Here is a 142,280-nt window from a genome sequence, read left to right as displayed (position 1 = left end):
GCTCTTTTCCAACCATGCGCAGCAAATCCTCAACCCTTGATTGAGCAAGATCACGTTGCTTAGTTAGTTCCCTGATCTCCTTCTCCATCTGAATGATTGAAACTTGTGGTATCAACATCGAAGGAGTACGTAAAATGTAACATGCATAAACTTGAAAAATATATCATTCAGCATAAATGCAACGATTTTTAAGATATATAATTTCACCCCAAAAATAAGGCCATTAACCTATATAAAATGGCTACACTCAAGCCCTTCCAAGGAGAATATGACATACATGTTGAAGACTATCTCTAACCACCAAAAGAGCTTAAATACAGTAAGATATATTGAAGAACAACCCTGCTCCCTCCAAAAATAAAGAAAGGACACTGAGGCAGACATGCAGTATATTTGGGGTCTACTCAAACACGATACTACCCTTCTTAGCTATTAGGATACATAAATTCACAAGGACTTAAGTATTGTTCAATAACACAAGTACCCAGAAAAGAGAGATTACCATACCAAATTGTTCAAAATCATATCTTTGAAGTTTCATACCTAGATTGGTCCACAATCAGTAAAAACATAATAGCATAATAAAACGGTAAATTATGACCTTTTCTATCTGGAGATCTTTCTTTCTCAACAATGCTGCATAATCACAATTGGAGATAGCAGGACCAGGAGTTCTCAACTCACTCTCCAATCTGGCCACCTCTTTTTGCAAATGCTTCAGCAATGCTTTATCAGACATCACTACGTTAACCTGTGCTTTAGTGGTTACTTCTTTTGCACAACAAGCAAAAAGAAGTGTGTTTCTGGTTTGCTCAACATGGCTTCGTGCAGGGCTCAAAGTGCAAATGATAGCTGTTCTAGCATTGCCACCCAAGCAAGGCTGCAGTATGCGTGTCAACTTGGAATCTCTGTAATTTATGTGTCCACCATGTCTTCCCTTACTGCATTCATGCACATTATGCCAATGGAACTTAAAACGTTTTCTTTTTCAATATGGTATAGAAGAAAGAATCAACAGAAACTAGAAATGGGGAAAGGAGTTTCAGGAGCGTCATCTAAAAAGTTCGACGACACCAGGGTACTTCCAATTTTTACACATGAACAGTTATAGAGTAGCTCCTGCATTTAAGTTTTGAACATACGGATAAGGTTTCTAATGTAGAGATATTTCCAATTAGCCACAGGGGACAGGAAGATAATAATCTGTCTTCCGTTCTCTCACAATATCTTTTTTGACTATGGATGAAATACACATCATGTTAACTAGATTTCAGCTTGGTCACATATTAACTAACCAACAGTTACCCTAATGCTTACTGCCACAAGCCTATGATGATATTATAATAGTCTCAGTTCTATAGTGCAAAAAGAATAATTATTGTGCCAGTCACTTTCATGCATATAGAAAACCAAGCAAACATATAGCCAGCTGGGTCATAAAGGAAAAAACTACATGATATGACTAAGCAATAATAAAATTAAGGGACATGGGAAAAGCTGAAATTAAATAACTTGAATGTAGGTTTTCTGACTATATTAAGAACAGTAAACGAGGAAGACATCATAAGCTAAGGAAGAAGTAGACAACCTAAGCTTACGAATAACTGTTCCAAGAGTAAGCAAACTCCGGTTTATATGACATCCTTCTTTCAATCTCATCCCAGCTGATGATGCCTGAGATGCACGCTCACTCCCTGCCAAATCAACAAAATTCTGCAGAGAAACAAAAACAAATTGAATAATTGTAAAATCTATGATAAACATTTTATGCTCAGAACAAGAGGGGAATTTTTAAAAAAATGCAAACATACCACACTAGCTACAAGGGTGGCTGAGTTTCCTTTGCCCAGGAATTCCCTGGCAGAACTTTCCATTGTCTGAAAGGTTACAACTCCATTAATGAAAGTCTATCGGTACAAAATATAATGCACAATATTTTAAGCATGCAAGGGGAAGGCACATACCAATCTGATAATTTGGTGAGATCTAGAACTCTTTTCATTCAGGTATGTCTCTCCCACCTGTCTCTGAGCTGCAAGAATAAAGTAAGCAATATAATGGTACCAAATACTGGACTACCCTATGACAAGAAAACCATGCAAAATCCTTTACTTCACCTTCACTGAAGGCTAGGAGCTCTTTTAAATGCACCCAGTCCCGTAGAGTCTCCTCTGTAAGTTTCTCTAAAATGGGTCCTCTCTGATGAAAAAGAGAAAGGATCATGAAAACAACTGTTAAATTATGCAATCTTTTTCATTAAACTATCTATCAAATATAGATAAAAGGCATTCACCTCAGGATCATCCCGCAGTCTAAGTGGAGTGTTGTCAGTGCTTAGGAGGTCTCTAACAATTTCATTGTAAATTTCAATTGCTGAGAACTTCAATACAAATGCTCTTTCTTCATGCTAAAAAATTAACCTTGTGTTAATAACACTTATTAATAATGTTATAAACAAGAGCTCTGGTGAAGAATGATACCGAATAATTAAACAGGCATATATCAATATTATAGTAGTCTAATTACCCTCTTTATATAGTCAAAAATATCTGCTACAGCATATTCGGTTACTCCAATCATCGTGTATGTCTTTCCACTACTTGTTTGCCCATATGCAAAAATACTTGCTGAAAGAATATATAGACACCTATATTAATCAAAGTGGAAAGGGAATAAGAGAAACTAGCCAGCATAACAATATGTACTCACAGTTAATTCCACCAACAACCGAAAGAGCAACTTCTTTGGCTCCTTCCTCATATACCTGCCTTGTGACACAGTCACCACGAAATACTCTGTCTACCACCAATCATAGCAAAAATTCGGCAACACTCAGTCCACGATTAATGGATCTCCAATGCAATGTCTTAATAATAAAGTTTGAAACACTATCATACAACAAAACTATGCAAAATGCATTTTTAAATATAAAAAACGCCATTTTAAAAAATTTAAGTTGAAAATAAAAAACAGGGATTAACACCTTAGCAAGTTATGTTAATTGATTCGTCCAAGTAGGCAAAGAAAAATCCACCAATGTTTGCACCAACATTAAGTATTTTCGAAAGTTAGACCAAGCAAATAAGTCAAAGCTATGCAATCTGAACCTACTCAAAATATAAAAGTAACTAAACATCGTTCTTAAGGTAAGGGAAGGTGATCCCTTTAGGATTATATATATGCCAAATCTAACCCACGTTAAGTCCTCAATACTTGTTAATGCCAGGTATATAGCTGAAATTGAATAATTCAGTTTCAATGGCAATGAAAATTTCAGGATATTAAAGCAACGTTAAGAGTAAAGCAAGGTATTTGTTTACCAAATGTGTAGGCGCTAGGAAAAGTGGAACCCTCACGCAGTGTGTTCCGGTACAAGATGGTAGTATCATTGATGCATTCCCAGTCTGCTGATTCATTAGCCGCAATTTCCTTCTCACTCAAAGGCCTCAGCCTTATTGACACAAGAATCTTCTCTTCACGACCACTCGCTCCTTGCATCTTCTCCCATTTCAACAGCTCTTCTCCAGCAATAGCTCCCATTTCTCGCTTTTAACTCAATATTCGTTCCAACCAATTAACAAGCTAATCGAAATTCAGAACAAGCCCATGATTCCTAAAAGAGGACAATTAGGGTGGCTAATTATTAAAATTACTCTTCATTTCCCAAAATGCAAGACATTAAAAGATAACAACCGGAAGTTCACAAAAAATACTAATCCCTTTAACTACATGAAGAAGGTAATCATAATCACAAATGACCAAAACTCACAGAAGATAGCAACCCATTAATTTCGGTTGATAAATAAATAGGCAATTACAGCAACATCGAGCTAACTTTAGATTATATCCAGCCAACAGAAACTAAGACCAAGACAAAACAGAATGCTAACTAATTACGTTTTTATCATCAACAAAGTATCAGTGGTTGGCAATATATCACGACCTGTAAGACTTCTCTTTCAAGAGAGAGAGATGATCAATCATGGGTTTAGTTAGTCCAATTAAAGGACATTCTGGTCTTTTATTTATTCTTTGGTGCCAAGCTTCATACAGAGAGAAGAATAAAAAACGAGAGAAAGAAAAGAAAAATTAAAAAAAAAATAAAAATGCGGGGGCCAAAACACAAAAAGCGGGGTTCCCTTTTTCAATCCTTCCTTCAACAATGACCAATTGTAATGTAAGAATGGAAAACTTTCAACAGCAGCGACCCCCCAATAACGCTTGAGAACGAAGTAACAGAGTTTTACATAAATATGAAATTGACCATGAATTAGTTAGTAGTTATGCACAGCACAGCACATCACCGGTCCCCAACAAACAGTAACATCCTTTTCACTTTTTTTCATCCTCCTCTTTATTTTTACTTCCTTCCAATAAACAAAAGCAACACACATTCTCATAGATATCATTTTTAAAAAAGGAGTCGAAACCAAGGAATTTTCACCGCTCAACTCCTAGTCCTTTTCACGACAGTGTAACAACGATAAACCTAATTCACACTACACCGTAGTTTATGAATCAGAGAATCTGCAGCCTCCGCTAAGATTCTCGCTCATTTCTGAACCTGCATTTTTTCGTGATCACAAATCAGAAATCGAATACAAGCGTGTCCTTCTGAGAAAACTACAACAATGATAGTTAACCAAATAGAAATAAATATAATTGATCATCTCCACTTTTTTTAAAATGCCACGTTAATATACAACGAAGTGCTCCAAATCAAGGTTCAAAACTCGAGTGTATATTCTGCAACTTCGCAAGTGTAAACTATTCTTCTTCAGAAGCCAGCACGAGCCACAAGCAGCGTCAAGTATCATATTTTGAAAAAAAAAAAAAAAACAGAGAATAGAAAAAAAAAAAATAGGAAGAAGAAAAACATACCAAGTGAGGAAATAGAACAGTGGGAATCTGAACGAACTTCACTTGACGAGCCACGATCTGAAACAGAACGCAACCGAACTCAATGCAAGTGAGAGAGAGAGTCGTCGGTTACTTTCCTCACTCTCTCTCTCTCTCTCTCTCTCTCAGAGTCTCTGAAGCTCACACGCATCATAGTTGGGAATGGACCAGTAAGCACGTAAATCTGATGGGGTGTCAATTTCTTCGATGTTTCTATTTTTTTTAAATTTATATTTATAGTAGTAAATTAGTAATTTAGTTAATTTGACTTATTTTTTCTTACCCTCGCTACGGTGGGAGGGGGGAAGAAATTTAGTAAATGACGATTGTGTCCCTGCCTTTGCTTCCGCATCTCGATTTCTGACTAAAAGTTTCTCGTGTCACGTGATGGTGGGAGCGGTTTGGGAAGGACTTTGCGGAGTAGTGGTACGTGGAGGTGTCAGCGTTTGTCCACAAGCGCCGCTTGGGCGCGTGTTTACTGTGGAGAAACCACTTCTACCCACTCACGTTAATGTCTTAATGACAGTTTTGCGAAACCGTCCATACGGATTGAAGATCCATCGCCGACCCGCAGCTTCGAACCACGTTTGGAATTTTGTGTCTAACGGTCATTACAGTTAATAAATGCTGTGGCACTTCCAATCGTTTATTTATTATGGGTTCTTATATATTGCCATTAATTTATTTTCTCATATTTTTAATATATGTTAATATAATTTTTTTTTTTAATTTTTAACCTACATTAGTAATAATTAATAAGACCTTTTCTATTTTATTTTCGAGTTAAAAAACAGTTTTATTATGAAAGTAATAATTTTTTTAAAGATGAGAAGATTATCTGTCCTTTTAAATCAATAAAACCTCCAAAACTAAATATAAATAAATCTTATCAATCTGACAAATAATAAAGACTTAAATTTGTAATTTGTCAAAACGAGATGGTCTTGTTTTCGACTTAATTATTCCATAAAATAATAAAATCTAACTTCACCAATCAATATCACATTGTTAATATTATAAATTATATTACATGACTAGTTAATAGATTCACGTTATTTGACATCGTAGTCTCATCACATCACGCGTACGCGATTTAAGAGTTAAGATTTTAATATTCTTACTATTGTATTCCTATCTGATATCTTCCTTTTTACTTTTATTTTTCAGAATAATTTACGGTGGACATACTTTTAGAATTAATGTGAAATAATGTATTTTTTATTTATCTATTTTAGTAACAATACTTAAAAAAATATTGGTATTCTTTGTCTTAAAACCACTGGATACAGCATTTTAGTTCTCACCCTGCATATGATTTAACAATCCCAGTTTTCTTCTCCTCCTCCCACATTAATAGGTAAAAAAATATAAATATATTAATATGTAGTAAAATTTAATATAAATTATTGAACTTAATTCAAAAATTACAAAAAAATTTCAAATTCTCTCTGTTATGCAAACCTGTTCCAAACAATAAATTCAATGAGGTTTTATATTTTTTTTGTGACGCTAAACAGTGAACTCCTCAGTCAAATTTACTGTGTTAGAACTTAGAACCCATAGAAGTGAAAAAAAGAAGGAGTGGAAGTGGCCACTGGCTAGGTCCTTGTAATGTAACGTGCTTGATGTCGTGATCGGAGACAGCTGTAAGAAAGGAAATACAATATAAATCAGGACAATCGCTTCCTTTTCTCTACCAACCTTAATTAGAATATAAAACACTGACATTGTTGCCGTCCATAAATAGGACCTGGAGTACACACTCCATAACAAAATGTGTTTTTAGTGCAATATTTTTGGAGTTTTTTTTAAGCATACTATATTTATTTCATTTTAAATAACAACAAATACTTATGATGCTAATGAGTACTAGTTAAATATTGAATAACTTTTATATAATGATTTTTCTCGTTCCAAAAATCGCATATATTACAATTTATAACTTCAATGACTGGTTTGCATTTAAATCTTCTTAAGATAGTTCAAACTATTACCTGTACACTCAATATACATGAAGCTATCATTATCCCCTCTAATTATAACTTGCTATTTGGACATTACTTAAACTTTACTTTGGCTCACATTAAAATTGTCGGGTATCATCTTCTTTTTTATAGAATGGCTTGGGGTAGGAACCGTTCAGACAGCTTGAGAAATCAAAGAAAAATATTGTTTGTATCATTAATATATATTCATTTGGTGTCTGAAACGTATAACAATATTACTAAGCACAGGGAAGACAATGGCGTCACTTTCTCAAGTACAACTAATCAAAATTACTTACCTTTCTATTATCATTTAAATATTGGTCTTACGTTTAATTAATATTGATTATTGATTGTGTTTTTTCTTTCGATGTTAGCTTTGTTAATTAGTCCTAATATAAATCATGGAAAATTGGAAAATATGCCGTTAGCAGTTATGTTTATTTATTATAACTTGGATTGCAAGTCTAGTGTTTACGTATGTATGATAGGAACTATTTATGTAAAAAGTTTATTTATAAATTAATTAGGCTTTATATTCAAGAATAAATGATATCTTACTGATTTTGGATCTAGAGAGTATATATTATATGCGATCAAATATAACTAAAACGAGATTAATCTTATTGGTTTTTGGGGTTGGGAATCTTCTCTTTTAGTTTGCCTTATCCATATCATAGTCGTAAATCATGAAAGCTTAACCACTTAACACTAAATTACTTATATATTAATTCAAATGATAAATCATTGTTTAAGTCATTAGTCATTTTTTGAAATTTTAAATTATTTATCTTCATGCCCACTTTTATCCTCACTCCTTGAGTTATCTTCAATTCCCTCCGCAAATTAAGTCCAGATTTCGCTCAATGACAATGAGACCACAACCACATTTGATTTAACCTAAAAAATGATTCTCAAGGAATAAACTTAACAATTTTTTATTATGACATGGCACAAAGGTCTAATCAAGAGCAACTTAAGCATTTCAGGAGAGGAAGAAAAGAAGTGTAAGTCTTCCCCCACTTGGTGGCATAATGATGGACCATAGCATGCCATTTATGACGCTATGAGCACATAAAAAAGTGCCAACAAAAGCAGAAAAACGAGACAACAAAAGATGTCGTACAGTATGAGATTTGTGGGAAGAGTCAAAGAAAACTCTTCTAATTCGGTTTTGGGTTGCACGCGTAAACTATCATTTGTAAGGGCCCATTGCGTGTTATATATTCTGATTTTTCCCTATCTCCCTCTCAAAGAAAAAGAATATTTTATAAAAAGATATTTAATGTGGTTGAGTTCATCTATATTCTGATTTCTCATCATGTTAAACATTATTGTGGGTTTAATTTTAACACGTTATCAACCAATTAGAATTCAGTCTTCATATAATCTAAGAAAAATTATAATGAAAATAAATAATTTTAATATATAATCATTTATAGTTAAATAACAATGTAAAAATCTTATATTATTAATATATACTAATTAAATTCGTATTTTATTATATTATCTACAACCACTTTGCTATTATAGTTTGTTTGTCATGCATCAATCCCAATTTATAAAACTTCGTATGAATCAATTATTTTACAAATATAATTTATTTTCATAAAAAGGTTACATCATAAGTGTAGAAAAATAGACCCATAATTTTTTTTATGTTTCTTTTTTACTTTTTGCCTTGTATGATTATTGGGAGTAATATTAATATTCTTTTTTTTAGCCGATAGTGGCAGTTCAAGAGATTTTAGGGCCTGAAACAAATTTAAAAATAAGACTTTTTTTTATTAATAAAATAATTTATTATTATTATTTAAGAATTACAGCTTATTAAATATTATTTGTAATACTAATAAAAATATAATAATTAAATTAAATATTAAAATTAAAAAATAAAATAAAATTTGGGGGCCTAAAGCCCTTGCCTTACTTGCTTGGGCCTTAAGCCGCCCCTGCTAGGCGATTACCCTCAACAATCATGCAATGTTAATATTCTTTTTTCTAGGTGATTACTCCTAATAATCATGCAAGGCAAAAAGTAGAGAAAGTATAAAGAAACTATGAATTTAATAATTTAACAATGGATGAAAGAGAAAGATTAAGTTTGATCTGCCTAACTCTTTTATCCTGTTTTATCATATAGTTTCATTAATTACATACAGTACGGTCACTTATGATACAATTAACTATGAAATGTTAAGGGTGATAAGTTCTTACCATGAACAATTCAACTCAATATGATAAAAACCAAACACACAAAGAAATCAATATTACTATCAATAGGACTTGTTATAGTTTTAACTATGGATTTAATTACTCATAATAGGATGAACAACGAAAAGCATGGAGAACAAATCCATAAATACCAAAGAGAATTTAAACAAGAGAAACATAAAAGGGAAAAAGATGAAAAAAGTTCTTGTTCTTTTATGGGTGCTCAATCACATTCACTCTGACTTTGAAGGGAGACTCGTTGTCTTTATTAATTATCTCCAATAACTCTCAACGGTCAAATAAGTCAGAACTAGGAAGGAAAAAAAGGTATGTAGAGAAGTATTCTCCCTTAGGATATAGAATGAGATAATTTCAATTTTTTAGAAAAATATTTGATTTGTCAACTTTCAGAATCTTAACTTTAGAATCTCAACTTAAAATCACTCAAAATCTTCGTATCTAAATATTTATCTAAGTTTAAATTTTAAATTTAAACTTAGATTCACATAACACGGTCAAAGACTAAAATTATCTAAAATATTTTTATAATACACAGATAATAACTTTCAACTAAACTGCAATAATTAATAGCATAATTAATATATATATATATATATATATATATATAAAATAAAGTTTAAGTGTATAAATATATCAAATAACACTACAAGAAATCTAACTTTTAGTGACTAGATTTTAGTAACGAATATAAAATTTGTCACTAATAATAAAAATACATTAATTATAAAAAAATTATTAATAATATATAATATTAAAAAAAATTATTTTTTATTTTAAGTTCATTATTAATATATATATATAATTAATACTTATGATTTTATTAATAATTTTTTAATTTAATTATATTTTTAATCTTTATATTTTTATGAATGTTTAAATTTAATTTATAAATTAATATTTAGTCTATTAAATTTTAAAAAATTTTAAATTAAGTTTTGTATCTTAAAATTTTATTTGATAATTAAAAAATTATATAAAAATAAAACATTTTATTAATTGATTTATACAAACAAGTAAAGAAAAAATATATAATATATAATAAAAATCTTAATTTTAAAGTAAACTTAATTTGAACTTTTGACAAATTAAAAATAAATAGTTAAATAAAAAGGTCCAGAATCACACCATAGTAAAGTAAAAAAACTAAAAAGATAATTAATAAGTCTAAATTTATTTAAAAATTTAAGCTTATTTTTTCATTTAATAGGTCAAATAATTAATAGTGACACAAATTATTTTTCACTAAAATTTAATATATCTTTATTTATAATAAAATATGAAAATAAATTTAATATATTATAATAATAAAATATAATTTTAAAAATTAGTTTTGATTACAAATCAATCTATGTACATTATATTATTGATATTAATTAATTTTTTTTAATTAATTTTATATTACAAATATTCTAAAAAAAATTGATTTTAGTGATTAGTCACAAATATTATATATATAATGCTTAATATGATGAAAAAAGAAATAATTTTTAAAAATATTAATATTTAAGAGTAGTTTTTAAAAAAATGACTTAAAAGGAGGATAAAAATGACTTTATGATTTTGTTTTTTTAACTGTGTTATATGGGTTTTTTTTTTCACATCAAATATTTTTTTTAATTTGATTAGTTTATAATTTACTCAAAAATTTTTATCTTTTTTTGTAATAGTCTTTTTATTATAATTAATCATATAAATCATTAACATGAAATTATTCTAACATAATATTTTGAGTTTATGTATATACTATCTTACTTGAGTGAAGTTGTATGAAAGATATCTGTATTTTTCAAATTAACTAGAAAAAAAATAATTTTTAAACTTTAAAATAGTGTTACAATAATTAATTTTTTAAATGCTACTGATTATGTTTGTTGACTAAATTAGTTTTAGCAATTTTATAATTTTTTTGAATTTTATTTTTAAATTAATGTCACTATTTTTATGAATCAGCTGGATGTCTCATTTGTCCATTTTCAAATAGTCTTTCTTTATGTCACTTCATTTTTGTAGCAATATTTGAGGACATATATACTCGTTGTAACTTTGGTGCTAAAGGAAAATAATGCAAGACCTTTTGGGGCAATTTTTTTTTTTGGATCTTTATATGAAGGATCATCATAGGTTGGACAAAACGTATACTTTGAATAATCACCCCGATAAAGTATGCAATCACAGGGACAATCATCTATTTTTGTGTAATCAAGCCCTAGTTCACAAATAATTTTTTGAGCATCAAAATAAGATTCAAGAAGTTTATTACTTCGTGGAAAGGCCTTGGTCAATAAAGAAAGTAAAGCATCAATTGATTTTGCACTCATACCAAACATACACTTGATGTTTAATAGTTGTACTATAAATTATAACTTAGAAAAATTATCGCAGCCAGGATATAAATCTTCTTTGGCATCCGCTAATAGTTTATAAAAGTTACCAGCTTCTTCATTCATTTGACTGATGTTTGGATTGATAATATAACTCGTTTTCTTATTTTCTGTGATACTTTTAGTGTTGATGAAATTTTTGAGATCATGCCACATATCATGAATTCTCTCGTTACAATCTTGCCCATCATCATTGTCATTGTCTTCATCAAATTCACTAGCCACTTCTCCATTATACTCCCAAAGAATATAATCTCTTTTTATCCCAAATGTGGTCAAGTGCTCATATATAATTTGTCGAGACCAATGCAGATTATTATTGCATTTTTTATATGAACAATGAAGTAACTTTCCTTCCTCAAGACCATTGAATGCGAATTCAAGAAATTCACATATTCCTTTGTCGTATAAAAGATTCGTTCTATCGGTAAGTTACATCCAACTTTTATCTAATCTCATACTTAGCTACTACAAAAAATATACATCAAACAAAATAATAAAAACCACTTGTTAGAATTAAACTTATTAAATTAAAGAATAGATAATTATAGCTAATAAACGCTCTTACCGATTTGGAAGAACTTCAAAAACTATTCAATATAGAGATATGAATTACAATATAGATTGACTATTTAAATATGAATTAAAGTTTATAATTTTAAAATAATATAATCTAAAATAACAAACTTTTATTATTATTAATTTTATTTTAAAAATAATTCAAAAACAAATAGTATCAAGTTTGTTTTTGTTTTACCATATAAGAATTTAAAATTTAAACATAAAATCACAGAAAATGATACTATAGTACAAATCCTAATTTTGTAGTGTACTAAATTCACTTGCTATCGTTTAGGTATGTTTATTTTTTATTATAACAAATGTTTTAATATAAAACTCTTTTATTGTATAAGTGTTAGAAATTGGTAAAATAATATTTTTATTTTAACATTTCTTTGATTCAGAAATAATTCTAAAGTATTATGGTGATGAAATTATTCTTATCTAATCTGCAAAATATATGAAATTAATTAATGCATAGTGTGGTATAAAAAAATGCAAAAGTAACTACCATGAAATCATAATTCCACCTATCCTATTATGCGGGAAGGAAGTGATCCACTATCCTAAAAAATTATACCGTGAAACAATAAAAATTTTGCACACGTAACTCTTCCCACTTTAGTTTTTATTTTGCTTGCTCTTATTACTGGTGTTTATTGGAGCTCCTGCTTGTTTTTTAATTTGCTTGCTCTTGACATTGGTGTTTATTGGAGCTACTACAACCGCTGTTATACTGGGATTAATTGGCAGGATCAGAAAATATATTGCGTTTAGGAGCATGCGAGGTAAAAGCCAAATTTCCACTTGACTCTATTTTAAATTGTGTGGATGGTTGTTTGTCATCTGGCCAGAAAAATAAATTGTACTGCAATAAGAGAAATTTAAATATATCATGTTAAACTGAATTGACCCATAATGGGAGGAAAAGGGAAAGTTCGCCCATACGACTTCCATCACTAACCGATATGGCAAGAGGTATAGACCTCTTACCTCCGCTGCTTACCCAATGGACCGCTTAGAATAGACCGTATCGAAGCCGGTAAGCATTCTATAATCATTCCAAGTTTTCTAGGCTGCCTATTCTATTTGTATGAAATGTCGTAGGTAAAGTCGTCTAGTACTACATCCGTAAGTGACTTGAAAAAGGATTGGAACTAGACCAATGCCAATCTCATCTTTTGTACCAAAGAAAGAGGAAAGGGACGAAATGCTAGTTTGAATTGAAGTAGAGGAGATGCCATACGGTAGGAGGCAATAATGAATTAAGTGGATATGAATAGAGCCTTGTTTATTAGGCTAGATCGATGTGATGTATATTTCTTGGCTCTAATTCTCGGGGCACAATATGGCATATCCTCTTTATAAAGAAGGTTGAATTAGCAAACTGAAAATGACTTAGTGTAATCTGGCAACTACGTATTTGAGAAGAGTCTTTACTTTGGATGGGGATATTCATAGAATCTTCCTCTTTTTTTATTTATTGATTGCATAGGATAGCAAGATTAAAGATAAATATAAGTAAATGTGCAGTTATATGGTAATTTTTCGTTTGGCCAGCAACATAAATTGCATTGTAATCAAATAGCAAACTAGATAGATACATCTTATTCTGAGTTTGAAATTAATTAGTTTAAGTAATGCTTGCAACTGAGATTAAGAGCAATCTATGTCACATTATTTTGTGTCATTATAAGATATGGTTTATTTTATTATTTGCAGAAAATTACAAAAACTATTTCTGCCAACCTCTCCTTTCATTCATTAGATAACTTGCTAATCTCAGAAAGAATTGGAAAGGTACGGATCTTGACCTTTAGATATTGTTTTACTTTTATCTAACAAGGTCTCAAGCTTGCTATTTCTTAAATAAAATGACTATTACTTTTTTATTTTGTATTATTTTGCACAAAATTATGTTAGAACATAAGAAAGTGAGACTACAAAGAATTGCAAAAAATAAAGCAAAATTAGAAGAGTTAAAATTGTCTTAAATGACTTTATTCTTTAAGAGTCTACTTGAGAATGTCAAAAACAAGAAAGATGAAGATTAAAAGATTGAAGATGAAGAAGATAAAGTGTATAAACCTGAGGATGAAGAAAACGAGTACCATAAAGATGACAACTTTGCCATTGAAAATTCTCATGCGTCACAAAAAAAGAAAGATACTAGGATTAATTGGTTACTATCATGTTATGTTGTGTTATTAGTGTTGTCTACTAGGATGGTTTCTGCTAGTGTTATAGGATATATAATTTGATATGTAATTGTTTTCAAATATGACAAAAATTAGGATGGTTTATATTTCTTTGCATCTCATAAACTTGTAAAATTTCTTCTTCTTACTTCAAAGAAAAATGAAAACGTCATCATGCTTTCACTTTCTTTTACAGACATTTATGTAAGGTCTGGAATTGCTTATGCTTGGAAACAATCTAGGAGCAGCTTACATATTATAAGATATGACTTATTTTATTATTTGCAGGAAATTACAAAAACTATTTTTGAGAATGGTGATACCTTACAGTCTTTGGTGAAAATGGGTTACAAGTGGGAGGAGGCTTTGATTGCTATAGAAAGATTAGGTGTGTTTTATCTGATTCATTTTTATGTTTATTGTAGTCCATGTGCTTGATATCTTACAAAAAATGTTACTGTTTTGATTTTATTATTGTTTTTGCTGTATGATTCACTTCTTTCTATTGATTTTTAGCTGCTTAATTTGTGTTCCTCAGGTAACTGAGCCATTAGACTAATTAAAAAGCATGCCACATGATTTTTTTTTATTTGGCATATTTGTCTTCTAAGAGGTTTAATTGATTTTAGGTGTTGGATATTTTATATGCTCTCTTAGGGTAAGGTTTTGTATCACTGATAAAATATATTTGTGAAGAACTTTTCTTAATGAACACTTCATAATATAATTATGTTCGTTTATGTTTTTGTAATGTATAAGTTGGTTAAAATTTGTGATAAGACTCAGATTAGGATGGTTGATGTTTCTTTCTACTTTCATGGCCTTATTGTTCTAATAAAACACCGCAGGTGCAAATTCCTCACTTATGGAATTGATAGATTTTATTGGTATTACTCAAATGGCAAAAGCAAAAGATGCCCTTCTACCTTGTGAAGAAAAGGTAGCATATTGCCATGTAGGTATTGGTATCTTGGGATGAATAAAATAGAAATTTAATGTATGTAATTTTTTATATTTTTTCCCTTAAATTATCCACCACCCATCTGTTGCTATGTTATTTTTTCGTTCATCTGTCACAAGAATAACTAATTTTACACTTCATTTTTCCAGCTTCAATATAATGACTATGCTAAGTCTAATAAACGAGTAAACAAGACTCAATTTAATGATGTACCTAATGACTCACAAGTGATCGATGTTGAACAAGCTGAAATGAATACAGGTATGAAAAACTTTTTCACCATAGTTAGTAAAACGATATGTGATATCCTAAAAATTGTATATATTTACAATGTTATTCTATTTATTTATTTTAGGCAATATTAGAAAGGGTCGTAGACATACCTACCATTAATGCAGAACTCCAACAAAAAAGGGGCAAAGAGAACGGTGAAGGAAAAAAATGCTTGATATCCAATTCCCTGCACCATACTACAAACTTTGTGAAAAGCATGCAAATTTTTTTAAATCTGAAGCACTTATTTGTATACGCCAACGAGCACCACTTCAAGTTAATAGTTGGAAAGAAATATCTGAGGACGATGTAGATGCAATGTGGAAACATATGAAGGTTAACACTACTTCACTTATTTACTTGTTTTATACAATGTTTTCTAACCTAAAAAAATATTTTATAATATTTTGATTTGTCTCTTCTAATGAATTTACATGACTTCAAGAAATCCTATGGTTGTTCAATGAAGCTAAAGAATATGTTATGAAACAAATGCAATCTCAATATAAGACTAGACATCATAATTTGTATCAAGCATATTTAAAAAAAAAAAAAAGGCCAAATGATGTGTCTCATGAGGATTGGAATTGGCTAATAAAAAATAAATGGAGTGATTTTAAATTTTAGGTACATTCCCTTCTCTATCCTTAACTTTAGTTTATTTTTTTTTTATACTTATAATAATAAATAATTTTCATTTCATGTAGGAGAGAAGCTTGAAAAATAAAGCTAATTGTAGTAAGCAAGAAATTAAATCTATCATTGGTACAAAATCAATTGTGCAACAGACATTTGAAATGATATTTTTTTTGTATTTTATGTTAATTTTTTATGTATTATATATAACATTAGTAATTTGAAATGGTATTTATCTATGTTTATGACTAAAATATGAATAATTTTAAATTTAATAGATAATTTTGATATCTTTTATTAGAATTTATAATTGGTAGCTTATGTATAATGACGTTAAATTATTGTTTGTGTTTTGATATCGTTGAATTATAATTGATATCTTTCAAGTTGATGATGTTGAATCATAATTGATGATGTTGTATTACATTTTATTTTTTTATTGTTTTTAATTTTTTAGTAATTTATCAATTAACTATTATTATTTTTAAATTCTTATTTATTTTTTATTTATTTTTAATTGAAAGAAGATTCAAAAACTAATGAATGCCTAAATGCTGTGAAAATATGGAAGGCCACACAAATGAGATCTAATGGAACATAGTGTACTCCAAATGGTGCCCCCAAATTATGGTAAGAGAAAATATTTTTAAAAGTTGTGATAGTTGAAATAAAAAGTTCATTAATATTTTTCTTTCCCAAATTATCTAATTTTTATATTTTTCATTTTATTTATTTTAAACTTTCTACATGAAGATTTGAAGAATATATGAGATATATATCAAGAAGACATTTCTCAAGCTGCAGTGCCATTGGTTGAGCATTTTGCACTTGTATTAGGAAGAAAACCAAATCACCCACTTAGTTTAGGAAGTACAGCAATAACAAAAATATTTATAAACAAAAAAATTATTGAAAATTAAGTTGAGAATATAAAAAAGAGAGCAAATGATTTAGAATTAGAGGTGAAAAAATTGACTAATAGTTCAAGAAAATAAGAGGAGGCTAATTTTTAACTTCAAGTTGAATTGCAATCTCAACGTGAATTGATTGATGCTCAAAGATTAACTTTTGAATCTCAACAAAAACAAATGAAGCAAGACCTTGAGATGGAGATAAAACGTCAATAGACTATCTTATTAGGAGAATTATCATTTAACAAGCTATTTAATAATTTATATATACTCCAACAGTAAGTTTATTAATTATTTTAGTTATCATTACTTAACTATTATATGATTACACTTTTAAAAATTTATTAATTGATTGATTTATATTTATTAATATTATTTTATTTTCTTTTTTTTATATGTAGGATCAGAATCTATGAGAGCATTTTTTATTCTATTTTAGTTGTTTAATTTAATATTAATCTTTTTTTATTTTAGAATTTTAATATATTGATGATATATTTTAATTTTATTTATAATTTTCATGTGTAAACTTTTATTATATATTTATTATATTTAAATTTATGATTGAATTTATGTCTTCATAATTTATCATTTATGATTTTAATTTATATTTATTTTATTTAAAAATACAATTAGTATAATATAATCACTTTGATATAATAACAATGTTAATCTTAAAGAATAATAATTAAAATCATTAGTAACATAAATTTAAGTAATAATATATAAATTATTAATATAAAGTAATTATTAATTAAATATTAATTTTTTTTAAAAAATTTGTTATAAAAATATTATTTAAAACAATTTCTAATAGTGATAAATAAATTAGTCATTAATTTTAGAATAATAGGGACTAATATAAGTGGTGAATTATCTTGTTATTAAAACTTATATATACTAGTGACGTTAATTTTTATTATAATAAATATTTTATTTTAGTAATTATATAATATCCTCACAAATATAATAATGACTTAACTACTAGTGGCGATAGATATCATTTCTTCAATTTGCTCTCCATTTCTAAATTCACAGCCTTCACATTAGCTTCATTGATATTACCCACTAAATAAAAGGCTTGTTTAGGAAGACCATCTAATTCTCCAGAAAGAATCAATTTAAACCCTCTAATTGTTTATGCTAGACTAACATATTTTTTCGGCGAACCGGTAAATACTTCTGTTACGAAAAAGGACTGTGATAAGAAACGTTCAATTTTTCGTGCTCTTGCTACGGTTAAACGATCCTCCTCGGATAATTCATCCAACCCAAGGATAGTTATAATGTCTTGAGCTGCTTCTAGGCAAACCTCCTAGCTGTCTCTGCACCCCTACCTCCTTTATCACTGAGCGGTCATTTAGGGGCCTTAGCTGGTGATCCGGACTGTTTTCCTCTCGACGATGAAGCTTATCCTCCATCGTCTCACTGGCTGACCTTGACCCTTGTTATTTTGAGGTCATTTCTAGTATTCAGAGTTTGCCTCGATTTGATACCGCTCTCGCGGCCTGCACCAAAACAATGCTTTACCCCTAGATGTCTAGTCAACTGCTGCGCTTCAACGCATTTCGAGGAGAACCAGCTAGCTCTGGGTTCGAGTAGCATTTCACCCCTAACCACAACTCATCCGCTGATTCTTCAACATCAGTCGGTTCGGACCTCCACTTAGTTTCACCCAAGCTTCATCTTGGTCATGGATAAATCACCCAGGTTCGAGCCCAGTGACAATTGTCCTATGAAGACTTGCTTTCGCTACGGCTCCGGTGGTTTCCCTTAACCAAGCCACTGCCTATGAGTCGCCAGCTCATTCTTCAACAGGCACGCGGTCAGAGTCCCGGGCTGGGCTCCTCCCACTGCTTGGGAGCTTACGGTTTCATGTTCTATTTCACTCCCTGGTGGAGGTTCTTTTCACCCTTCCCTCACGGTACTACTTCACTATCAGTCACCCAGGAGTATTTAGCCTTGCAAGGTGGTTCTTGCTGATTCACACGGGATTCCACGTGCCCCATACTACTCGGGTCAAAGCATAAGCTAGTGATGCTTTCGGCTAGTGGACTCTCTCCATCGATGCTTAGTGGAAATCCTCGTACATGGTGAAAAACCAAATTCCAATTGAAGTGAAATCTTTCGGATAAATCAATGCAATTTAGGAGGATTCGATGAAAGGACATCAATTCAAATCCTGGATTTTCGAATTGAGAGAGATCAAGAATTCTCGCTATTTCTTAGATTCATGGACCCAATTCAATTTAGCGGGATCTTTCATTCATATTTTTTTTTTCCATCAAGAGAGTTTTATAAAACTCTTAGACTCCCGAATTTGGAGTATCCTACTTTCACGTAATTCATAGGGTTCAACAAGCAATCGATATTTCACGATCAAGGATGTAATACTCTTTGTAGTAGCGATCCTTATATATCGTATTAACAATTGAAAGATGGTCGAAAGAAAAAATCTCCATTTGACAGAGTATATTTTGTATTTCTTTTTTTTTTTCAATTATTTTCAAAACACGAATATGGAAATTATTCAAATATTTTTTTGATTGAAAGAGTATTTTTTATTTCTATATTATCCATAAAATACATTACACTACTAGACTACAATAGAACTTCGAAATACAGATATATTTTATATTTAAATTCAATTAATTAGTATAAATTAAATACTATAATTCATATAGTTCCAAAATTTCAAAACTCAGCTATAAAATAAAATGGATACTTTGATCCCTTAACTCAATTATTAGTATACTTATAGCCCACTTCTTCCCCATACTTCGAGGAAAAGGAAAAATGAAAAAATTGACATTAAAGCAACTCATGCAAGACTTACTATATCCATGTAAATTTTGTCTTCTATCTCTATAAAAAGGAATCATTTTTTTATTGATGATGAATTTAAATATCGTTACAGAATTACTTTAATGACGACTTTTAAAATTTTTAATGACAAATATTATGGTCACAAAATATTTAATTTTTTATAGTGTAATAAACTTATCACTTAAACATTTTGTGTGCAAAACAAAACGACCCTCCAAAGTTTACTAAAATAGTTAATTTTTAAGCTCATTGAGAAGTCCATATAAATAACAATCTTAATGCAGCACATGCAAAAAGTTTCAAGGGCTAAAAGAAAAGGAAAACTTGGATTAAAGTTCAGAGAGCCTACCTTTAATAAAGAACGAGTTCCATGCATGTGTCTCAGGGCGTTCATGTTTTGCTCAGTTGCCAAGAGAAATGCAGGCTTTTCCTTACGTTCTCTTTCACAAGCGATGCATGGTTCACTCCTTGCAATGACATTAAGTATTCTTTCAGATATTGGAATCTAATCCAATCTCAAGCTTTGGAGTAAAGTCAGACACAGCACATCTAGCTTTGAACTTTATAGCTGGTTCGATTTTAAAAAGAAAAGAAAAAACTAGAGAGAAAGAATTTAAAGATAAACTTTGAACCCAGTTTGGTATTTCTGACAATTCTTCTACCGCTCAATTGGACCTTTAAAATAAAATACATCTATGATTTATTTAGCTTCGAAGAATAAACACATTACAAAAAATGAACTATCCAACTATTTATATATGTAATATATAATTTATTGGTTAATAGATTAACTGTTTAATTCCAAAAACGTAATTCAATGTTGATTGCCGATTTTATTTTATTTTTTAGAGAATTTTCAGTTTTATAAATTGAAGTTTGAAAATGATTTAATTTTATTTATCTAGAAATAAGTAGTGTTCATTATCATAATCTTAATAATTCCTTATTTAATTTGGTGAAAGCATTTTAAAACGGGTGTTGGAAAATATTGGTTGGTACGTATTCAGTTCATGTATGTCTTAAGTCTTAACTACTTTATCATTGAAGACAGTTTTTAGAGTAAGTTATATCCATTCTTATTGTTGACATTAAATGTAGCAATAACAAATGTGAACGCTTCCTAGATGGCATATTAAGCTGAGTGCCTTGTGATGTGCTATCTACATTTAATTCAACGAGAGCATAAAGAAAAAAAGTGAGAAATCACAATCGAAGGTAGAAGAAAAGAATCTCAAGTTTGAATAACGATCACTCTCTCATTTAGCACGAACTAAGTTTAACGCAGATTAATAATAGCATAAATGATAAACAAACCTTATAATAAAATTAAAATTAAGTCTTAGAATGACTCAAAATGGTTGAGATGAATGAGTTTTTAAGTGCTTTTTTAATTAATTTAAAAAACAAAAAAAAATTACAATATTTCAATATATTGCCTCAATAGGACAACAATTATTCTCAAATAGTTAGAAACAAAAGTCTTAACAATAGAATTAAACTTACCTATAATAATTTAGTAATTTAGTTCAACAACAATAATCATAAAATTATATTTTTATTAAAAAAAATTAATATAAATAAATTCAACAATAATTAATTAAAATCTGAACTAAACATTATAATTCAATATTTTAACATTTAATTAATCTAAAATTAAATAAAAATTATAATAAAAATTAATTTATACCGTTCTACGTATAAAATATCTAACAATATAAACTTACACCAAAGATGCAAACTCACGCATCCCTTATTCCATTTAAATGTATTTTTCCGTGTGTAGCTTTACGCACTCAATTTTTGGACCTTCTATAACTCCCCTCTACTGGCCCATTAGGCTTTCGCATTAGAAACCAGCTCGAAATGGAACAACTTAGAAAGCATAACTTGACAAAAAAAAAATGATAGTTTATTGTAGGCCCATTTACAACTTTTTGGGCCAGATCAAGTTTTCTAATTTCCATTCGGCTTGCGCATTGGAAACCAGCTTGAAATGGGTGAACTTAAATCACAGAACACATTCAAGACCGAGAAAAAGATAGAAGAACACATTTCTAATTTTTATTCCTAAAAATTTTATCTAAAAAAAAAGGCTAAGTCACACTGGCCTATATAATTGCATATTTGGTATTAAGTTGCAGGTTAGTTTATTATAAATTTAATTAATTTATCTAATTATAAAAATAAAAATTAATGAAAATTTGAATTGTATTATTTGCTATTGAACAGGAATGAATTATTCAATATATTTTATATCAAATAGTCAAATTTTATTAATTAGACACGTGTTTTAAAGGACTGATCATAAATCTATAGTATCTGAGTACAAAAATATAAACTAATACTAATTTTTTTTTATTATTAAAAAATTTAAATGGATGACTTGGGTATTCATCTACAAAAAAAAAAAACACTAAATATATATTTTTATTAATTAATTTATGAAAAAGTTATTGTTATTATTATGATTGAATTTAGTATATTTTGAACGAATGAGAAAGAAATGATTGTAGGATGGAATATAGTAAAAGTAAAGGTGTGGCGGTAGAAGGTGGCATGTAGACGATGTTGACGCACTGAATCTGAAGCCACAATTTTGCAGTATTGGTTCAGCTCTGCACTTTTCTTTACTCTGCAAACGAATTGTGCAACCACCATGCTGCTAGTTTTACAACATGTGGCTCAGAATGGATCAATTGTTGCTTTCGTATTACTCAGCTTCGAATCTTTGTGGTTCCACCATCCTCTCCTCTATCATCTACTTTTTATTTCATCTTTTCCTTTTCTTCAACTCAATTATCTCTATTTTTTTTATAGGCAAAACAAATCTTATTAAAAAGAATTTAAGAGGAACTTAAAACTCATATACACAAAAAATTACTTACTCAGAGAAATAAAAAGCAAAAATATACTTATACAAAATTAAGACAGATGCAATTTCGTGGGTTCAAATACCAATCAGCTAACATAATAGCTTCTCCCTTACTAACAAGTGAAAACCATTTCCAAGATCTCAGAATAATAGAATCTATGACTTCCTTCTCATCCAAAACACCATTGGAAAATATAATTCTATTTCTATGCAACCACAAAGACCACACTGTACTTACCCAGATAATTAATAAGCATATTCCTTCTCTTTTACTACAGCCAACATCAACCCAAGAAAGCAAGTGAGTCGATAAATCTGAAGGCAAAACCAGTGAGAATCTAAGCCAACGTGCAGTAAAGTACCAAATTTGAGATGAAACTGAGCACGTTAAAAATAAATGAGTTGGAAGTTCCTCCAAACCATGACAGAAACAACAAGTTATATCATCAATTTGAACACCACGATCAATCAGTAAACCTTTACAAGGAAGTGCATTCAACAACAATTGCCAAGAAAAAACCAGACACTTAAGAGGTACCTTCCCTCTCCATAGCCTTTGCAAGGCATCTGCCGTACACTGATCTACACTATTAGGACTACTAAAAAGTTCAAATAGCCATGAATACGAAGATTGCACTGAATAACAACCTGAAGAATCTGCCCTCCATACCCATTTATCTTCTTGTAGTAACTTAATAGAAACTCCATCCACAAGCTCCAACAAAAGATTAAAGCTCGAGATCTCATGTTGAAAGAGTCCTCTTCGCCAACTAACATTCCAAACCCATCTAGTGCCATCATGAAAACCATTCTCCAATACACGTGATTCAATATTTCTCGCCACTGCAAATAATCGCGGAAATACTTCACACAATTGCACCCCTCCTACCCACTTATCTCTCCAAAAAAGAGTGTGTAAACCTGCACCCACACTTCTATCAAACTTCTCATCCAGCCATGAATTCCCTTGATGAATAACCTCCAGCAAATCACGCCACCACAAAGAATATCTGTTGTGAACTGATCAACGTTGAAGAGAAAAAGCTAATCTTCCATATCTAGATTCCAACACCAGCACCACCCACAATGAACTAGAACAGTTAACACCTCGTCACAACCATTTACCAAGAAGTGCCCAATTAAACCACTGCACATTCTCAATTATCTCTGTTATAAATGAGTTCAACTAATGTTAGAATTATTTCAACTTCACTTCGTAGCTATTCTATTAAGTTTAATTAATTAACCTTAAATATAAATATAAATATAAATATATTAATAGTTTGTATATGTATATATATATATATATATATTACTTAAATAATTAAATTTTTATTTATTATATTATTTAAAATTTATATTTTTATTGTTATAATTTAAATTTTTAAAGTCATATTTTAAAGCAATCACAATTTTTAAAAAATATATACTTAGTTTGGTAATTTTTTATTTTTAACTTTAAGTCATCTTTAGATAAATAAAATTATATTTTATTTTTAATATAAAAATAGTTATTAAATATTAAAATAATAAAAATATCATCTAATATTTTTAACAAAATCTTATAAAAAATTAAAGAAATAAGTTTAAGTTTCAAAATTATTAATCAAATTAAATTAAAATTAAAATTTCACTTATTCAAATAAAATGATCAAACTTGTTTAAATTCGGTTTGAATTTTTTTTTAAAACTAATTTTGAACTTAAAATTCTTAACTCTCAACTCAGTGTTGCTCATTTATACTCCAAATTTTGTCATCAAGTCAAACTCGTTAAATGAAAATAAAAGTTAAAGTTGGAATATTAAAAAGTTGTTGCATGTTATAATGATTTTAAAAAGTTGTGTAATTTTTTAATTATTTTACAACCACACCTCTTACACACCTGTATTCATTATCCACTAATTAAATTTGACTTTCACACATTCCTTGAAACTTAAGATATATTTGATTTACTGTTAAAAATAGTTTCACAACATAACATACGCTTTAATATAAAATGTGCATCATTTAGATTATTTTACATAATAAATAAAACAAAACCTTTTTTTTTAATTAAAAAAGTAGTTTATACTTACAAATGAACAAAACTTAAAATAGACAAGAAAGAAATAATAAATATTTTATTATCATAAATCTGAACTTTTTACACTATACTGTTCAAATTTAAAGATGAAGTCAAAAAATAAATATGAGTTTAAAAATGGATAAAATAATATTATACATTGTGAGCCATAAAGTATATGCGTTACTACATAGCTTTTTCAAAATAATAACATAGCATTTTTTAGATAAATTACACAGCAATTTTAAGTGATTTAATCGTAACCATACATTTAAATGTGACGATCTACGTACATAAATTTATTATTTCCTTTACACACGTGTGTGGGTGTATGTATATCATTAATTATTTGATGTAGTTTTAATTAGACACGAAATAAAGAACGATATAGGAAACGCTGGAAGCAAAGTGACATGAGAAATGGGCCGAAGTGGGCCCGGGTAACAGGCATGGCCCATGATTTTGAGTCACCATTAATCACAACAATCATTGAATGGATAACGAATCAACGGTGGAGCGTGAAGTGTGAAATACGGTAGGGTCATAAAATGCTCCGCCGCGTGGAGCAGCATCTCCTTCTTGATGCCTCCGGTGAGATTCTTAAACCACAATTGCAATTTTAACCTGAGTGCAATTTTTTAATCTGATCACTTAAATTTATTGAATTGTAAATTTATATTACTTAATAAAACTATATATTATACCATTTTCCTATAGTTGATAATTTTCGCATTTCTTTTATACATTGTTGAAGGTCCTACGTCCTCTTGATCCTTCTCTTCTAAATTTAAAAGTAATTATGTGAAGTTATTTTATTTTCAATTTTTCTTTAATCAGGAACTCTTATTTGTTTTAATATCGTTTTAGAAAATTTTTGAAATTTTATAAATTAATAATTAAATTATGCATACTAAATTTTATATAGATTAAGCAATTATAAATATATAATTTTCTAAATAATATTTATTTATATTTTTTAAACATTAAAATGAAAATAATCGACAAAATACAAATAATCTTTATTTTATTTTTATTTAGATTACAAGTATCCTCCACGGTGAAAAATATTTTTAAAAAAAATTGTTTAAAATTTATAAACTTCATTTAAGAAGAATTTTAAATCTAATAATTCATTTATTAATTTTTGTTTTATATTAAAAACTACTGAATAAAACACATTTGAACAAAAAAAAAAAATTTAAATAAGAAAAACTATTATCCTTTCAGTTATGTTTTTTTTTTAATAGTTGAATTAATTATAATTTTTTTGTTGTTGTAATTCGTGTTAGTTTTTATAATTTACTTTAAAATGCCGCAATACACTATGTATCGATATGAAATATTTTAGCTATAAGTAAATATATAACTTAATCATCTATGTCATTTATATATATCATTTTAGTTTTTAACTTTTTTTTTACATAATTTTTTTTTGTAATGATTGGATTATATATTTACTCGTAATGTTATACTCAACCACGAATTACAATGAAAAGATTACGACCAGGAATAGAGAATTTTCTACTTACACATATATTTTGGAAATATTTTAAAAAATAAACAAAGTTTATAAAACACTTTTGAATAACTCATAAAAAAGAAGATCTTTAACCTAGCATAAGTCGATCTAAATACACAGTTAATTTATATAAGCTGTATACAACAAGAGTTTTAATCTTTCTTATTTTCTCAAAAAAAAAAAAATAATTAAAATGTGTGTTTCCAATTCATATCGTAACAAGTGAATTTATCGTATATTATATAAGTATTATTATATTAAATTAAAAGTTTAAATAAAAATCAAAGTATATGTTATATATTTTTTAATTAATAAAATTTATAAATTAAAATTAATAAATATTTTAATTATTAATATGAAATTAAATTTCTTGATTTTGTTAATATTTTAGTAATTATCAAAATTTTAAATAATTCATTATAAAATGTGAAAGATTAATGAATTTGTATAATCTTATTACACAGATTGAATACTTTTTGTTTTGGTGAAGAAAAAGTACATTTTATCCAGAAAGTAGTTATATAATATTACATGAAAGAGAGAGTAAATTCATAAATTTATTTATTTTCAAGAATTAAGATTCATACTTATATGATAGATGCATATTTTTCAAAATAAGATTTTATATTTTTTAAATAAATATTTTTTTAACATGTGATTTTTTAAAAATAATTTTTTTTTAATTTCTCCCTTTGCTTTCAAGTTTGCATTCGTCTGCTTTTGTGTTAGTATTTTTGAGCGACTCGTTGTCCTTAATATTGTTTTAGAATTGCTAAGCACTTTAGAAATTAAGATGAAGATAAGTTTTGAGCAATTGAAGAACAGAGAAGGAGAACGGTTGAAGACTTGATTAACAAAAGATAATGCGAACCCTTTGCGACGTATGTGAGAGCGCCGCTGCCATTCTCTTCTGCGCCGCCGATGAGGCTGCTCTATGTTCTGCATGTGACCACAAGGTTTCTTTCACTTTTTCATCCATAAATTATTACATACAATAACATTTGCTTACTCAATAACTCAAAATTTCATTGAATTTTATTTTATTTTTTGAACAAGTCAAAGTAGTCGTTTATAACAAATGGAGTTGTTTTACACAAATTTGTGTTCAAAGGAGCAAATGGAACCAAAATTTGCTAAAATTTCGTTTCATTTTTAATTTTCTGTTGGAATTTGGAGATTGCTTCATCTGTTACGTGCAAAAATATAGATATGGCTTCAATGTTTTATCATCTATTCGCTCTCATAATTCCATGAAAGAGCAGTGTGCTTACTTAACAATATATATATATTTTTAATCAGATTTTCATGTTATTGTTAGTTTGCATTTGCCACCAGTTTATATATTGCTTGCTGTGGATGTAATTCCTCACTTTTTCTTTACGACGACCAAAATCTAAGTCTATTAATCAAATTTGCCACTACTCTGTTTCGTTTGCTATGTCTAATTACGATGTGCTTTTGCACCGATACATATTAAATGCTTTTGAATTATTGCGTGGAATCTCGATATGGAGATTGTTTCACTTAATCAAAAGAGGTAACATTGGGACAGCAGAGTTGGAATTGAGACTCACTTGAAACTGGCACAAGAATTTGTTTCTTAAGTGAAATTGGTATTTTGTTCCGGCCCATTTGTGTATTTTTTTTTAGATATCTTCCTCTTTTCATGTTTAGCGGTGCATTCTGCTGGTGAATTTCATATTTTGGATAGGATGCTGTAATAATTACTAAGATCCACTTATTTATGCTATTTGTCAAGGGTTTCTGGTAACAGCATTCATATCCAATTTAATGGAAGTACCATGCATTCGCGTCTATTTTTTTTTTTCCACTAACAGTTTCGTGTTTGTGGTTTTCAGATCCATATGTGTAACAAACTTGCAAGCAGACATATTCGGGTTGGCCTTGCTGATCCCACAGATGTTCCACGTTGTGACATATGTGAAAATGCACCTGGTACTGTAGGGTCTTCATATCTTTTTTAGGGAAGATTGTTTATTCTAAACTATACAGGAGTTGAATTTTTCTCCCTTGTTATGGAAATTTGTATATGTAGCTTTCTTTTACTGTGAGATAGATGGTAGTTCGCTGTGTCTGCAATGTGACATGATTGTACATGTTGGTGGTAAAAGAACCCATGAAAGATATCTTCTGTTGAGGCAGAGAGTTGAGGTTATTGATTCTGCTGCCACAAATTTTCAAGCTTTGTAGCTTCTAACTAGATATTTTGAAGTTTATTTATCTTCTTTGGCCTTTTTTTTTGGCAGTTTCCAGGTGACAAACCAGCTCAAATGGAAGAGCTAGGGCTGCAACCCCTCGATCAAAATGAATCAAGGAAGGACGAAAGTCAGTCACTCAAGCTAAAAACAAGCGATTGTCAGCAAAATCACAGTGTCTCACCTGTTCCTAGGCAAGAAAATAATATTGATTGTCATGGAAAAGTAGGTAAAAAATTCATTGATCTTAATACTAGGCCACTGCGGTTAAATGGATTGGCAACAATCAACCAGGTGATTGTTTTCTGTTATCCGTATTTACTTAGAGTTCTGTGATTGAGGGCTATTTTGTAATTTTCATTTTATAACCCTTTAGTTCAATTGTTTTCTTGAGCACATAGAAACTACAAGTTTTTACACTTGGTTTAGTTGAATTAACATTTAATCTATTTTTTAAGGAACAGAATATGGATATTTTTAGAGGCAATAATCATGAACCTGCAAGTGCACCCCAAGTAGAATCCTTCCAACAAGAGGCTGAGAAGTAATAATTTAATAAAGGTACAACATGTAGAGTGGGCTAATGGCTGAGACTGCAGAAATATTATCTTTACCGATTCTTCTTTTACAGGATTTACTTTGTTATTTATGTGAATTGTTTTTGTCTGCTTGAAGATTGAATTGTTTGGCCGCAGACCAAATTAATAAGGAGAATAGTTGCTTTCAAATGGATGGTCTGCATAAACAAGGTCACTATTGCTTAAACTCAAGGGCATAACATAATCACCGTCTAGTATATATCATGTTTTCTTAAGGCAGCTTATATTATGAATCGATGACATTTTGGTTTTCTTAAACTTAGTCTGGCAGCAAAGGAACTGTTTGATTCTATTAAAAACATCATGACATTTTCTTATATTTTTAGATATATATAATTAAACCTTCAAATTATTGAAATCATCTGACTTCAGTTTCTGTGCTATGTTAAAATGGGATAAAATGTTAATGCATTTCTTGAAGTAAAGACTCTTCATGGCTTCTTTTAATTCAATTCAATATGAGGTGTCTTTCCTTCCCGAAGGACCAAATACACAATTATTTTTAAGGTAGCATTTGACACGCGAATAGAATGGAATGGAACAGTCCATTTGGTTCCAGTTTCTCAGTTCCTCTACCCTTTTGGAAATAAAATATACCACTTTTGTAACCTTTTGTCTTGTTCTATTCTATTTTTTAAAATACACCAAGCATATAACAGAACCCATTTGTTATGTTTTATCCTGTTCTGACTTGTATACCAAACAATACCTTGTAAATAATTGAAGGCTGGACTGGCAGTGGTATAAGGTCAGACTAACTTGTTTAACATTTTATTAGAAAACTGGAAAAATAAGAGCCGTTTTTTTTTTTTTTTGAATATTTGTGCAAATGGTGAAAACACTAGAAATGTTGTTTCATCGTTTCTCGTAAGAATATTTGAAAACAAAAAGAAAACAGTGTGACATTTGTAATTATTAGTGAAATAAAAAAATTAAACTAGAAACGATTTCTTAAACCAAACATGTCATGATGTTTACCATTCTTGTTTAGCGAGATGACCAATTCTCATAGTTGAATCATGGTTTTGGATATATTTTGGTAAGAACTTAATTAATAAACAATTTTATTAATTTCAGCTTTTAAAATTGAGTTTACACATCTATAAATAAAAAAAATTTATGAAAAAAATATATAGTTATTATATTAAAATTATAAAAATACAATAAATATTTTTTTTAATAAAATTTTATTATTATTAGCAGCTTATCTTCAGGCCAAAGAACTCAAGTTAACAAAACTCTTATTTAATAAATTTTTATCACATGGTAATTTGTATTATAAATTTTATAATAAAGCTTGTTAAAATAAGTTAAAAGTACCTTATTTTAATAAATTATATTGATAAATTCTTTGAAATAAATTATAAAAAGTTTATGAGAGTTACACAAATTTTCGTAAGTTTAAATATCTTTCAAAAGCTCCTTTGACATGATAAAAAAAACATTGCTTGCATTTTACTTGACTCTTGCATGACAATGCTTGTTTCCGAGAGAAGTGGGGAATGAAGGGAAAATTTCTCTTTTGTTGTATGCTTTATCCTCTTCCGTTCTTCCAAATTTGTCTTTGGTCAACAGGTTCCAATTATATATGACAATTTTATCTATCTTCACTCCATTCCTAATTAGTGACCCGGATGTTAACAATTGCTAGCACGCAGATCCTTCTTTTTCTCTTACACTAATTTTTATATATGTTGTACTTTCTACCAAGAACAATGTTATACTTTTCAGATTCGCTGTCCTCTTTGACTTTATTAATTTGTAATTTTCTTTTACTGTGTTTGGAGATGTTCTTAAACGCCTGATTCCTGTCTCTTGTATATTGACCAATGAAGAACTCATAATTTCGTATCTATTTATTTCGACCATTAAGAGATTGTAAAAGTTGAATCAAGGTTCAGTTTTTTGGTGAGAAAAAAATATAAAAATAAATATTTTTTCTCATAAATTATAGATAATTTACGCTTCTTTGACTTTTAAGAAGTTCTCTTATCTAACTTTTTAAAAATTTGAAGATATAAATTATTTATAACTCATAAGAGAAGTTTTATTCATTTTTATACTAATTCTTTTTTTTTATAAGGAAACCCAAATTTTATAGAAAGTTTGATGGATGATTATAAAATATATTATTGTAGTACAATTAAAATTAACTTTGTATTACTGTTTAATACAAAATTTGTTATACTTTTTTTTATTCAACTGCGATTGGAATAAATTTGGTTTGAAGTCATATGTTAGTTAGAAATTAATTAATAAAGATAATATAAGAAAAATAAGAGTATTAAATAAGTCTAATTTAATGTGAGCTTATTCAGTTACAAAAATATAAAGTTTGAATTTGGTTCGTATAATGCATTTTATAACTTGATTATTTTTTATTTATTAAATAAATTATTGAAGTGTTTTAATAAGTTTTTACTTAAGAGTTTTGTCACTCAAGTGGTACTACTTGACTTTAATAGGCTTGCTTTAAGTGAAGGATTTGAAACAAAAAATAAATTTTTAGTTAAAATTTAATCGATAAAGTAAAAAAAAAGAAAGAAAGTAAAAAAAAAAAAAAAACAATAATAATTTTCAAGATAAAACTACAATTTAGTAAGCATATATCTTGTCATATAAAACTTAATACTTTTTTGTATTAATACTTTTTTTTTGTTATAAGGTATTAATATCTTTTATCTTTATATACACAAGCACAAGATATTCCCATGCTTTTAATATTAAGTTTTAAAAGTTTGAATTCGATTCATTTATATAATAAGGTTGATAACTTTGGATTTGTTTATTTATTAACATAAATCTTAATTGAATATTTAATAAATCGAGTTTGAATAATTTACGAACAGTTCAATTTACACCAACGAATGGAATATACACAATGCTTTTAAGACTTTATACGGAAATATGATGTCATATAATATGTTTTTTATTTTTTGGGAGTTGCTTTTTGCTCTCTTTTTTCTACACCTCTTTTAAAAAAATTGTAACTTTTTTTTTCTAAAATATCATTCATGTAAAATCTTAATTTCAAAAATTTATGTCCATAAATGGTTAGTAATTCGATAAATTATATTTTAGAAGTGTATGATATTAAATATAGAATTTTTTTTGGGAAGCGTAGAATCCTAATTTCGTAAAATTATTTTTAGAAATAGTTATTAATTATAAAACAAATTTTTGGAAGTGTAAAAATTAAATTTCTAAAATTAATTTATAAAATTGTTGAATTCTATTTTTGAAAATGGTTAATAATTCTAAAAATTAATTTTTGAAAGTGTATAATCGTGATTTCAAATTTTTATAGAAATGGTTAATGATTTTGGAAATTAATTTCTGAAAATGTAAAAATTTAATTTCAAAAATTTATTTTTAGAAGTGCAGAATCCTAATTTAATTTTTTTAAATAATTACTAATTTCATAAATTAATTTTCAGAAATATAAAATTCTAATTTTATAAGCTTATTTTAGAAGAATACTGACATCGATTGATTGATGAAGATAAATATACCATTTTTTATGATGAAATTATTTTTTTTATAATAGATTTAAAATAATAAAAATATCTAGAGGATAATGATACTTAAAATACGCTAAAAAACATATGGCAAAGAAGAAATAACAATCTTAGAATAACGAAGAAGAATGAAATAGCAGCAGTATAAATAAAAAGTAAAGTTTCAAAAAAAAATATTTCAAAATTTGAAATAAAAGTTTAAAAAATAATTATATTATTGTTAAGAGTATTTTAAGAAAAAAAGTTATATAAAAATATTAATAAGATATCGAAAAAGGGTGCAAAAATCAATTTTTTTTTTCAAATGTTAGTTTAGCCCATTGTGCAACAGGGTTTCCTTTACTTTTGGGCTTCGTCGAAACCCAATATAGCGGCATGATTTATAGCAGCATTTGCTTGCTAGACTGGTGCTGCTGAGGAGGCTCCTCTAAGTTCTATCCTTGTTTCACGATTGAACAATCACTATATATACTATCAATAGGATTTTTTTTTAATGATGTTCGTAACATAGTTTTTAACATAATTTTAATATATTATTTCACGCACTTATTTTATGGGTCAGACTTTTATTATTAGGTTAAAGTTGTATGGAATCAGTTAAATCACTTGGGTCTCGTTCATTTTGAACAAGACCTACATGAAATTTACATAGTAATAATAAAGAGTGAATGAAAAAAAATGAAGGGGATGGAAAACTCAAAATTGAGAAGACCTTAGCCCGAAGAAAGAGTATAAATCGACAGAAGTTACTCTTATAACATATTGAGGTCCCAGAATTTGGAGAAAATGAATTACTGAATTTTAAGATATCGTCAATATATATATATATATATATATATACACACACGAGTATCTTGACATACGGTAGTTGTATGGAAACAAAACTTAATTAAAAGTCAGTTTAGATAATTTTTTCAAAAAATATGTATAGAATAAAAAAAATGATTGAATGAGTATTTTAATCTTTTAAAAAGTTGTGACAAATTTCATCTAACACTGTATTGGATAGGGAACTGTTCGGTCCTACATATAAAAAAAAGAAACTGAGTACTTATTCGGCTCAGTTTTGCCGAATACATTTTGTCAGGATTTAAAAGTAATTAACCCAATTAAGGGTAATAATCAAAGTATTATCTGCTTTAAATAAAGAGCCAAAATCAAGGCTGACTCTGCAGGCCCACTAGCCCATAATAATGTCTATAAAAGGAATGTAAGGAGTACAGGTAAAAGGCTGACTTTTCATTATTAAATAGTATTTATTATTCAGAATCAAATTCTGACTTCAGTATCAGAGTGCTTTTTGCATGTACCTTAACAGTCAGAGAGACATTTTTCAAAACAGAAACTTGAAGACTAGTATTTTTCTAATAGGAATAAAGACCATTTATAAACTTCAAAATTAACTAATGCTAATTTGGATAAGTTAAATTTTTATGAAAAAAATTAGTATACAAGTAAATAATTTTTTTAATAAATTAAAAAAATTATACTCTTTAAGTTTTAAAAAAATTAAATGATATATAAATAAGCATAAGTTAATTTAAATTTATAGAAAGTTTAATATGTTACTATCTAATTTTTTTTAGCCTAAAAATTTTTTTTGTTTGGAATGGCGACCCAAATAGCATATTTAGATTAAGATTAGGACTCGATCACAAAGCAAATATCAAAGAACAAAAGTGCACAAATCTCTGGTAATAGTGTAACAAAGACGATACATACCTAAGGCGCAGTAGGCAATAGCGCGTATCTACAAAAAGTAAGACATAATAAAAAATGTTTGTCAAAAGTACTCAAGACTTTCGGAGCAGATGAGAGTATGTAACCTTTTGCAAAGACCAGATCATCAATTCTAATAATATGAAGTAAAAATAAATGTTTTAACTACTTAAGGAGAGATATCCACTTTCCTTGTAAAATAACATGTTTTAGTTAAAGCTTAAAAAATATTGTTCTTACTTGATCAGAAAATACTTTTATCTTGTATTTACATAATAAATACCAAATTTATTTATAGTCACAATTTTTACTATAAATAAATCATTCATGTACAAAAATACTGACCCAACAAATACTTTCAAGAAATAATATTTTTTATTTACTTGTTTGTCCCACTCTTTTTTTCTTTTATACTTCTTAAAGTTTACAAATTTTTTTTCTTTAAATTTTATTCCAAAACACCTACAAAATTTTTTAATAATGTTTTTTAGAATTAAAAAAATTCCCATAAATTTGAAGCTGATATAAATTAGGCCAATTTAAAAAAAAAAAACAAACTTAACTGATAAAAATAATAGATCGACTAACTTTCACATAGTGAAAACAAAACAATATTGATAGCTTTTCTCAAGACATTTTGTTGTTCTTCTCAATAATGAACAAGTGAAAGGGATATAAATGACAATCTTTATTTTCTTTTCTTTTAAACTTCAACAGTAAGGGCACATTACAAAATTGAAGTTAAAAAAAGTATTTTCTGTTATAAGATTTGTACAAAATTAAACATTTTTCTGAATGAATTGAAGGTATCTATATATATATATATAAAACAAGACTGATAGAAGCATGCAAGACCTAACTTATCTCACCAATATGTCTCAGTCTAATATTAATTTTGATAAGTTTAGATTTTTAAAATTAGATCCAGTGTATTCCAAGTACGAATTTATGTGATAGTTTGGGTTGTCCTAAATTGGCCTTAGTGTACTTTTTCTTTTAAAATTTATATTTTTAAAAAAATTATATATTAGTAATAACACTTCAAAAATTAATAAATAATATTTTACATATCACAATATTATATTTATATTGATATTATTTATTTTAAAATATACTTTAATTTTATACCGCATTAATTATATGATTTAGCTATACATAATATTCATATTGATAAATTTTAGTATAATATCTTTTATTAAAAAATTCATATTATATTAATATTTTAAAAAAAAAACTTATGTACAACCTACCCTCTCTTTTCTATTTTTCGACTTTTTTACCCGAGGTTAAAAGAGAAATAATTTCTCCAAATAGGCTTGATAACAATTGTTGTGTCTAGGTGGAGAATGTCACGTGAAAGTAGTGTCGGAAGATACATGGCCGACACACATTTTTTTTTTTGAAAATTAATATTGTCGTCAAATTTGTAACTGATATTATTACAAAGATTAACAGACAGATTTTTATAATATTGATCTGGCTGCAAACCAAACATGTGGAAGTTATCCAGTGTGTTAGATGGCTCAGATCCAATTTTAGTGTCAGTACTGCGTTGAGTGACACAAGTGTCAGCATATTCAGGACTGACACACGTCTGATTGGTCCATGTGACATTGTTTTAGTAGGTTATTGTTGCTCACCCCTCCCTTTCTCCCTTGGTGCTTTTACTTTGTTGTTGTTCATTTTTTTCGTTTAGTAATTGAAAAAGTTAAAAAAATTTGACAAAAAGGCAAAAACGAAAACGCAGAGGAAGGGTAGAAGTTTTTCCATTTTTAAAAATTTATAAGGTAAGAAAGAAATAATTTTTTTTATATTAGATATAAATATGAATATATTTCTAAATATATATATATAATTTCTTTTATCCATTTCAGGAAGATTGCAAGATTGAAAGGAGGGCTTTTGGGTAGTCCAACGTTCTCACGTCAAAGGTTAATCAAAATTTAGATTATAATTTATTTTGTTTATGCATGTAAAAAATAGAAAAATATGAAAATTAAAATTTATAATATTTTTATTTTTTATGTAGAAAACTGTATTTAAAAGTAAAAATAATGATGCTATTAGTTAGTTATACAAATATTATTTATGTTAAAATAACAAAATTTTAAGCATATATAAATACAAATTAATTGAGAAATATAAATTAAATGAAAAATATAAAATAATTAAATTAGATAAATATATGAGGAAGAATTATATGTGATTATTAGAAGGTTACTAAAATAAAAAATAATTATAAAAAAATAAAATTGAAATAATAAAAATAAAATATGTTAATTAATAAATTTATATTATTAAAAAAACTGCAGTTGTTAAATTTGTAATAATATTTCAATAAATATTATGTCACATAATTAAGAAATAGTAAATAATTTAAAATTGTAGAAGATAAAAATATAGTTATTCATCACTTAATTATAAATTGGATTAATTTGAAAAAATTTTAGGGTAAAAGAATAAGGAATTAAGTGAAAAAAAGAAAAATATAAAATTTTAAGTTAAATAAAATTGAAAATATTATTTTAAAATATAAATGACCAAAGATAAAAAATTAAATAATTAGTAATTTAGACATTTGAATCTTTTAAAAAGTTTGTAGTTATTGATATGATTTTAATTAATAATAATAAATTTATGTGTTAATTTAAGTGAAAAAAATAATTATTAAATACATTAGTAAAAATTTAGAGGTTAAATTTTCTATAATAATATTTTAAAAATATAATTTTTATTGTAAGCTATTATTGAAATATATGCTGTAAATTTACTAATTGTGGGTAAATTTAGTAAAAGAGTTTTTTTTAATATAATAATTGATATAGTCATTAATTTATAATAATATTAAAATTATTATTTCAAACTTAATTGTAATAATTAAAAAATTAAAATAATAAATTAATAACATTTTAACATTCAGCTTCTCTTATACTTAGTATCTTCTTTAAAATTTTTGACAACTAATACACACTCGTCCATCTATTTATATGTATTTTAAATTATTGAATAAAAGACTGTTATTTGTTTTGTCCAAAGGATAAGAAGGTGAATGAGAGAAGTGTCAGCGTCAAAGTAACCGATACAGTGTAAGTGTCAATATTCTATGTGCCGACACACAAGTGTCGTCAAAAAGAAATCTAACACACATGTGTCGCAATACAATGAGTCAACATATATGTTACGTAATAATAATTAGCTTAGTGTCAATAGTTTTGTGGTTAACACTTTACATTGTATCACTTTGATATTTTACGACACTTTTATATCACCTTAGCATTTGTTATGAAACAACTTTATTTAGAGAAATTGTTTCTTCTTTAACTCCATGTAGACAAAAAAGCTCCATTCTTCACTTTACTTTAAAATGAATTTTTTCTAGGTTTTGGAACCCACAATCCCTTCCTTATCTCCTTCCCATAGCATTAGGACGGCAAGAAGCACCAATAGATCTTTGTCAACATAAACCAACACATCCTTGAAAATAGTCTCCAAGATCAGTAAAGTGTCATAGAATGAGCCAAATTAACAAGTCAATCAGTTATCAAGTTAGCTTCTCTATGCAAAAGGGAATGACTAATGACCTTACAATGGTCTCATATTACAATGAGGATTCTTGAAACTTTTTATTTGAAAAGAAATTTTAAAATATTTTTTTTTTATATATTTTTACAAGACTCATCAATAGAAATGAAAACATGCCAAATTACTGGTTCACAACAATACCTTACTTGCATTAGTTTTGGCCATGCTAAACTTGTTTATTAATAATAATTTGAGATTGTATAATTGGTAGTTTATTAAAAAAATTTAAGCCTATTATGCTACTTATAAATTTACATTCATTAGCAATTAGCATATTTAAAGGAAAGTTTATAAATTTATTTAAAGGACTTTATTATAAAATAAACTTTTAACTTGTCTCAAGTTTTAAAAACGTTAGACCTTAAAAAAATTGATATTAAGTAAATAAATTAAGCTTAAATTTAAATTTTGAAAAATAAAGTAGGACTAGACTTTATAAATCTTAGCATACAACATATTTTTATTCATACTTATTGTATTGGTGAAATATTATAAATACCACTTAGCATGCAATTTTTTTGGCAATTTTTTTACAATGCTACTTGCAACGAAAAAAATAAGTATGAATTTAGACGAATAGAAAGGTGATTGTATTTTATTGATTAGATGATAAAAAAAACAAATAAAAAAAATTAGAAAATTGACAAAAATCATTGGAAACCGCTACAAATTTTTCGTATTATTTTTTTAACGAGGATTTTCATCAATTGCTGAAATTAAAACATTTTAACATATGTTGAGGCATGCTGCTTCCTAACATGTTTCATATTCACTACAAACATCTTAATAAGAGTAACCTTTGACGAACAACTCCTTCTTGGCTTCCTCAGATTCACCATCACCAGTGTACTTTCCAAGTTGAGCCAATGAGTTGGACTTGGCACGGAAAAGGAGTGCTTCTTGTGCTGCCTTAACATTCTCTGGGCGACCTCCCCATGTCTTCAAGCAAGTGTTTTGAAGGGCTCTGGCATATGAGAACGACACGTGCCATGGGTTTGGAGATTGGTTCATGGCATTCAAGTTCAGGGTTGCTTCAACTTCAGATTGTCCACCGGACAAAAACTACATAATACAACTTTGATTATCACATGAACAAGTGTAATGTAGAGTAGAAAGAATGAAGTTTGGAATGCAAAGAATGATGCATTTGGCAGTGTTACTTACCATGATTCCAGGGACAGCCGGGGGAATTCTCCTGTGAAGGAGCTTGAGGGTGTAATCAGCAACTTGCTGAGGACTGGCCTTTTCCTTGGACTCAGCTCCGGGAGTAACCATGCTAGGCTTCAGGAGAATACCCTCAAACAGGACATTGTTCTCAGCAAGGTAGAAGAATACCTCAGCCCAAACCTTTAGGGCTACTTCAAAAGTCCTTTCAATACCATGCTCTCCATCAAGCAAGATCTCTGGCTCCACAATTGGAACCAACCCATTGTCCTAAACCATTATATGAAAACATTTTGGCCCTTTAGAACTAGGTAGAATTATAAAGGCCCTTCTCCTAGGCCTAAAAAATGTATCATAGCCACATTTAGTGCCTATTTTTAGTTTAAAGTTGAATAGAATTGATTTTGAACCATTGAATGTGATTAACATGTACGCCTGAACTCATCTGAACCACATTTTTTAGTTCAAAAGTGCGATAATTGATTTTGTAACTATAAACAAATAAGGTCTTGCTAATAATAGAAAGTTACTTATATAACTGTAACAAAAAATAAATAACTAGAGGGGTTTTCTTACCTGAGTAATTGCAGCATAGCGAGCCAAACCCCAGGCTGCTTCCTTAACTGCCAGAGCAGAGGGACCGTTGGGAATGCTCACAACAGTACGCCTAACATGGATAAAAGTTTCATATGATGAAAAAATGAACATGAAATGTACCTCAAAAAAAGAATGGCATGAAATTATGATTTTGCTGACACAACAAAGAGACCACAACACACACTCACCATTTGGCGAAACGGGCACCTTGTTGGTAGTATGCAGCTGAGCGAGAGGCAAGACCATCCAGACCTTGGCACCATGACTCGTCATTGGAACCAGCCAGGGGCACCAAACCCTGTTTGTTGCCATCACATAAACCATGTGTTAATATTAGAGTGCCACAAATATGATTCAAATAATCTATCATCAATCATTATCTGTCCCTAATAAAATACTCATCACAGAAAAGATTGTTCTTCTTTCTTTTAGTTTTGATAATTGTGTTTTATTGGAACCGTAGAGTGCACGAATGATTTGATTCCTAAATACTCCCTCTGAAGGTTGGTTAATTACCCTGATGTATCCATGGTCTACACCACATTTAGTGTCACCGTTTCTTCCCACTTTTCACACTGAGAGCTTACACTCAACTCACTCGGTCGGAGTTCATCTACTCGTCTACCTTAAGGCTATGGATACATCAGTTCATCTCTTTATAAATCCCTAACTTGCTCATATTCATTCCATGTGGGACTAATTCACACTTGATTCCACCGTATTTTAGTTTTGTCTCCTAAAGCTTCTCTATAATCTAGTGCCAGAAAGCTAATTTCCACTATCTTACATATAATTAACTGTAGTTTATGTGATGCATGGAACATCTTTCTATGTGGGCAATACTAACAAATATCGGAATGATAGTACAATTAGACATAATTACATATCAAATTGGTATCATACATCGTGCTTGTTCTTTTCATTATTTGTTCAGGCATAGCACAAACTTAAATGGCTTTTAACTACATAGAAAAGGAATGGCAGTGTAAGTTCCAAATGGCTTACCTTGTCAACTTTAATACCAGGAACAATCTTCTGCTCAGTAAGTACATCAACAATCTTCCTTCCATCAGTTGTGGATTGGTAGAGAGTTTCCTCAAAGAGAATAGCACCAGAAATATACTGACCAAGCCCTGGAGCTGTCACAAGAAGGGTACGGTATGCCTGGCGGTTAACTTCGGTGTTCTCTAGCCCAATTGAAGCCAAACGCTTCCCACAGGTAGCATTTGACTCATCCATAGCCAAAATACCACGCCCTGGTGAAGCCACTGCTTTCTGTATCCACACACAACACAAGCAAGAAAACACACATGAAAACATTATTGCAACAACAATGTGAAAACCATTACTTCGTGGGTAAACAAGGACAACCAGAAAGATTAAACTCCTATAATCATTGAATAAAAAATCAACACACAAGATTTTAACAATTTCATAATTTATTTACTATACATGTGAATGTATCCAGTTATAATATCAACCATACTAGTTATAACTACACTTTATTCTCTAATTACACGCCTTTAGTTTAGAGGACCCATAAAAAGTTCATCTAATAAAGCTAGTTGAAAAACTAGAAATCAGCAGTGTGAAGAAGAAAAATGATAATGGGTGTGAAGAATTAAAGTTAGCTGAGTTATGAGATGATTGTAGTATTTTGTTAATCATACCGCGGTCTTAACAAGCTCATCAGCATAGGAACCAGCTCTAATGGTGAGGGCAGAAGGGGTGGTGGGGTTGCACCTTACAACAGATGCAGAAGGTTGGCGAAGGGTTTGGCCCTTAACCCACTCAGACTTGTCAAGAACAAGTGAAGACTTAAGCAAAGATGCTGATGCAGAGGCCATTGTTTGTTCACTGCAGGTGTTCGCTCTAACAACACTACAATCTTATCTCCTACAGCAACCTAAGTATGTGCCTCTTTACCACACATGCACCGTTTTCTCTGTATTTATAGTTGTTAAGTGATGTCTCATTTGAGGCTGCTGTGAGCCAACCTATCGTCACTTGACATGTGGACGATATTTGTGCTTGCTTGGCATTCTGCGTTACCATTTCGTGGTTGAAATGGATGGTTTTTTTCTCACCTTGTAAAAATGACTTGGAAAATAAAATTAAAACCGAGATATTTTATACCCCTTTGTGTTACTAGTAGTGACAAATGTATAACATGCATCAAAAAAGGTTCCAATTATTGTTGTTTGTATGGAAAACAAGTATAAGGTCATAATTTACCTTGCTGATTAACTGTTTTGTCTCCTTCTCATTGATTTATGGTCCTGATTTAATAATAGGATGTTGTGAGATTGAGGTAACGTGTCAATATGATTATGTCTTCTTCCCCTGCCACACATCAAACGTTTATGACATTTTAATGGCCTAACTAACGCATATATGTTATGTCCCGCTCCTGCGGTTTTAAACTATAAATGCATCAACTCTTTCGTATAAGCACGAAGTATCATGAAAGAAATTAAATTATACTGCTTCTCGTGTTATTTATTTTTTTAATATATATATATATATATATATCTATATATATTATTAATCTTAATGAATTAGAAATTTGTTTTCTATAAAAGATAGATGCAATGATATTTCGTACTCGATTGTCAAACATTAGTGCAAAAGATGCTGATTTGTAATTGTTGACACCAAATATCCGAGTTTTTACTTCTTATTGATGACAGTGCTTAGAATGGAGATTTTTTCCCCACGGCATTAGTCCATAATCAATAACATGTAGGTTGGTACGTGTAAGGCATAACGATATCAATTGAAGGGCAAGTGGTTCATGAGCATGGAAAGTTGGGCGAAAATAGAGTCCAAAGTAGGATGGTAAATGCACTTGGGAAACTAATTGGTACCAAGACTCAACGCTACCATTTCTAGCTCATGGCCAACATTTAAATTGAAGTCTTTGCACATGTTATGCATACACTTATCTAATTAAGTGATATATGCCTTTTATAAAATTTTATCATAATCTAATTAATGTAGCATTGCTGGAAATTAATTAGAAGTCTAATACGGTAATGGTAATTACACTAACTTTTTTTTATGAAAAGTATTACACTAATGCTTAATTATATTAATACAACGGAATAGAGGTTGATTAAAGTAGAAGTTAAAGACAAATTTTACTTGTAATTTTAAATTCGCTACTTCGAAAATTTTAGAATAGTTACTTTAAAAAGGAGTTTATGAAACCCTCGAGTGTTCGTCTCACAGCTATGTCGGATAGCATACCAGAGGAAGCACTAACATACTAATGTAAATTGTGCATATTTTTTTTAAATGTAGTTTGAAGTTTAAAAACCAACAACAGTCAAAAGGGTAGAGCCAAAGATATTACTTGAGTATTTAATTTTGTACATCCAATTGGAAATATCTGATTATGGAAGTTTTAAGAACTAAATATCAAACAAAGTATTAAAAAAAATCCAAGCATTAGCGTACTGAAAACTAAGTTTTTAAATACTGAGACGGATGTTTTGAAGTTCAAGTCTTAGTTTGTGTTCATGTTGACTAGTTCTACAGAGATGGAGGATGAATTGAAAATGTTGTGATTCATGTAGTTAAGCCAGCCCATTTCCTGATAGTACTACGTTCTTCAATTTTTCTGAACTCTTGTTAACTTTATGCTTTTCATGGGTCTCCGTGAATGCTAGCTTGTATCTCCACTTATCAACAAATATTTTTTAATTTCTCCACATTTTTTGCATATCCTTAACCATAGGATACGAAAAATACACCAACCAAAATTGTTAATGAATGAAGGCTCTAACTCTAACTTAGATTCAATAATCAAATTAGCTACCTTTGGTATTTTTCTTCAAAGAAAGATTATCAGTAAATTTGCACAAGCTGGAATAGCTCAGTTGGTTAGAGCGTGTGGCTGTTAACCACAAGGTCGGAGGTTCAAGCCCTCCTTAATTCTTCAAAGAAGTACTTCACTTTCCCCTTAAATTATTTGGGTGCAAAAGTTATTAGTTTGTTTTAGTTACTTCCATGATGGAGGCTAACATGTCCATCATTCTCCATTTACAACAGGACAACGTTGCTCTATGTTATTCCGTTAACCCATAGCTCATTTGCTGCAGGGCCACTTTAGATTCGAAGGATATGGTAGTTGTAGGAATGGAGTTAGTCCCATCTCCCCTTTAAGGAAGAGAAAGACTTCATCCAGTTTCTGCCAACTGTTTATAATATAATCTCACAAATTGAAAAGTGTGCTTTTTCAGTAAAACAATTTGATCATAGATTCGTTCTTTCTTTTAAGCCCTTTTTGGGGTGGAATAGTGCTTCAAGGAAACACTGAAGATGCAGATTAACTTTTGATTCACTATGCATTATTAGTCCTTTTCAGTACTCAAAAGGCCAAATGGCATTCTAGGAACGGGTCCACTATGTTCTGTTCTAACCTTGAATAGCCTAAATCATGATATTACTGAACTGTTCTGTCGTGTCATTGTTATTGGCAAAAGAAGCTCGAACAGTAAATTGAAAACATTAATTAGTTTATGCTCTGCCTACATCATCGGTATTGGCTCAAAGCTTAGGTTGTCCATAATTAATATGGCTTGGTTATTGTGCATTAGTAGTTTTGAGATGTCCTTAATAAAGTTAGCAAATTCTCTCTGTATGACACTGACAATAAGGAGCATTTGGTTTCCATGGCATCTTACTACAGAGTAGGTGGGATTCTCATCCGATTATTCTTTCTACTGAATTTTCACTTTCCATCTTAAGTCTTTAAATTTCATTTCATTATTTATTGTTTTCATATATAGTCAAGTACTGACTTATGGAAAAGAAGGGAATCCTTAATGTTATTATGCATAAAGATTCAAATGCTGCTGATGTCCCTAAGTCATTTATTCATGTTCTTTTCCTGGAAAATAATGTTTATGAAAGCAAATCTTTGGATTCAGCAAGTCAAATGTGACTATATAATCAGCATGAAACATTATGCTCAAGGTACTTCTTTAAGCTTCTTATAAATTCTTTGTTTCATATTTATGTTCTTTAATTTCTTATCAGAGTGAGACATTGCTTTTGCCTTTTTCTCAGTAAATTTATATGACATGGGAATCAAATTAAATTGATAGAGCAACACCGGCTCTTGAATTTTACATGCACTAAAATAATGTTTTGTGCACCCAAGTCGATATGTGAGAAAAAGTAACTATCACCATGAAATGGAGGTTACTAACCGTTGAATTGAATTATGGGCCTTTCCCTAAATTGGATGGGCTGGGTATAAAGTACCACCGACTGTACAGCAGATATCTCCAAGACTCCAAAATAATCTCAATTGGCAACTTGTTGTGACCATAGTAAGGATAGAAGATGCAGTGACTCGCCAGCCAAAAAGCAACATGTGAGTGCAAATTGACAATTAACTCGAATTGCTTACTTTTACTATAAAGGGCGGAATTTTCATGCATATAAATAGCTCTACAGATCGGGGTCACAGCGGCCAAAAATCTATGTAAAACGTGAATACACATATATTTACATCATTAATTTGTTTCATTTTATTTTGCAAATGATGAACACTTCCAATGTCCACCGAAAAAAAATATTGAATTTTAAACTGGGTAACATGCATTGTTGATTGAAGAGGCAATATATGATGACAAATATTGTGTGTGTTAAAATCAAGAAGCTCCTGATGCTACCCATTTAGAGAAATAAAAAATGGGTCAAAATTGAACTTGTAATTCTCAATAGGTATTGCATCCATTACTTACATTATGCTGATAACAGAACTACCGATTTTTCACATGTCTTTTCCTGTACTTCCATAACTCATCTTTTTTTCTCTTTGGTTTCACTACTCCCATGTTATTTCTAACTACACCAATCAAGGATCTTCTATCCTTCTTGTTTTTCATTGTAGCTTTGACATCCAGAATCGCTCGAAGCTTCTGGTAAGAATTGACATCCATCACCTGCCCACTCCTGACCATCTCCTGGTGGTAAAAAAATGCCTGCCTAAAATCTCGAACACGGATGAAGGCGTATATCATAGTTGAATAAGTTATAGAATCTGGCTTTAAGTTATGAGTTCCCATCTCTTCCAATAATTCTGGCAGCTTCTCGTGTTGCCCTCCTCTTGCATATGCATTCATCAGCATATTGTATGTCATCACTGTTGGGTGCAATCCAGCATTCCCAAATTCAGATATTACATCTCTTGCTTCCTTGTAGAGACCGTGTTTAGCAAAACCATCGACAAGAGTGTTGAATGTCACCCGTGTTCCTTCAACTTTCTCCCTCCTCATCAACTTCCATATTTTCATCAATGTTTGGGTGTCACCAGCACGTCTAAATGCATCTAGTAAAGCAGTGTAGGTTTCTATGGAAGGTTTAATACCTTCCCTTTGCATGTTCTCAAATGCTGCATAAGCTTTCTCATGCCAGCCACTAACTGAATAAGCATGAATTAGAGCTGTATAAGAATGTGGAGAGGGTTTAATACCATCTTTCTTCATCTTCAAGAATGCATCTGCAGCCATGTCACTCATATTTCTCTGCTTCCCATAAGCACCGATTAGGCAAGTATATGATTTGGCATTTGGCTTCAAGCCAACATCCTGCATTTCTGCCAGCAGCTTCTCCACAATCTCAGGTTGCGCTTTTCTGCTGTATGCATGCATTAGAATGTTGAAGGTCGCTTCAGTTGGCTTAATCCCTTTGGCTTTCATCTCAACAAAAAGGCCTTCAGCTTCTTGCAAGCGTTTGGATTTACAATATGCATCCATCAAGGTATTGTACACAATTGCATTTGAAGAAACCCCTTTCTTCTCCATTTCAGATAGGACGATGAGAGCTTCACTCATCAGACCCTCAACACAAAATGACTTTATTAGTGCACCTATGACTTCTTCACCCCATCTGACTCCTTTTCTGCTCATTTTCTCAAAAAATTCCCATGCATCTTTTGCACTATGGCCAAGTTTTCTCATAACAATAACCATAATAGAGCATGTCACATGATCTGGAAGAACGTTATCCGTTTCCATTGACTCGTACACCTTCCAAGCATCTTCATACCTTAGACAATCAAGGAGATTTTAAAAATGAACTCTTACAACATATGTAATATTGGGGATGGGGCGCTACTGCCCAAAGTAATGTAAAAAACATTTGTCAGATAGGGAAAGATGAAATTTCTTTTGTTTTATTTTAGATTGGTTTCCAAAACGGGAATTTAAACTGTCTTCCTTATAACTTTCTTTTTTTGCACAGTCTTAAGTTTGCAAGCAGAAACAATAAGCTGAGGTAATTTGAAAGTCTTAATACTCTAATAAGTAGCCAATGAAGTTTCATAGATTTCGCAATTTTCATTGGCTTCTTAGTAATAAACTAACCAAACCTTTGAAGAAACGATATACAGCAACAATGGTTTTCCAACTCTATATATATATATATATATATATATATATATATATATATGAAACCACAGTAGTACTAGTGCATATAATGGATGTCATAATATTGTCCTAGGATCCACAAAAGTAGAAAGACAAAAACAAGCAAAGCACGAGACATTGGAAGAATTTTGTACCTGCCACTGGAGAGAAGGCCTGACATAGCGGCATTATAAACATGAACATCTCTAAAGTCCTTGCTAGATGGTAAGTTTCTGAACAAAACCATCAACTTATCACCCATCATTGCTCTTCCCAGAAATGGAAACAACACAGTACATGCACGAGGTGTAACAAGTGATGGTTCCTGCATCCTCATCCACTGAAAGAAATACAAACAACACACCAGAAGATGCTCCTCCCCAAGTATTTTCAAAACCTCCCAGCACTCTTTCTCACGAACTCTTCCTTCATACTCAACCAAAGCCTCTTCCAGTGTCAGATTTTGTGGCAAGTTCCTTGCAAGCTGAACAATCTCCCCCACGATGCCTTCAGGTAAAACCTTCTTCTGATATACAATTTCTTCCTTCTCCTCAGCCAACAAGGGACTTTCCTCCAAACCCATTTCAGCTTCTTCTTCAACAAGGTCACTGGTATCAGAGGCAAGATGCCATGAGATGCGACGGTTCTTCTGAAGGGACAATTTTCCTTCTTTTCCAGGGTCTTCAGAGGAAACCCGAGTGCGGGTTTTGAAGAATTTGTAGATTGGATCATCAGGGTCATCTTCTACTTCTAGTTCCGGTTCCGGTTCCGGTTCTGGTTCTGGTGCTTCTTCTATGTCCTCTTGTTGTTGTTGGAGATATGGGAGGAAAATGGGGGTTGTTGAAACGTGTGGGGCATTAGATACGCATAGGGTTTTGGAGAGTAGTGAAGTTGAGGTTTTGGAGTGTAAGAGGAAGAAGGGTTTTGAAAGAGTATGAGAGTGTATGTGGTGTGAAATGGAAGAAGAAGATAGAGGGAGTTTGGGGTGTACGAGGTTCAGAGCCATGGTTTGCTCTGCAAATGCAAAGGTTATCTTGTCATTCTTCGTGAAGTTTGTGAAAATCTGGTCAATCGGTTTGGTCTAGGAAGAGTCCTGGTCCTAGACAAGTTTATTTTATTAGTTAATAAATATTTCTTTATAAATTTCATTATTTTAAGATTTATTAAAGTATTTCAATTAAGTAAAACATTATTTTAATTTTAAACATACGTAATTATTCATTATTTTAATATTATTTTGAGATTTTTTAATTTTTAAGTTACAGAATTATCAGTCATTTTTAATACAAAATTATTAATGATAATAAATATTTATGAATATTTTTGCATGATATTTTAATTGTTTTACAACTTATAAAATGATCAATAATTAGTTTTGAACATGTTATTGGTTTTAGTATTTTAGAATTAAATTTTTACATATCAAACAGAGAAATAATTTTAAAAAATTCTATTTTAAGAAATTATTTTATAAAAAGGTATTATTTAAATAGAAAAGGCAGATGAATCATAATCCTCCACTTTTGTTCAGCAATTTTTAAACCTTAATATCAAATGAAATTTCAAAACTACAATATAGTCAGTTTATTTATATCTTAGATACCAGACATCCGTATCTTTTAATAAATAAAATTGAACCTCCCAACTTCAAATTTTTGGGTCCATCCATATGTACACATGTCTTTCTAATAATGCTACTTCATTTCCCATGTGATGGTTCAAAATATTAATCGTTTTCCAACTGCTAAGCAAATCCTTTCTTTGTTCGTGATCCCTCATATATAGTCATGTATATATGTTGTTTTTGGTAAAATGATTCCAAGTTATACATTTGAAACTTTTAGCTGAAAGGTATGAATTTATAGTTAAAAATTTATTATTTTTATAACTAGTTTATAAAATTAAAATTATTTGATAAATTAGTTATTCGACTAGCTGATTATATTAAATGATTTAAAGGATATGTAATATTATATTAATATAATATTAAAATTAATTATTATTTATTTTATTTATTTACAATTAATTAATTAATTATATAAAAAAATAAATTTTCTTTTTAGATATATTTGAACATAAATTTTCTAAGCATTTACTTTTTTTAATATAAAATATATTTAAATAGAAGAGATAGAAAAATAGATAAAAAAAACCAAAAAAATAATTAAGATTGTTATAAATGTGAAAAGAACAAAAGATACTAAAATTAATATATGTACATGAAATTTTAACAGTACATTGTTTTTTAAAAAAATTAAAAATTAAAAATAAAAAATAAAAAATAAAAAATACATATAATTAGCTTTTAAAAAACAGATGCTACTCTTAAATAATTTTTAAAAAGATATCTTTCAAAAATTATAAGCTCCTACATAAATAATAAACTACCTTTACCATATTCATAATTTTGTTTTTATTTGCATGTATAAAAAACTATTAATAATATTTTAATTACAAATAAATACATGCAAGTGTGCTGTTGTTTTACATTTAAGAGTATATCATTATTATTTATAAAGTTGTGTAAGTAATTTTTATGTTATTAATCTTGTTATACATTAGATCTCATCTACGTGGTTAAAATGAAATATAGATATCAATTCAATCATGTAACTTACAATATTTTTTTTTCCTATTTAAGATTACATATATTCTTTTCTTAAAATAGCAACACACATTTTTATATGTTTTCTTTTTTACTTTATTTTTAAAAAATAAAAAACAATATATCAAAAACTAATTATAAGAGAATAGGTGGTGTAAAAGTGCCCAAAAAAGTACTCCTAAACTAAAAGATATAAATTTAGCTAATTTTTAGACTAAGTTTGAGTAACATGATATTCACACATTTTGTATAAATCTTGAAATACTAGTACTGTTTTACATTAAAAAATAGAAACTATAAATATTATTTAATAACATTTTATAAACATTAAATTTAATCAATTCAATCTAGTTACATATAATTTTTTAGTTGATCTCAAATTAGCTTGAAACAATGTCACACTTGCATATACTCGATTCGACGATTATACGGTTGAAATTTAACATTTATAACGAAATCATTAAAAATATATGAATAAATATATTAGAATGAAGTGTAATTATTTGCCCAAAAAATTATCCATTTTATTAACTTTAACGGTTAAAGTTTTTTCAGTTTATCCATTTAAAATAATAATTTTAAAAAAATATATACCTATTATATTTTTATACATCTAATATAATATACATTTTTCAATAAAAATTTACTACTTTTTCATACTTAAACTCAACCTTAAAAACTAATATTAATAAAACCAAAATTTTATAAACGTAAATCGCAGCATAGTATGTAAGTAATTTATGTGTACTACTATTAAGACAGCTAACAAAAAATATAAACTTCACTATTCATTAATACCTTTAAGACAGTTAACAAACCCCACAATCGTACAATCTCGCACATTGTTTTGGGGCAAACATGTATGATTAATGGAAATTTCCCTCCATCCTTTCTGCTTAGAAGTCACAGCAGTTTTTGTGACTTCCAAGACTCAAATTCAGTAATAATCCTAAAAAACCCAATCAAGCCTCTTCCCTCTTGCATTTCTCAAGATGAGAAACATCTTCGGTGTATATCTTTTCATTTACAAAATACAACCTATATCTGTTGGTAACTTTTACATTAATTAATTAAAGTAGGGATTAGCAGCAAAATATGCTAAAACCCCTACAAACGGTGCGTTAATGTATGTGGTTGGCTCAGATTTCCTAAAATCAACTCGATCATCCACATAAACATCATTTTCATCAGGTCCTCCAACAATGGCTCCCAAAAGCACATTAGGATTGGGATTCGTTGAGTTGTAGTTGATTGACCCTTCTTTGCATGCGATGAACTGGGGATGATCCTTGATCGAGGGTAAAGAAGAGCCACGGTGATGAATACGCTGCGGATAGTAGTTGCTATAGCCAACCATGTAGGATAAACCCATTGGGTTATCACCCAAAATGTAATCAACTTGCCTCTTAGCATGTTGGCGAAGTGTTTGTGCACTAACATAGACGTTTCCGCAATTGATGGTTTGCGACGTGCGTGTTAGGTAATTGGCATAAACCAACTCAAGGAAAGCGATTGAAGTTGCATGTTGCAAGTTGCTACCTCCGGGTCTGTACACTAGTCCACCAGGGGTGTACTCTATGTGTGAGCTTGGTGTTTCAGGTATGAGTGTGCAAATGAAGCTCTCTGCTGAGGACTTGTAGGACTCTAGAGAGTACATGTTTTCTTCTATAACTTCCTATAAAGAATTGATGAATTTATTGGGTATTAACAAAATGCACGTTTATTTTAATTTTTCTTTGGGTGTGTGAAAATGTGTAGTAGATATAGTTTAGGTGTCATTAAATTTTTGTGATTTTAAGATTGTGGTTGGATTGATTAGCTAGAGGAGTAATATGAGGCTGACCTTGGAGACAAGTACGTTAAGGCCAGCATGCTTGTTGTCCCAACCAAATTCATTTATGTTGTCGTCAGCACCAAGCGTTTTGCCATTGCTTTGAATGTAGTTTAAGAAATTGACGTCCTGTGTAGCCCTCCTTAGCCATGCGGCTCCCCATAACAACTCATCCTACCATGTTAATTAAAATCAACAACTTACCTATAAAAATTTAGCTAACTTCATCTACCGACAACATCGCCATATAAAAAATTGGCAACTTGATGCCCCAGCCATATATAAATCACTCGATTGTATGTTCATAATAATCTCTTATTCTCTCACTTCAATTAATCTTCACCATTCAAAAAACAAATTAAGGGCTACGATTTTAGCATAAGGAGACTGCAAAAAATTCGGCAGGAATGAATCTATTTTGAATTAATCCTTGATAAAATGCAATAATATCATATTTTTAGACCAACTAATTAAAGAAAAATTTAATATTTTTGCTTTTAAATCAATATTCAAAATTTTAAATTAACACTTTGTATAATGAATAAGTTGTTAAAATAATATCATATCAATCAAACAATCATTTTTAAAATGAAAAATTTTAAACATATGTTTTTGAGTATTTTTATTAATAAAATAACCCTTTATTAATTAATTGAACTTATCTTCAGTAATTTTAAAATTTTACTAGTTGTTTTCATTCATTATTAGCAGTTATAGTTAATTACCTGGTAGCCATCGAAGTCACAATAATATGGGCAGGCACCGTACTTGACATTATTATTGTCACTGTAAGCACCCCTATAGTTATCTGCAAATTGAAAAGCAGTGATTGCATTTCGAAGCAATGTCTCTGAATAACCAGGGTCCGATGACCGGAATGCCATGGATGAGGCTGCTAGTGCGGCGGCTGTTTCACCGGCGACATCGGAAGCGGCGTTTGGTGCATCAACAGCATACGTAGTCCTGGCTGTATCCATGTCCTCTGGCCTCTCCCAACAATCGTGGTCTGAACTTGGATCACCCACCTATGTCATTCATATTAACCAAAGTAACTAAGCAACCTCTGTCAACAATTTTCATATTAACCACTTAAGTTTATGAGTCTCTTATTTATGTACTATTTATTTATTTCTCTAACACTATATTTCCTTTGATATTAATTATGGAAAAGGAGAAGACAAGTATTCGCTATCAGCCTATGAATTTCACGGACTTTTAGAATAGAAAGGGTTCAGTCCTGCCTAATTAAGTGACTATAAATGACAAATTGTGAACATGGCCCATTGCTCCACCCTATGTTACTAGAGTCGAGTTGCTTTCATTTATTCAAAACACATTAATTGGGCTAAGAAAAAGAAGAAATACGAAAGACTCCGTATTCTAAGTCCAGGGATTAGTGTTGACCAAAGAAAAAAAATAAGTCCTAGGATTAGCACAACTTTCCCTAAAGACTAAAGCCTTATAAGTGTGTGTCTGATACGTATGTAAAAGCGCTTTATTCATTAGACCCTTGACCTTTCGATCATAGGTGGGGTCAGTGGTTCGATCTTTTTCAGCCCATTCCACAAGTTTAAACTAATCTACAGGAATTTAGGTTACTTTTATCTATCTACGCGATAATAATAATAAATTTAGTTGGTTCCCCAACCCCTTGAACATATGGGAAGAGGCATGGCCTGTTGTGGGTCCGAAACGTCAAAACCTAACAAGGGGCTCCCTAACGTGTTCACGGAATCTAGTTCGCGCTATCCGTATTGTGGGTTAGTTGAACCCACCTATGCCTATATACACAGTACTTTCTAAAAAAAATTTCAAGTATATATAAATTACGAGTTTTTTTATTCAAATTAATTTTTTTAAATCTGAGAATTAAATTAATATTATGTTATTTAATGAATTTGACATTTTATATATTTATTAATATATCACAGAAAATTTTTAAAATTATAAAAAATATATTATCCATTAAAATTAAACTAATTGCAATATTACTACTTTATTTAGACTCAATTGTACTTTTATTTTTTATTCTTTAATTTATCATAATTTTAGTTTTCCTTAATTTTATTGTTTAGGTTTAATTTTCATAATTTCTCAATTATTAAAATTAAAAGTCACTTTAATTCTAATTGTTATTCAATAAATAATAAAAACATGACGTGACATTAATTTATATAAATTAATAATTAAAAATGCATAAATAAATTTTAAATATAAATAAGAAAAACAAAATTGAGATTTTATTACAGTTAATTTTCATTTAAATATTTCATATATTTTTTCTTTATAAATATATGTAGATCAATGTTATATTGTATTATTGTTATACTTTATTAATTATTAAATGAAATTTATGATGACATATTTAATTTTAATAATTAAAAAATTATGAAGACAGAGTGCAAAAGCTTATAAATGTAAGAACCAAAATAATGTATAGACTGTTGTGAGTATAGAGACTTAAAATGAAACTAAACCTTTTGTTTAAAATGATAAAATCTGTCATAACTTGAATTCAATCATTAAGGGTGCAGGGAAGGGAAATTAAAAAGAAAGAAACGAAGCCGTTGAATGATTCCTCAGAGTATCACATTCAGTTCGTTCACATTGGAATAAAACGTTGAATTACCTGAACGAAAATGCGATTGGGCTGAGAAACAGTTTTGAGCAAATAATCAGTAGCCCAACGAACTGCGAGGAGTGCGTTCCTAAGCTCGTTAGGGGGCATCAAGTCCCCGAATTCCAGCACGCTCCACGCCAGCATTGTCGTCGTGAATGCCATGGGAAACCCGAATTTAACGTTGTCGCCGGCGTCGTAGTAGCCGCCGGTGAGATCCGTGTTGTAGTTCCACCCATCACCCAAACCCGAATTCGCTCTCCAACTCATTCTCTGATCCCCTGGCAGGAAACCCGATCGCTGTCCCTCAAAGAAGAGGATCGCTTTCGATAATGCGTCTTCGTAGTTATGGCTGTTCCCCAGTGGTAAACCCATAAACAGCAACACGTGGAACAAGCTCCACACCTTCATGTTCATTTTCGTTTTCTAGATTTCAAAGGGAACGTGATCCGACAGTTACACTGGGGAGTGAGGAGTGTCACTGAAATCACATGCTCACCCCAAATGCTTCACCATCACATATAATAGAGGTTAGGTTGGGGGCTTTTATATTTTGTGGGTCCAATCCCTTTTTTTTTTTTCTTGACTTTGATTCTTAATAGGGATTTAATATTGCTAATTAAAAGTTAACGACAGTTCTGCGCGCTCAACCCTAATGTTTATTGTTCTATGCGCGCGGTCGACGGATGGATGGGTCTACCGCTTTCTATTTATAACCACATACACCTCTAACTGGATTGTAGCTGCACATGATTCAATGCTATGGTTGAACCCAAAATCGTTACGTGACATTAGAAAGTTTGTTTTAACAATTTTAGATCCAAATGGGAAGCCCAAAAGTTTGACTTGCGCGACTTGCACGAGAGAATTTCGTTACCTGAAATCTGTTTATGATGAGTAAACAATAAAACAAACGTTTCCAAGTAAATATAATTACAAGTTGATGAGCTGCTAGCGATGTAATGGATTCCAAACTGTAGAATTGCGGGGACAAAGCACAAAAATGTTCGTTACCTATCCTGTTGAAGGTAGCACCAAAATGAGTGTTCCCTTTTTTTTTTTTTCAATCTAATTTAATCTGATTTCCAATCAAACTGTTTTTTTTTTTTAATTATTTAGAATAATTGAAAATCACAGGCCATTGCCTTGGGGGAATTTGATTCCTTTCAATGGTGCATGTACGGCAAGAAATCTCGCCCTTAACCTTCTGCAATCTTTAAAAGAAATATATCCTAATCTCCATAATTTGAGAGGCTATTATAGTGGATGGCCGAGTGTTTGGTTCGTTCACATCTAAACATCAAATTAGAGGTCAAATATTAGATTCTCGACAATAAAAGAAACAATTATACCCAGTATGCTATGGCAAACAGACAGCAAAGGCAGACTGCATAAGCCAATTTAGTGGACAACTTTATCGACCTCTTCGGGCTTTTGTCAATCCATTTAAAAAAACAAAGGGCCACTGTGACACCAGCACAATTTTCATGACTACATTGGGAGACCACAAAGGAGTTAAATAGAACAAACTACCTAAAAGGAATCATCATAAACTTTGGGATGATGATGCAATTTTATTACATGAATAACTGTTTAGAAAATATACATTTAAAGCACAGTGATTGCTAGATACACTACCAGTAATCAAAATAATAAATTGACCGCATGAAAAGAAAATGTCCAATGTGTAAAATTGAAATTATTTCGGACACGAGAATAACAATCGCCAGCTTCACTTCGGTCGCCTATTTAGAATATCATCTACGGTCTCTTTTACATAGTTGCCCACTCTATTCAAGTTTTTGGCAACACCGGATGCCACCAGGCCCGCATTTTTTTGAAACCTGCATATTTACAATCATCATGTGTTATAATTAGTAAGTTCAGAGACTACTTGCATGTTTGGCTCAACTTATTTTAAAGAAATAATCGCTTATTTTTTAAAGCTTTGTAACAGAGCTTCTGAAAAATAACCGATTATTTTGCCTAAAAAGAGCTTTCCCAAAACATGCACTACATCCCTAGTTCAAGTCTCTAGCAACCGGACACAAACTACAAGAGCTAACATGTCTATATGCTTAAAACTTCTACTTGCCTGTTAAAGAAATCTTCTGTTTTAGAAATTGGAGATTTTTGTCTTCGTAGTTCATGTTCTGGACAAACAGGACCAAAAATCAAGACATGAAAAGGCACGGTAAGAAAAATGAAATAAAAGTATGCACAAAATATAATCTCCAACAAAGTATAAGAATCTTAACTAATCAAACAGTTATTCAGAAAACCACACACAAATAAAATCATTTTTAGTATAAAATAATTATTTGACAGAGAAATTCATGCAGAATGAAAATTTGATTTCCTGTTAAACAATAACATGTTTTATTGGCTTATTAATGTAAAATAGATAATGATAATTATACGGGAAGATTGAGTGATCTAGAAGAAATAATCACTGCCTACAGTCGTGAATAGCATTGTGTTGAGTGTTCCATGTGACACATTCATGATGATATATCACTCGCCCCATTACAAGTATAGAGAAGTCCACTCGTGGCCTAGGCAAAGGAAATTGCTTAAAAATGAAGTGTTTATGAAAATCTTTATACAGAATTTATAAATTAACAAATAATATATTCAAGAGAAATGCTGTTGAGAAAACTAAATGAAGCCCAAACTAAAAGAGTTCATGTCAATTTTGTTTTAAAGATAATGTAGATAAAAATCAGTTGGGACTTCTAGATATCTTGATAATGCAAACGCATATCTAAGCTGTTTAGCCCAATAAAGAACAACTTGAGGATGTTGGAAAAGCACAGATTAGTCCTAATGTTTCAATGACCTTGCACATGAACTTCCAGTGTAAAATCTTCCACATTTTTGGAGAAAGGTATCATGGATACAGAGAGTGAACATAAACTAATGATCTCCAACTCCAAGATACAAGAGAATTATCCAAATATGCATTGGCTTTTATATTTACCACTATTATTTTTCCAAGTTAATGTGGAATGATTGAAAAAGAAGGATGTAACCACTGTATATAAAAAGAAATACTAGAAACACAATACCCTCAGTTTTATGAGTAGCAGGAACTCGGTCAGCAGGTGAAGTTGAAGCTTTCTCTTCCAAGACCACCTGAAACGTGTTAATAGTGTCATACACTTAGACCAAATTTTCTTTGAATACATTTTTAAGGGACTACTTATGTACCACCTCACCCCCACTCCCCATTATTCTTTTAATTTTCTCTTGAGGAATGCTAACAACACACCCCTAAGTCCTCACTATTGGTGGAAATCATGTGATCACTCAACAATTAACAAGAATGATTAATAAGGGGGTGGGACCAAAATTACTTAGTGCCACATAAGTTTTACCTAACAGTGTTGAGTGTAAAAGAGTGTCTCAACCATTTCTCTTTTATCTTTATTGGCTTCACAAGTTTATTATTTGACCCCTGTAATAAATTGTTGCTATCTCCATGATACATATAACTCTATATTACACACAATATGTACCAACTCCCAAGAAACCTTTGGAACAAGAGAAACCTAGCTTTTGCAAATACGTAGTGTAAAAGCGAAAGGAGGTTGAGAGATAAAACCTCAAGTCCAACACAAAAGGGCAGTTTTGCTGTTTTATCCTGCGAGTCAGTTGATGAATCTTTGTTGTCTAAGTAGACAGAGTACCCAATACAAGCATACTTGAAATTTGTAAAGCTACGGCCCTTTTTCGAAGCTTCCAACTCAGTTTCTCCCACAACATAAGGGGGCACTGGTTATATGCATAAGAGTGTCAATATCAAACCATTAAAGGAGGTTTATGATAAAATAATGATTAAACTATAATAAATAAAGCAAATGATGGAAAATAGAACCAATCCATAAGAAAAATAAAACTATAGTAAGCAATAATATCTATTATAAAAGATAATGTACTAAGAAATAGTAACAGAATAATCTGGATGAAGGTCCACCATGAGGATAACAATGGATGTAATGAGTAAACTAAATGAACAAAATGAAATAAAATAAATGCAGTAAAAATATAAGGTCCAAAAACTTAATTAATAAAAAAAAAACACTGCAACCCCAACAAAATACAATACATCATACATCCAAACAACATAAGTTCAGTACATGTGTAAAATTTGTATAGAAGTTATAAATAAAAGAAAAAGGATAAAGAAACAAATTTAAATAAAAAAAGTTTAATTGTATTTTTGGTCTTCATACTTTTTAGTCTGTATGATTTTGGTTCTCTTAATTTTAATTGCTTTTTAATTCCCTTAATTTTTCAATTGTTCATATTAAATCTCTTACCTCAAAGTCCAATACAATAATTAACAAAAATATAATAAAAATGTAACATATTGATTTATATGAATTAATAACTAAAAAATACATAAATTATTAAAATAAAAATAATACATAAAATGTAAAAAATATAATAAAAGCTTCTTTCATTTTTTTATTTTATAATTTTTTATAAATTTGTATAAATCAATGATTTATTATATTTTTATTAATTATTTGATGAAATTATGGGATGAGAGATTCAATTTAAACAATTAAAAATTATGAAGACTAAATATGAGCAATTAAAATTAGATGATCTAAAATCACACATAACCTAAAGTATGAAGACTAGAAATACAATTAAGCCTTAAAAAATATAAAGATAACAAGACTATACATCACTTGTAAATAATGCTGAATTATTCCAAAAGCTTTAACAGCCTGTTTTGGATGAGAATTTTTAGTAAATGATTCATTTTATAAATGAATTCTTTGTTTGGGTAGTTTATGAAATGTGGTTAGGAATTGATTTGATTTGGAAATCCATCTAATTTTATTGTGTAAATTAGATATCCAATCAAATTTGATTGTCATGGTTTAAGTTTTAATTATTTAAATACACTATTTTACCCTTGTTTATCAACTTCAAAGCTTCGCACAACATTTCTCCTCCATTCCTCACATTTTGCTCATGCTCACCCTTCTTTAAAATGCTCAGTCTCACTTTATGAAGGTTAGTCTCAAGTAGCATTTGGTCCATCTTCTCTTTTAATCTTAGGAGTTGCTTTGAAGTTAGAATGATACCTTCAGAAGCAATGCTAAATTTGTTTCATAATTTATTATTTTAGGATATAAGATACTTTTAAACCATGGAGAGAACAACATTCCCATAAAAGCTCCTTTAATTGCAAGCATTCCTTTAATTAACTTCAGCAGAAACTCCTTCCTTTTTTTGTTTGGTCTTACTTTAAAGTTAAAAGTAATAACTTAACTTTTTTAAGCTTAAATATCCATACCAATCCCCAAATCAAGCTACCACCAACCAGCTGCCATCACATAGCTCACAAGATTTCATGGCCATTGTGGACAAACTAAGACCTACCATACTGCCACTGAAGTTGACTAATAGTAACAGATCAGCACCCATTACTGAACTGCCCATTTGCCTCACTACACCTCACCTGTTCCACACAGCCATTACATACCAGTGTCAAACCCAGCTGCTTCCCATGCAGAGCTATTGCAGACCTAAGCCAGCACCATCATGAGTTGCAAATGACATTGCCTAAAGTGAATTCATTTGATTCAGAAATCACGTGTTTAGAGGAAAGGTTGGGGAGTGAAGAGAAGAACTAAGAAGGCACCTTGTTTCAAAATAAAGAAGCAGAAGCTCCTCTAATTAGCTTTCATAGAAGTTCCTTTTGCCTTTTAATGTTTTCCCTTCATTCAAAATAGAAACTCCATTTGCTTTTTTAGAGCTTCTCTAAATTTATGTTTGGTTTTGCGTCTCCTTTTAAAGAGAAGATAAGCGCGCACACAAGGAAAAAAAGGCCTTCATTTAAAAAAAAATAACAAAAAAAATAAAATATATATATATATATATATATATATATATATATATTTTTTTTTTTTTATTTTATTTTATTTTTTATTTTTTATTTTTAGTTTTTCCAAAATTCTGAATGGCTGCTTTTCCTGTTAAGGAAAAGTGAAGTCCCCCAAAAAGCCTAACTCTCTCCATTTCTCAGCTTCAGCCTGCTGTCAGGATGTATTATTGATCACTTTCTTGACCACAAGGATTAAGATGAGCACAAGTGCCCTCATGCTGGATTTTAAATAATTTCAAGTAAATGGTAATTGTCAAGAAAAACAAAGAATCGAGTTTCAAGTTCAGGGTAAAGGGATAGGTAGTGTGTAGTGGTGAACTAGTGATTTGTAACAAAAATTAACAAAGATTCCAGTAAAGGCGAAAAGGATATCAACACAGCTCGTAATTTATACACAAAGAGAGAGAAAGAGAGAGAGAGAGAGAGAGAGAGACCTTGCTCGAGTGTTCCAGAGATGCCAACGCATGTGGGATTTTTAGATTTGGCTTTATGAATGGATGAGTAATACGCGCATCCCTTACACGATTTTCCTTTGGATCCTCTGGGGGCATGTGGCCGGTTAGGGTTAGGGTTAGGGTTTGAGTTTGGATTTGGGTTACCGTCAGAAATGGGACTGCGAGTATGACCTGCTCCTTCTCCTACCGTTGCAGCTTCGTCTCCGGTGACCGCCATCAATTCGATTATCTTCCTATGTTACTGTTATGATCCCAAATCTTCGCTCAATCTCAACCGGGAAAAACATAGGAGCCGGGCAACGCATCGAAACTTCATGAAACGCAGCAATGGATTTTTATTTTTATTTTTTTGGTCAAGACAGCACTGGATCTTTTGGGTTGGGCTTCCTTTCGATAATTTTGGATCTGATCAGTGCTGACATATAATTTATTTGCATTGACCAAAATACATATATATAATATCACATCTCTCTGACCCAAATACATCAACATTCGTCCTGGACTTTTTTTCACATTATTGTTTTGGTGGGCTTGTCCTTGCTTTTTTTTTTTAACATCAAAATCTACAATTTTCCTTTCAACGTTTTAATCATGGCATATTATTTTTATTTAATATTATTAACTGCAAGTTGTAAACTTATTTATTATTATCGCATAGTTAATTATAGCTATATCATTAAAATAAATTTATGATAATCTTATTTAATGATGCAATAATATATCATTGTACGTTAGTGTAATCAGTAATTTGAACCTTACCATCCCCTTTAATTAAAAAAAAAAACAGCACGTTGTGATAATACAAGATTAAAATACAATCATTAATATATACATCAACTGTTTAGACTAAGTGTGTGTTGGAAAATTTTTAATAATCCCGTTTTGACGTAAAGATTATAACTCATAACATTATTGGATTATATTCATATTTTAACTATTTATTAATCAATTTATTTCACCTACTTAATATTTGAAGAGTAGAATAATTTTTAAAAAGTAACACTAATAATTATTTTACATACTTTACAAAACAAATTGGATGAAAGCATTTTATTTTTTTTTAAGAAACTTCAATGATCCTCAAACACATTTAGAATCAAACTCTTTAGTCAATGTAATTAAAGTTGACAAAATAGGTTATCTATCCCATTTAAATTAGTCTATTGTAGCTAAAGAGCTTTATCCGACCAAGTTAAACAAATACAGATCGAATTCAAATTTATAAAAATATTGTTCAAAACAAGTAAAATCTAGTTATTCGTTGAATAAAATTAAAAATGTTCAAATTTAATTCAATGTCAAAATTTAAAGTATAAACTCCAAATTTTATGAAGGAAATTCAGGCCAACTCTGTTAAACAAACTCATTTTATTGGCTTTAAACAAAATCAGTAACATCTTACAACTAAATATTTGATGAAGTAAAAAAGAGAATATCAGATGTCCTTTATTGTCTATGCATACATAAAAACTACAAAATCAAATAGTCAAACCTATAAGTATGCATGATTTTGCAAATTTTGTTGGCACATAGTTGAATTAAACATGCAATATCAACCCAAAAAATCCTCTATGATTCATGGAGAGGACACTTTAGACGATAACTAGGTACCGCAACAAGTTGAACAGCTCTTGGTGCAGTGAGGCCAAACACGTCATTCATATCAAGCTCACTGGGTTTCATTCCATTGGGTAACTCCCATTTGAAACAATGAAGCAAGTGAGCCGCAGCCATTTCTACAGCATAGAGGCCAAGTTGCATTCCTGGGCATGACCTTCGACCTGACCCAAAAGGAATAAACTCAAAATTTCCCCCTTTAAAATCTGGCATGTCATCATTCAAAAACCTCGATGGGTTGAATTTCTCTGGTTCATCCCATGCCATCTCGTCACGACCAATGGCCCATGCATTGATCCAAACACGAGTTCCTTTTGGAATAGCGTAACCTGCAAGAACACTATCCTTTGCAGCCTCATGTAGAAGAAGTGGAATTGGAGGGTGTAGTCGCAAGGTTTCTTTGATAGCGCATTTAAGATATGTCAATTTTTCAAGATCAAATTCATTGAATCTTCGGCCCAAGCCCACTACATCCAATAGCTCTTGTTGGACCTTTTCGAGATCCACTGGACTCTTCATCAGCTCTGCTAAGGTCCATTCTACCACTGATGCTACTGTCTCTGTTCCCCCAAACATGACGTCCTAATATTTGGAACATTAGACTTTTTTACATATAAAGTCATTTCAATATTAAATAAAAAAAAACTACAAGTAATAAATATTTGAAATGACCCATCTGATCAAAATCCTCAAAAAGTACATTAAACGGATCTTTTGCATTTGTACAAAGTAGGATAACTAAGTCAAATTAAAATTTACCTTAGAACGAGCTTGAATTTAAGAGTTAAATCTGGATTATTTAATAAAATGTAAAAGTGTGAGTAATAATTATTAAGAGTGATAATTTATATATTTTTAATAATTTTTTTCCTAAAATATTGTTTTACTATAATAATAAAATACACGAACAAGTAATGAATATTAGAATCTGAATAAAAAAATTCCTTTACAATCACTGCATATTAATGGCACTTTATACATTTTGTTCGTCAATCATTTTGATTACTTTTTCAAAAGGAGTAATTAAAAAATTACATTTAAGATTTTTAAGAATGCCTTTTTAGTTTTCACGTAAAAAATATAATTATTAAACAATATTTTTTAATAAAAATACTAGTTTAACTTATCTAAAATGCTGTACAGGTTAGCAGATAAAGTTAAAAAATATATATATAACGGTTGATTGAAAAATATTAATTGTTAATGTTTAATAAATTTATTATAGTCTTAAATATTAATCTTTTAATCAAAATTTATAACTCTACACTTTATTTCCCCTTGTTAGTTTACACCCTTCTCAACAATTATTTTATTTTCTTTAATTTCTCAGTTAAATAAAAAGTTGTCGGTTCAATTCTACACAATAATTATTGGTTATTTGAAATAATGAGTCGCTTTAATACTTTTGTCTTTTCAATAAATATTATTATGAATACTTTAATGCTTTGTTTAATAGTGTTGACAATATTTTAAATATATATTAAAGTTTTTTTAGATTACTTATATAATTTTTAGTAGCATAATACGTTAAAGTTAAAGTATACTTTAAATAAATATAATATAAAATTAATTTGTGTAATTGAGTGCAAGTTTTACGTGACATGGACCAAACAAAGTAGAAGTAACAAAATGTAAAGTGCTTACCATGATAAGAGCTTTGATGTTGTCTCTGGTCAACTTAAGCATCAATGGAGGATTATCTGAGTGAGTAGTGTCACCATCTTTCTCATAAAGGAAAACCATTAGCTCATCAACCATATCTGAATCCACTTCGTTCTCGACGCTCTTTTGCTTCATGTTTTTCCTCTTTGACATGTGATCATCAATAATCTGGTCAATGAAAACATCAAGTGCTTGTCGTGCATTTGCCATTCTTTTATTAAACTCTTGTGCATGAAACCAACCTAACCATGGAATAAAATCCGCAATGTTGAAAGCTCCAAAGAGCTTTGAGAACTCTTGCAAGATTTTCATGAATTCCTCTTGTCCTTCATTTAAGCTAGCCCCAAACGCGGCCTTAAAGGTGATGCTCCTAGTTAGAGCGAAAATCATCGCACCCAAGTTAATAGGTGAGCCAATTTTACTTGCCACGGTTTGGACCATTCCTTCAACCTCTTCGCGTACGGAAGCCCATGATTCGGCCCGTTTTCGGCTAAACAATTTCATCACACAAATCTTACGCATTTGTCGCCAAAACGGGCCGTAGTTTGCAAAAGCCATGTCAGCTCGATCATATGTTAAGTAAGTAATTGCCACGTTTGCGGGCCTGTTAGAGAAATCACCGTCCTGGGCTTGGAGCACTTCACGGGCCATTTCTGGTGTAGACACAGCCACTATATGTAGCATACCCATTCGGAGATGACAAAGCCCACCGTACTGTTTGGCAAGTTGAGCCAAACCACGGTGTGTAAGTTGATCCATCATGAACAAATTTCCTACGATGGGTAGCCCCTTTGGGCCTGGTGGGTAAGGGAGCTTCTTCCATAGGTAAGGTATGAAAACAACGAAGAAGACTGAGATAGGGAGGAGAAGAAAAAGAATGGTTGAAGGATGAACAAATTGCAAAACAAACTCCATTAGTGTGTAGATGGAAATCTGTGAAAGGAGGCATTTATAGAGTGAATAATTGTTTGGACAAAATTTAGTTGCAAGTCATTAACTGATTTTAGTTTTTTAGTCAAATTATAATTTTGCTTCAATAACACTTGACTACATTAAATCTTACTGTTCTATTTTAAAAAATAGTATTTTTTTTACTTTAAACAAATAAACATAAAGAATTGCATCTCAGTTATTTTTTGCATGTAAGGAATAAGTGGGAAGAATTAAAAGCAAAGTGACAATCTATTTATTTGAATGTATTAATTAATTTGCTTTAAACATAAACAAACAAATCAATAAAAATAAAAGATAAACATCACGTACATGTCAATAAATTGAATGTATTTATATTTTTTATACAATTGAAACTTTTTCCTTTTTCAATTTTTTATTTAATATTTTTTTATCTCTTGTTTAGATATAAGTTTTGCTTTTCTTTTCTTTTTATTTTTTGCATGTAAGGAATAAGTGGGAAGAATTAAAAGTAAAGTGATAATCTATTTATTTGAATGTATTAATTAATTTTCTTTAAAAATAAACAAACAAATCAATGAAAATAAAAGATAAACATCACGTACATGTCAATAAATTAATGTATTTATATTTTTTATACAATTGAAACTTTGTCCTTTTTCAATTTTTTATTTAATATTTTTTTATCTCTTGTTTATATATAAGTTTTGCTTTTTTTTTCTTAATGTGTAAATAGACAAATAATTAACATTACATCTAATATTTATTACATGTACGGGTTTGGTAACCATCTTTAAGGTTCTCACATAATGGTTTAGTAAAGGGATTAAAAAATGACATAAGTTTTAAGTGCAATTTTTTAGGTGTTTTGAGGTTCATTCAATAATCAAGATTGGATTTTTATCTTGACAACTTGTGCAATCAAAGCTAAAATTGAAGGGTAATATTTATTATTAAAGCAAAAGTCTAATTTTAATAAGATAATAACATAAAAAGTATTATACCTAAATTTTGTTTTGAGAAATATGTGATAAAAAATAAAACGTATTTAAAAGTCAAAAGAATATTTAATTTTTTTGAAAATTTAATGATATTTAATGGCTTTTAAATGCACGTCAACAAATATATTGTTACCTTTTTTATCCGATTTTATATTTTATGCAATTAATTAGTAAGATTTTAATTTAAAATATTTGAGATGTTATATTTATTAGAGGTTTTTTTTATTTAGAATATTTATTATATTTTGTTATTATAAATTTTATTGAAATTAAAATATCTTGATTATTATAGATTTTTTATATTTTATTTTTACTTTATTTAAATTTATTGAAGTTTGTATATAAATACCTTTTATAAACACTGGAGACGAATTACCGAGATCAAATATTATATAAATTATTCAGATATTTGAGTTGAAAAGTATCTATCTTAAAATAATTTTCTAAGCTTATCTAGGGAGTAACTTACTCAATAAAATACTTTGTGTTCCTTTGATGAAAACATTTAAAAAAAACGATACCATAAATAATTGGATAAAATAAAATAAAAATATTATTAACATTTTTTTTAATGCACTTTTAGGAGTTAGTTAAAATTTATTAAAAGTTATAAAGTTAATGTGATTTCACTATTTCTTACTCGTAATTTAATGTTTCATACTCATACTTTTATAATTTTTAATAAAATTAAATTAATAATGAAAAGTATACAAAAAATATATTATTAAAAAAATTAAATAATAATAAATAAAAGTATAATTAGTTGAATGTTTGAGATAAATAAATAATAATAAATTAAGACATAAATTATAAGGTGAGATCTTCGTATTTTTCAATATTTAGGTATCTATAAGACAAATCAAGGAGAAGAAGTGCTTGACAAAAGTTTATTGAGGTGCTTAATCACAAACTAACATCTTGGAAGTATAAATACATTTTTATTGGGGTAGAGTAACACTACTTAATGTCGTTCTAAATAGTCTTCCACTAAATTATTTATCTTTTTGAAGAATGCCATCAGGTGTCATAAAAAAAGTAGTGAAGATTCAACGTCGGTTTCTTTGGAGTGACGTGAAGGAATCATTAAAAATAACTTGGGTTAAATGAGAAAGAGTATGCATGCCAAAGAATGAGGGCGGTTTGGCAGTGAAAAATGTGGAATGATTTAATTAGAGCTTGTTGGGTAAATGGGTTTGAAGAGTATTGAAGTTTCCAAACTCATTTTGCTTTAATGTGCTGCAAACGTGGTATGGATCATATGTTGATATGTTAGTTTCTTTGGAAGTGACTCACAATGCTTCAGATTGGTGGAGGAACATAGTGTGGATTTGTAAGCAAGCCAACAAGTGGATAAATTCTAATGTCACACGAGTTCTTGGTGATAATCATTCATTTAATTTTTGGAGGCATAAACGACTAAGAAACATTGCGTTGGCGAATTCATACTCAAGGTTATTTTCTGCAGCAACTAATAAGGAGGCAAAGGTAGTGGATAATGGACGATTTGAGATGGACAAATGGGTATGAAAAATTCCTTTAAGAAAGGAATTGTTTGCATGGAAGTAGGATCTACAAGCGTAGTTGTGGGAGACTATGGAAGGTAAGAGATCGAGGGAAAATGTGAATGACATGTTGATGTGGAAGTAGCGGTTTGGAGTTGTGTCTAGTGCAGACATTATGTAAAATTTGGAAGGTCAATGCACTGAAGAAAATAGTGGTATTTGTGTGGCGTTTGTTGCTTAATGCAATTCTAATACAGAAGAATTTCATTAAACGTAGATTGACAATTTCTTCAGAAGCATGTAGGCTTTGTGATATCAAAGATGAGGAGGTATTGCATCTTTTTGTGCGTGCGATATTTCTATAAAACTATAATATATGGTATTCGAATAGTTTGGTGTCAATATATGCTTACCTAAAAATTTGCATAGACATTATTGATTGTGATTGAAGCATGTTTGGAATGATTGAAAACTATGAATGATTACAGCGATACACTAGAGTTGTGAAAGATTGGGGTGGTAGGAATACTTTAGGAAAAAGAGGGTGGTGGTGACATTAACGGTAAGCGTGGGTGCACCATAGGCCACACACTCTTCTCCTAACTCGGCCTCTGACCAATACCTTTGTTAAGGGACCCATGATCGCACATGTTATATCTGTAAGGCGGGGGCTAACCGCTGACCATTCATAGTATGAAACTAAGTTAGTGTCTGAGGTTGAGGACATCAGAAATACTATGATTACAGTGCCACATTGAATTTGGTTAACGTGCAGTGAGGGCACGTGTGTGTAAAATGATTGAAGGTGCACTAAGCGCATCTATGTATGAATTAATGTGCAAATATGTGTGTATTGTTGAAAAGAGTAAATTAATGTTGTTAAAGTGTGATTTTATTATATTAGCAATTGTTATGAAATAGGTAAGGTGAGTCTTTATGTTTGTGTGTGTGATAGCGTAGAAGACTCATCCTTGCATTTATTTTTCAGGTGACTAAGACGATTAACACTAAGCTCAGTGAATGAGATAGATGATACTACTATAGGACTTAAATAATTATTTTTTGAAATTTGTGATGTACTAAATAGGTCTTGTAGCATTTATTTTTATTCAAATTTGTAACTCATCCTATATTTTGAAATACTTTATTGAAACCCTGTACTTGAAACCATTTAAAATGAAATTTTTATTATCCCTTTTTTACTTGCAAAAATATCTCATTTTGAAAATAAATATACATAGAGGTACAAAGAGAAAACAGTTGTAGAGGAACTAACATTTTAAGGATACTAAAATTTCTAAAAACTTTCCAAAGCACATCTTAACGTGATTTAATCAGAGAAAACAAATTTAGAGGGTTAAAGGAGAGATCCAATCATGAATTCTAAATCATCACAAGAATACGACAAAAAAAACTTTTATTTGATAGAACAAGTAAGAGTCATTTTTCTTCTTATTATTTTTTTGTTTATACTATGTATTCCTCTCTTATTCTCTATTCATTCATACAAAGATATAACACTTTCTAACTCTAAAAGTTTGTCTCCCTTTCTTTACCAAACTTTACAAATTTAACATTTTCTAACCCTAAAAATATATTCTCTTTAACCTTACAAATCCTAATTCAATAAAAAAATTTCCTTTTTTTTTCAAACGCTAAAAATACTAATTTTTCTAATTTAAACCCTAAAAAATAAAGTTCAATAAATATCTTTTTTTTAACCCTAAAAGTACTAATTTTTTCAAACCTTAAAAGATTCACTTTTTTGTTGAACCCTTTAAAACCTAATATTTTTTTAATCCTAAAAATCTATCCTCTTCTGCAAATCCCTAAAAACTTAGTCTTCTAACTCTAAAAATATTTTTTTTCAAAAATAAAATATGATTCCTTTTTTGTTTATGTTTTTTTTCAAAAGATATACATATTTTTTTTTTTAATTTGAATTCACGCAAAGACCAAACAATGTTAATAAAATGGTAGATCTATCTTTAATGTTTTTTAGATCCTAAGAGTTTATTGAGTAACTATGTGCTAACTTAAATATTGTGAAAGGCAAGGACAAGTTTGTTTCAAAACTAAGAAATTAAAAAAATAAATTTTTTGAACAAAATTTTTCTTTTGAAACTCATTCAAATCTGATTAAAAAAAAAAACTATGTGACTTTGATTTTTCCTTGTACTTTGGGAGATACATACATGTAAAGTCCAAAATAATTTTAATTTTATTTAGGTACTAAAACACACAAAAAATAGTTTATTTATCTAATTGCAATTTAAATAGACTAAAAAAAATTCCAATACTTCTTCTTTCTAAAAAAATATATAAAAATGATATTGCTACATTTTTTTAAGATATTTCTTTTACCCAAAAACACAGAAAAAAATATTTTTATAAATATTTTAATGCTTTAATTCAAATTAGATTTTTTTTAAAAAAATTGTGTTTCTTTGTTTGAAAAATGTAAGAAGTAAAATCTCTCATAAATTGTAAAAATTAGAAATTAAACTAAAAAATAATAATAAATTTAAAAATAGTAAAAAAAATATTAATTATTTTTTAGAGTGAAATAAATATTTCTAAAATTAAAATAATTTTGTATAGTTAATTAAAAAGTAATTAGTTTATTTAACAAATAACATCACGTGTTAATACTTTCTTTACACGTAAATAATTTCTAAAGTCAAATATAGTTTTAAAAATTAATTTTTTAATTAAAATTTTTTCAATATTTTTATTTGATAAAATTTAATAACAACTATTTGTTATGAGACAGTTGTTAAATTAATTGCAATCCTTTTCTATATTCTTTGTTATTACACAATTGTCGTCTTGTTGTGATCTTAGTTACAACATTAAAATAAAGCATTAAATACTTACTTTAGAAAAAATTAAATAAATATAAAAGAGAGAGAAATAAACAAAGATATTTTTTTTTATATATAATTTATACTATATGTATCCTTCATAGATAGGATAATACAGTAAAGTCTTATTTTTAAATACTTAATATAATTGATTCTTTAGAACTTTAACTTAAAGATCACTAGTTAAGATATAATAACTTTTTACTAGTTGATTCATAGTAATAAAGATGTGTTTCTTATCAATAAACAAAATATTTATATGTTTAAATAATTCTATCTAAAACTTTAACAGAATATCTATTAAACTATAATTAATATAGAGTAAAAAATTATTTAAAAATTGAAGTAAAAATTACTATAATTTTTTTTTATGTTATGTGTAATGTTTGTTTTAAAAATTAAAATAAATAGAGTAGCTTATGGGCATATAAAATTGAAAAAAAAAAATTCATGTAAATATCAATACAAACAAATAACAGAAATTGAGTCATATTGTTATTGAATTTTAAATGAGTTTTTTTTATTACATTCTAGTGTAATAATCATTTTTTATTACTAAATTTTGTATTTTTTATAAAAATTAATTTTTCAATACTTTAATTATAAATTTTAAGAAATTTATTGATTAAAATATATCCTAAATTAAATTTCTAATTAATAATACATATTCATCATTGTAAATAAACTTAAAAGAAACCTCGTACAATACTACCAAAATTACTGTGTTAATGTAGGATTTTTTTTTTTTTCCTTACGTTGCATTAGAAGCAAGAAATGCAAGAATTGAAAAGATGATTATACTGTACCTGAAAAAAAAAAAAAAAAAGAGGGAAAAGGAAAATAACATTTTGGAAATCAATGATGATGGTAATGCTTTGCCTAGTAGGCGTGCACACACACTAAAAAAGTGATCCTATCCCAAAGTTTTGTCATGTGCAAATAGGATTGGTGCTTTTCATTTGGATTCTTTTATAAGACCTGAGATTCAAGAATAGTAATCCTCGTGTCCTCATTCGTCAGATGAACTTTGTTCATTGAATGGATGCTGTTTCTATCGTCGTTGTCTTACCAACAACTAGTTCCCCCACATGCATGCACATTCGATCTAAATTAACATCTCACCATGTTTCGGAAGCTCTTTAACTTCACTATCAATATTTCACGGGAATTTATCCATGAGGGACAAGCATAAGGATTAATAAACAGAAAAAATAAATAAAGATTTTTCTCTCCCCTTTATTTTATGTGTAGTTATTTGACTAATTTAAAATAAAAAATAACATGTGTGAAAACATCCTTCAACTTTTAAATGAGTGCATTAGTAAGTTGAAAATGGCATCCTTCCATTTAAAGTTGAATAGAAATTTATATAGAATTTGCACATTGTGGCATCATTGACTTTGTATTTCATCCCTTTTAAGTTTTAACTACTGTTCATGTTGATCTCAAAATTTTAGAGATTTTGCAAACCAATTTTTTAACTTTGAAAATTGCACATCTTAATTTTTTACCTGATTTGTATTAAAAAAATATACAGTACAAATTATTATGAAAAACTTGCGTGATTACTTTTTTGGATGTAAATTGATCATTCTAATATTATTGCATCAATTATTTCTTATTCCATTTAGAATGTCTCTAATAATACATTAAGAATTTATAAATACAAATTTAACATAAAAATTATAACTAATAATATTAAAGTAAATATAAATTTACATTCAATTTCAAATGTAAACCTACACTTATTATTGCTATGAGGGGACTTGATTAATGCTACTCCCTTCAACTTGAATGGGAAGTGGACCAACAAGGTAAAGGTCCCCTTGTACATGAATCATAGTAACAACACAACTACTAATATCATATAGAGACCACCTAGCAATAGCAACCAACTACCTACTGCATCTGAATTGCACCATGAACCCCCAACCAACCATTCATCAACTACAATGAGTGCACAAGTAACTTTTTTTGCTAAGGTAGAAATCTTTGTGAATTTCAAGATTTATTTATTCATGTTTATTGATTTAAGACCAGTTAAAAAACTTGAAAGGATGGTTTCATAAAGCTTGGTCATGGTATGTTTGATTGTAACTTAGTCAGGAATTCAGATTTCTAGAAGTTCATATTCAAACGATATAGAAAAAAATTAGGATGTTTATAAGATGAATTGAGATAGATTTTCTTTAATCTTTATCCAATTGAAAAGTTTTGATAAAAGTATTTCTTTAAATTAAATATAGTTCGATCAATATATAATAATACATAAGACAAAATTGAATCGATTTGATTTATTGATAATATTATTATTGTTTTTTTTTCATGGCAATTAGATCAAGGATAAAACGCCAAAATCCACACAACCTAGAGTTAAATAATATAGAATAAGAAAGCACATGCAAATGTTGTAAAAAAATATTATTTAAATATCCTCACACGTAAGTAATTAATATGCATATTTCTTTCCAAATTATTCCCTTTATTTATTTTAGTTTATATATTTTAGAAGACAATAACATAAATTAAAAATTTAGATAACATTTTATTTATATTAAAAGTATTTTGAACTTTTAAATAAGACCTTTATAATATTATTTTTTCATTTATGATAAATGTCTTAAATATTTAAAATTAACAAAATTAAAAATTAAAAGAGAACAATATTCTCGTTCAAAAGAGAGAAAAGAATACACCCACTTTCCGTAAAGTATAAACCATGGTTCATAGCCATTAAACATGGGGGAGATGATGCACCTTCCATCATTGACCTAGCCATAAACACAAAGGTAAAGATAATAAGTTAGTAAAAATCCACCTCATCCCACTTGACCACTCCATGTGGCGGTAGCACAGTTTTCGGTGGTCTCAAATCAAGGCCACCCAACTTTAATGCTTCAATCACTCTCTACCCCACCTTCCTCTCTCACTGTCTTTCTTTCTCTCACTCTTACACCCCACATGCACTCAAATCTAAGGCGCACAGCGCTGAATAATTCTATCAAAGGCAAGTAGTTCAAAGAGAACGCAAATAAAATATCAAACCCAACTTGAATATATATGGCCAAGACCTCGGCTTAACTATATTTCATTAAATAAATTAACTACCATAGGAAAATTGGGATACAAACAATTAATGCCTTCCTAATTTCCGTTACCTCCCTAGCTGACTTCCACTAATTAAAATCACTAATCACTAAACTATGCTACAAATATCAACCCGGTTCAGACCGTTTGGTTCATGTATACCTAGTCTAACCTATTGGACAAAATTCAGCAACTCGGAACCATTTGAACCCGGTCCGAATCGGTCTCCGGTCCATTCATCTCCTTTCTCCGCCTCATCTCCAACACTTTACGATGACTATTCGAGTGAATATCGCCAGAGAAAGTGGGGCTACATGCCGGTCTATACTCAGGAAAAAGTCGGCCGGACTTGTACCGAACCCCGCAAGCGTTGCAGAGTGTTTTTGGGCCCAGTGGGCCGGTTCTCCACTGTGGCGTTTTCTGCACCTGACAGTGGTTGCACCGTCGCTGCAACTGGGCCCCACTGCTCTGGGCCTCGGCCTTTTTCTTCTGCTTCTTAGCCGGCGGCTCGCCAAACTCCTTCCTCGGGACGGAGCCATCCAACACTGAAGAACACAAAGACGGCGGCGAGAGCGAGGCGTTAAAGGACCAGACACGAGATATGGGCTTTCTAGTCTTTCTGGTTCTGGGCTTGCTGGGGACTGCTGAGTGATTAAACGAGGCCTGCGCTGAGCCCGGTCTAGGTTCCGGTTCGGCCTGTTCTCTTGTTTGCTCGGAACGAACCGGGTACAATAGAGAGAGCTCCGGGAGAGAATCGTCCACAAAGTGAGAAACCCACTCCAGGTCCGCCACGTCATCAGCCTGCAAAATTAAACCCAAACGAAACGAGTCATGAATTGAATTATTAATTTTAGCAAATTAAATTAATAAAAAAAAAATCCATGCATGAAGACACAAGGACTGACCGGAACAGACAACTCGCCGGCGAAAACGGAGTCAGAGTCGGCGGCGCCGGCGGTAGAATTGGAGTTGCTGTCGTCTTCTGTTGGGTCCTGTGACTGAGAGGTGGTGCTGTCTTTTTCTTCGTCTTCCTCTTCTTCGTAGTCGTCAATTTCTTTCCCAACTTGGACTTCGCCGTTGGAGAAGTCAAGCAGGTCGTCCACGGAGAAATCTTCACTCACAACAATGTTGTTTGCGTTCAGGCACAAAATCTCGTCGCAAATTGCTTGCGGGAAAATAAACTCTGTCCGCAAGCTCGGTTTCAGCGCTTTCGCCGCCTCAACTTCCATTTCTCTACCTACAATACTCAAGACTGTGTTATTATTGTTAGGACGGGGTTTTAAACGGTCCTAAATTATTATTATCATTATTATTTACTTATTTGGAAACAGGAACGTCCTGATGAATTAATTTTTACCTGTTAAAGAAAAGAGTGGTGAAGACAGAGGGGGAAAGCGCACGAGAGTTTCCTTTGGTTTGGAAACGCTGAAATGAAAGGGAGGTTCGTGGGCGAAACAGCGTCGAGTTGAGGTATTAGTTTATCTTTGTCTCTGTGAACCATTTTTTAAATTTAAATGTGCCACTACTAAATTTTCCTTTGAGGACCGTGCACTCATGCGCTGAGAGCGTGACATTTGGTCAGGTGGTGGGGCTTCACTATTATTGGTGTTTTAATTTATTTTTAATTTATTTGTTTTTGGAATGGAGGACTTTGATGATGGCTTTGTAAATTAAAAAAGAGAGAGACTGGCCCGGTCCAATTCTACGCTCCAACCATTTACAAACAAAAAGGTAAGAACAGATGCCGGTTTTGACTGTTATAATCACAGAGATGAACGTCTGGGATTGAGTGAACTTGTGTTTAACATGATGAAATCACGCTTTGGCGGTAGCAGTTTTCGAAATTAAAGATCCTGAATTCTATAATGAACTAATCAAGAAAGAGGAAACCGGCGGGGTTGGGTTACTGTTGTAACTTTTCATCGTTGAAAATTTGAATAAGGGGGAGACACAAATTCAGATTAGCAAGCCAATGCTTGGTCGCGTTAATCGCGCCTCGTGATGTGGTTCTTTTTTTTCCCCCTATTTTGTTTTCTGAGTCTCCCATCGTGCCAATGTATCTATGGACCAAAAATAATTATGTCAACTAAATAAATCAAGTTATTAATCATAAAAATATTATTATTTTATTCAACAATACACAATTATTAGATAACTTATTTATTCAACGACGAAGGTTAATGATATTTTTTAAAAATAAAATTTAAGTGTAGTACCTGTACTATAGGCACTAATTAGATAATAATACCAAAAGTTATTTTTTCATTTAGATAGAGAATTTTTTCAATAAAGAGAATTTAACCGTAGCTTAAATATCTTCTAAAGGGATATATTTTACCTTATATTTACAGTTTTTTTAGTTTGAATTAGATAAATATTTAACTCAAATATATTTTTAGTCTATATTTCGTTAATATTTTAGTGTTAATTTTTTAAAAAAGTAGCTTTAATTTTTCTAAATTTTATATTTTTCATTCACGTTAAATATTAAGTAACAATGTAATTAATTAAAAAATATACTATTTTTCTGAAATTATATCAATTAAAAAAATTAAAAATTATTTGAAAATGATGGTTTTAGAAAAAAAAAAGAGAACATATTTTATATTTTAAATACATATATTAAAAATTAATTTTATTTATAATAAAATATAAAAATTAATATAAATTTAATATATTAATTATATATTTATCATCATAAATAATATATAGTTTTTAATTTAAAATTAAAAAATATATTCTTTTCTCAAAACTCCCTTCCAAACATATTTTAAATATTTAATTAGCTTACCATTCAAAGCATAATTTTATAATCGATCATCAAAACCAATTCACGAATTATATTTACGTTAATTTTAACTTGAAAACTCCGTTATGATTAGCTAGCTATAAACCAAACATGTCGTAGAACCAACAATTTATTAAAAAAAATATATAGATTAAAATTTTTTTAGAGATTATAAAACTAAATTTTTTACAAATTATTTAAATTAAAAAAATATGTCATTTATATGTATAGCAGTACAGTATAGTGCATGCTTTTTAAATTTATCTCATTCTAGAAGTTAGTTAAAACTAATATATACATCTTAAAAAGATAAATTTAATTAATTATATGAAAAAATAATTTTATTAAATTTAGTATAATAATTATAATAATTAATTAATAAAATAAAATTTAAAATAATATTAGGATTATTTTAATAATTAATTAATAATACATGTCTTTAATAAATAAAAATAATTGAATAGCATCTAATATAGAATAGTTAAGATTTATTGATATTAAGATTAAATTTAAACATTTACACAATTTAATAATTTATTTTATTTAATGTAAGATTCGTCAATTTAACTATGGTATTATATTGCATTACTTTCTTATTATATATATATATAATTTTATATAATTTTTAATATTTATAGATATATTATTTAAAATTTAATAAAAAAAATTTTTTTTATCCAATTAGAAAACTCTCATAAAAAGAGAGGAAATTCTCCTAAAGTTGTAGAGGAAGATGATGATAGCAGAAAAAATAAAATCTTATGCCTAATATTGGCGGAGTTGGATTATCTATTGAATTTTTTCTTACCTATTAAAATAAATTAATGCGAGTATCTAATAACTATAACTTTTAATAAACTTTTATAAACTTAATGGCTCAAATTAAAATAAATTAGCTATTAATAAGTAGTAATTTTAAGAATTAAATTGATCACATGCATTTTTATATTTTTAATTTTTAATAAAAATAATATTTTGTATTAATAAAATATTTAATATTATTTAGATATTCTCCATATACTATTCACTTTTTCTTCACTTACATATTTGTTACATATGCGTGATATAATATTTATAAATTTTCTTAAATTAATTTTAATACACTTAAATGAGTGTTACAAAAAAAATTATTACCTAAAATAATTATATTAAAGTTAATAATTTTGCTTTGATATTTAAATTATTTAGATAAGATTTTTTTTAAAGACTTCTCAATAAATAGGCTTTTTTACCATAATAAAATAAAATCAAATTAAAATTACATAAACGTTCTGTAATAAAAAGAATTACACAAATGTCCTATTTAGCATTTAAAGGAAGATGATTTAAATTGATTTATTTTAAAAATAAAAAACAATTTGAATCAATTTCAGTTATTGTACAATGCGTTGTATTTGTTTCTACAAAAGTCAATTTTAATCGACTGTGATTGTTTTTTTGCTGTGTGAAAGTTGATTTAAATCAACTTCAATGTAATGAGAAAGTCAACTTGAATCGACTTTAGTGTAGAGAGAAGGTTGACTTGAATCAACTTTAGTGTAAAAAGAAAGTTGACTTGAATCGACTTCAGTGTCGAGAGGAAGTTCACTTAAATCGACTTTAGTGGAGGGAGAGGTTCAACTTCAATCAATTTAGACGTGTTACCTATCCGCTATGACTACCTTGGAAGGAAGAAACATCTTTGAGAAAAATCGGCAAAAAGAAAGGAAGAGAAAAAAAAATACAATGCAACTACAATGGAGATGAATAATAATTTAAATCGACTTAATTTTGTTGATCATATTGCAATTAAATTGTCATGTAAATGTTTAAAAAAATTATTTAATTTAATCTGAATTTTTTAATTTAATTTAATCTATCATTAAATATTTAGTTGTCTAATTAAAATGACTGTTACATATTTAATCAAGTGTGGGTTATAGAACTGTTAGTGTATTTTATATTAGGATTTTTACTATTTATTAAAATAAATTAAACAATTATAGTTTTAGGGAAGTAAATATTTAAACTATAACTTAGTAAATTAGAATAAATTTAAATTTAGTGAGTGTTAATTATATTTCAAAAGTTATAATTGTTGATTTGTATTGTAATAATATGTTTATTTATTTTAATGGACTTTATACATTTAAATAATGTTAATTAAATTCACCTTTCATGTCAAATGCTGATGTTATGACTTAGTACATTCAATCACCATATTACATTGCCTATATGTCGATTGAAGTTGAACAATTCCCTTGACCAAAATTGATTCAAGTCAACTTCCCCTAAACTAAAGTCGATTCAAGTTAACTTCTTCTTTGTACCAAAGTCGATTCAAGCCAACTTCCTTTGTACAGTGAATTTGATTCAAGTCAACTTTGTAACATCCTTATTTTATTTAAAACAATAAAAAAATAAGTTCAGAATTAAGAAGAAAAAATTTAGTTAAATCTATTTACCAATCGAATATAACAAGTGAAATTATAAAATATTCTGTTTATTTTACTCAAACTCATAAAAACTTAAATAACAAAATAATAAGAATTAAACTAATTTTAAGAGAAAATATTAAAATGACATTAATATATATTGTTCTTACCATGTACAAGATGTTGACATTTGCAAAATATACATCAAACACATTAGGACTCATTTACAATATTTACAAAATACAAAATATATCAAGTCCTAATGAGCAGTCTATCCACCAAAAAGACTGATAAAGATATTAGTCATCCCCGTGCCATCTCTCTATTTATGCAATATCGCCATAATCAAGATCCTCATCCGACCCGAGGTATTGATCACCTGAATCAATAACCTATATGTCAGTAATTCGCTCAAAAGTCTATCTAGATGGTCTTTCGCAATGGTTATGGTCGTGATACGTAAACAAATAGGTCATGTCTACTGAAGTTCACAAGTACCATGGAATATATATACATATATATATATATATATATATATATATATAGAGAGAGAGAGAGAGAGAGAGAGGATATGATGTATTTTACTTACAGAAAAATTAAAAGGGATACTATAGTATAGTTCCATCTCTATCATAACGATTTATGAATTATACTATTTAGCTATAGTATAATTCAGTTAGAGGAAGGAGTAAAACCAGTAAGGCAACCCCAGAGGCGGTTGAACCCTTTAATTTTGGATTTAGTCAAGAAAGAAGTCAGCAAGCTTCTAGCTGCTGGAATAATTTATATGATTTTAGATAGTAAGTGGGTGAGCCCAGTACAAGTGGTTTAGAAGAAAAGTAGAATAACAGTGATGAAGAACTTAAAGGAGGAGCTGGTTCCTACAAGAGTGCAGAATAGCTGAAGAGTCTGCAAAAATTATAGAAGGCTAAACCAAGCTACCAGGAAACGCGTCTGTTATGATTTGTAATTGATATGTCCTTCAAGCCACGGATGTTAGCTTTCAAATGCCACTGGAATGAGTCGAATCGGACATCTGTGAGCCGAGATATGACCCAAACACTGCACTAAGGTCCAAAATCCGCGAATTGCGTCTTCCAGCCCAGTTTTGGTCTAATTCTGTTTTTTGATGTTATGATTCAGCCTTTAAATCTCTATGAGTGTTGTAACTCCATCTCTTAGCTTTCAAATGCAATTGGAATCACTAAAATCCGATAACTATAGCCCAAGATATTACCTACACAATAAGCAAAGGTCAAAAGGCTCTAAAATTCAAAAATTAACAAAGTTTAACAATTAAGCCCAATAATATAAAACTCAGCAAAAACAATACAATTAAGCACAAATCACAACTAATTAGGCCTATTACAAAGCTATCACAAGTGTATAAAAATTCATTGATGAATAAGTATAAGACTTGCGGTGCTCTTACTCTCATTTATTTTGCACAATTCAAGAAGAGCATCCACCACCATCATTTTTTCAAGATTTCTCAATCATCTTCATCTTCCACATTCTCAGTGTACTTCTGAACTATCCATATTCGTCCTTATCGTATTTCTTTCTCATTTCATATCTCTTTCCATATTTTTCATTATATGTTTACTAACATATTATTCACACTTTTATCTCTCTATTTTACTTTAGTTCATTATTACATCATATATCAATTAATCAATACTGAGAGTTGGTCCCCTCAGACTCAGTTCATCACATACATGCATATACACTCAAATCAAGAATCATACACTTCAAACATAACAAAAATATGTTCTCATCCAACATATACTCAAAATCATGCATTTCATCACAGTATTTTCATGAATACAAGCATACCACTTTTTTAGTAACAACATAAAGCTCTCTTTACCTTGAAATGAAAGTTTAGTAAAAGGTTTACGAAGGATCTTGTGTAAAGCGTCAGGTTCTTCTTAAATATCACAAGAGTTCCTATTTAGAGGAGGAAAAACAAGAAAATAACAAAAGACATAGAGAACCAAGCTTCAAGGACTTACCAAAGAACAAGGAAAGTGAGTGAACTTTCAAGCTTTGATTGGAGAAAGGTTGAGATTTTTCAAGGATTTACTGAGAAAATGAGGAAAGAAGTCAGAGAGAACGTAGAAGGGTCGTGACTTAGATTATAATCTAAGTTTCTTAACTTGAAAATCCTTAAATATTCCTCAACTCGCGATATTTTCGCTATAGCGAAAAAAAACAGACAAAATTGCACTTTACTGTTTGTCATTCTAGCTACAACGAGAGTATCCTCGTTACAGTGAGAGAGTATCAGAATGCTTGATTCTGGATGTTGATTTCTCGCTACAGTGAAAACTCCTGCAACTCACACATCTAGAACTCTCCTAATTTTCAATAACAAGCATTAACAATTCACACAAAATATAAAATTAATAAATAACAAAAATAGAATGTTACAGACTTCTTCTATACACTAAAGTTGATTCAAGTCAACTTTCTCTCTATACTGAAGTCGATTTACACACAGCAAACCATAGTTGATTAAAATCGACTTCTGTAAAAATAAATATGCACAACAAACTAAAATCGATTCAAATTGTTTTCTATTTTCAAAAGAAATCAATTTAAATCATCTTCTTTTAAATGTTAATAAGGACATTTACGTAATTCTTTTTAATATAGGATATTTATGTAATTTTAATTTTATTTTCTTTTATTACTATAAAAAAGCTCAATAAATATGAGTCATTTTTTTTTATTTTTTCATTAATATTATTTTAGGAAGTTGATTGTTTTTCCCAATCATTTAGCATTATAAATTTATAAAAAAGAAAAGAAGAAAAAAAAGATGAGAACGAGACATGATTGAAGTATGACTTGTACATTTTACTTGTGCTCATCTTAAGCGTATGAGTGACATTTTTTTGTTATGCTTAATAAATATACTAAATAATCAAATAATATATTTTGAATTTACTTACACATTATAAGGTATTTATTAATCAAATTTGTTAATATTTGACTTAAGAATTAAGTTTAAATAATTTAAGATAAAAATGATATATTTATTAATTTAATATTTAATAAAAATATATTTTAATAAAATATTTCAAAATTCTCTACCACGTCATTATGCTGACTCATATAACATGCTAGCTCATTAGCTATCATCAAAATTAATATACCTTGTAAAAATCTTTAAATTAACAATCAAAATAATTAATCGTTTATTATAATAAAAATATTAAATAATATAAATATCTAAATTGAATACGAATATCAACTTATCTAACTTGGAAAGAATAAATGGTATAGCCTAACGATCTTCGCATCTAATATTATAATCAGAAATTCCGCCGACGTTCGCCATAGAACGCTACAAACAAACAAGTGCAAATAATAAGTGACATGTAGACGATTTATTGGTTTATACATCATATCAAATCTATCTAAATCCACTAATAATTCCAACACTTGTACGTGGATGCTCCATATCGTTGCTAATCTAATAATCCAAGTGAGGAATGTTTTCTATGTATCAAAATTATCTTTTATACGACCAAACTATATTATTTTAATATTTAATGCATTTAAATTTGAAATTATAATCTAAATATAAATAATTTTTAACAGCAAAAAAGTTAAAAAAAAATTTTGCAACTCAATAGTATAATATATAAATTTGAAAAAAATTAAATGATAAAGTTTTAAAAAATTTTAAAAAATTATTTTTAATTTATAAAAAAATTAATTTATTTTATTTTTATTTTTTATTTTTATAAATATTTCTAGAAAATTTATTTAAAATGACTTTTTTTTTAATCTTAAGAGTTGTATATATAATTAAAACAAGTAACAAAATAATGACATTTAAATTTAATATAAGAAATTTTATTTTTTTAAAAATATAATTTACAAGTAAAAGAACGTATTGAGTAACATTATTTTAAATATAAATATTTTTTTAGTCAAAAATTACGTATAAATTTCACAATAAGTAATTTACTTAAATTAAGAAGATTTATGTTATGGTGGACTAATAATCCTATTATATTTTTTCTTTTACAAAATTTATTTTTTAAAAAATAATCATATACCACTTACATAAGAATTTCTATTGATAAATAGAATATAATAATATACGAACATTCTTTAGCATATTTGTTTAATACCTTTTTAACTAATAATTAAAAAAAATTAAAAATTAAAAAAGAATTTATGGCTTTTTCACATTTCTAAATTAATTATTTCATTTTACCTAATAAGTTTCACCTATAATATATTATAAGTGAAGATGGATATATCATGCTAATGCTAAAGATGTACACCCCTACGGATTGTGCAAAGATGGAAATCCTAATGTGAGAAAGAGTTGGTTTGTAGCATTGGTGAGACGCCCAAAACATTGTGTACAGATTGAAATCATCACGTATGAAAGAGTTGTTAGTTGGTCATTCATCGCATTGATGTTTGGCTGGGTTTTCTAGGCTCTGATGTCTTGAAAGTCAAGGAGAACAACCAAAACATTCTCAAAATTCAGATAGTTTTGGCAGGTGGCGGGTAAGTGGTGTCGGTTAGTTAAGTTCTATGGAGATGGGTTCAAATCATCCACTTTTTCCCAGAGCATCTTTACTTTGAAACAATACGAAACACACAGAGCGTGAGAAAAGTTTATCCATTTTTGCAAAATCAGAGAAGCAAGAATGGGGATGGGAGGAGGGGAAAGAATCGAATATGAAAACAAAGAGCATGCAACAACAACAACATACAACTGATAGGGATGAGGGTCAGACGGGACTATGAGTTTGTGAGAAATGAGAATAGATGGAAACATGACGAGTGCTCTTTCTTGCGATTCTGTTGACCACCGTTTGGCTGGGGCCTTGGTGTCTTGCTTGCACGGTAACACAATATCCATGAAACTTTCTTGGGAGGGATGATGCTGTAAATGAAGTTAAATAAAGCAAACTACAACGGATAAAAACTAACGCTCAAACCTCTAAATATTAAATGGTAAATATCCAAGGAAACACATAATGCAATTAAATATGAAATGATTTTCACCGTTCTGCCACAATGGTAACCATAAGGGTGTTATGTTTCTGCACAAAATTCATCCACTACAGAGCGAACTGCCAACGGTATCCTGACTTCATGTGACCCATCTTCCCAGTACAGGTACCCAAATGAGAACCCGCTTTGAATTCGTAGCTTCGAAGAAAATGTCACATTGAGTTTCATTTTCTTTGTTTTAGAACTAAATATTAAGATTGGGGGCTCAACTGTCACCGAGATACCAATTGGAGCTACAACACGGGCAGTGTAGACAGAGCTAGTTGGGCCAACATTAGTGACTGTTCTTGATACTGTCAAAGGTTGCTTCAGCTCGGGAATAATAATAGAAGGCAGGTTCATGTTTAATAAGAACTTGGGTGATTTACGGCACCTAGTAGGAGAGCCTGTTAATAACCTTACTGCAGTGTCATTGTAGCCCATAGAACAGAGGAAACGAACGTAGTCTGAGTTTTCCAAGTCATATACGAGTCCAGGATCTGTCACTTTGTTGGGATCAACGTGACCACCCCCATAGTCAAATGGGTCAGCCTGTTTATGTGGTGCTCCTTCAGCCCCAATGTACTCGTTGTATTCATTTTTCAGAGAAGCTTCATCAGAACCGAAGCAAATTAGTGCCCCCTAATAACTTTCAGAAGGGATATATATACATATACGTGGGAATAAGGGTACCCGATGTTTGACTATTATTATCAACATATTTTTAAATACACTTTATAATATATTATTTATCATCAGTTTGTTTATTAAACAAATTAAATATTTTTTTTAAGTTATCAATTTAGAGTTATTTGACTTTTTAAAAATATTATTAACTGTAGAGTATATTAAAGAATGTGATTAAAAGAATTTGTTGAAACATTTTTTTAAAGAAAATAACACAAAATATTTTCAAAAATATACTTAAACTTTATTTTTTCTAATAATATCCTTGAGTGTGTGTAGGTTTATTTTTTATTAAAAAAATAGATATTAATTATATTATTTCATTAGAGGTAAGATTAAAAATATTAAAATCATGTGACTTTTTTTTAAGTGATAATAGTAGCTGTGAAAGAAAATGATACTGTCATGTGAGGAAGCGTTTTATACCTGTTGTGACAAGTGCAGATTTAATAGCAGCAGGGCTCCAAGTTGGATGGATAGTCTTTATAAGTGCTACGATACCAGATATGTGGGGGCATGCCATGGAAGTTCCTGATTCAATGTTGAAGTTAAGGGGAGGAAACTCATCTTGATTTGCATCAGATAGCAACTGGGCAGAAGAAGCAGGTGACCAGGCTGCTAGAATGTCGACCCCAGGAGCAGCTATATCAGGCTGCATCAGATTTATAAAAATATATAAAGCTTTGGATTTTCATTAGACAAAAACCATTTCTTGGTAAGGAATGATCAGAACCTTCAACACTGAAGGAGATACAGAACTTGGTCCTCGCGAAGAGAATAATGCCACTTCCGGGGATATCTGTTGCCCCACAATTGTTTTGTTCTTGCTAAACTTGATTATAGGATTCCTACAAACATGACTTCATTAGAAAATATTCACCACTTTTCTATCTATGCAAATAACTAAGGGAATGCCACGTTGCAACCACTTGTAGATAATTTGGTCAATGATCCCGAGACCATATTATTATTATGTAATAAAAAGAGTCTCATGCAGTAAAAAAATATTATGCTTTCTTAAACCAAAATACTCGTGCATCTTTTTAATTCTTTTTTCCAGTACAAACTCGTGAAAATTTTTATTGCGACCTTGCATATATTTCTTGGCAACTTATTGGAGTTCCCAAATTATTCGAGACCGAGAGTGATAGATGCATTATGCACTAGCTGTATTTTCTACAACGAAGGAACAGTTTCATGTCAGCAGTCATTTCACAATTGAAACACAACTTGGAAGAAGACAAGCGACAAGTGACAAATGTTACAAGTGTGAATATTATATAACAATGAGACATTATTTTCTTACAATATTTCACACCCTCGGCATAAAGACTAGATGTTGTTTTCCAAGAGTACTTACCTAGATGCTTCCATGTATGATAAAATAGTTGTTCCCGCTATGAAGTCAATTTGGACACAGGGCTTACTCGACGATATTTCGACATCTTTAATTGGAAACTGAGCAAATATGAGACCAGCGCCACCAACTTCCACTACAGTTCTTACAGCAACTGTGGATGACCTCTGTGACCTAGACTGGAAACATAGGATTACTTTTCCTTTAGCTAAGGTTGCATTCAGGCTTCCTGAATCGCAGCTCCTGAGCAAAAAAACAAGAAGTTTGTATGCACTTTCACAGGTTTCACATAGATATTAAAACCAACCGGAAGCGAAGTATTTTACCTTGCATTTTCTTCATCTGCACCCGAAGCTGCTATGTCTTCTCCATAAACAATAGGATAAAACTTGCTCAAATCTTTCCCTGTATATAAACTCTGACCCTATATGAGGAAATAAAATAGAGTTCTGTGTCTGCACTGTAAACGGTTAATCTAGCAAAGGATGCAAACTACTAACATAAAATTTGTGTCTGTTTACTTGGTTTAAGGTTTAAATTTAGGTGCTTCGGTCAGAAAATCTTATCAGTAATTTATATAAATTTATTTAAAAAAAGTATGAAGCTGCACATCGATAAAATACCCCTTTAAATAGGCTTTAGCAATTCATTTTTAATTGCAATTAAGATTATTGTGTTTGAAATCTTTCAACAAAATCAAATCACCAGAAAATGGAATTCGGATGAAACTATACAGCAAGCACAAATATGAAGTACCTGTAGAGTTTGATTGTTTCCCAGGACAATTACAGAAGGGAATTCTCTGTCCATGGTACTGGCAGCAACGGTAATAATCCAAGGGGCAGTGTTTATGACAGTTTGAGAATATGGGCCAGAATTGCCCCCAGAGCATACCACAGAAATTCCTTTAGCTACAGCATGGAAAGAACCAACGGCCAACGCATCGTCTACATAAGTTGGAGGTGGAGGAGATGAGCCAAGAGACACTGAAAGAATGTCAACCCCATCAAATATTGCATCATCAAATGCTGCTAGAAGATCAGCAGAACTGCATCCCCCAGTAGACCAACAAATTTTGTAGATAGCTAACCAAGCTTTTGGAGCACCACCTCTTGCCAACCCTTTAGCTAGTCCCCTAAAGCTTGCATTTTCTACTGGAACACCAGCTGCAGTAGATGACGTGTGAGTGCCATGGCCTGTTGCATCTCGAGGAGATAAGTACTCTACCCCATCACTTGTATTTAGTTTACCAAATTCAGCTTCATATCCTTTAATATACCAACGTGCCCCAATAATTTTCCTGCCATCGTTTGAAAGGCTACTATTTAAGGCTACATTTAATATAGCAGGAATAAGTACTTCCATCAAAATGTTCAAAGAAGGAAACATATTAATGAAACGATGGGAATTAAAGTTTTGATTTGGTTTATAAAAGTAGTGGTAGCCATTGGCCAAACAGAACAAAGAGTTATATGAGCTGTTGGTTTTACAGATTGTCGTTCACTCATTTCCATCACATAGCATGCAAAACGGTTACTGGTGTCTTCCTTCACATTTTAGTTTAAATTATGACAATGCTATTCACATTAACGAAAAGAAAAATCATGGGAAAAATACATTTTTAATCAACCTATTGCAGTGGGAGTGGTCAAAGTTTTGTCCTCCTTGGCAAATACCACGCCACCGAGGAGGAGGATTATCCATGTGATCATCTCTAAAGCTCTCAGACTCAGGCCAAATACCTATATAGCAAAGAATCAATTGCATAATCATAATCCCATTTTATGATTTTATCAAGCACATGCGTATATACATAGTATTTGCATACTAACCAGTGTCTATGACCCCAACGATGGTGCCTCTTCCAGATTGACCCCTAGTAAGAACACCAGTTACTATATCCTGCTTTACGTGCAAGAAATCCCAACTTCTTGTTGTGTGAAGACTAAGAATTTTATTCGGAATCACACGTACAACCCCTGGGATATCTGCGTGTAAAAAAATGAAGACAAATAGAGAAAATTGTTACAACTTGGCATAGCTCTGATTGAGATATAATAGAGTTAATGAGAATTAGGGATTGTAAGTTATTTCTTTGAAATGTATTTCATGGGTATAGTTTTGCTGAACTCATTATTATGATTTGGCTTTCATTACGCACGTCTTCTTTACATTATTTTGAAACATTGTAGTAACTATACCATACTGATTGGGATTCTCAGTCACCTATCATGAGTCAAAACACTTGCTTCACAACTACCATATGCTATTAATGGCCCATCCTAACGAACTTGTTAACCTCGTGGCAAAGTGGACCTTAGCTAGATAGTTAGTCAGAGGTTTTCTCATGCATAGGAATAGGATATTTATCTGAGCAAGTGCTCTTATATTCTTTACAAAGTGAGAGGATAGCTATTTATAAACAAGCTGTTAGAAATTCACTTTTGCTACATTGATTCACACCATTACGATTCCTTTCCACAACTACCTTTGGCAGGCCATACTTTTATATAGTACTTCACTAGGTACACTATCCATCTATCTAGCTACAACCATAACTTTGACATTTTGACTCTGAAGAGATAGTATTTTATGTATTTCTCAGACTTGTTGCTGCCATATTCTGCATTTTGTTATGGCTTTTCTTCAAATCAGCATTCTCTTTGCAAGGATTTCCTGAGTTTCAATAAGATGTCGAAAATCACTGCATAATCAATGACAGATTGTTGGCTGATGCTAGTTTGATTGGTTGTTTTCTGTATAACTAATTAAAGGTCATACGAAGACCACTTTCACTTTTTCTTTATAAATTCGTAACTATTAATTTCACATAAATGAAGGTAGAATTATCTTTTAATCAAGTTTCCTTTAAGGAATTCTGGTATAATGTTTTCTTGCATACCGGTATCAGTACGTACGAGTATGGATACAATAATACGACAAAAATGTTAAAACTAAGGTACGGGTACAAAAGAATATTATCATATAGAAATTTAAAAACACACAATCCACAACGACAACAAAGTCTTATCCAACTGGGTAATTTGAACAGTAAAGTATTAAATTTAAATCATAATGTGAATAATTTTCATAATGTTCTAACTGAAGTAAAACTACTTAAGGTAGTGAAGTAGCGCTTTGTATCATTTAATAACAAGCGGAACAGTCTAGGAACAAAAGTTGGTATCATGCATGGATTGATTTGTGCTAGAGTGTTAGGTGATATTGACTAACTAGTCATGTATTGCTAGGAAGTGATGGTACTGAATGCGGTACCTGGTATGAGCTAAAAACTAATTTGATGTAAGAATTTTCTTCAGATTTTAATCGGAACGAAGAAGAAAGAATTAAAGTTTGGTATCCCTTAAAATTAGTACGAATAACCCAGACTTGTATATAACTTTTCATACAATAGTAGTATTCCAAAATTTCATTCTCATTTTAATCTAATTTACTTTTTTCTTGCGCAGAAAGTGTTAAGCAATGCATTCACATATTGTGACTACCTCGATATTGACCAGAACTGTGAAATCAAATACCTGCAATGAGCTTAGCTTGAGACTGACTTAAAACTGCAGCAAATCCAGAAAAGCCATGCTTATAGCTATACAAGATGGACTTCCTAGCAGCGCTTTTGCTATTTACAAAACAAAACAAAACAAAAAAATATTAATTCATCTCTTCATAGCAAAACAAGATGGACTTCCTAGCAGTGGTTTTCCAAAACTGCATACAACTCCGACGACTATCCTTCATGGTAAATTTCATCTCTTCTATACCAAAATATTAATTCAAACGCCATTCGTTATCAATTATTTTATGGGAAACAATATGCAAAGATGCTCATGTTGAAAATTCCAAATATGTTAAGTTGTGCATCAAAATAAGCAGGGCAACTAACTTCAGGGAAACAGGAACATTTTCATTGAAAAATGGCAATCAATTAAAGTGAAACCTTCCAAGAATATGTGATAGTATGTCAAGGTATGAATCTTCAACTAACTGTTGCTCACTCTGGCCACGGCTTCTGTCACCCATATACACAATGTGGACCTACAAAGAACAGGGAATAAGAAAGATAACCAAAAAGGGATGCAAGAGGTAAAATAAAGGAACCCCTTATATCCATTTGAAGATGCTACGGAGGAATAAATCAAAATATGATTAGTAGAAAAGAGGAGAAGCTGAGTTTACATTGCTTGATGCAAAGGTGACAAGAAAACACGACTGTTGCAAAATAAGAAACATCGAAGTGATGACTAAACTCCAAGGAGGAGCCATGATGGAGCAAAACCAAGAATGAGTCACTGTTTGAGTGATAGTTTGGCTGAGTAGATTTTGAATAGTGTGTGATACAGTTTGTAGATGCCACTGCCTGAGAAACCCACTAAGTACTTGGTCCACCACCACTGCCAGCATTTACTCTATGGTGGGCTCAGTCTTAGCTTTAGGCTCCATTATTATCTTGGAATCTTTGTGCCTTACCTATCAGAGGATAGAGTGAGATTGAGGACCATGAAAATGAGCTTTTATTAGTTTGGCACCTCACAGTATTATAGCGTTGACTAAATTATTCACGAGTGGTACAATTGATGGTGATGTGAATTGTGAACTCCTTATTTTGTTTATTGCTTATGATATGCAAAATGTGACCCATCGAGGGAACATGACAGTTTTCTAAACCATTAAAATTTTTCCAAGCCAGAGTTAATTAAACTTGGCCCTTCGATCCTAACATCTCAGTGATTCACACTAACCAAGTTACTTTGACAAATTAACCACGACTTTTTAGCTTAAGCATGTGCCATGTGGTCCACGGTTTGATCTTTCATGTTTGTACAAAAAAACACTGTTATCCTGGTGTTATCTATATACGATATGGCATAGATGTAATACTCTGATGTTATCCTGGATCACTCATTCAGTGATTCGTTGTCTCCGAAAGTTGCCTCATATATAGTATTTTTTATATAAAAAAATATATAATTTACTAATAAATTTGTATATCATTGTACGTTAGTCCAAGTGAAAGGAATTCAAAATCTTTAAATCGTAACTTGAATTTGATTCTGAAAGAGTATAAAAAACAGACATTATTGAAAAGGGTCCATGCTTTGAACATTTAACAGTATTGCAAGAGATTAGTCTTCTATTTATCATGTGAAATCAAATATATATTTGTGTGTGTATGATTATGTATGTTAAAATTTATTTATTTTTTACTCCTTTGTACGATTTTGTAATCCACTCCCACTTGACTGGAAGGAAGCCTTTGTGTGTGTGTACATATATTTGTAATACCTTTGGGACAAAAACTGCTCAAAATTTGACAATTTCTAACTCAATAATAACTTCAGATTTTTAAGGTCTTTCAGCTTAAGTGCGATTTCCAAGTACTTTATAGGTCTTTTGAGTCATTCGAACTTTACACATGCGTGGTTGTGTTTTGATTATGCCTGGTTGGTCTTTTAAACCTTAGTGTAGGTCTTTACATAAATGTTCTTTTCATTGTATATTTATATTTCATCATATAAATTCATTAGCATTATGTAGTATGTTTTCCAGGGATTAAAGTTGATAGGATTTTTTTATATGTACACTGAGACAGTTTCAGTTAATAGTTGAATATCAATTTTTTTAAGACGTAAAAATTACTAAAATAAACATTGACTCCCTCGGTGATTTTTTTTCCATTTATAGTCAAAATTTGAATAATTATTAATGTATTTTAGAGATATAATTATTTGTCAATTATATTAGACTTTGATGGTTCCTAATATTATTTACTTTTATGACATTGAGCTTGGCTGTCTAGCTAGTAAAAACAGTGATAATTTTTTTTATTGACAATGATAAATATATTTATAAAAATAAAATATAAAAGACAATCATTAAGGTTCTTCAATAAGTAACTAAGCATAGCGTGGGAGAAAAGCTTGTTCTTCTAATGGTAAAAAAAAAACTTGTTTTTGAAGTTGTTTGAGAATACTTTGTAGAAAAACAAATCATCCAAAAAATGTTATTTTTACACTTGATTATATAGAATTATATATTTTTTCATCCAAAAAAAGCAAAAAGAGAGAGAGAGAGAGAGAGAGAAGGGATTGTGAGTTTGTCTTTTTCTACTTTTTCATGTGAAAAATATGTATAAAAAAATAGAAGAAAAAAAATTAAGGGAAGGTGACGTTAATTAGAAAAAAAAAAAAAAAAAAAGAGATAAACATGTGTTATAAGTCGGAGAAGCATGTATACTAAGTAGGATGCAGGTTGATGAAATATATGATAAGAATTATTTTAAAATTTTTATGAATATAAATTTAATGCATTAATTATAATTATTAATGTTAATGTGAGTTTATAATGATTTAAATGAATTTAAATATGTTATAAATGCATGATTGAATTAACATTGAAATGTTACAAAATCATGTTTTTTATTATAACATGATTTTATATATATAAAAAATCGATGTTTGTTGCTTTGATAAAAAATAATTTTATATTTAATTTTGCGTTTAAGTTAATATAATAAGAAATAAATCTTACATTGTATTAAAAAAATCATACTATATATTATAAATTTGATTTATAGACAAAATATTTTCAAATATAAACCATATTTAAATTTATCTTTAAATAAAATTAATTTTATAAGATTAAATTTATTCAAAATTTAAGTTTATAAACATAGACTAAATATTATAAGGTTAAGGAATTGGAAATTGATCCATAAAATTAGAGTAGATTTTTTTTACCGTTTCCGTATCTCGTAGTATATTTCAGTGTTCTTCCATTTTCAAATTTTTTTAATAATTTTTTCTCGTTAATATTTATTTGTTTAATTTTTTTAAAGTTATCATATACGTTTGTGTTTTGCAGTTCTTCAGAGTTTGAATTAGGGTTTCTTAAGATAAATTAAGATAGGCTTAATTTGATCCTTATTTTTTAAGGCCATTTGCTTGAATTTAAAGCTGATTCAATAAAATATTGATAATATATGGGACTGAACTAGATTACCACAATTTGTTGACAAATGTAATAAACATTAATAGTATATTTAACTAAATCAAAAAATAAAAGAAGTGTAATTAAAATTAATATATTTAAAAAAGAATTAACATCAATATTAATGTATAGTAATTATAATTATAATTATAATTATATTATGTAAAATGTTATCAATTAACGCCTAATATGTAAGTAGTGCAATTCACCGTTATTGTTACTCTTACATTTTTTTTTTATCACAGTATTTATTACACTTTATTTTATTTTTTTTAATTTCCAATAGCTTAAAAGCGATGTGTACACTCCTGCGGTGTGAATATTCATAATAGTACCTTGGTGCTTTAAAAAAGCTGTAATTGTAACCGTCTTTATTTAAAAATAAAAAAATGTTTTCAAAATGAACAAGTTTCTCCGTGAAGGATCCAAAGCCCAATGAATGGATATAGTTTGGAAGAAGTTGTTGTTGATGGCAGTGTCGTGAGAGTGAAAATCCATTCGCTGCTCTCTTCCCCTTCATGAAATTCAATGGATGCAATCAGAAAGCAAGCTTCGAAGCTTCGAGAACAGGTCGCTCGCCAGCAACAGGTTCTCCTTCAAAACCTTTCTTTCACCAGATCTTTCGCATTCTTATCTGTTTTTGTGAATATCGTTATACTTTCTTGTGGTTTTCTCTCCATTTGCGACGGTTCGTTGCGATTTTCGTCTAACTCCTCTCCGCGTGGTTTTAACCTCGTAATTGTTATTCTCGTGAATACGATACCGAGAGTGTTGGATCTAATCGAATTCGGCGCTTGCGTTTGCGGAAATTAATTAAGAAAACTGTAGAGTTTATTCGTAGCTGAATTTAAAGTCGCCGAGCCATGCGCATGTTAATTTTGATGATTAAGCTTTCATTTATTTATTTATTTGTTCGTTTCTGTTTCTGGAATGTTCCTTCGTTTTTATTTGATTGCTTCCTTTGTGAAGGTGCTAATGAAAATTCTGAATTATTGCTATTTAGGCTGTTTGGAAACAGTTTGGGGCTGGTGGTTATGGAGGTTCGGATAATATGGTTACCGATGAAGTAGAGCTCCAGCTACATCAGAAACTTGAGAAACTCTATATATCGACACGTGCGGGGAAGGTTGCTTGGTTCTTTGATGCAAATTGTTTGTTTTCATTAATGTTTCATTTCAGTTTATGTATTCTCTGCTTTGCTGATAATGACACCTGTTGTGTTTTCAGCATTATCAAAGGGATATTGTCCGTGGTGCAGAAGGTTATATAGTTACTGGGTCCAAGCAAGTTGAAATAGGTAAGTATTAGTAATGTTGGTTTGTGAAGTTGTTTATAAGAGTTGGTTGCATGTAGTTTGAAGAAAATATTGTTATTGAATTCCTATATATTTTTTTTAATAGGAACAAAGTTGTCAGAAGATAGCAGAAAATATGGTGCAGAAAATACTTGTACCAGTGGTAATACATTGTCTCGAGCTGCACTAAGTTTTGCACGAGCCCATGCTCACATGGAGAAGGAGCGTGGAAACTTACTAAAAGCTCTTGGTACACAGGTAGTATATGCATATTGATACGAAGTATATACTTGTGTGTGAGTGTGAGTATAAGCACGTTTTCATGTTGATTACTTATTTACAAGTTCAATCTAATGGAAAAGGGTTATGTAGGCCACATTCATGTCCAATTATGAACAGAATTTAATTGCCATACTTATTTTCATGTTCATCTATCTCTTTCTATTTATTTTGGTTGCTCATATCGATGATTTATCTTGTGTTAACTAGTCATCTTAGCCTAAATATTATGTGATTGAAGTCATGGTCAATGCTGATTAGGTTGCAGAGCCCTTGAGGGCAATGGTGGTTGGAGCTCCATTGGAGGATGCTCGGCATCTTGCTCAACGTTATGACAGAATGCGACAAGAAGCTGAAGCCCAGGTATTCTAGAATTTATCTTTCATTTAACTTATTCAAAACATTGGACTCCTTTTTTCATTTGTCACCTTCTTTGTCTCTGGGCCTGTTTGAAAGCGGTTATAAACAGCTTATGACTCATAAATTGTTTTCAGTTTATTTTGATAAGCTACTTGGCATAGCTTATCAAAATAAGTTTCATCGCTAAATTTATTATACAAGTCATTGTTTTAAAAAAAATTATTGAATAAGTAAGTTATCTAAAAGCACCCTTTAACTTTTGTGTTTCATTACGTTTCATTAATGATTTTATTTTTGTATCTTGACTTGTAATTAGTCTGTCTTTTGAACCTAGACAGGCTATTGAAGTTTCTAAACGCCAGGCAAAAGTAAGAGAAACGCCAGGCAATGCTGAGAATGCTATGAAATTAGAAGCAGCTGAAGCGAAGTTGCAAGACCTCAAGACAAACATGGCCATACTGGGGAAGGAAGCAGCTGCAGCATTGGCTGCTGTTGAAGCACAGCAACAGAGGCTAACTCTTCAACGTCTTATAGCTATGGTATTGCAGTTTGCTGTATGATTCTGCAAATCTTCAATTTAATGAAACTTTGGATATGGGTAATAACAAATCATAACTTTTAATTAATCCCTCGTTTTATTTCTCCTTATGAAGGTTGAAGCAGAGCGTGCCTATCATCAAATAGTCCTACAAATATTTGATCAGCTTGAGGGAGAGGTAAGCATTCATATCACTCGATCATTTTATGCTTTATTCACCACACTGAAGCCAAATATACCATTTTACGGATAGGCAATTTACTTGTTATAAATATATTACTCAATGCTTTCATGTATATTTAATGATAGATGATATCAGAACGACAACGGATTGAAGCCCCTTCTACTCCTAGTGTGGATAACAGCATGCCACCACCCCCGTCATATGAAGAAGTGAATGGGGTCTATGCATCTCAGACACATAATGGATCAACAGATAGCATGGGTTACTTCTTAGGAGAGGTTAGTAAGAGACTTTCTCTGCTTTCTTGTACAGAGGGAAACACTAAATATTGAAAACAGGTGACTGCTTTCTCCTTTTGTAACTTTTTCCCTTCATGCAGGTTTTATTTCCATATTCTGCTGTATCTGAAGTGGAGCTGAATCTATCAGTTGGTGATTATGTTGTTGTCCGAAAGGTTCATACCTTGCTGAATCTTGAATATAACTTTAATCTATAATTTTCTTTGAAGAATAACTTATCTCCTGTCCTCTCTCTCTCTTTCTCTGGTTGGGGAGGGTGCTTCTGATGGATTGCATTGTATTTTCAATCACCTTCACTTATGGTAACAAATTAGCACAATTTTTGAAAGAAATACGGGAATAACCAGATAGAAGACCCTTTATACCATAATTTTCAATCATCCTTGTTTTCCAAGTTGTTCTGATTTTCCTTTGGCATTATTATGGTGGTTGTGGTTTTAACAGGTAACAAACAGCGGATGGGCCGAGGGTGAATGCAAAGGCAAGGCAGGTTGGTTTCCATTTAGTTACATTGAAAGGAGGGAGCGGGTTCTTGCAAGCAAGGTGGCTGAAGTGTTTTGAGTTTTTCTCCGGTTGGATTGGTTTCTTAAACCTGCGGATTTTGTTTGTGTGTATGTTTTGATTTATTTGTGATATAGATGGGATATAAATGGCAACTTTTCCCTTGTGATTATCATTTAGAATTTAGAAATGAATATTTTGTTATCACAATTTTTTATTTTATTGCACTCAACTTGTTTCCTTCAATGGTTTGTTTATGCAATTAGACTCAGTTTATGTAAACTTAAAAAAAATAGAGAAATATAAATTATTCTTAATTTATAAGATAAGTTTTATTATTTTATATTAGTTTTTCTCTCTTATTTATGAATTTATTCAACTTGAGTCTTACTGTACCAAATTATAAGTATTGTCAATCCAATGAAAAGGGAAAAGAATGAAGAAAAAAAAAACTTTGTTTTTTAACAATTTGGGAAAGGGAAGTCGAATTACCACTTTTTCATCTCAATTTTTCAATTTTTATCCTATTTTTAAAGAACTCAATAAAAAATAATTTTATTTTTAAGTTCTGAAAGTTTAGTCTTTAATTTATAAAGTTTTTATTTTAATACTTGACTTTGTAATATATCATTTATTTTTACTTTTTAATATAAAATAGTAATGAAAAATGTAATAACAAATAATTATAATAATTTCTTACAAAGTTAAGAATAAAAAAATATATTTTTTGAAGTGTACGACTAAAGTGATTGACCTAAGCAACTTTAGAAACTAAAATGAATGCCTATTCTAAAATTTGGATTCGATGATATCCACACTTTTGAAATCAAGTGATAATTATATTTACATATTTGAATATTTTAAGTTTCAAAATTTTCACTCTGTAAGCATATTATAAAACATTAAATAACAAATATAATTATTAAAAAAAATAAATGTCTGGATATTCCTCTCTTCTTATCACTTATATTTAAACCAACTGTTTAATTTAATATATTTTTTTAAAATTGTTTCAAAGTTATACATCACTTCATTTAAGGGATTTTATCTAAGAGTGACCGATCTCTCAGCAGATGGTAATTACCACTCAGTAAATTTTATATATAATGTCTAGAGTTCAAATCTTAAATTTATGTGTAGAAGACTTTAATTGAGAAAGTTTTCAACTTAAACATTGGTCTTCAAGTATATATATACACTAATATTTTGTACAGTGTATTGCACAATTATTTTAGGTTTAAATAAATCCGATAAATATAAAATATTATTACTCTTTAACGATAATAAATATTTGATTTTATTACATATGAATAAAAGTATAGAAATTACTTTAAAAATTAAAAGATAAAATTCAAAATAAATTATTCAAATTGAATCAGGTTAACTTTAGGTTTATTAGCTTGATATATTAAGTCAAATTTATATTTAAATTGTACAAAAAAATTAAACTGAAGTTGGCTATGATTGTAATATTCCTCTTAAGCCTTTTATCTAAAAAAAAATAGGTCTCTTTATTTTGATATGGTGTGTCAAGAATTAAATTTTAAAAATTCAATTCAAATTTAAGGGATATATAATAAATAAGCCAAAAAAAACATAATTTAAGTGAAGTCACATGATTTAATAAAAATAATAATAATTACTAAAATTACTTTTAAGAATGAAAACTTAAATTTAAAATATTAAGAAAGATTATTAATTGATAACGTCTACACATTTTAAACCTCTATAATTCAATGGCTATCTAAGTCTAGGTCTGGGTGTAGAGGATTAACATATTTTTGATAATCTAGCTCTAGTAATTAGCATATTTAAAATTTTAATGTGTGATAAGCCGCATTATTTCACAATTGATTGTGTATTCAACCATTATGAATTTTCAAGAACAAGTCTTGTCTCAATCATTTTTTGTATATTAAAATTGACCCCTGAAATTTCATTGTTCTTAGTCTGATGAGCCTTTTAGTGCATTATAGGATAGATGATGATCTTGAAGTGTTATTTTTGCAACCACTTCTACTTCATCCAAGGGATCAGATTGTAACTCAAGTTCATCCTCCTCCTCCCATTGTAGGACAAAATAATGCTTGTTAGGACATTTATGGCTAAGAGAAAACTTATCATCACAAATAAAACAAAGGTCCTTATCTCTTCTTAACTTCATTTCTCTTTATGTTAACTTTCTGACATTGGTCGATTTGGAATTAGGGGAAGGTAACAATGAAGGTAGACTAGTGGATTTTAGGGACAAAGAGGTGGTTTGGTTTGTGTTTATGACTTGTGTTTTGGATGAGAAAGTTGAGGTGAATGGTATGGACTTAGGGACATATTTTTCTTCACATAATTTGGCTAATGAAACAATTCTAAGGAGTGAAGTTGGTGCTTGAGCAATAACATTCCTTTGAATGTCAAGTTTCAATCCTCCTACAAAGCAATCCAATATGGCTTCCTGTGTAATCCCTTGAACGTGGTTAACTAGTGCTATGAATTGCACGTTGCACTTAATAAGCATGGATTGAGCTAGATTGAGTGAGCTTGAACAACTGAGATCTCGAACATTCATATGGAGAGGGACCAAATTCCATCTCCAAGGCCTTCGCAGTCCAAGAATGAAATAGGTTGTCACGAGTGATCATTTGGTAGCAGGAAATCACATCCTTATCAAAATGTATCGAATCAGTAATCAGACCAAAGTAATAATCAAACTTTGATCATTCGAATTCTGTAATAGTTGAAGAATTGTTTGGCCTTGAAAATCCATTATAGGACATCAGATTCATCAAACTTGAAAAAATCGAGTTTTACGCTTCTAACCTGGAATAGTTGATTGTTCTGATTGCTAGAAGAGTCCACATCTTCACTAGATTTCTACTTGAGTGACAACTCCAACGTTGTTTCAGAGTTTCAAATTGAGCAAATACTCCTTATCACAAAATTCCATTATTTCGAGAATCCTTTTGACATCTACCACGAGCCCCTTCATGTGTATGTTCTCCACCATGAAGTGATGAAAACACCAATGTAATGGAAGAAATAAAAAAAAAAGGTAGAATAGAATAGGAATTTAATGAAATAGTTAAAGCAATTAATAGAATATAAAAATGTCCTCCATTTTAGCACAAACACGGTTAATGAAATAAAATTCAATGGAGACAAGCAAAAAGGAAAATAACTAAGTTACAGCAAAGACAATGATGAAAAAAAGAAAGAACTAAAAAGAAAATGAATCACCATTAATTCCTTCTACAGCTCTCTCTATCCTCTAACAACCCATTATATTACTCATTCAGCCAATAAAAATTCTTCAACCTTGTATTAGTTATTTTGGGTTGAGAACCTCTCCTCACCCACTCTATTTCCTTGCTCACGTGCTCTTCACCCTCATCCTTGGCTAATGCCTTTTTTCCCCCTTCTCTTATTCACCAAGAGTGCACTTTTAAATCGAAGTATTAAAATATACACAAAACTATTATTTAATTAAATTTAATATTATATTAATATAACACACTCGCAAAGTATCCATTTCCGTACATACAATTATCACATCCGAAACCTCTTTTCAGCTTCTTTCCTTTCTCTTAAACCTTTTTCTGTTTCTTTCCTGTAAATGATTTTGTCATGCTACTGCTAGAGAGATTTAACTCGGGAAAAAAGATCGAGGGGGTAGGGGTATCACTGGTACCACTCTTCTGGTATTCCAACTTTATCTGTAGATAATCAACTTATTACACGCATAATAATGATAATTTCCTGGGATGAACGTAGGGGTAAAGTTAAGTACAACACAGGACGCTATTGGAATTATATTCGACTGTTCTTTTTTAATTACAATACACGATAGATAGTTAACGGCAGCCATCATAAAATTGCTTGTTTGCGTGCGTGCAAATTCACATTCCGTTGGAATGACGCAAGGTATCATTTTTTCATGCTATCTATGTTCGGAAAGGCAAGAAGGCTACTTGCTATATAAAAAAAGGAGTGAAAATATTATAAAAAATGATAATCGTTCTTACAATTCCAACCGTACATTAACACTAACAATACAACTTACACTAGTTATTTTGCTGATTAGCTGACAGATAAGCAAAAATGATGGCAAACATGATCACCAGTATGACAATCTGCAGGAATAGTTTTTAGTCAGTTTATATTCTTAGAAATGTGGGATTTAGTTAAAAAAGAAAAAGCAAAAACGTACCATGGTTGAGCCATATCCATTTTCATCCCTCATAATGTAAGATTTCCTGCACAAATCAATGAACGGTTTGTTAGACTGTCAATAGTAAAAAGATACTTTTGAAGCTGCTTGGATATATATGCGTGCCTTTTGCTCAAGAGACCAGATTCTCTGCAAGTTTTCTTTATAGCTTCCAGCCTGCTCAATGTTTTTGTTGCATTGGGATCACTTTTGTCAACCTACAATGGAAAATAACTGAACCTTTTACAAAGATGCTCTAGAAACTGAAAAACAGCTTTAGTTCCATGGTGGATGGAATTGGAAGGGCAACAAATATAGGGGAAAAATAACAGAACCACAACAATACTGCATTTTAAAAAGTTGGATGCTCAACATCTCTTTTCCTTCAGGCCTATGAATGAAGGGTGAGGGATCAAGTGTTATTAAATTATTATCTTGGGAAAAAACACCCAAGAAGGAAAATGTTGGATGTGCGCATGTCACGTCATTGATGAACATATTAATGTATTTGCTGCTATAAAACACACAATGGGAAGTAGGAACATTATCTGGAGTAAAATGCAATATGAGTAGCATCCACATTCTTGAGTTGCAAACCTAATCATTCTTTGTTTAGGATAATGAAAGCTTCATACCTTGGACTCCAACAAAGAAGCAAAATCAAAGAAAGCACCATAGATATCAGACATAGTCTTTGTTCGATCAATCACTTTGGCAGTTAAACCTATAAATCATAGACAAAATGAAGAAATAACATCTAGTTTAATACTATTATTAACACACACATACATATTAACAATGGACAAAAAACATCAATGACAACACGTTGATCCATTTTAATTCCAGACAAAACCAATTCCTTGTCAAATGAAATTGGAGTAAAGGCAAGCATGCAAATGCCTTAACTAAAGAATATATCAATGCTATGGTACTATCAGTTTACTTTAAAACTAGGAATATCCGTCATAGAATTGCAGCCGGCCTGTAAACTCAAAAGTATATGCCATTAGCCATTCTTTCCAAGTTAAAACTGTCTTTCCAGTACTTGAGCAACATCAAAAAGAGGCGAGTGCCACTGGAGATGTGTACTAACAGTTACATGTATTTATGTTTGAATATTTGAACATCCTATGCAAATTCCAAAACAAACAGATTCCAAAGATAGTTTTAAGGAGATTATTTGTTCTTACCTCGTCTCATTTTAACTACACCTCTGAAGACCTCAATGTTGTTGTAGCACAATGCAAGTGTTCCAATTGCCATTATCTGTCTCAGCATATGTCAAATATGCATCATATTTACAAAGAAAAAACTACAAAAATAGTTAGCGCTATGTACATAATCATTAAACATAAAATCCATATAAACAGGAGATAAAACAGAAAAAAAAATAAAAAAATCCACATAATATCAGATTGAAGTTGGTAAATCCACAATAAAAGTATTGTAACTTGTTTGAACCTACATTAGAGGCCAACACACTTAAAGAACTATTTAGCTTCTGCTTCTAGAACATCTGTTGCTTGAAATCTTTTTTTTTTCTTTCCATAAAATATTAACTAAATTAAATCAGCAAGGCTATATAACTAAACCTGCTGACACTTGTAATCTAGAAAATCACTCAAACATAGGAACAAGATCCATTAGTTACAAAGAAAATTAAAAGAAAGTATTATATTTTAAGGTTCATCAGTTATCACATCTTTCGGACAGTGTTAAACTAAAAAATTAAAAGAAACTGATAGAACATTGTAATTTTTCTTATTTATTTTGTACTGAACAAGAAGCTGCTAATGATTTACCTCTACTGAAGCATAAAATGATATGCAGACAATATTTCAACATAAAACGTGCTGATAAATGATGCCACATCATTGCAAGACAGGAGTGACATGAATTGAACAACAGTTAAAATCAGGGATTAATTTAGCAAAAGAACAGCACCTGGGGTATAGCACAAAAGCGAAATATAGCCAGGTCTCGTAAAGCAGCCATGTATTTTAAGCAATCTTCAGCATGCATCAGAGCATTAGTGACCATGTCATTTAAGCACTGCACTGCCTTAACAGAGTTTTCCTCATATTTCAAATCCTGGATTATAAAATTTAAATTGGAGTAACAAAGAAAAAAATCATATGTGAGCACACCTGGAAACAGAAAAGAAGTTAAAAAGGCATTCACGTGTGTAAAACAAAATAGTGTGATACAGTGATGGGAAGCTGATTTCAAATCACACCATCAAGGGATAAGAAACTCATGAAATGATGGAGATCGAGGTGAATGAATAATTTATGTTAGATTAAATATAAATTCCTATAGAGACAAACCTCGAGTTTATTAACATATTTACTCCAGATCTGCCGTGGCCAAAACATGCGTGACTTGGGGATCTCATTAATGTCTTCCAGATAATCTCGAATAATGTTTGTTTTCTGTAATCTCAAAAGAATTAATTGAAATGTGATTAGCAATAGTGATCATACAGTTTTTTAATATCTTACAATCACGATACCTGAAGAAATAAGCCCATTGAATTGGAAAGGTAATCTGGGGCCAGATCTTCTAAACCAGAGGCATGGAAAAGCTTTGATAAACCCAGCCCAACAAGGCCTGCCACGTAGTGACAATATTCATCATAGTCATCAATTGTTTCTACCTGCAAATTAACAGAAAAAAATATCTCTTGGCATAAATCAAGATGATCTCTATGTTGAAAACATGGCAGAAATCCGTTCACAGCATAGTGCTCTGTAAGTAAGAATTTGGGATAGATGCACTGATAACAGTATACTGTCAAATTATTAAGAAAATGTTGTGGTGAAGTAAAACTAACAGACTATATGTTTTCAGACCTTCATTATATTTCCCCTCTCCCCATATTTCATCTACCTAAATAAGATAGTTTGATGCACCAGAAATCATTAAAAAATGAAATATTGAAAACCAGAAACTTGCAGATGGAAACATCATTCAAAGGAATAAAAAAATTGTTATAATGTCTTATCAGTCACAGAGGTTAACAATATTAACTATAACTAAGTTAATGAAAAGAATATAGGCAGAACAGAAGTCATGTGTAACAAACCTCCTTGCAAATAAATTTGGCCATTCCAGCACCCATTCTTTTGGTAATGTCCTCGATTGCTTCTTGATAGCTGCAAAAATCATTGACAAACATCTTATTGTTTATCATAGAATGGACAGCCATAACCTGAATTATAATTATAATTGAATATATATATATACTGTAGAGAAGCTAATAAAGGCAGCGCATCCATTTCCATATACAAATCTTAGATAAGAAATATCTTCAATTTGAACAAAATATGAATGCACAGAGACAAATTAGAGAATAAGAGCACCTTTAAGTCTTAAAAAGTATTTTAAATCTAATCCTACCAAAAAGGCCTAGTAATTTTTCATTTGTAACAGGCTAACAGCTGATGAAAAATACAAAACACAGAAACCTCTATGATATAGCACGGAAATAGTTGATAATTCTTATCAATCACAAACACAAAGCACCACAATTATCCATCAATCTGTAGTCAATAATCAACATAATCAGTAATTACATTAAAAGATGCATGACTTTGATGACCTCAACACCAACAACATGCCACAACAGTTCTGTATTTGAATTTAGATATTCCAGACAGAAAAAAACAAACAAACAAATTGAAAGCTACACGTTATCATAAGCTAACTCCTAAGCGGTACCAGTAACATGCCTTAGTAATAAACACTAAACAGTCGTACTTCACCTGAGGTAATGTGCAGTAATAGCAGAAAATTGGAAATAAAACCCAAATTAGTGAAGTCCTACTGCTGATTGGATCAAGGATGGAAATAAACAGCACCTCAAAAACCACATATACCACAGAATATTAAAGTTCATTTAAGTAAATGTGCGAGGATAGGAACTGACTTCTTTCCAAGTTCCAGAAAAGCAGTTGAAACATGATGAAACTGGTCCATTAGAACTTTGTACTCCTTTGTGCCACCTTGGTTACATCAGAAACAATGTGTGAAGATCAGCATATACGGGGTACAATAAAACCATTCTCTTCAAGATTGACAAAAGTTGTCTTTATGTAACTAAATGCAATTTCAATGGGATGTGTAGTTTAAAATCAAATCCAATTTCTGAAAAACAAGTTAGAAGCATTTAGATTGAATCCAATCCAATTTCTGAAAAACAAGTGCAACAGGTTGGAAGAGGGATGTTAAAGTTATATTGGATCTTATCTTACTTGGCAACAAATTAATTTAAGAAAAAAAAAGTAAAAAGAATGACATACTCACATGAAAAGTGCCATTCATGATCATAAATATGACGATGAAAAGCTATCAGTATTGGCACCTTGACTTCTGTAGCTATGCTAGTATCGTCCTCTGTCAAAAAACAATAAAAAAAAAGAGTTACAACAATACAGCTAGTCTCCTAATTTCTGAAGAATGGTTTGAGGTTTAAACACACATCATTCAACAGCCACTAAATGTACCGTAGATTAATAAATACTGAGAATAACTTCTATATATGCCAAGTATGCGTGCCTTCTATAGTAATTATGTAATTTTCTTTTGAGAAAAAGCAAAACTTCTGAAAAAAAAAATAATTGTTTTACTGCTTTTCTGTTGAGTTTCCCAAAGCTCTCCAAAAAAGCTAAAACTTAAAATATGTTTTTTTCCAAGGCAGTATAATGATAACACTAATCCCTGCATAATATTCAACGGCTTAAAAAAAAGTAAAAAGCAATCATCTAAACAAAACAAATAGCTCGGATAACACACAGTAATCAAAACGGATCTCTATCATTTATCTCCGCAAGCTATGAGACACAAAGTAATGGTTAATGAACAATGAACCACGCAATGCTTTAAATTGAAGAAACGAAAACAAACCAACGGTATCGAGAGCTCGAAGAACCAAATAAAATATGCAAACCTGCAAAAAGCCAGAGTTCAATTAATAAACAAATCGAATCAAAAGCAGAAAGAACGAAAGAACTGTTTAGCTGAAAGGGAAAATGCAAGGAACTAACAGCGTTGCGAAGTTCGGGACCGAGTTGCTGAATGACGAGGGCAAAACTGCGAGAAACCTTGTGGAGCATAGTGTAGCAGAAGCCCCAGTGTGGCTCCGTCGGGATCTGCTTCTCGGCGTTTCTCGCCGCCATTTTCAGCTTCAGAAGCGGGTAAAAGTCATCTGGTCGTTTCAGAATCGCGCCCAAACTTCCCATCTTCTCACTAAAGTGCTTCTGAAATAAAATCTCGATATCTAGAATTCGCGGTTAGAGTTTGGGTAATTGCAGAAAGGATCTTCGGACAATGATGGCTTCTTCACATGTGGCTCATGATTTTGCAAATTGGAAATTCTGGAAACTGGAAGATATTTGCAGTTAGAAATACCGCTATTCCGCGTCGTGTTACAGATGTTCTCTCACTCACAGTCTCGCTAGTGGTTACACTTTTTCCTAAACAAAATCGTTAAAATGCACGTTTTGTCTGCTTTCTGGATCTGAATTCTACTACTTACTTGAGCACAAACAATCAAACACTAACTTATAAGTTTCTCAGTTTTTTTTTATAAGAAAAATAAATTACAGTTGTACTTCAATATTTTGTGCCAGTTTTAACATGCACAAAACTTAGGTGCTGTTTCGTTTTGTTCGTAGTTGTTCATATTTTTTATTAATTAAAATTAAATTATTATTTTAATAAAATATTTATATGTAATATTATCATAAATTATCAAAATAAAATTTAATATTAAATTATTATTTAAGTTTTGTCTTCTAATATTTTTAACGGGACTCAAAAAAGATTATATAATTTCTCAAACTATCACGCGTAAAGAGTTTTTAATGTTTCTAGGGAACTATTGAAACTCTAACATTCCCGATAAAGAGTTGTAAGGTGATTTAAATTTTGAAATTGAGACAGAATTTAAAATATATGAATTAAGCGAACAAAATATATATTTAAATTAAAAAATTACATAATTAATTAAGCAAAGCTTTTAAAATATATTAAAAATAAAATTATAAAAAATACAGATAATTAATTTTGAAAATAATAAATTTTGAATTTAAAAGAAAAAAATTAATTCTCATATCCATTAGAAATTCAACTTCCATCATCTTCACCAGATAATAATTTTAATTTAATCGTTGTAAATATCATAAAGTTTTTACTTAAATTTTAAAAAATTAAAGAACAAATAAAAATTTTATGATATTTAAAGAAATAAAATGAAAGTAAATAAACTACTTTATCAAAAAGCACATTTTAAAATAATAAAAAAAAATACCCAAATTTTATCGTCACCTCCCATGAGAGTCATGGACCACGCCAAGGTTAATACTGAAATGTTATAATTTACGTATTATTAATAGCTTATTAATTAAAATTAAAATTTTATTTTAATAAAAATTATTAAAATTTAAATTTAATTACATTTTTAATATCTATAAATATAACATATTTTATAATACTTTTTATAAAATTTTTATTAAAATTTAATTTTTGCTGTTAATTTTCACCCATTTAAGGGTTGAGCACAATTTATCACTCATTGTTACTGTGTTACTACGCCACTGTTATTTAAATTTTTTATATATATTATTTATGAATATTTTTTATAAAAACTAAAATAAATTAGTTCAATATTTAATATAAAAGAATTGATAACAGGTAATAAATTTTATTTTTTTATATTTTAAAATTAAATTTTAACAAAAATATTTTTTATAAACATTTATTATAAAATGTGGTATATTGACATGGATAAAAAGTTGTAATTAAGCCAAAAATTATTGGTAGTTAATCAATAAAACCAACACCACCTAATTATACCGAAGTTTTATTCAATAATTATCTTACTGTTTTGTCACTTTTTTCTACACGTTTCTTCGCAACTGATTTGTTTACGAGTGCCACGCGACACGCGAGGGGCATGCTCACAGCGTGACTCTCAATTATTAATTTGTTATTGCATAGCCATAAAATTCATATGAATTTTATTTTTAAAAAATGTTAAAATGTTGATTTTATTAACATCAAGTTTTAATATTAAGTTTTTAAAAAATAGAAATAATATAATTTAATTTAAAATATTGTTAAATTAGATTGATGTTCAAATTTGTTATTAAAAAGTATTTATAAACAATATAATTATTATTTTTAATAAAAAAAACAACTTTAAATATAATCATTAGTATGTTATCGATTGCATCAACACTCTTACTATTATCCATCTAGTCAAAGAATTTAAATTGCACAACTATAAACAAAATAATGGACCCAATATACATTGTTTGGATAAATAGGAATAAGAAAAAATAATAAAAAAATCTTACTTTACTTATTTAAATGAAAAAATGTATTTATATACAAAAATATTTTTATAATAATAATAAAATTATTATTTTTAATTATGTAATATTTTTAATTATTTTTAAAAAAATTATATTATTTAAAAAATTCTCATAAAATAAAAAATATCATGATATTATTTTTTAAAATTTATTTTTTTAAATACTACTTATTATTTATTTTTTAATTGACACGGTGTAATGAGATATTATTAAGTATTAGCTTTTAATTGAATTATATTGATTATTATTAGACTTAAAAATTATATCTTAATAAAGCATTTTATAAAAAAGTAAATTAAATATTTTTTTAAGAAGAAATAATAAGCTATGTTGTTTTTTTAAAAGATTGATAAACAATAATGGGAACTTCTCATATTCAAGTAGGACAACTGAAAGCATTATGTAATTTCTGTAACTGTATGTTTGCAACAAAATTGCAACTTTGCCTAAGCAGGAAGGACGGAATCTAAGATTCATAAGTTTGTCGATGAGTGGAATCGTTTCTCTGAGCACTATTTGCTGGTCTCCTGCAGTAAATAGTGATATATTGACCCATATTTTAAATGGGAGAAGAGTAAAACACTCTTTACTATATTCTTTACTATAAAGTAAAAATTATTAAAAATTAAAAATATAAAAAAAAACTATTAATTTAAAAATAAGATAGAGTAAGATTCATATTTTTTTTATAATTTTATTAAATTGTACTTAACAGTAAGAATATATGTTACATAGTATGTATAGCTAAACTAAGAATCCAGCCAACGCATGTTTTTATTACATCAAACTTAAAACTAATTTGAGATTTATTTAGTTGCATACGTCTCACTTTCTGTTGCTACCATTTATGATTACTAAATAGCGTTTCCTTCATATTTTTGACAAATGACTACAGAAAAGTTGTTGGTGCGCATGAAACATGAGCTCTTATTTAAATTGAAGTAAATCTGGCAAACCAGGTTGTGTGGCAACAATGGAGCCCACAGTTTAAAATTTTAGCAACTCAGGTTAAACAAATTTATCATTGCATTAGTGAGAATTAATATAATATAATATAATATATATATATTTATGTTATTGTTCTAGTTTAGATTATTTAAATCATTTTCATAAATTTATGTAAATTTAATGTAATAAACTTTTTACTTATAATTTTAAATGAAGTGTGTGTTTATGTATTATTTTTTATTTTGTCTATTTAAAAAAAATTGATAACACATTTGTGGATCCCTTGTAAGTTCGCGTATGAGCGTGAGAAATAAGGATAAAGAAAAAAAAATGTCACTGCAAAGATCGAGAACAGGGACAAATTAAAATTGCAGGAACCGAGAGTAAAAAGCCACCCCCACCCCGAGTACCATCTAAAAGAACTATAATTTTTAGTTGAAGAGTTATATTTTGATAAGTTTTTATAATTTCCAGATAAAATTGTAAAGCTAAAAACGTTAAAAAAATAAGTTGAAAAAAAATGTTTTGATATTATTTTAAAAAACACTATCTTCATTTGTGAAGGTTAAGAATTGGTCATAAACCATTTTGATTAAAAATTGGATTAAGCTAATTTTTAAATTAAGAATCTCATGTACAAATATTTTAGAGAAAATGGATAATTTGTGTTGAAGTTCCAAATGTATTGGAGAGATTGTGAGCAAAGATATGTAACATAAATATGTAGACAGTTATATTGTATTTATTTATAAATAAGATTTCAAAATGTAGTTCAGTAATTATGACTTTTTTTACTTAAACGCCTACGTTAATATTTCAATCATTATCAACGTTTTATACATATTAAACCCTAAACCTAAAAAAAGAGATCAACAATATTTTATCTTATTGAAGTTGTACTTAAAGCTTATGTTAATATTTCAATCATTATCAACGTTTTATATATATTATATCTGAAAAAAGAGATTAACAATATTCTATCTTATTGAAAGTTGTACTTAATCGCTTGCGTTAATATTTCAATCATTGTCAACGTTTTATACATATTAGACCCAAAAAAAGAGATCAATAATATTCTATCTTATTGAAAGTTGTACTTAAACGCTTACGTTAATATTTTAACTTTTTCAACATTTTATATACATTAGACCTAAAATAAGACATCAATAATATTCTATCTTATTGAAAGTTATACATTTATTTTCAATTGCAATGTATTTTTAATTTATTTATTTTTATAATCTTTATCATTTTTACAATTATTCTATACTGTTAATCTTTTATTGTATTTCTCTCCAATTATTCTTATTTTGTTTTTGTTTTTTATTTGACAATTTATTTGCAACGTTATTAGTTTACTTTTAATAAAAACACACTACAAATGATTTGTTAAGAGGGTTTGTAATTTAATTTCACATTGTTGTTGAATTTAGAAAATTTTACCATAAATAGTTATTCTTCTTCATTTTTTTTGCCGGATCAAATGGTCATTAACAATGTTTGTTGTTGCTTCTTAAACCTTTAGCTTATAAATTTTCAGTTTCCTTTGTCCATATTGTGCGTCTTTTAGATTTATCTGTAATTTGTTTATTCCTATTCCAAAAATCACAATTCTTAAGAAAATATTTTTTTTCTTTTTATTCTGAGTTTCTTTTTTTATAATGATATGTGTATATAATTTAATTAAAAATTATATAAATATATAAAGATTATTTTATTACGTTATATTTCTTAGTAAAAAATGTAATACATAAGCTATCAATTTTTTCTATTTCTTGATTTTTGCATGAATCTTGAGTTTGTAACAACATGAACAAAATTTTTCCAATTCTAATTGACTAGGCGTATTATGTTGATTATTTTGAGTAATATATCTGAAAGTATCTATTGATTCCTTATTAACACTCTTGATCACAACTAGTAGATGAATGATATTCATATGAAAATGTAAATATTTTTATAAATTCAAAATAATAGTGAAATTTAGGCCTAATCTGAAAAATAGCTTCTATATAATTTGGATCATGCAGATACATAGGACACTAATTCCATTATTTGTAGCGTTGTCTGTGACTCTCCTTACTCGCAGCCTCGAGGGAACATGGCTGGTTTGTTCTAGTTAGAATATTACACACTAGTTATTTTAGTAGTTTTCATGTGTTAGTTGTTTTATTGGGTTGGATTTGTATAAGTTGTACTATTGGTGCTTGACGTACATTTTTAGTATACACCTGAGTATCAAAGACCAATAATTCTTTTGAAAAGTTCAAGATGTTTGCTAAAGAATGGAGGTTCAGTAATGGTTTTACATCTTAACTCATCTCATAATGAAATAATATTTTTAGCTTGAAGCGGAAAAAAAAAAAAACACATGCCTACTAAATAACGAAGATTTGAGGCAACAAATATTATTGGTTTAAATATAATTTTTGTTTCCATAAATATAACAAATTTTATGATAAATCCATGTAATTGTGTTTTTGTTAGAATTTAAGAGTTAAAATTCCAATATTTACTGTAAACTCTTTCATCTGGTAGGTGGATGTAATATTTGTTAGCAAGCTAAAATATATTAGTTTGTCAACAAGTGGATGCTGTTTTTTCTGGACGGTGCGCTAGTGTTATTGGTAACAACTTTTTTTCTTGTTCTTCTAGCTTACATAGTAATGTAGCTTGACCTATACTATATTCGTGTAACACCCAGTTCATTTTGATGCTAGAACTTACATTAAAGTGCAAACTTTTTTCAAAAAATAAAATAAAATTATGACATTGTTTTTTTCAATGGCTCGGTTTTCAGCGGCCCTTCTCCGCCTTCTCTCTCCTAATGGCGTTTCATACTCAGAAGAGGATAGTATAAGCAAATTAAAAGTTAAGGACTGCTTAGTTTAGTGTTAAGTGTACGGAATGATTCAATGAATGAATATTTTGCAGCGACATTTTTATTACATGAGATCTCATTCATTAAAATTATATTATTATAATATTAAAATTTATTAAATAATATATTTCAACAGTTAAATTTAAAACTACACCCCTCTGTAATAAAAGTTACAACGAGAGGATCCCAATTCAAAATAAATTTCTCTTCTTCCCATTGCATTTTAACAAAAAGCATGATAATTAAATTGAGATTCGAATCATTTTGATTCATGATTATTATTAAAATTATAATAAAAATTAAACACATTTATATATTTACATTTTATAATCAAATCTTTTATTGTATAATTAATAAAATGAAACATAGTACAAATATTCAAAGCTGATCAGTCACAATGATACTAAAAAAATTGTAACTACATAAATCATTCTTATAAAATAGGAGAAGACAAATATAAAATAGGACCATTAACTCTTCCAACAACAAACAATAAAGAAAAAAAATTAGAAGAAGACAAATATAAAATAGAAAATATTGAAGAGAAGTAGGCAGAGTGTGGGAATGAATGAAAAAAAAACTTGAGGGATCACCAAAAATAAATGAAGGAACCACAAAAAAATATGAAGTGAAAAGCAATAAAATAAGAGAAGAGTGGAGAGTAGGGGCACAACGCGCAAGAATAAAGAAAAAATGATCTCTTTCACAATAAAATAGGAGGTAGGTCTGATAGGGTGAATTTTGGATAGCCATTTTTAAGTGAAAATAATAATTTTCACAAAAAAAAAGGTTTTTAGGGAGTCGAGTTGCGTTAACCCAACTCAACTAGCGCGCAACCTGGTTCACGGCTAAATTGTAGTGCGCCCTCAAAAATTGCGATTCAGGATCAAATCGTAAGATTCATGCAATTCCGACAGCAATTTCCAACAAAAAATGATACGCCATATGATTTGTATTGTTCTATTGCTGAATCGTTACATTTCAGTAGAATTGTATCGTGATACCTGCGATACTAAATACAGTAACAAAAAGAGCAGTATACAAGAAGGATTAAGGCCGATATAATATAATGTACCACATACAACTTAGTTATGCGTGTAATACCTTCGTAATAAGGGAATGTGACACTAGGCTAAATAGAGAGTAAGGGCCGCCGAGCACAAGCAGCTAATAATACTTTTTTTTAAGTCTTTTTTATAAGAAATAAAATGAATTATTTTTATAATTCTTATTATAAGAAACAAATGATAAATTTAATGTGCATTAATTGTTAAATTTTTTTTATTTTTTTATTAGTATCATTAAATATATAAATTACTAACTATACTATTTAATGTTATAGGTATTTTTGAAATAAAATTTATATTCATAAAAAATATAACTGATTTAATTATTTTTTTTTGTTTTGGTAATATAGTCTTTTATTTCTTATAAAAAAATTGAAGAGAGTAGTAAAATTTTATTAAAAAAAAGTATTTATTGTATTTTTATAACTTTAATATAATAACTGTGTATTTTTTTAAACAAATTTTTCTATTTATAGATACTTAAATTCAACTTTTGAAAGTTAACAAAACTCTAAAATTTATATGCACATTAAAAAAAATTATTATTAATAAAACATATGTTGACAAAAATAATGTTATTATTTATTTATTTTATTTTTTTAGAATCACCAAAGTAAAACATTTAAAGTATGTTTAATTTTTCTTTTAAAAATTAATTTCAATTTTTTAAGATAAATTAGAATACAAATTTATATTATAATTTATTTTTAAAAATTAAAAATAATTAAAAAATAAACATGTTCTTAAACATGTGTCTTAGTTGTAACTAAGATATATTATTAGAATGTATTAAAAATTATATAATAATATTAAATATTATTATTATAATAATATTTATTATTTTTTATTGTATATTATTAAATATACATGTTAAAAAATAATAATTAATTTGATTTTTTTTAAGAACATTATTATACATTAATAAAACTTTATATATAATATATTTTATTAAAATTTACAAAATTTAATGAATTGATGGTATTAAAATGTATAAATTTTAATAATAAAATATTATATATAACAAATTTTTATTAAAAATTATATAGCAGTTTAAGATTGAATGTATTAATATTATTAATGATTATAATTTTAATAAAAAATATTATTCATTAAAACTTTATTATTTGTTCACATACATGCATTAAAATAATTATAATAATGAATTAATTATATAAAAAAGTACTCATACGGACAATATATCGAAATAACTCATATTGTAAATACTAAAAAATGTTTTACCTCCGTGGAGAAGTTGAATGAATTAAACTCATCCACTAATCAACGGGGGAACGTGACTTTGAGATGGAGGATTCTCGGACCAAAAAGTTGGATTGGTTCACCATCGTGTGCCTTTCGTTTGGTGGGAGGGATTTTTGGGCTTCGCTTTCCCTCCACCAAACCACAGCAAGAGAATCAAAATGGCATGCAAACTCTCATCGCTACCTCGCTCATTTCCCTCCTCTCTCCACCAAAACCCTAATCTCATACCAACTTCAAACCATTGCCTTCCTCTTCGTTTATTTGCACCTTCTCTTCCTCCGAATTCATGCCTCTCAGCCTCTGTCTCCGCATTTCGCCGCGCTGGCTTCGTAACCGCTTGCGCATTTCGAAGTCAAGAACACACCGGCGAAGGCGAAAGCCAAATCAGTGACGTTTCTGAAGAAGAAAAGGAGGATGAAATAGTGAGGCAGGGTGAGAAAAAGGAACTAGCAAACCAAGGTATATGGAGTCAGGTAAAAGAAATAGTAATGTTTACAGGGCCAGCTACCGGACTTTGGATTTGTGGACCGCTAATGAGTCTCATCGACACTGCAATTATTGGTCAGAGAAGTTCACTTGAGCTTGCTGCATTAGGTAGTATTTGCCCTGATTAACTGTCTCTTGGATTGAAGATACGCTGTATAGCTTACATTATTAGATTTGCTTCTAATAATTGAAAATAACATAGTCGTTTTATTTTAATTTAATTACCTATGAGCAGGTCCTGCTACTGTTGTTTGTGATTACATGAGCTACGTGTTCATGTTTCTATCAATTGCTACTTCAAATATGGTTGCTACTGCCCTCGCTAAACAGGTTAGGATTTTTATTTTTTTTTTGAAAAAAAAAATATTATGACAATTTTATAATCATTGATGCATCCATATTTGTAAACTTGACAAAAGGGTTTGGCTAGTAGACAATGTGTGATGGGATGCAAAATAAGCTGCATGTCATCTTAAGTATTGACACCATTGGTGTTCTTAAGTATAATGAGTGAAGTTACTAAGATGTGCCACAAGCTAGGCTGGTGCTCAATGGTTTGCAATTTTCTTTGTGAATCTTATGACATGGTTTATCCTATTCATAACATGCATGAAGACAACTCCTAATAATCGCATTTATTAGCAGTAATTGCCAGGCGGATTGGTTGATATATGTCATTCCAATAAAAACGTTATATTTACAGATTAACCATCTTTGTTGCAGTATTTAAATATGGGGTAATCTGATGATCACTGCTTTATCTATTATTATTTTATTTGGCTAAATCTACATTATCATGTCAACTTCAATCTACATATCTACCATGTGCACTTTCGGGACTCATACTGCTTTTGCACGAGTTTGTGTAGGACAGAGAAGAAGTACAGCATCACATATCTGTTTTGCTTTTTATTGGGTTAGCATGTGGCTTTGGGATGCTGTTGTTCACAAGGCTATTTGGCGCTGCAATACTAACTGGTATTGAAAATGGAGTGTTTTAGCCATTTGTGCTCTTCTGAACATTTTGGATAATAAGAATTCACTAGTGCTGAGAAGGTAGCATAACCAATCCCCTAACTGATGAATTTGCTACTTATGCCTTTTCAGCTTTTGTGGGGCCAAAGAATGTACATGTAGTACCTGCAGCTACCTCTTATGTTCAGGTTTGTTTCTATGTGGTTTTTATCATTATATTTAAACAAAGACTGTCGTCTTGTTCTATAAATTCATTAATTTACATAACATTTTATGGAGAGAAGTAATTTATGCCTGCATTGATGTTCATTTTCTTGTAGTTGTAGCTGAAGGAATTATAACAAAAAAAATTTCACCAAGCGATAGAATCTTGTATATAACTCCGCTTTATGTTTCTTGATTATTTATTTTTTAAAATAATTAGTATGGTGTTCTCTTTTGCTTAATTTACTGCGGTGACTTTTCAGTTACACATTTTTTGTTTGTTTGTTAGATTCGAGGCTTGGCATGGCCTGCTTTACTTGTTGGATGGGTTGCCCAGAGTGCAAGGTGCAAATATGCTATTTATTTCTAACATCTGATTCCCTGAATTGTGAGGTTGGAAATTTTAATGCAAATCTGAGACACTTCACTTGAGTCTTGAAATTCTATTTCAAGTTGCAATTGATATCAATTATGTTGAAATACTGTTCAATATAATGCTAGACTTTGTCTTGATATTTTGTTGGAAAAACTCGGGTAAAATTCCCTTGCCTTTATATTTCTAAGACAGCAGGTTATTTTACCTCTATATGTGGACAATATCTTGTCTGTTTCATATATTTTAAACAAAAGCATGTATTACTCTTTCTGATTTTACTTCTAAAAGAAACTGTGTCAAGTCAACCACCTTTTTTAAGTTGCTCATACACTTAAGAGATCTTATTATGATAACAAGTCTCAATGTTTACTTCATCTGATTTAAAAATACATGATCAGCATTGGCTTATTTAATTCATTATCCTGGTAATCACATTCTACAGTCTTGGAATGAAAGATTCTTGGGGACCCTTGAAGGCTTTGGCTGCTGCTAGTGTCATAAATTGTGTTGGTTGTATACTTTTGTGCACCTATTTAGACTATGGAATTGCAGGGGCTGCATTTGCTACATTGACTGCACAAGTATGCTGAACTAACTCTTGTGCACCATAATTAATATATATCTGTATATTCTAGCTATTCTCAAAGTACTGAGCTCATTATATACTGTTTTTCTCTTCCCTTGCTGCTTCTAGGTCTTTTCTGCTTACATGATGATTCAAACTCTAAACATGAAGGGATACAATGCATTTGCCTTCACCATTCCTTCAGGGAAGGAACTTCTGACAATAATGGGGCTTGCTGCTCCTGTATTTCTGACATTGATGACGAAGGTTGTCTATACTACATATGTAGCTTTGTCTGAAGTAGTATAACTCTTTAATGTAATATGAAGTTCTGATGTTTAGGTGGGTTTCTACGCACTACTTATATATTTTGCAACAGCAATGGGTACACATACAATGGCTGCTCATCAAGTTAGTTTTATTTCTGTCTCCTGTTTTGTGACTATTCCTTTGCCTGCTATCTGCAATTTTGTGCAAAATCAAGCCAGTGATAAGTTAACTCTTACTTCAGGTCATGGTCCAAACCTATTGCATGTGTACAGTATGGGGTGAACCTCTTTCCCAAACTGCACAGTCATTTATGCCTGGATTGATATATGGAGCAAATCGTAGTTTGTCAAAGGTTAGTGCTTCTCATTTATTATGTCACAATTCATACTCTGATGTCTAAAAATCTCTCCCGTGCTTGCTGGTGTCTCTGATCTGTCTTGTTTCTAGTTGACATTCGTGATTTATGAGGATATTTTTATTGGTTGGGAAGGGTAGTTTTATAAATTAATAATCTGTGTTATCTTTACTGATCAATTTTGTTTTATTAAAGGATATTCAATTATCAATCCTATTTTGAGTTTTCATAATATCAACAGGCCCGATTACTTCTAAGGTCTCTTGTGATAATCGGAGCTATACTTGGATTATTGTTAGGGATTGTTGGAACATCAGTTCCTTGGTTATTTCCCTACATTTTTACACCTGATCGAATGGTCATCCAGGAGGTCAGTTCTTTAGTTTTTAAACTTCAGATTACATTTTTGTGCTGCTGTCGTCTTTCATTTTTAATCCTTTGCAACTGTTTCAAAACATGTGCCAGCATTATCAATCAATTTTACAAGTTAAATCACTTCCTTTCCCCTGGTTTATTTTGCTCCCTTCGAGTATCATTTAAAATCACAATCTGCATCATAATATTTCATAACGGACCATTCATAAAAGTAATGGACATTGGCTCATGTTGCTGGGTTTAACTGTGGTCTACCATAAAAGAACATATTGTGTGTCTAACATATGTTGATCATACACACACACAATACACACAAAGTAGTAACTAAAGATAAAACTGAGATATTAAATTTGATTATATTTTTAAAAAATAACATAAAAGAACATATTGTTTGTCTTGCATTGTTAAAAATTAATAGGAAGAGATGAATTAACAGATAAATTTAAGTTACATAAATACTATTAGTTAAATAAGTAAATATTAACTTAAATATAATTTAAAATGTAGTGTTATAAACAATTTGTGAAATAAACAACTGCAAGTGGCAGTCGCTTAGTGGCAAGCAGCCTTGTCATGAAGGCGGGGGCATCATTTGAATTCTAAATTGCGCGGGAAGTTTCACATTTTTTGTACAAAGAAGCTCAAGCTAGTTAGGCTGGCTACCGGTTAAAGAGGGTGAAACAAACTGGTTGTCAGAACAACCAATAAGCAATGGAGATAACAAATGGAAAAAAAAAATTTACTAATTAATAATATTTTGGAAATTTTACAATACATAACCGCCAACTATTGTATCTGTAACCATGCAGATGCATAGGGTGCTGATTCCGTACTTTATTGCGCTGGCTGTAACACCCCCTACTCACAGCCTTGAGGGAACATTGCTGGTATGCTCATTTCATTTTCTACTTAGAACAGTAAGCATAACTACTATTGCTTCTCACAAGCTCAACTTCGTTAAATTTGCTGTAGGACCTTCCCTTCTCAGTCGTGTGTTTCATTAAACTTGCTCTAGCTCAACGAACTTTTGTTGTTCGAACATTAATTAATTTCATAACAGTTTAGTTTTATCCCCAAAAGTCCAACTTGCTTTATGGTATTATTAATTTAAAATAGAGATATTCACGTGTCACATGACTTTGACGTATCTTTACCTATGCAGGCTGGACGGGATCTGAGATTTGCAAGTTTGTCAATGAGTGGATGTTTTTGTGTGGGTTCACTAGTATTATGGGTAACGATCTTTCCTTGAACTCCTGGCGTACATAGTAATATTGCTTGACCAGTTTTGCTTGAAACACCTATTTCTTCGAGATGGCAGATCTTGAGTAGCAGATACGGTTTGCTAGGCGGTTGGTTTTCCCTGGCAATATTTCAATGGGTAAGAATAAGATGTAAATCCTGTCTTAAGTTAAAGTATTAGTTCATTAAGTGTTCCGATCTGCAATACTTTTATGGTTATTACTTGTTAGGCTCGGTTTTCGATGGCCCTTCAGCGCCTTCTTTCTCCCAAGGGCGTTTTACACACGGCTGATCAGTACAAAGTGCAAAAGTTGAGGACTGCCTAGTTTATGATCTCGGCTTTATACTGAAGGATTAGTTAAACTCAGTCTTATAAAGTTGAGCTTTAAATATTTTAAAGTAAAAAAAATTATTAGAAAAAATACTTATTATATTAAAGTTATAAAAGTGTAATAAATATTTTTTTAATAACTTTTTACCATTATTAGTTACTTAAATTCAATTTTAAAGATTGAGGTTAACATTTTTTAATATTTTATTACCCTTTACAGTTTTTTATAAAAAATAATAAGCAGTATTTTCTTAATCTTGTTTATTAAAAATATAGACCCGTTCTCGGATATATTAGTTAAAAAAATTATATTTTTATTTTATTACGAGATTTGTCTTTACAAGATGCTCACTTAATCTTGAACCATTTAATGAGTTTTTCGAACAAAATAATTTTATAGTTTATTATTAGTCCTGTAATTTACTCATTTGTTTTTAGCTTTTGAAGTAATTTATGAAACATTACAAGAATAGAAGATTGTCATCTAGCATTCGCAGGATTAGTATCGTAAAATCAATTTTGGTATTGATTTTAAATATTTAGAAATAATATTTTTTTAACACATTCTATAAAAAAATAATAAAAAACGCTAAATGTGTTAATTAATTTTTTAAGTACGCATAGATTTCTATTTAACAGAGATTACATTACATCTGCATTATCATGCGACACAGTGCAAGTTACTGCCACAACATTCCTCCTTTGTTTTACTATTGAATGCTTGTGAACTACACAAAAATGCAATTACATTAGTTGCAGCATGCCAATCAAGAATTATTTTATCTTTTCCTTATTGTACGAGATATCTCATGTGCCTAGACACAGAAAGACCTCAGTCCGTTTCTAACCAAGATTTTTCCATGATGAAAATTAAAAGCTCTAAAATCATAATTCTTCGCTAATCGAAGAGGCTAGCACAATTAAGCTGAAAAAAATGTAATAAATTAAGATTTCAGATTTTAGTCACTGCAAATACAATGCGTTAATAGCAATAGAACCGGCTGCTTTGGTCCTTCATCAAGCCTAACTAAACTCAGTTCAAGATTTGCAATTTTCTCCAGCTCCAATTACATGCAGATTCTTTCACGTGTGCAAGCACTCTTTGATACAAACGTGCTTAAACTGAGTTTTCCCCTGCCAATAAAATGTCCACTACCTTGAGCGCTGGTATTGATGCATGCAAAACCTCAAGCTAGTTCAGGCCAAGCACATGGTCAAACCTCGACAAAAATATATCGTGTTTATGACCTACTGTTTCTCGCTTTCCATGATGAACCGCGCCGTGACAATTTGGGTACTTGTTCCTCACTCTGCAGTTCCACGAGGATATTAGGGAAACAGAGCAAGAGAAAACAGTAGTTTATGCACAACAAAATAAAGCCACAACCTTTACCTTTTTTACCGGTCTTGGTTTTAATTGTTTTCTCAGGAGTTCTTTTCTCAGAATAAGTTTACGAACTTGTTTCTTCTTTTCTTCTGCCTTCAATTTGGAGATACTAGGCCTGTATATAATCAGAGTTCGACCAATCTGACCAACAGCCACAGATCCTGTTGCTTCTTCCAACTGCTTCACCACATCATCTAACACACCCGGACAGCTGCGATGTATTTTAATCTGTAGATACCATTCATACTGCAAGTTAGTGAGCGCTAAGAATTATCATCCGCAATCTACACCAGCCCACTTAAGTGAATACTCTAGCTAAAAGACACCCGGAGTATCTATGGACCAATTTAGTACAACACTGCGAAGTTTATGAAAAACCATTCAAATAATATTCAGAGCCTAAAGGAAAGCTGTTCAAAATTACCAAAGGTGTAATAAACAACTTATAGCAAGAACAACACAACAACTACTACCATCACCTGGCCCAAAAGTCCAACCGTCCAAAACAGCAACTTAAAAGCACGTAAAGTGGCAGTTAAACACGAGAAAACTACATTTAGAAGCAGCGTACGAAATTAAACAAGCAATCCAAGAGAAATAAACTGTATGAATTGGAACAATAGCAAACTATGAAAACAATAGCCAAAAAAGGGTTACAACTCGCAAGAAAAAACTGGGAAACGATTTCCTTTGTGCATGTATTAGCATAATTTATCAAACACAATAAATTCAGGGAATTGATTGATACCTTGAGAAGCTCGTTGGCTTCTAGGGTTTCGATGAAAGAGGTGGCAAGATTGGAGGTAACGCCAGATTTTCCCACCAACTGGGTCTTGAGCTTTTTCCCCAAACTGTGAGCATAAGATGCAAGCTCTTTCCTTTCTTTCACAGTGAGACTCGGCAGCTTTAAGTTGAGTCTCTCCTCCCTCTTCCTCTCCAACGGCGACGAAGATGAACCCAATTGGGTATCTTCAAAATCACCTCTTTCCGTTTCCAATTCCTCGTCTTCAGTCTCTGTTTCTTCCACATCTTGAGAAACAGACAGGGAAGAAGAGGAGGTAGAGAAGAGAGAGGGAACGAGGGTTTTTCTGAGTGGTGGAAGATTGATGTGTTGAAGGCGCGTGGATAGGGCATTGGGAGAGGAAACAAGGAGGGGTTTGAGAAAAGAAATGAAAGAAGATGGTGATGTTGACAGTGGTTGTGAACGAAGAAGATGCATTAAGTGATAGGATGCTGCCGCTACTGCCGCCATTTCTGTTTGGATTAACTCTCGGGCGTAGTGTCTATTATTAGATAATTTAGATTGGGCATAGCACAAAGATCACAAGTTGTTGTTAATTAAAACTCTCAAGGACCAGGAATGGTGAGGGTGTTTGGTCTAGTGGTATGATTCTCGCTTCGGGTGCGAGAGGTCGCGAGTTCGATTCTCGCAACACCCCCTAACACCTAGTCCTTAATTCTAACAATTTTTCACCTTGAGTCCTATCATCTAATAATCACTGTAAATGTTTATTGGAGTGTTATTTAATGCACTTAGTTACTTTATGTTTAATTTAGGAGTTTATAAGAAAATTATTTAATAGTACAAAAAACCTTATTCGTGGACGTTGGCAAAATTTTTTGTCAATTTCTCAAATTATAGTTTAACTTTAACTTAATATTTAACCAATTAAATCAATAAGCATAAATTTGGGCTTTTTTTTTTTGTCCTTTTAGGGTTAATTTTTAAAAAAATTATTAAAATAGAGTTTCATGTAAATATATTCCTAGTCTATGATTGGGAGTGACATGGCAAGAGAATCGTCCAGACCAGGGACGACATCAAAAAGTAAAATTGTCTAACTAACAGCCGATACACGTATTGTACCAAATACACAGAAAAAAAATTAAAAAAATTAAAAATGAATCGACGGGGTAAAGAATGAAGCTACGTGTATAAATCGTAGAGAGTCATCTATGTTAGAGCCAACTTCAGTGTCGATGGGGTCAGGGACGATTTAAGAGAGTTGTTTGCATTAGGGACGACACTCCGTTCATTGGGCCACGTGGCAGCAAAGTTTGACCATTTGGGTGCAGACTTCTTCCCTTTCCCCTTTATCTTCTCCGTTTCGCGATTTGCATTTTGGTTGCAGAGAGGTTTGTATTGCAGGAAAAAAATACAGCATTTGAATAGTATTTTGTTGGCTTGTTGTATTAAGATTTTCGAACCGAAAATTATTAAAAGGTAATGAGATAAATATTTTGAATATATTTAACTTTTTAAATATGAAATTACATGTATGTAATATTGAGATTGTGGTGCAAGTAATCAAAGCTGCGGAGGTGCACAAATTAATTTTAATTTTTAAATATTTGATAAAATAATTAATTTATTTTGTAACAAATAAAATTTTAGATAAATTGTATTAGAAATTATATAATAGATATAATTTAATTTATAATTAGTTGTTTAAAAATGTAATCAATAAAAATTATAGTAATCCATAATATGTATTAATTATTTAAAAAAATTATATTGTAATAATTTGACAAATTAAGAGGAAAGAATAATATATATAAATATATAGTTTAAAAAAAATAAAAAACATGATAATGAAAAATTATGTATAGAATGCAGTAAAAATATTAAATAATTAATGTAGAAGAGATAATAAATTTTCATATTTTGATAGTAGATTGATATATAAAAATATGAGTGAAATAAAAAATATTAAATATAGTAAATACAATATTTTTATTAAAAGAACATATACAATTATATTATAGAATAGATAAAATATGAAAAGAAAATAATTATAAATATAATTTAAATATTATATTCATAAAAAAGTTAGCAATAAAATAAAATAATTATGTCATCAAATTTATTTAAAACATTACATATTTAAAAAAATTATGATTTAAGAAACAAAATAATTATTGAATAAATATAATAAATTAAAAAATAATGATATTATAAAAATTAACATAACATAAGTAAAAGTTTTACTTTAAGTAAGAATATAGTAATTAATTTGCTAAAAAATAAGTAATTATTATCTTTTACAAATGTTATATAATTTATCTTATTTAGCTGAAAGGATTTTATAAATAAAACATTTTTGAATGTTATTTTTTTGCCAACCTTTAACATAAGAATTTTTAGAAGATAAAATAAATATTTTTTTTTACATATATATCCATTGTAATTATTAAACTTTAAATAGGAGTAAACTTTAACTATTGTGAGGGAACACTTTAATGAAATTAAAAGAATAATGATTTTATGATTTAATATGAAGAATTACAGAAAAAAAATGTAGCTGTTATAAAATTATGTATTTGTTTATTTTTTGTAATTGTAAAATTTGATATACGAAGTGAAGTTAGTGCATGAAAGTACACTTTGTTTATAATTTAAAGTAAAAAAAATTATATATAATATTTAATTAAGTGCATGTAATAATATTTATTGCTACATAATATAATTGTAAAATAATATATATTAGTTGTTAAATTGTTAATAAAAATAAATACTATAATAAGTAAATGAAATAATTTTTAACGTTAATTAAAAAATAGGTACAATTTGTTAGAGTTAAATAATTGTAATAAAATTGATGTACTAATAATGAATAATAAAATGATAAAATGAATAGAATTTGGTATTTATTAATTTGAACGTACATAATTTAAGTTTAAGTTGATAAATTTAATTTCAGATGACATCATCTTCATCGCAGAGTAAGGTTTTAAATCCTGATTCGAAGGATGGTTCATTATTGAGATATCAGTTTGTTCATGTATCGAAGCATATTTGGGATGGACGTGACCACCCAATTCTGAAGGTGAGAAGGAGTCATTTCATACTGGCTGGCATGGAAGGGGTTTCAATGGAAATACTTCCTCATCTTACCTTAGCTGGATTTGCTGGAGTAGCTCAGTTGGCATGCTTTCCTATTGACCGACATTTTATTACAGCCTTGGTAGAAAGATGGAAGCCAGAGACTCATACATTTCAGATGCCTCCTGGAGAGTGTACTGTAACTCTTCAGGACATTGTTATTCAAATATGGCTTCGTATAGATGGAAAGGCCGTCATTGCAGCTGTAGGAGGTAATAAGGCACAAATTGTGGAGTATTTGCTTGGTATTAGGCCACCTAATGATGCATTTATGGGGAGCCGTTTGAAGTTGAGTTGGTTCGACTAACATTTTACACATGTTGCAATACATAATCATAGTGAACTTCATCTTACTCGCTTTGCTAGAACTTATATTCTGAGGTTAATAGGTGGCTTCATGTTGGTTGATCATTCCTCTAGTAGGGTCCCGGTTAGGTACCTTCCATTGCTTGAGGATTTTACTATCACAGGAGAGTACAGTTGGGGAGCTGCAACATTGGCATTTCTGTATCGAGAGTTATGCATGTCGACCAATATTGAGCATTCTGGTATTGGAGGATTAACCTCACTACTTATGATGTGGGCATGGGATAGGTTTCCATTTTTACAGCCTAATAATCCTGTCCACACACGACTAGATAAGGTTTCTCCTTCCACAATGGCAAACGAAATCGGAAGCACACAATTGTTTCCATCTTGAGTCATAGCAATTATCAAAGTTTGTCGGTACTTACCGTACAAAAATGTTTCATCTACCTGTATTATAGGCTTACAAAAGTTGAAAGCTTCATGGCATTGTTTGAACGACCAATACAACAGATAAAAAACTCGAAATCTATTATCCACGGTACGTCCTTCAACATAATCATTTGTTTCAATTTGGTATACAGATCCAGGAGCATGTAATTGCATGTACTCTAGCCACCTTGGTAATGCAGCATAAGATTCGTTCCAATCACCAAATGCAGTAACTATTACTTTTTGTTTTGCTTTCCATGCCTTCTTGTACGAAATTGAATATCCAAATTGATCACTAATTCTCTCTTGAATTAACGAAATAGGCACTGATGGTTCTTCTTTCATCATACATGTATCTCATATAATGAGGGAGTTTTAACATTTGTTGGCATGTAATAGGATGAAATTTAGTATATTTTTTCTATTTTAAAAAAATTAATATAAGATTAGACATACCAAGAATGCATGAGCAAATAAATTTGGAATCCAACTTTTGGTGGTATTGAGATATTGTAGCATGTACGCACTTATGGGCACCACCCCACTTTATAATTTTTCACTTGTCTGCATTTTTTGGCAAAGATGCTTGAACTCTCTAGGAACATCCACTATTGTGATTGACACACTTCACCACATATGTTGTTGCTTTTGACTCGACCACCAAAAAAGTTTGATGTTTCCTCATGGCATAATGTTTTATAGCCATTCTTACATTTTCTTTAGTGTCAAATAGTTGTCCTACATATAATGCATCTCCTTCTTTCCATGATTGTGCGTCATTCATACCAAGAAAATCTAATTCTTGATCAGGGTGTTCCCAATTAATATGACTGTAATGTGGGGTTATATTCCAAAAGGGCAATGTAGTTTCTGTATTACAACAATTCATTCGTAAAATTTATATCATGAATAACAATTTATACATTACTACAAATATAAGTTCTAAAAAAATCATACCTCCATGTTGTTGTTGCAGTAAACTAACTCTTACAATACTCTCCATAATGATCATTGAATCACAATTATCATCTGTCTCAGTATCAGAAAAATTATTTAATGAAATATCTTCTTCATCTTCATATTCATTATCTTTATCTGTAGATCATACATTGTAAACTTATATTATTAATAGTATTTGCAGTATCAATTTTGAAAATTTAAAATCATCAACTTCATATTACCTTCTCTTGTTGCATAATGATCATAATCATCATCACTTCCATGATTGAGTGAGAGTGGTAAATTCATTTCTAACGGACGTGCCACAGCAGAAGATGTTTCACCGACCGCAATATCCACATATATCTCAACTACATTCCTATAATGTGGTTGTTGATACGTACTTATCATGCAATCTATGTCTTTATCGTCACATACATCCAAAGTTGTATGGTATCGATCATTTGTCCCAACTAAAATTCGTGAAATTAATCTAGAAATTACGTGACAACTAGACAATTTCAATTTTGTGTGAATCTTCCTTTTAAACATCTTAAGTGTGATGACACGTTCTATCTTAATAATCTTTTTCTCTCCTTCAAAAATTATACCCTCATTTCCTTCATATATTCTACCATTTGAATATAATATAACAACAATTTCATTCATCCTGCATTACAAATAAGCTAAATTTATAATATAATATAATTATATTTAAAAATTTATTTGTAATTACAAATATTTAAATTTTTGTTAACACTTAAAAAAATTATATTACAACATTAACACTTTAAATATTATCCAAATATAAAAATAAATATTATTATTCGAAATATAAATTCTTAATAGCCAATAAACAAAATTATATATTTATAATGCTTAAAAAAATCTAACCTTATTATTGCTCTTCTTGCAACTTCTTCTCCAGCCTATCTAGTTAATGTCTTTTCCAGCAGCCTATTCGTTCTTCACCTACACGATTACAATGTGAAAGTTCCATATTTATACACATTTGAAGTTGGGTAAAAGAATGTATCAAAATTTTTAATCCACTGGTCACATTAAAAGCGGGTATCGTGGGCTGGCATTGGAGTCGTCTCTGTTATAGACACTACTAAAATCGTAAAAAAATAGACGCCACAACTTTATTAAGTGACACGTGTCAACATCTCATGAATATCGTCTAATAATGGGACGACACTGTCATGAGTGTCGGCTACCGGTGGGACGACACTCTCATGATTTGCCACGTCATCATATGTGTCGTCCCTGTTATGAACGACTCTCTTGCCACGTCACTCACCCACCCTAAACCGGAAATATGTTTACATGAAACCCTATTTTAGTATTTTGTTTTAAAATTAACCCTTAAAGAACAAAAAAAAACTCATAAATTTGTACAGTTTATATCTTGTCTTTTTGTGTTAAATAGCAGCCCTCATAATTAAATAAAAATATAAAACATGTATATAGGTTTCTACGTCCACTTTCGAAGAATCCTTTAAAGCTTATTCAACTTTTTATTGAAGTAGTATAAATTTACGTTTACCAAAATCGGAAACAGTAACAACTCGTTATATCTTACAACTGATTCTAGTATCCTTCCTTTTATTTTTATAAGAGAATTAAGAAAAGTAATGCTTAAAGCAAAGTGTAGAAGATGATTAGGAACTATTGATATAATTTTGGGTAAATAAATAATTAAAATTTAATATTTTTTCAGTAAAATTTTTCAGTGATAAGAGGTTGTAGTGTGAATAATGAACAGTGAATAATGAAGGGCAAATTAATAAATATTTCTATCAACATCTTGTTCATCTCTTTTCTCCCAACCTCTATGTCGCTCTGAAGCCCCAACAAAGAAACACTCATTGCCATGCCCACATCCCATTGCGACTCGACTCAGATTCACCGAAATGACATCGTTTCAATTGCATATTCTCCAATGGTAAACGAAACGTCACTGAAAGAAACTTGGTTAAGGCACCTTCCATTACAATCGGAGCAAGACTTGCATTGGAGCCCTTTCGATGTCGAGAACCATGTAGAAGGGTTTTGCAGGTTAACCCACTCTGACCCAGGAAAAGTACTCACCGTTGCCTTGGCCGGTGCCAGAGGAAACCGGTGTGGAGAGGTCTTTGTATTGGAGCTTCATTTGAGTCAAGTAATAATTAGATTTGTTATTATTGTCGAAAGCAAGATGAAGTTTTGTGATGAACGGATTGGCTAAGGTTAAGTCACGAGCAAGTCAAGCATGACAAGAGACTTTTAATTTTAGTACTTTTCATTGAAGATAGTCTCTCTTGAGTGTAACTATGGAGAAAATGAAGGAAGAGGATTGGGGTTAAGTTGGGTTTCTTCTTAATTGGAAGGTTCTTGAAGATTTGGGTTAGAGGAGAGGAGTGAAACATTTTTATTAACATTTCCTTTGATAAATTTATCATATATAATAGACATGAGAGTAACATTTCTATCAGTGTATCATTTGATAAATTCAACCCATATCACCAATTATTTCTGCTGCATTACCATTCAATTAAATGAATTTTCAATCACTTGCAAGTTTTCAACTAAAAGACAAAAAGATGTTAGAATCCCCCAAATCTTCAAACGTGACAAACCAACGTAAGATGCGGCTGTATAATCTCTTCTTAGCTGTCTATTATTTTTAATAAAAGCTTCACTTTATGACCGACATACCATATTTTGGAAACTAAAAATTTAAAGCGCATCCCTTCTCTGCTTAAAAGGAAGAACAGCTTAATTTCCACCATAAATACCGTTGCGTGTTGCTATAGTTGCAAATAAAATAAATATTCACGTACCAACAGAAATTCCCAGTAACAAGATCGTTCCATCCCCACGCGCCCTAGTCTAGAGATTAACACAAACATAGAAGGGTCCTCCCTCCCATGTCCAAGAATTAAGGACAAACAAGCTCCCCTTTTCAAACGGCCATGGTTCAGAGATTGAATCCGACCAATTTTGCACCATTTTAGTCCAGCTTCGAAACAACAAAACACCCTTTTGACTGACAACTATTTCCGAATGCTTCAAAAGGGCAAAAATCTTTTGACCCAACATGCACAATCTTTAAAAGAACACAAGGATTCAGCATATATAGCAGCCACCCAGAAATTGTGACCATTGACTTGGGAGCATATGCAACGTCTTCAGGCGCTGACCAAGGCTCCACGTACGATGTCAAATATCACAAACTAGTATCAAGGATTTGATATTTTGCAAGGACAAATAGGAACATAACTTGAAATAGAAATAAAAACGACACAGCATATTATGTAAAGTTATTCCCAGAACTTAAAAACCGAGTTAAGCTTTCGTAACGTACAAGCCACAAGCCTACACTTCCAAATATCAGTATCAGAAAACACAAAGAGAGTAATATATAGACTGAACTGAACCATCCCCAAAGGGGACTTGGATTGAGGCTTGAGAGTTGAGCCTGTGTCCACAAGAAGGGTGGACCCCACCACACAATCTGGATCATGGGATCAAGTGGCCAGGCTCCACCCAACCTATTAGTGGAATGGTATAACACAAAGTACGTAACCGAGTTCACAACTTGACAACAACAATGGTAACTCTTCAAAAGTACACAGAGAGTCACCATATCATGAAATGGTAGAAAACCCTATCACTACTGCTACCACTAGGACAGAAGACCAATGTAATATCAAAGATGATAACAAATACAAAGGAATGAAACTCTAATTGACTAAGGATAAGCTTTGTCGTGACTCATGACACACCCTCTTGCATGTCTCTTCCATTTCAAACTTCTGGGCACTTGATAAGCTTCCCCATAGTCCTTTGCTTTCCCTTGATAACCCCATCCCGAGGTGGGCTAAAGCACACAGGCAGAACATCCTCGGATTCACAGGGAAAGCTCATAGTTTCAAAGTGCCTTTCTAGTTTCTCCTTCCCCTATATATCATGTTAAAATTGAACACAAGAAAATCAGCCACTATAGTTCTATCAAACAAGAACCACAGCCATAATAATACAGATTTTGTAACCGAAGCTTAATTTCAATAAAAAAGTATTTATTATATTAGAAGCTCAAAAAGTATAATAAATATTTTCTTCATTATCAGTTGCTTAACCAGTGCTACAAAGAATGAATAATAATAATAGTAGTAGTAGAAGTAGTGATGATTAGGTCTATCTTATCTCTAGGAGATCGAGACCATACCTGGAGACGTGCGGCAACCACTTCACGTATCTTGTGGGACTGGAACAAGCTCCATTTCATATTGGAGGCTGTCAAAAGAAACTTCCAAGCTGCCTTGGGCTTAGTGAAGTTTACAAAAGCGTAGCCTTTGTTCAACCCGCTTCTGCAAACGATCATTATAATCAACAATGAAAACCAAAAAAAAAAAAAGTAAAAAAAAAACACTAAACATGAGGAATTAGTAGGGTACTTGAAATCTATAGGTAAATAAACGAAATCAAAAGCTAAAATATTGTGCTCCTCTCCATTCACTTTGACAGCTTCTTTCTCTCTTCTATTCACCACCATGCAATGGTCGTCCAAGAACTCTACCAGCATATCTCGCCTGCAAATAAGGAAAAAAAAGTTTAAAATATTGTTGTGCAACTAACTAGTAACAGATAAATATGTGATTGTAACCAAAAATAGAACAAGTTGACAAAAAAGAGTAATTAATATGCCCAAGTCTCAATATTTTCAAGCAGTCACAACTTTAAATTCCAACCCCATTTCCCAAAAGAGAAAAAAAAAAAAAACCACTAAACGAGGGACTGTGAAAACGAAGGGGCATTAGAAGCTATGACACATACGTGTATTTGCTAGGGATGTTTTTTATCATAACAGTGGTTTCATCTCCATCGACTCGCACAGGCACCACAGGACAGCAACGTTTCTTCCTGGGAAAAGCCCTGAAGTATTGTTCATGTGGGTGCCTCATAACATGTCTGTTCCTTAAATGACCACTGCTTTTCTTTACTTGACCAGCCTCTTCGACCTTTCTTCTCCTACTAGCGTAAGCCTTCAGCTTAAACCCATCTGAACGGTGACTATCCATTCTTCCACAAGTTATAAACGCCTTAAACACTTGCTTCTGTACAAGCCCTTTTGAACCACATGCTTCAGCATCAGCCACAATTTCCTCCTCATGTTGGTGCACTGCATGGGCATCAAGAGGGTTAGGTTCATCTGTTGTGCTATGAAAACGAGTTGGTTCAGCGTCGGGTGTTTCCTGTTGGGGGGTAACGGTGGCATCGTGAAAGTGAATGAAAGAAGGTAAAGGAAATGATAAGGAGGGATAATAGAAAGGGTGAAGTTCTCGGGAGGGAAGTGAAGAGACCATGAAGTAATAGTGTTGAGGGGTGAATATGGAAGTGGGAAAGTTAGGAGAGGAAAGTGATTGCACTTGCACTAGCTGCAGCTTGTTTTGTTGGGTGGGACAGAATTCAGGAGCTTCTGGGTTGAGATTCACCATTGTTGGAGATGGAAGAGTGCGTGTGGTGAAAGAGAGAGAAGAATGAACCAAGTTTACTTGTGCACTGATCGGTGGTGATGATTATATCACTTTCCCAATGAGAGACGCGGAATATCAATCACATTACTGCTCCTCTCTTTTTTTTATTACTGCTTCCTATATAATTTTTATTTGTTTTATGCTTATTATCATCGTCATAATAAGCATAATTAATAACAATTTTAAAATGTTAATGAAAAATAAATAAATTTTTATGTCATTAAATTTTTGAAATGTATTTTTATCATCATTTCTAATTTTTTTATAATATATTAAACAACTTTATATTTTAATATGAAAATTAATTATTAAGAATCACGAGTAGATAATTGATTAGTAGCCTTATTTCTTTATTATTTTCATTTTTACTTAATTGTATTTTTATTTTTAATATTTCTATTTTATGTACAATTTTAAATTTATTCATTTTAATCGTTTAAAGTAAATTGTTTTATTTATTAATTATTTAAACTTTTTATTATATATTAATTTTTGTAATATATAAAATATAACATATTAATTATTTATATATTATAAAAAATGTATAAATTTTATGTAAAATTAAAAAATAACTTTTATTATATTACAAATTTTATTGAATACTTTATATTTTGAAATATATCTTTAACTTTTAAAATTGAATTTAAGCACTTAAAAATATATTTTTTTATTAAAATGCATTACATATTTTGTAACTTTAATGTAATAAATGTTATTATTTAATAAATTTTTATCATTTTTAAGTGTTTAATTTTAACTCTAGAAATTAATCTCAACAAAATCATAATTGAAATTTTAAAAAATAATAAAATTGAATAAATATATATAAAATTAAGGAAATCATGGTCACATGCTGAATATAGTATGAACAACCAAAAATTTTAAACTTATAATATTTTAATGTATTTTTGTATACAAACTTTTGGAACTTTTGCTTGTCAATTTTTCATGAATACTAGTAGTATATTGGGAAATTTTTAAATTACATATATTATTTCATATTATAAAACAGTTTTTCTGATTAATATATTGACGCAATAAAAAAATCCCAATATCTAAGGAATTGCCTAATATATTTCAAATTTTTTAAAATATATTTAATAATTAAGGATTAAAAATTGGAATTAAGAAACATAGAAAATGTGCTGAGAGTAGAGAGTAGAGAGCAGTGGGTAGGGAACTATTGGATCCATATCTAAATTGACAAGAAGGGAAAGAAAGTTGAATTATTCAATCGGCGGTAATGATTACGTAAATAGATGCCAGCATTTAATGCATGGATTTGATGAGGAGTCACCTTTCTAGATCCCAATTTTCAATCTTTTTACTATTTTTTATTGCATAAAACTTTATACTATTAAATAGTATATATTATATTTTAATATTTTGTGTATCATTATTTTTCCCTCTTTTTTTTTTCTAAGAATATAATTGAGAAAATAACTATCAATTTAGATTAAATTTTAAAACAATATATAAATAAAAAATAATTTTTAGAAAGTAATTAATATGAAGAAACAAAAGTAATATATTATTTACATAAAAATTGTATAAAATAATAAAATATTTTAAAAATAATTATTATTCTTAATAGAAGGATTTTTTTAATGTCACTGATTAAAAAATTAGAACTTTACAAATCTATGAATTAATGATACTGATTAAATAAATAGAGATTATTTTTATTAAAAAATATGATAAAATATATGATGAATTATGAATATATATATATATATATATATAACATAAAATTTTAAAAAAAATTTAAAAAATTAACTAATTTTTTAAAGATTTTAATTGGAAGATAGACAACAGGGTCGTAGTATTTATTTTAAAAAAATATTATTTTTATTTTCATTTAAAGAAATAAAATAATAATAATAATTTGAGTGATATAACAAGGAGAGATAAAAAAAAATGTAAATTTTAAAATTTGTTACGAGAATATTATGATTCTTTTATCTTATGTTACACTTAATGAATCTATGTTATTTCCTTATACTTTTTTTTTTTTGTCTTTTACAAACGAATTTGTTCTCTTGTAATTCTTCGTACAATAAGATAGAAGTTTCAATTAGAATACCGTCATACGGTTATGTTGTACAACAACTTCATATTAATTTTCAACTTAGTATCATAAAATTAAATTCACTTAATTTTTATTAAGACTTTTTTATATATAGAAAAATTAAAATATATTGTTTTCAAAAAAATTACAAAAAAAATAAGAATTTAAACAAAAATAACCAAAATCATCACTGACATTTTTTTATACTTTTAGAAATTTTAATTATTTTAAAAAATTATAAGTAAAATTTTATTATTTTTTAAAATTTGTCATCAATGAATTTTGACTTTTTACCGTTTTTAATAATTTTAAAAAAAATCACCATCCGCAATTTTTTATACTTTATAACTTTTTATCTTTACATCTATAAATCTCTGCACCGGCACCCTTACAATCATATTTTAATAAATTTTTAAAAATATTATATTTTAATATTTATTATATTTAAAATAATTAAGGTTTATTTAATGATTATAACAACAAAAGTTCAACATTTTTCTGCATATTAAATTGCATACTTCCTTTCTTTTCCTAATGAAATTAAATCTTTGTAATTATTTTAAACACTTATGTTAATATTGCTCTCTTCAAAATTATAAATTTAATGAAGATTTTATAATATTAATTAAAATTTAGTATACAAATATTAAAATGTGTTCATAATACTGAATATTATATTTTAAATATTTAATTACTGTTCTAAAAATTATATTTAACTTTTAATAATATTACTGTTTGAATATTAAAATTAAATAGTATGAATATTAAATTCATAACTGTCTGAATATTAAATATTAAAATATCGTCATACTATATATATTATAATATAAATTAAATATCAAATAATATGAATACTTTAAAAGTCAATCCAAAACATGTTTTTCTTTATTTTAATATTTAATTACTGCTCTTAAAATTTGTTTGCTATATACTAAAAAAGTTAAACTATTTTTGAAGTAATAAACATGTTTTGGATTGAGAAAGGTGAAATTTGAGATGATATTAAAATTAAGTATTTAGTTCCAATTTAATTAATTTTAAAACGATATTAAAATAAAATAAATTCAGACTTATATTTCATTGTTAATTTTTTTTATTTAAAATATAAAAACATTTTTTTATTTTTTATTTTAATTTTTTCCTCTCACATTGAAATAAATTATTATCTTTCATTTAGTAAATTAAATAAAAAAATGAGACGATAAAAAATTTTAAATTAAAAATTAAAAATTTTATTTTTAAAACAATTATTTGTAATTAAAATGCTATCATTATTATTTATTTCAAGATTAATTTAGAATCAAATTTATTAAATAGAGTATTTATAAAGTATATTTTCTATTCATAGCTATTTTAAAATGTGACATGTAACGCCCTTAAATATCTACTTGTGTTTTACTTTATTTTGGGGAATAATAAATCAATTAAATTCAGTTCTATTGGAATGAAAAAATAATAGTGCAAATAATTTTTGAAACAAAAAATTAAAAAAACACATGAATTATAATGGTTCAGATTGAATCCTAGATCTACTCTTCAAGGTATTATTCTAACCTTATTCACAATAATATAATGTAACAATGTGAGAAAAGGGGAGAACAAAATATTCGAAAACTACATGATTTTTATCCATGATAAAAGACTAGTAAAAGAGGGATGAGTAATTACTTACACCTATGATTAGCGTTAACTAGACAATGACATAAAAAAAGTGTAGTAACATAACTCTGAAGCTAAAGATCAAGGGGTGGTAATAAAGAGATACAAATTAAAAAATGGAGTACGGGGCTAGAAGATAACACACATCAATGAGCGAGAATCGTGAGCACAAAAGAATAAAAAATTCTACCTAACCTAAAATGAATCCATAGCAATGTAAGACACTTTAGAGAATAATTTTAATAACCCCCAATATTAACTTAGATAGAGTAATGAAGAACTTCATTAAAGGAAACCTACAATGGGTTAGGGATGAAATGAAGTGAAATGGCAAAATTTAACAAGATGGAGTACATGTATCTAATCTTGATGAAAAGTGCATTGTGAGAAACATGCTTGTTATTTTATGATAGAGCATAGCATCTATAGAACGTGCTGGTTAGAGTAGTTTGGTGATTAAATTGGGAGAATTAATAATAGGAAAATATAAACATGCATCATAATCAAAAAGAAAAATAAAAATTTGGTCAATACTACAATTGGCACAGTTATGGGATGCTAGTGTTCAGGTTCTAGGAAAACCTTGAGGGTGGCAAAGGAGGAGATGATTCAATAGTGGAGAGTAGCGCAATGTGGTTAGGTCACATTGCTAACAAACTCTTGCAAATTCTAATGTAGACACCAATTACTGAAATCATGGTAGGTCATTGTATTAATAAACTACTTTTGAATTGAAAATGTGTTGAGATATGATTTATATTAGAGAATAGGAACGCCTTTGACATGAAACTGATGTGATTGATCAGATGATTTTGCAATCCTCATGCATTGCACTCATATGGTTAAACAAAAATAAACTCCATAGGTGAATTATATCATGCATCATTGACATTTGTCTTTTATGATTATATGATTGGACCAGCGATGTGGATAATTGATGTTGTAATGTGTGGACTCAATTGTTCATGGATATTATGAGATTGTTAGTGGGTGACTCTTTTATTTAGTACACAACTTGATTGATTTTATTGATTGCACAGACTCACTCTTTATCTATTTGGTACACTTGTTTGTACTTATATGTTTATTTGTTGTATGTGTAGATGGGACACAAACTAATCAAGATGTGGGTTCTTTTGACTGAGAAAGATCTCTGAGTTTAAGATTGGACTGTCCAATAGAGCATTTACCAACGAATGACTATGATGACCTTTAGTATTGTCACTGAGAGAGGCTAAGAGCCCTGACATGCTGTTGATGTACCTATGGAGATCATTTTTTTCTATATGTAACACCTTAATTTTTTTTGGTAACAGTAGTATTGTCACTGAGAGAGGCTAGGAGCCCTGACATCCTTTTAGCTTAAGTGGAAATTTTTAGCTCAAGTAAGAATAGATAAGACTTTCTCATTTGTATTTTTGCTTAAACAAAAATGTTGTCGCTTAAGCAAAAATGGTCAATCGAAATAAGTAGCTATAGGAAAGATTTTCAATCAAGCGAAAAATCTTTCACTCAAGTGAAAATATCAACATAAAAAGTAGCAAATTTTGTTTAGTTTTCTCACTCAAGCAAAAATCCTAAAAAAAAGGGATACTTAAGTGATTCTTGCATTATAAAAACATATATTTCAAAGTAAGTAATCATTCTCATCCCTCTCTCTGTTTCTCACTCCCTCCTCCAACTAGAAAACCTCATTAATCTCTAAACCTCTTTTGAATTTGAGCTTAAATATCAATTCCCTTTTATTCCATTAAGTTATTGAAGTTTAATCTTCTAATCTCTCTCTTACTTCATCATTTTCTTTCTTCTAAAAGTTACTTTATTTTTACAATGCTTAGGGAAATCTTAGTCTTTAAACAATATATTTCATAAAAAGTGTTGCACCTTTCTTTTGAATCTCAAGGAGAACTTGGTTTTAAGGACATTATCTCTTATCTCTTTGTTGTGAGAGACCTATTTTCAAGTAAGAGGAGTTGATCCCAAACTCTAACTTTATTTATATGTTTTTGGCTTAAAAACTCAATTTTTTCTTGTTTTGGATAGTAGAGCCCTAATATTTTCTTAAAAGTATAGTGTTAAAAATAGATATTTAGGCATGAAAACTTGTGATTTGTTTTCGAAACTACCTAAATAAGATTTTATGTAAAAGTTATGAATAAAACCATATTTAAGAAGTTTTTACATTTATCTATTGATTATTATGTATGTATGATTAATGTTGTGAATTATTGTTTTGAACAATATGTGTAATGGGAAAATAGCAAAACTTTAGGATATATAATTTTTATTAAGACTAAGAAAATGTGATCTCTAGCAATGTATATGTGGTATGTGATTTAGTTTTGTGTATTTTTTACTGTACGATTGGGTTGAGTCTAAAGGTGTTCGACCTTTGATGTATTGTATTGATTTGTATAATGTGATATTTTGAATTGTTGAGAAAGTGTGAAATTGATTACATATGAAAGAAAATTATGAAAAGAGAATTGATGTGTATGGCTGTGGATGTGGATTTGAAGTTGCTTATGTTACCAAAATGGAGAGAGAATTGTTGAGAAAATGTGTCTTAGATAATATATTAAGATAATGGTTTTTGTATTATTTGAGTATTTCATAAAATAAGGATTCAGTAAGATGTGTAACGCCCCGAATTTTGGTAATATTAATTATTATTATTATAAATATGCATATATATTCATATGTGTGTTGATTTTTTTTATAATGAAGTTTATGTGTATTAAGTACACGGATGTGTGTATTTATGTGTATGCATGACTGGATAGGGCTGAGATGGGCTAAGTGCCTAAGTACAGGGCGTGATACTGGGCTGAGAGGGCCCTGGGAGGAAGGATCAGAACTGTTGCCTTTTCGCGGTAGCGACAGAGCGACAATTTAGGGTGTATTTTTAAGTGCAGTCTTGCTGTAGTGAGAGGGTCTCGCTGTAGCAAAATTCTGCAGAAATCAGGGTGCAGTTTCATCTAATATTTTCATTGCAGCGTGAGAGCATGTCACTGCAGCGAGAAAATATCTCGTTGTAGCGAGAGTGTCGTGACAAGAAAAGGATTTAAAGGGGGTTTAGGGTTTGAGAAGTTATTTTTCAAAAATCCCTTCGAATCCCACGACCCAGAACCCTTTTCCACCGATTAAATTGCTTTCAAAGTCGTTCGGGAGCTTGATTGAAGGTTGAATTCGTGTGAAGAACGCTTGAAGGTGAGTTTTAATGGTTAGGATTTCGTTTCTCATCCCTTTTTCTCTGTTTCTCGGTTTCTTGGAGTTCTCATGGAGTTTTTCCATGTGTTTTAGGCTGAAATTTGTGTAGGGAGAACGTTTGTGGTCGAATCTCAGTGTGGGATGTCAATCTAAAGTAAGGGAGGACTCTACCTTATCTCAATGCATTGTAATTCTTGTGTGTTTTGATGATTAATGCAATGTGGCTGATATAGAAGATAGAAATTGTGTGTTTGATGGAAATTGATATGCAGTGTGATGTGTGATAGAATAATTGGACCCCGTAAGGGTGATTGTGTGTGATGGAATGCCATTGATTGGTGAATTAATGATATTGTGAACAAATGTGAGCTATGTGCCGTGTAATGTGATATGAATGTGAGCCTAGTGTCGTGTATTTGAGTGCCATGTGCGCTGTGTGCCATGTATAAGCATGACTATTGCATGCGTGAATGGGGGTATTAGCGCCGTTGTAATGTGCTGTAAATGGTTCAGCGATACACTGTGGATGTGGGAGATGAGGACGGTAGATATACCTTGGGAAAGAGGGAGTAATGGTGACACCGACTACGGAACGGGTGCACCACGGACCACACACTCTCTTCCTGACTAGACCTCTGACTACTATCTTTGCTGAGCGACTCGTGACTGTCCACGTGGTATCTATGAGGCAGGGGTAACCAGCAACCATTCATGGTGTAAATCTGTGATCACAGTGCTGCAGTGAATATAGCTGACGTGTATATGCATGGATTTATGAATTATACTTATGGATGTGGAATGCTACTTGTGAATGTAATTGTTTAATGTATTGGAAAAGTATTAGAGGTGAGACTCTATGTTGACTGTGTATTTTTGGGTAGTGTAGAGTACTCACCCTTACATTCATTTTTCAGGTAATCAAGACGATCAGCACTGGACTCAATGAAGGGACGGATCGACTGCTATTGGACTTAGATTTTATTTTGAAATTGTTGTAATTGACTTAGTCCTATAGCAGTTATTTAATATTAATTTGTAATCCTTCACTTATTTTGAAATTTTTTATGAAAATTGGTTATCCGATTTGCAAAATTATTATTTAATTGAAATTAAATTTAAGGTGTTACAAGATGGATAATACTTACCCTTATGTTTTGATTTTTCAAGAATTGAAATGAAGAAATAAAAGAAGATTGATCTATTTTAGGATTATATTCTCAGTAGCGTTGTAAGGAAAATTTTGCTCTCTTAGGACTTAAGTTATGTTGAAATTGTAATAATTATGATTAAGTCGTAATTAGAAACTGATATTGGTATGTAAATAATTTGATGTCGATTTTAAAGCTTATAATGTTTGATAAAGTTTATTGTAAATAATAATTTGAAGTATATTTTATTATACTACATTGCATGTATTAAAAAATAAATATTTACTTACATTTTGAGTACGAATACATTGTGAAATATATTTGTGCTATTCCATAGTCACGTCTTGAACTATTTTAATAAATTTCTAATTTTTTTGTAACTCTCTATAAAATTTTTCTCATTTTTTTTTATTTTATTTCTTCCCATCTTTGATATTGTTCTTCTGTAAGCTCCTTTCTCCTTTTCTTTTTTCATATTTTCCTCTCTCATCCGCGCATACAGCATGATTCAATTCCTATTTATAGGCATAGTTCCAACTCCATCCACAAAAAATAACATTTCAATACATTACTATGCTGGTAAAAATCGTCACATGATTTTTAGTTGCAAGACAATGTATTATTGTGCTGGTAAAATCGCCACCCATTATTTTTTAGTTGTACGACAGAGCAACAAAGCTCGAGGAAGAAAAAGCTAGTAAAACTCACTATCGGCGATTTTACTGCAGCCTAATGTTAGATACAACACCTTCTTGTGCTTTAATGCGAATCTCAGGTAGAAATAAATAACAGAAGCTGAGAGATTAACTTGCAGGGACGCGCTCTAGAATTGCAAAAACTTTGTCTCTATAATAGCCTCAATTCAAAGAAAAGTGTAAGTTACATAATTACATTGCTTAGGTCTGCATGCTCACCTAATCTTCTTAGAAACATACCTTATGAAGAAGAGAAGAGAGGAGCCTGGGACATGATATGGTAAAAATCGTCGATAGCAATTTTTCAAAAATCACACTTTCGTAATTATAGAGAAAAGTCCATATTCTGGTAATTATGTAACAAAATGTCATATTAAAATTAAATTCCCAAATATTGAATGGCGTTGCTCATTTATTGTTTGTATGATTATGTATATGAGGTCTAGAGTAACTTGTGTAACACATGTGATAAAAACTAACATTCTCCAAATTTTAAACTAATTCTTTTAAATTTATACATTATGCATGTTAACTTTTTCATTTAAAAAATACATTATAACTTTATGTAGCATTATAAGATATAAGTAAGAAATAATACTTAATTTTTTATTTTTTTAAATGAGTATCATTTCAATCGGTATTAATACTATGTATCAAATATTTGAAAAAAATAACTAAATTTATAAATTTAAATAAAAAATAGAAACTATTATAAAATAAATCCTTCATCAATACCTATATTAATATCAAATATTTATTTTTTAAATTTAATTAATTGTTCTTAACATTTTAACATTATAAAATTAAAATAAGCATTAATATTGCTTAACGAGATAATACTCATTTTAAAAAAATAAGTATCATGCTACTTATAAAGACTTTTTTACAGAAATTTTATTAAAAAAATAAAAAATTACAGAAATAGACTCAACAAGGATTTATTTACCGAAATGAATCTAATTACTATAGCACAAAAATATCAATTCAGAATCTAATAAGTTTTTCTTTATATATATATATTTATATAATAAAATAAATAGTATTAATTAAAATATATTTATATATTTATATTTTGTTAAAATAAATATTTATAATATGTTATTCTAATAAATATTTATAAATATTTTATTAATTATATATAATAAAATAAGTTATTATTTGATTTATGTTTATATTTTTATATTATTTGAAAATGAATAAAAATAAAAATAATATTAATTTTAAATGTTTATTAAAATTTATTTTACATATTTAAGATAATAAATAATATTTTGGTTTTTCTTATTATATTATTAATATAATTTTGATTGTTTAAAATGATGTTAATATTATATTCTGAAATTATATTTTTGATTATTTAATATTATATTTTTTTAAAAGTTACAATAATAATTTATTTAATTTTAAATTTATATAAAATAAAAATTATAATAATTTTTTTTAATTTTATATATTTAAAAATTAAATAAAATTGTTAAATAATAACTAGTTTATGTATTTATTTTGAGATATTAATATTTATTAAAATTTAAACATAATTATTTATTTAAAAAACATATTATTAGTATTAATAAATACAATTAAATAATATTATGTTGATATATTATATATATAATTGTATATTTAATATAAATTACAAATAATAAAAATTTAAAAGTTGTAATGACATTCATAAAATTAAAAATGACATTAAGAAAATTTTAAAATAATAATAATAACATAAATCAATGGCAAGAACTACAAGCTTAAGCGATGTTTGGACACGTCTTCCTTGTGTGATCAGGGATATGACAATAAGAATAATTTTTTGTCTGCCTTTGTTGTTCTCTAATGTCCATCTTTGTTCTTATCCTACTGGATTTGGGTCGACCCTTTGAAGTTTTTTCATTTCTGAATTTGGACACAAAGTTGGGTCTATGTAAGTTGGCCAATAGTCTTCGTGTCTGAGTTCTCCAAATATACCTTTGTATACCTTAGAAACTTATTGTAAGGTATACACAGGAGATATGTAGATGTCAAAGTCATGGTGTGTTTGTTTTGCATGGGATGTGAACTTTTTGAAACTTGCCACAATCACATCATATTTCATCTAACCGTACTGTAAATCTTCCTACGGGTTGAATTTATGTTGGATGTTGCGTTTCTTAGACTAAAAATCTAGTGTTTATTTTGTCAAAGGTGATGACTCATG

The 142,280-nt window shown here is 29.9% G+C and overlaps 16 protein-coding genes and 1 non-coding gene across 38 annotated transcripts in view; 5 read left to right on the top strand and 12 right to left on the bottom strand.

Annotated features, from left to right (window-relative positions):
* Positions 1-5,071, bottom strand: part of LOC113864305 (kinesin-like protein KIN-7E) — an 8,153-nt gene extending 3,082 nt beyond the window's left edge. For 3 of the 9 annotated variants that reach the window (XM_027497887.1, XM_027497878.1, XM_027497882.1), the window contains exons 1-11: positions 4,882-5,057; positions 3,321-3,613; positions 2,710-2,799; positions 2,527-2,627; positions 2,294-2,407; positions 2,118-2,199; positions 1,965-2,032; positions 1,812-1,877; positions 1,589-1,713; positions 602-941; positions 1-88 (exon numbers count right to left, since the gene is read on the bottom strand). The exon at positions 1-88 is cut by the window's left edge and continues 14 nt beyond it. In XM_027497887.1, the coding sequence (XP_027353688.1) occupies positions 1-88; positions 602-941; positions 1,589-1,713; positions 1,812-1,877; positions 1,965-2,032; positions 2,118-2,199; positions 2,294-2,407; positions 2,527-2,627; positions 2,710-2,799; positions 3,321-3,540 (1,294 nt within the window). In that variant the 5' untranslated portion in view covers positions 3,541-3,613; positions 4,882-5,057. Of the gene's footprint in view, positions 89-601; positions 942-1,588; positions 1,714-1,811; positions 1,878-1,964; positions 2,033-2,117; positions 2,200-2,293; positions 2,408-2,526; positions 2,628-2,709; positions 2,800-3,320; positions 3,614-3,769; positions 3,875-4,430; positions 4,565-4,881 lie in introns of those variants that run through there. The other 6 variants (XM_027497886.1, XM_027497885.1, XM_027497884.1 and 3 more) reach the window with 6 other exon arrangements.
* Positions 5,072-27,029: 21,958 nt separating this feature from the next.
* Positions 27,030-30,176, top strand: LOC113865494 (B-box zinc finger protein 18-like). Of its 4 annotated transcripts, none has more exons than XM_027500089.1 (6): positions 27,030-27,276; positions 28,180-28,276; positions 28,377-28,492; positions 28,588-28,830; positions 29,001-29,097; positions 29,232-30,176. In XM_027500089.1, the coding sequence occupies exons 1-5, from the start codon at positions 27,184-27,186 to the stop codon at positions 29,082-29,084; spliced, it is 633 nt and encodes a 210-aa protein (XP_027355890.1). In that variant the 5' UTR covers positions 27,030-27,183; the 3' UTR covers positions 29,085-29,097; positions 29,232-30,176. The 4 variants fall into 4 exon arrangements, with proteins under 4 accessions (XP_027355890.1, XP_027355889.1, XP_027355888.1 ...); XM_027500088.1 differs by having other exon boundaries at positions 29,212-30,176; XM_027500087.1 differs by having other exon boundaries at positions 28,995-29,097.
* A 7,266-nt stretch (positions 30,177-37,442) lies between these two features.
* Positions 37,443-41,660, bottom strand: LOC113864872 (fructose-bisphosphate aldolase 1, chloroplastic). Of its 2 annotated transcripts, none has more exons than XM_027499066.1 (7): positions 41,386-41,660; positions 40,721-40,990; positions 39,904-40,013; positions 39,695-39,785; positions 39,119-39,388; positions 38,752-39,016; positions 37,443-37,846 (listed from the first exon to the last, which is right to left on the bottom strand). In XM_027499066.1, exons 1-7 carry the CDS (start codon positions 41,560-41,562, stop codon positions 37,827-37,829), a joined length of 1,203 nt encoding a protein of 400 aa, XP_027354867.1. In that variant the 5' UTR covers positions 41,563-41,660; the 3' UTR covers positions 37,443-37,826. The 2 variants fall into 2 exon arrangements, with proteins under 2 accessions (XP_027354867.1, XP_027354866.1); XM_027499065.1 differs by having other exon boundaries at positions 37,450-37,821.
* Positions 41,661-45,313: 3,653 nt separating this feature from the next.
* On the bottom strand, positions 45,314-48,215 carry LOC113864870 (pentatricopeptide repeat-containing protein At5g50280, chloroplastic-like). Its single transcript, XM_027499063.1, has 2 exons — positions 47,292-48,215; positions 45,314-46,777 (listed from the first exon to the last, which is right to left on the bottom strand). Exons 1-2 carry the CDS (start codon positions 48,140-48,142, stop codon positions 45,490-45,492), a joined length of 2,139 nt encoding a protein of 712 aa, XP_027354864.1. The 5' UTR covers positions 48,143-48,215; the 3' UTR covers positions 45,314-45,489.
* Positions 48,216-50,807: 2,592 nt separating this feature from the next.
* LOC113864873 (endoglucanase 24-like) lies at positions 50,808-54,474 on the bottom strand. Its single transcript, XM_027499067.1, has 4 exons — positions 54,202-54,474; positions 52,298-52,597; positions 51,585-51,746; positions 50,808-51,416 (listed from the first exon to the last, which is right to left on the bottom strand). The coding sequence occupies exons 1-4, from the start codon at positions 54,457-54,459 to the stop codon at positions 50,808-50,810; spliced, it is 1,329 nt and encodes a 442-aa protein (XP_027354868.1). The 5' UTR covers positions 54,460-54,474.
* A 1,108-nt stretch (positions 54,475-55,582) lies between these two features.
* On the bottom strand, positions 55,583-60,884 carry LOC113864874. Its single transcript, XM_027499068.1, has 5 exons — positions 60,529-60,884; positions 57,794-57,963; positions 57,258-57,324; positions 56,285-56,342; positions 55,583-56,033 (listed from the first exon to the last, which is right to left on the bottom strand). The coding sequence occupies exons 1-5, from the start codon at positions 60,764-60,766 to the stop codon at positions 55,922-55,924; spliced, it is 645 nt and encodes a 214-aa protein (XP_027354869.1). The 5' UTR covers positions 60,767-60,884; the 3' UTR covers positions 55,583-55,921.
* Positions 60,885-62,118: 1,234 nt separating this feature from the next.
* LOC113864871 (cytochrome P450 84A1-like) lies at positions 62,119-64,743 on the bottom strand. Its single transcript, XM_027499064.1, has 2 exons — positions 63,811-64,743; positions 62,119-62,748 (listed from the first exon to the last, which is right to left on the bottom strand). The coding sequence occupies exons 1-2, from the start codon at positions 64,741-64,743 to the stop codon at positions 62,119-62,121; spliced, it is 1,563 nt and encodes a 520-aa protein (XP_027354865.1).
* Positions 64,744-73,167: 8,424 nt separating this feature from the next.
* LOC113865382 (GATA transcription factor 7-like) lies at positions 73,168-74,680 on the bottom strand. 2 transcript variants are annotated; one of them, XM_027499879.1, is made up of 3 exons: positions 74,552-74,680; positions 74,100-74,431; positions 73,168-73,995 (listed from the first exon to the last, which is right to left on the bottom strand). In XM_027499879.1, exons 2-3 carry the CDS (start codon positions 74,421-74,423, stop codon positions 73,381-73,383), a joined length of 939 nt encoding a protein of 312 aa, XP_027355680.1. In that variant the 5' UTR covers positions 74,424-74,431; positions 74,552-74,680; the 3' UTR covers positions 73,168-73,380. The 2 variants fall into 2 exon arrangements, with proteins under 2 accessions (XP_027355680.1, XP_027355681.1); XM_027499880.1 differs by having other exon boundaries at positions 74,100-74,641.
* Positions 74,681-83,466: 8,786 nt separating this feature from the next.
* On the bottom strand, positions 83,467-89,887 carry LOC113865213 (subtilisin-like protease SBT3.5). The gene is made up of 11 exons (XM_027499620.1): positions 89,825-89,887; positions 89,424-89,521; positions 89,008-89,105; positions 87,301-87,456; positions 87,099-87,210; positions 86,225-86,768; positions 85,795-85,892; positions 85,472-85,711; positions 84,845-84,959; positions 84,538-84,763; positions 83,467-84,035 (listed from the first exon to the last, which is right to left on the bottom strand). The coding sequence occupies exons 1-11, from the start codon at positions 89,885-89,887 to the stop codon at positions 83,467-83,469; spliced, it is 2,319 nt and encodes a 772-aa protein (XP_027355421.1).
* Positions 89,888-92,839: 2,952 nt separating this feature from the next.
* Positions 92,840-96,246, top strand: LOC113864886 (SH3 domain-containing protein 2-like). 3 transcript variants are annotated; one of them, XM_027499095.1, is made up of 10 exons: positions 92,840-93,061; positions 93,552-93,599; positions 93,701-93,770; positions 93,874-94,025; positions 94,308-94,409; positions 94,745-94,945; positions 95,060-95,122; positions 95,254-95,406; positions 95,508-95,582; positions 95,872-96,188. In XM_027499095.1, the coding sequence occupies exons 1-10, from the start codon at positions 93,002-93,004 to the stop codon at positions 95,986-95,988; spliced, it is 1,041 nt and encodes a 346-aa protein (XP_027354896.1). In that variant the 5' UTR covers positions 92,840-93,001; the 3' UTR covers positions 95,989-96,188. The 3 variants fall into 3 exon arrangements, with proteins under 3 accessions (XP_027354896.1, XP_027354897.1, XP_027354895.1); XM_027499094.1 differs by having other exon boundaries at positions 92,841-93,061; positions 93,477-93,599; positions 95,872-96,246; XM_027499096.1 differs by lacking the exon at positions 95,254-95,406 and having other exon boundaries at positions 93,477-93,599.
* Positions 96,247-99,751: 3,505 nt separating this feature from the next.
* LOC113865323 (squalene synthase-like) lies at positions 99,752-105,676 on the bottom strand. Its single transcript, XM_027499788.1, has 13 exons — positions 105,175-105,676; positions 105,035-105,077; positions 104,435-104,524; positions 104,058-104,133; positions 103,215-103,284; positions 102,642-102,785; positions 102,457-102,561; positions 102,074-102,220; positions 101,320-101,395; positions 100,765-100,853; positions 100,256-100,347; positions 100,130-100,175; positions 99,752-100,052 (listed from the first exon to the last, which is right to left on the bottom strand). Exons 1-13 carry the CDS (start codon positions 105,367-105,369, stop codon positions 99,984-99,986), a joined length of 1,242 nt encoding a protein of 413 aa, XP_027355589.1. The 5' UTR covers positions 105,370-105,676; the 3' UTR covers positions 99,752-99,983.
* Positions 105,677-113,697: 8,021 nt separating this feature from the next.
* Positions 113,698-119,037, top strand: LOC113864712 (protein DETOXIFICATION 46, chloroplastic-like). Of its 6 annotated transcripts, XM_027498744.1 has the most exons (15): positions 113,698-114,255; positions 114,383-114,477; positions 115,017-115,125; positions 115,255-115,310; positions 115,616-115,671; positions 116,145-116,283; positions 116,397-116,534; positions 116,610-116,678; positions 116,779-116,889; positions 117,134-117,262; positions 118,077-118,154; positions 118,240-118,326; positions 118,430-118,501; positions 118,589-118,648; positions 118,740-118,918. In XM_027498744.1, the coding sequence occupies exons 1-15, from the start codon at positions 113,820-113,822 to the stop codon at positions 118,833-118,835; spliced, it is 1,731 nt and encodes a 576-aa protein (XP_027354545.1). In that variant the 5' UTR covers positions 113,698-113,819; the 3' UTR covers positions 118,836-118,918. The 6 variants fall into 6 exon arrangements, with proteins under 6 accessions (XP_027354545.1, XP_027354547.1, XP_027354548.1 ...); XM_027498746.1 differs by lacking the exon at positions 118,240-118,326 and having other exon boundaries at positions 118,740-119,037; XM_027498747.1 differs by lacking the exon at positions 118,240-118,326 and having other exon boundaries at positions 113,698-114,222; positions 118,740-118,905.
* A 486-nt stretch (positions 119,038-119,523) lies between these two features.
* Positions 119,524-121,528, bottom strand: LOC113864713. 2 transcript variants are annotated; one of them, XM_027498751.1, is made up of 3 exons: positions 120,976-121,528; positions 120,234-120,455; positions 119,524-120,150 (listed from the first exon to the last, which is right to left on the bottom strand). In XM_027498751.1, exons 1-3 carry the CDS (start codon positions 121,477-121,479, stop codon positions 120,082-120,084), a joined length of 795 nt encoding a protein of 264 aa, XP_027354552.1. In that variant the 5' UTR covers positions 121,480-121,528; the 3' UTR covers positions 119,524-120,081. The 2 variants fall into 2 exon arrangements, with proteins under 2 accessions (XP_027354552.1, XP_027354551.1); XM_027498750.1 differs by having other exon boundaries at positions 119,883-120,150; positions 120,228-120,455.
* Positions 121,529-121,594: 66 nt separating this feature from the next.
* On the top strand, positions 121,595-121,666 carry TRNAP-CGG. Its single transcript has one exon. It is a non-coding gene; the product is annotated as a tRNA-Pro (tRNA).
* A 2,262-nt stretch (positions 121,667-123,928) lies between these two features.
* On the top strand, positions 123,929-124,417 carry LOC113865212 (serine/threonine-protein phosphatase 7 long form homolog). The gene has a single exon (XM_027499618.1). It carries the CDS (start codon positions 123,929-123,931, stop codon positions 124,415-124,417), a length of 489 nt encoding a protein of 162 aa, XP_027355419.1.
* Positions 124,418-124,518: 101 nt separating this feature from the next.
* Positions 124,519-125,193, bottom strand: LOC113865210. The gene has a single exon (XM_027499616.1). It carries the CDS (start codon positions 125,191-125,193, stop codon positions 124,519-124,521), a length of 675 nt encoding a protein of 224 aa, XP_027355417.1.
* Positions 125,194-129,579: 4,386 nt separating this feature from the next.
* LOC113865207 lies at positions 129,580-131,270 on the bottom strand. Its single transcript, XM_027499613.1, has 4 exons — positions 130,609-131,270; positions 130,230-130,364; positions 130,001-130,142; positions 129,580-129,732 (listed from the first exon to the last, which is right to left on the bottom strand). Exons 1-4 carry the CDS (start codon positions 131,268-131,270, stop codon positions 129,580-129,582), a joined length of 1,092 nt encoding a protein of 363 aa, XP_027355414.1.
* Between the last annotated feature and the right edge of the window lie 11,010 nt (positions 131,271-142,280).

This window comes from Abrus precatorius, unplaced genomic scaffold (genome assembly GCF_003935025.1).
Source record: "Abrus precatorius isolate BTA unplaced genomic scaffold, Abrus_2018 Scaffold4, whole genome shotgun sequence".
Taxonomy (NCBI): domain Eukaryota; kingdom Viridiplantae; phylum Streptophyta; class Magnoliopsida; order Fabales; family Fabaceae; genus Abrus; species Abrus precatorius.
Note: the sequence above shows the minus strand (reverse complement) of the source record. Positions and strands in the feature narration are given on the sequence as shown.

Excerpts from the sequence above, each read along its gene's own strand:
- LOC113865207 (XM_027499613.1), bottom strand. The coding sequence starts at position 131,270 with ATGGTGAATCTCAACCCAGAAGCTCCTGAATTCTGTCCCACCCAACAA. Across the intron at positions 130,143-130,229 it reads TATTTACCTATAGATTTCAA|AAGCGGGTTGAACAAAGGCT; the intron begins GTACCCTACTAA and ends GATCGTTTGCAG. Across the intron at positions 129,733-130,000 it reads TGGTTGCCGCACGTCTCCAG|GGGAAGGAGAAACTAGAAAG; the intron begins GTATGGTCTCGA and ends CATGATATATAG.
- LOC113864712 (XM_027498744.1), top strand. The coding sequence starts at position 113,820 with ATGGCATGCAAACTCTCATCGCTACCTCGCTCATTTCCCTCCTCTCTC. Across the intron at positions 116,284-116,396 it reads TTGCTACATTGACTGCACAA|GTCTTTTCTGCTTACATGAT; the intron begins GTATGCTGAACT and ends TGCTGCTTCTAG. Across the intron at positions 118,327-118,429 it reads CATTAATTAATTTCATAACA|GCTGGACGGGATCTGAGATT; the intron begins GTTTAGTTTTAT and ends TTACCTATGCAG.
- LOC113864870 (XM_027499063.1), bottom strand. The coding sequence starts at position 48,142 with ATGGCTCTGAACCTCGTACACCCCAAACTCCCTCTATCTTCTTCTTCC. Across the intron at positions 46,778-47,291 it reads GGCCTTCTCTCCAGTGGCAG|GTATGAAGATGCTTGGAAGG; the intron begins GTACAAAATTCT and ends TGATTGTCTAAG.
- LOC113864872 (XM_027499065.1), bottom strand. The coding sequence starts at position 41,562 with ATGGCCTCTGCATCAGCATCTTTGCTTAAGTCTTCACTTGTTCTTGAC. Across the intron at positions 40,991-41,385 it reads ATGAGCTTGTTAAGACCGCG|AAAGCAGTGGCTTCACCAGG; the intron begins GTATGATTAACA and ends GTGTGGATACAG. Across the intron at positions 39,389-39,694 it reads GCTATGCTGCAATTACTCAG|GACAATGGGTTGGTTCCAAT; the intron begins GTAAGAAAACCC and ends ATAATGGTTTAG.
- LOC113864874 (XM_027499068.1), bottom strand. The coding sequence starts at position 60,766 with ATGGCGGTCACCGGAGACGAAGCTGCAACGGTAGGAGAAGGAGCAGGT. Across the intron at positions 57,325-57,793 it reads CCTTTTGTGTTGGACTTGAG|GTGGTCTTGGAAGAGAAAGC; the intron begins GTTTTATCTCTC and ends AACACGTTTCAG. Across the intron at positions 56,343-57,257 it reads TGCTACTCATAAAACTGAGG|AACATGAACTACGAAGACAA; the intron begins GTATTGTGTTTC and ends CTGTTTGTCCAG.
- LOC113864886 (XM_027499094.1), top strand. The coding sequence starts at position 93,002 with ATGGATGCAATCAGAAAGCAAGCTTCGAAGCTTCGAGAACAGGTCGCT. Across the intron at positions 93,062-93,476 it reads AGGTCGCTCGCCAGCAACAG|GCTGTTTGGAAACAGTTTGG; the intron begins GTTCTCCTTCAA and ends ATTGCTATTTAG. Across the intron at positions 95,583-95,871 it reads ATTATGTTGTTGTCCGAAAG|GTAACAAACAGCGGATGGGC; the intron begins GTTCATACCTTG and ends TGGTTTTAACAG.
- LOC113865213 (XM_027499620.1), bottom strand. The coding sequence starts at position 89,887 with ATGCTGGCAGTGGTGGTGGACCAAGTACTTAGTGGGTTTCTCAGGCAG. Across the intron at positions 89,522-89,824 it reads GGCAGTGGCATCTACAAACT|GTCCACATTGTGTATATGGG; the intron begins GTATCACACACT and ends TGTTCTTTGTAG. Across the intron at positions 87,457-89,007 it reads TCAAGCTAAGCTCATTGCAG|ATATCCCAGGGGTTGTACGT; the intron begins GTATTTGATTTC and ends TTTTACACGCAG.
- LOC113865210 (XM_027499616.1), bottom strand. The coding sequence starts at position 125,193 with ATGAAAGAAGAACCATCAGTGCCTATTTCGTTAATTCAAGAGAGAATT.
- LOC113865494 (XM_027500087.1), top strand. The coding sequence starts at position 27,184 with ATGCGAACCCTTTGCGACGTATGTGAGAGCGCCGCTGCCATTCTCTTC. Across the intron at positions 28,277-28,376 it reads CATATGTGAAAATGCACCTG|CTTTCTTTTACTGTGAGATA; the intron begins GTACTGTAGGGT and ends TTGTATATGTAG. Across the intron at positions 28,493-28,587 it reads TGTTGAGGCAGAGAGTTGAG|TTTCCAGGTGACAAACCAGC; the intron begins GTTATTGATTCT and ends TTTTTTTGGCAG.
- LOC113864713 (XM_027498750.1), bottom strand. The coding sequence starts at position 121,479 with ATGGCGGCAGTAGCGGCAGCATCCTATCACTTAATGCATCTTCTTCGT. Across the intron at positions 120,456-120,975 it reads AAGCCAACGAGCTTCTCAAG|ATTAAAATACATCGCAGCTG; the intron begins GTATCAATCAAT and ends TGGTATCTACAG. Across the intron at positions 120,151-120,227 it reads GACCGGTAAAAAAGGTAAAG|AGTGAGGAACAAGTACCCAA; the intron begins GTTGTGGCTTTA and ends GTGGAACTGCAG.
- LOC113865382 (XM_027499879.1), bottom strand. The coding sequence starts at position 74,423 with ATGGAAGTTGAGGCGGCGAAAGCGCTGAAACCGAGCTTGCGGACAGAG. Across the intron at positions 73,996-74,099 it reads CCGGCGAGTTGTCTGTTCCG|GCTGATGACGTGGCGGACCT; the intron begins GTCAGTCCTTGT and ends TTAATTTTGCAG.
- LOC113865323 (XM_027499788.1), bottom strand. The coding sequence starts at position 105,369 with ATGGGAAGTTTGGGCGCGATTCTGAAACGACCAGATGACTTTTACCCG. Across the intron at positions 105,078-105,174 it reads GTCCCGAACTTCGCAACGCT|GTTTGCATATTTTATTTGGT; the intron begins GTTAGTTCCTTG and ends GGCTTTTTGCAG. Across the intron at positions 101,396-102,073 it reads GCTTTTGTGCTATACCCCAG|ATAATGGCAATTGGAACACT; the intron begins GTGCTGTTCTTT and ends ATGCTGAGACAG.
- LOC113864873 (XM_027499067.1), bottom strand. The coding sequence starts at position 54,459 with ATGAGTTGGAGAGCGAATTCGGGTTTGGGTGATGGGTGGAACTACAAC. Across the intron at positions 52,598-54,201 it reads CCAATCGCATTTTCGTTCAG|GTGGGTGATCCAAGTTCAGA; the intron begins GTAATTCAACGT and ends TGAATGACATAG. Across the intron at positions 51,747-52,297 it reads GTGACTTCGATGGCTACCAG|GATGAGTTGTTATGGGGAGC; the intron begins GTAATTAACTAT and ends TTAACATGGTAG.
- LOC113864871 (XM_027499064.1), bottom strand. The coding sequence starts at position 64,743 with ATGGAGTTTGTTTTGCAATTTGTTCATCCTTCAACCATTCTTTTTCTT. Across the intron at positions 62,749-63,810 it reads ACATCAAAGCTCTTATCATG|GACGTCATGTTTGGGGGAAC; the intron begins GTAAGCACTTTA and ends TCCAAATATTAG.
- LOC113865212 (XM_027499618.1), top strand. The coding sequence starts at position 123,929 with ATGACATCATCTTCATCGCAGAGTAAGGTTTTAAATCCTGATTCGAAG.